Raw genomic sequence first — 144179 nt, forward strand, 5'->3', positions numbered from 1 at the left:
AATATTTATAAATTTATATTAACTTATAATTACTTACTACTTATAAGTTAATTTTTATAAGTTAAATCAAATATTCTCTTATAAAATCCTATTAAAAATTGAAGTATTTTTCATATTTCTTTTCTTAGCTAACGTGAATGAATAATCAAACACTACAATGAATCACAAGCTTAAAGAAAGAATTTTAAAATTACTAACAATGCATTGATACCATGTAAATTGAGCATAAAACGTGAAGATATTTAGATATGTATAAAACGTACAAAGTTTTTCAGAACAGGAAATAAGTCAGTCCTATTGATTGAAAAACTGCCAATGCAAGAGTAGAGTTTTCTACGCAAGAATATAAGTAATTTCCCATCAAGAATAGACTTTCGTATCCAAGAATAAAGGAAATATATAGCATATCATGATCTGACAATCTAATGAGCAAAATGGTTTCTCTTAACTTGTTTGAAATGTAAAATTTTACAAGATTTTAATTTAATTGATTTTTTTATTAATTTTTATGTTTGAAATAAAATAATTTATATAATTTTTATTTTTTTAAATTAAAAAAAATAAATTTTTTTATTTTGAGCGTAATAATTGATAAAGAAAAATAATTAATTAAATGAAATTTTTGTAAAATTTTAATTTCAAATAAGAAAATATATGTATAATATTTTAAAAAATCACAAACTCTTATATATTTGATTTATTTATTGTCTTAAAAAATTATATATTAAATTACAATGAGATTAATGAAGTTTTAAATGACTCTGAATTCTTTTATTCATAAATATTTAATCTTTATGAATAAAAAAAATTTCTATTAATAACATTTTATCATAATAGATTTAGCCTGTAATTTATTAAAAAAAATTTTAGATCATATTAAAATATATATATTTTTTAATTTATCAAATTAAACTATCAAAATATCACTGATATCTTTTATTACCAATATTATAATCACTGTTATTTTTATTAATATTATTTTTCTTTGTTGATGTCATAGACATCATCTATTGGCCTCATTTACCGTCACCACCCCTAAACGTAAATATTTAAAAATACATTTGATATTTTAATTGAAAAACGTAATTTTATAATTAATTAGGGGTCATATACAATTATGACTTATTGCATGCTGATAGTTTTTTCTTGAACTTTGTTTCTGAGTTTGCTTCTCTCTAAATTTTCAAAAGATTACAAACTCATTACTTATTAAATTGAAATTCCATTTTTTTTAACGGTGAACATCAATCAATCACATTTGGAATGGAAAAAGAAAATCCATTTAACCGATCTCAATAAATTTTTGAGATAAAAGCTTAGTTGAGTTGAGTTGAGTTGAGTTGGATTGGTGAACATCAATCAACTATGTTCAATTAATTTGAGTTTTCTTTTTGTATTTGATTGAAAAACCACTTAATTTTTTTGAAAAATTTTGAATTTTTTCATTCATTTTTATGATTTCTTTTCAAATATTTTCTTGATCTATTGAATAATAAAAAAAATTATAACTGTTTTACTTGATATTAAAGATTCTTTTATGTGTTTGAGATATTGAATTTATTGATAAATATTATTGAGAGAAAAGTGAAATTGAGAAATTTATTATAAAAATAATATTATAGATCAAGACAAGAAATGTAGAAAGAATATTATTATAAGAACAGAAGACAAGTCTGAGAGTATATATCTATAGGGTTAGAGAAACCTCCTATTTACAGTATACAAATGACATACCAAAAGTCACAATATTAAATGAAATTAATTGAGAAATTAAATAGAGTCATTGAGAAACTAAATGGACATCCATCATAAAGATGGTTTTATAACACTTCCCCCTTGGATGTCCATTACACAAAGAATATGCTTCATTAAAACCTTACTATGAAAAAACCCAGTGGGAAAAAAAATCATAGTGGAGGAAAAATAGTACAGTATTCTTTGTGCCTAAAAATTTAACTCCCCTTGATGAAGCTCTGCTTTTAAAACCTTAAGTCGACGTATTTTAATCTTGTACACAATTTTTCTCAAATGTTGTAGTCAGTAGAGACTTAGTGAACAAATCTACTAGATTGTCACTTGAACGAATTTGTTGCACATTAATATTACCATTCTTCTGAAGATCATGTGTGAAAAAGAACTTTGGTGAAATATGTTTTGTTCTATCTCCCTTCATGAATCCTCCCTTCAACTGGGCTATGCATGACTTTGGTGAAATATGTTTTGTTCTATCTCCCTTCATGTATCCTCCCTTCAACTAGGCTATGCATGCTGCATTATCTTCATACAATACTGTGGGCATTTTATTGCAAGATAAACCACACTTCTTTCAAATAAAATGAGTCATGGATCTGAGTCAAACACATTCTCGACTTGCTTCATGAATTGCTATTATTTTCTACATTATTTGAAGAAGTAGCAACTATAGATTGTTTAGCCATGATATAGCTGTGCCACCATAAGTGAATAAAGAGTCTGTTTGAGATCTTGCTTGTGTGAATCAAATAAATACCCTGCATTTGCACAACCAATTAGATCTAGCCTAGATTTATTAGAATAAAATAAACTCATATCAATTGTTCCTTTTAAATATCGCAATATGTGCTTGATTCCATTCTAATGTCTCAAAGTAGGAGTGGATCCACATCTTGCAAGCACATTAATAGAAAATGCTATATCTAGTCTTACAGTAGTTGCAAGATACATAAGTGCACCTATTGCACTGAGATATGGTACTTAAAGACCAAGAAGTTCTTCATTATCTTCTTCAGGTCGAAACGGGTCTTTATTCACATCAAGTGATTGAACAACCATTGGAGTGCTGAATGGATGTGCTTTATCCATATAAAACCATTTCAAGATCTTATTTGTATAGGTAAATTGATGAATAAAAATTTCTTGTGGTAAATGTTTAATTTGTAAACCGAGGCAAAATTTTCATCTCAAATTCTTTTTTCAAATAATTCACTACCTTTTGGAGCTCTGCTAGAGTTTTAATGAGATTTATATCATCAACTTATACAACAATGATAACAAACTCAGATTCTGATTTTTTTATAAACAAATTGGGTTATTTATATAGCCTTCTTTCACTAAATATATACTGAGGCAGTTGTACCACATGCGCCCAGATTGCTTTAAATCATATAAAGATCTTTGTAATTTAAATGAATATATTTTCCGAGAATTTGACTTATATGCTTCAGGCAATTGAAATCCTTTGGGGATTTTCATATAGATGTCACTATCAAGTGAACCATATAGATATGCTATAACCACATCCATCAAATGCATTTCAAGGCTTTCATGTACTGCCATATTGATGAGATATCGAAATGTTATTATATCCATAATCGAAGAATATGTTTCTTTATAATCAATATCAGGTCGTTGTGAAAAATCTTGTGCCACAAGGTGTGCTTTATATCTCATAATTTTATTATGCTCATTCCATTTTCACACAAAAACCCATTTGTATCCTACTTGTTTTACATCCTTTGGTGTTTGGACTATAGGTCCAAAACCTTCACATTTCGCAAGTGAATTCAATTCTCATTGAATTGCATCTTTCCATTTTGGCCAATTACATCTTTGTCGACATTCTTCAACAGACTAAGGTTCAATATCCTCATTATCTTTCATAATATCAAGTGCAATGGTATAGGCAAAAACATCATCAATTACTGTTACTATTTGATTTAATTTTTTTTTTCTGCACTAACAAAATCTATTAATTTTTCCTCATTTCCTTGAGGTTTAGGTGTATGAATTTCTTCAGAAATTATTTCAACAGGAATTTCATGATTAATGATGTATTGATCCTTTTTATTTGATTTTTTAATAGTGTTATTTTGATTATTTGCTATTTTATTCCTTTTAGGATTTTTATCTTTAGAACCTAATGGTTTACCCCGCTTCAGGCATACTTTAGATTCATTAGCAATAGCACTAATGGATGGTCCTGCATGGACATCAATTTGAACTGAAGCATTTGCAACTTGTATATGTGATTTTGTTATTCTTTTTAAATCAGTAAATGCATCTGGCATTTGATTTGTTATTCTTTGCAAATGAATAATCTTTTAAACTTCTTATTCACATATAGCTGCATAAGGATCAAGATGATGTAATGATGAAACCTTCCACTTAATTTCTCTTTTGATTTCCTTTTTCTCTCCCCCTAATTCTAGAAAAATTGTTTTATCAAATTGACAATCAGTAAAGCGAGCTGTAAATAAATCTCCTATTAATGGTTCAAGATAATGAATAATGGAGGGTGATTCATACCCAACATATATTCCTAACATTCTCTGAAGGCCTATTTTAGGGCATTGTAGTGGTGCTACTGGCACATACACAGCACATCCAAAAATTCTTAGGTGAGAAATATTTGGTACATGACCAAAAGCTAATTGTAACGGGGAGAGTTTATGATAATTCATTGGCCTAAGACGAACAAGTGTTGCTGTGTAAGGAATAGCATGACCTCAAACAAAAATGGGTAATTTTGTTCTCATAAGTAATGGTTATGCTATTAACTGAAGATATTTAATAAATGACTCTGCCAGGCCATTTTGTGTATGAACATAGGCTACAGGATGTTCAACAGTTATTCCAATGGATAAACAATATTCATCAAATGCATGGGATGAGAACTCTGTAGCATTATCAAGGCGAATAGATTTAATTGGATAATCTAAAAATTGTGCCCTTAATCGGATTATTTGTGCAAGCAATCTCGCAAATGCCAAGTTGTGAGTTGATAATAGACTCACATGTGACCATTTTGAAGATGCATCTATTAGGACCATAAAATATCTAAATTGTCCACTAGGCGTATGTATAGGTCCACATATCCCTATGGATAAATTCTAAAAATGTAGGAGATTCAATCCCAACCTTTGTTGGTGATGGTCTAATAATCAATTTGCGTTGATAACAAGCAACACAAGAAAATTTGTTAGTTACAAGAATCTTCTAGTTCTTTACAGGATGACCATATGAATTTTCAATTATTATTCTCATCATTATAGATCCAGGATGGCCCAATGAATCACGCCAAAGTATAAAAATGTTTGGATCAAAAAACTTTTAATTTATAATAGAATGTACTTCAGTTATACTAATTTTGGTATAGTACAAGCCAGAAGACAAAGTAGGCAGTTTTTCTCATATAAATTTCGTACCTGAGATATTACCAGTAATACAAAGATATTCAACATTCATTTCATTTATGGTCTCAATATGGTATCCATTTCGACGGATATCTTTGAAACTTAATAAATTTCTTCTAGACTTTGAAGAAAATAATGCATTGTTTATAATGAGTTTTTTTCCTTCAGGTAGAAATACAATGGCTCTTCTGGAGCCTTCAATTAAATCTGCACTATCGGATATTGTGTTAACATTTGCTTTTTCAATAAGCAAATGAGAAAAATATTTTTGATGTTTAAATATGGTATGTAGAATTGCGCTGTCAATTAGACACATATCTTCATCAATGATCTTTGATCCAAACAAAAATTTTGGAATATTCATATCCATAGTATCTTCAAAAGAAAGAAGAAAAGAAATACAATATAAGAAATAGATTAAAAATATCATTATGAAAATAAAACATGACACAAAATACCTTAAGTAAAATACAAAAAATAACATGACAATATTAACTGAAATAAAGGAATAAAAACATTCAAGTGATTTTAATGGACATTCCCATCACCAATCAAATGATTAAATTTTCCTTCAGGATGCACAAAGAAATCTGCTACATCGAGATTGTAATATCAACATTAGCATCATCACTTTCTAAAATAAAATTTATTTCTGCATTTTGATCTTTCATTTTCAGTGATGCTTAATAAAGATCAACAAGATGTTTTGACGTACAATAATACGTGACTAGTGCCCTTTCACACCACACTGATAGTATAGTTCTTCTGAATTTTTATATTGTCCTATTTTTTGTTTCGCATCCTTCTTTTTCCACTTCTGGTGGTGAGATGTATTCTTATAATTTGATGAATTATGACTACCACGATTGTAATACATATTTCTTCCTTAACCACGAGCACGACAATGGCCACGATTAGAACCATGACATCTTCCACATTTAGAATAGTAAATAGAAGCCTCATTCACCTCAGGGAATGGGTTAGAATTAGTTGGTTGATTTTCATGATTTTTCATTAATAATTCATTATTTTGTTCAGCCAAAAGAAAGCATGAAATTAATTCAGAATATCTCTAGAAACCTTTTTTCTAGATATTGCTGCTGCAGGAGCATATTCGAGGCATGAAAGGTGGAGAATGCTTTTTCTTATATATCATTATCAGTAATAGTTTCTCCACATAATTTTAATTGAGAAGTTATTTTGAATATAGTAGAATTATACTCACTAATTGATTTAAAATCTGGTAGCCTTAAATGCATCCAATCATACCTTGCTTTTGGAAGAACAACCATTTTTTTGGTGATCATACTTTTCTTTTAGATTATTCCACAAGACAAGTGAATCTTTCATAGTTAGATATTCAATTTTCAATCCTTCATCAAGGTGATGGTGAAGGAAAATCATTGCTCTGACACGGTCTTATTTTGATGCTTGATTTTTATCTTTTATGGTGTCTCCAAGACCCATTGCATCTAGGTGAATTTCAACATCTAAAATCCATAACAGATAATTCTTGCCTGAAATATCAAGTGCTATAAACTCAAGTTTTACAAGGTTTGCCATGTTGAAGTAGACTTTTCGTACCTTAAATCTATTCTAAAACAAATGCTCAAAATGGTAAAATCTCGTGCTGATAACGTATTATAAAAATAATAGTATAGATCAAGACTGGAAATGTAGAGAGAATTTAGAGAGAATATGTCACAACTAGATCTCACGAGCCAGACCGAACTAGGACCTGGACTGGCGTAACGCTCTCAAGGCCCGTAGTAAGCCTCACTGTTCCCAAACTCTTAACCAGGACCACAAACAAGGCTCAACATGCTAACAAAATAAAATAAAATATTATAAATTTATTTGAACTAACCCAACTCGATAACTATTAGAAGAAAAAAAAAAACTAAAACTAGGGAGCCCAGCTTAATCCTGATACTCATCATGCGCAAACCACTTAATCTCCATTAATTAATATAATACATAAATACATTAGTGTCACAACGGAGTTCTAATAATTAAATAAATAGATAAATAAACAAACAAAAAAATAGACACAATAAAAGCTATTAAACTATGAAGTATAACTTGCGAAGGAAAATGCAGGTTATACTTGAAAAATAAACTCGCTCCTCCTGCAACCTAGAAAAATATTTGAACAGGAATGAGTGTTCGATTTTGAGAGTTTAGATATTGATAATAAATGCAATTTCTATAAATATCTAAAACTAGTGTAATCCTACCATGAAATGCATATCCAACACGTAAAACGAATAGTTCACCCAATATTCACGCAAGAAGTTAATTTGGAGCTACTCACACACCCAGTGTATCATATCAATCTATATATATATATATATATATATATATATGGGAGCTGATCCCCTATACAGCTTTCTTAATCCAATATCTGCTAGCAAAGTCAACTCAAGTCTGACTTTCACTTAATAATCCTAGTGCAGGGGCCAACGAGATTAAATCAAAGCCGTGCTTACCCTGACTTATCCATATATAAGGATTGGGTCCCAGCAAGTCAAGCTCCAGCTGCGACTACCCATCCTACCCATATCTATATCCACACTATATTCATGCCAACACACACACAGAGCTTCAAATTATCCTCAAGGCGACAATCACAAATGAATAATAATAATTAAATATGTAGCAACCATAATGCCCCTAATACATTAACCATTTATGTGCATAATTAAATATTTATAAAATACATGAGCATGCTAGATATATAATTAATATTAAAATTATAAAAATAATAAATATTCTACTCACAGACTGGTCAACCCGATTGTAGCTGGTCCGGCTGGAAGGAGAAGAAAGGCTAGCCAGCATCAGTTACTTAGACAGACACATTGACCTCTATCAAATTTACTGACAGAATTAATTAATTCATTTAACCAAAAATGCAAGAATAATTTCCTGAGGTCTTGCCGAAATTTCAACAGAGTCTCCCCTATAACTGACCTAACATGTAAGAAAACGCAATATCAACAATACATAGGGCCTTAGACCCACAACAATAATTATAATGCCCATCTGGGGCCTATAAAAAACCTAATTTAGGTCTAATCTTCCGAACTCTAGCACGAGTCTCTAAGGTCTAATCTTCCAAACTCCAGCTTATGTCTCTAACTCGTCTATAATCTAAATAATTATTTTCAGTACTTCAAAAATTATGAAAATGTTCTTGGAGGATCTTTACATCATTGTTGTATTAATTAAAGACATTTTACTTAATTTTACTAAGCCAGTAATATTTTACAGATTTAACCTACTAACTTAATCAAAGCACAAACTACACAACTTGAGTTAGGGACTACCTTTGCAATTTTTTCTGCCTAAAACGCATCTAGAATATTTGAAAATGCTAGGAACGACTATAAACACTCCCCCTTTCTGGAACAACCCGCTGGACACCTAGACGGGGCCAAAAATTAAGTGCTGAGTGTCGGTGAGCTATCGCCAATCCGATCGCACCTAAACGAAGCCCATAAATTGTTAATAATTATCACATAATTATTTTTAATCTATGGGGATCAAAAGGGTTGAAAATCTCACTAAGCTATTTAGATCGTTTAATGATCACCTTTTTCAAATGATGTTTGATCGAAGCAGGGTCTATCCCATCTCAAAGGTTTCATCGTGCTGAGTTCACCGGTAATCTTAGATCACTGATTTGATAGTTGGATTAGTCAGAATCAGCCCTAAAATTTTCTATTTCTCTTTTCTCGATTCGCTGAATTCCGACGATGATAAGGAGTGGGGTTGATATGATCTGGTAGCCCAGAGGAAGAGGAGTTGAATGCCTGTGGTTTGGGTCTAATAAACCATTGGAATCGCTGGAAAATGGTGAAAGATCGTTCGCCTTCCTTCTTGAGTGCTTCGCTAGAAAATCACATTGTCCACCACCGTTCATCGTCCAAGGAGTGTCATTGGTGTAGCTGAGAGCATTTGGAAGTCCGCCGGCAGTTGTTCGACACTAGGTCCTACCGGAGCACGATGAACGGAGAGGGAGAGGGAGAGATGTGGGAGGAAGAGAGAGAGATTTGGGGGGGGGGGTGTCTGTTTGCAGATTTAAAATTTAAGGGTTTTTTTTTTAACATTTAATTATCCTTTTAGTCCTTGAACTTTTTAGGCATATCCAAATAAGTCCAAAATTCTTTTCGATTGGGTCCCAAAATATAAATATATGTATAAATAAAAATTAAAGAAAATACAATAATTAATATTGATAATAATAATAATAATCAAATTAATAACAATTTAATCAAATCTTAGAACCAAGTAATCATTTCAATTAAAATTGGACTATTAAATAATTTTATAAACTCCGCCTAAGTAGTCTGCGCTTAGTCGATCCTAAGCCAGAATAAAGGAGGAGGGTTGCGGTAGGTGACAACCAGTGTGAAAATTTCGTCACACTTTATGATATGGATTCAATTGATATAAACATTGGGGCGTTCTCTACTTATGACGCGCTACATCGGGGCCCGGGTATAGCGGGAAATATGCAAGGGTGTAGGGAGTTCACCGAAAGCAATGCACTATGCCAGCGCCTGGGTGTGGTGTTAAATGAGCAAGGGTTCCCACATCATGGACAAGTGTGGATAATGAAGTTAGTCCATAGGACAAATAGTAAAACAGATAGTAAAACAGAACACAAGACAGCCATTGAGAACAATAGAAGATATCATAGAAGGAGATCAATTAGGAAGGAACAGGATAGGAGGAGAACCAGGGTTGGTACTTAGAATGTTGGATCACTTACAGGAAAATTAATGGAGCTTGTGGATTCCTTGGAAAGGAGAAGGGTGAATATTGCTTGCATTTAGGAGACAAAATGGGTAGGAGAGAAAAGCAAGAAAGTGGGTAATTCAGGGTACAAACTATGGTTTACCGGAAAGAAGAGAAACAAGAACGGAGTGGGCATAATCATAGACAGGACATTGAAAGATGTTGTAATAGCTGTGAAAAGAGTAGAAGATATAATTATACTAGTAAAGCTAGTACTAGAAGGAGAAACAATAAATGTAGTTATTGCTTATGCCCCACAAATAGGACTAGATAGTGAGAGTAAACAAAAGTTTTAGAAAGATATGGATAATCTAATGCAAAGCATACGGAATGAAGATAATGTTTTTATTGGTGGAGATTTGAATGGACATGTAGGAAGTGATAGGCTAGGTTATGAGAATGTTCATGGAGGTTTTGGTTTTGATAGCCGAAATGAAGAGGGAAAAAGTATCCTGAATTTTGCTATGGCATATGACCTAATACTAGCAAATATCTACTTTATAAAAAGAGCGTCACATTTAGTGACTTTTAAAAGTGGGCAACATAGAAGCCAAATTGACTTCCTCTTAACCAGGAAGACAAATAAAGCTCTATGCAAGGATCGAAAGGTCATTCCAGGAGAGGCTTTAACAAGTCAACATCGATAGTGGTCTTGGATGTCAAATTTAGGAATAATTCAAGTAAGGTCAGAAGAAATAGTATAGCTTGAACAAAGTGGTGTGAGTTCAAAGGAGCAAAGCAAGTGAAGTTCAAAAATAAGCTCCTCGAGTCCGAAGCATGTAAGCTGGATATGGAGGCCAATTGTATATGGATACAGATAGCATCAAAGATTATAGAAGTAGCTAGAAAAATATTTAGAGAGTCTAGAGGACATGAACCATCCTCAAAAGAGAGATGGTGGTGGAATGAGAAAGTACAAAAGGCAGTGAATAGAAAGAGGGAATGGTATAAAAAATTAACTAAGTGTGATAATAATGAGGTATATGAACAATACAAGATAGCAAAGAAAGAGGTAAAAAAGGCAGTTAGTCAAGCAAGAGCACAAGCCTTTGAAAAGTTATATGAGAAACTTGGAACTAAAGAAGGGGAGGAAGATATTTATAGATTAGCAAGGAGGAGAGAAAAGAAATATGAAGATCTCAATCAAGTTATGTGCATTAAGGATAAAGAAGGACAAGTGTTGGTGTAAGATGAAGACATTAAAGAAAGATGGAAAAATTATTTTGATGATCTCTTTAATAATAGTCAAAATGATAATAGCGTGAATATAGACTACAAAGTAATAGAAAAGAATATAAATTATACTAGAAGGATTAGATCTTTAGAAGTAAAGGAAGCACTTAAGAGAATGAAAGTGGGTAAAGCCTGTGTACTCGATGGAATACTAATTGAAGTGTGAAAGTGTTTGGGACATATAGGAGTGGCATGGTTAACTAAATTGTTTAATAAGATTCTAAACTCAAAGAAAATGCTTGGTGAATAGAGGAGGAGTATTTTAGTACCTATTTTTAAAAATAAGGGAGACATACAGAGTTGCTCAAACTATAGGGAAATTAAACTCATGAGCCATACTATGAAGTTGTGGGAAAGAGTTGTGGAACATTGACTACGTCATGATACTTCTATCTCTCCCAATCAATTTAGCTTCATGCCCGATCGTTCAACTATGGAAGCAATCTTTTTCATTAGAAGCTTGATGGAGAAATATAGAGGTGTGAAGAAAGATCTACATATGGCTTTTATCGATTTGGAGAAGACTTATGATACTGTTCTAAGAGATGTCTTATGGAGAGTGTTAGAACAAAAGAGGGTATCTATTAGGTACATACAAGTGTTGAAAGATATGTATGAAGGAGTAACTACCACTGTGCTGTTCCAAGAGATGTCTTATGGAGAGTGTTAGAACAAAGACTGTATCTATTAGGTACATACAAGTGTTGAAAAATATATATGAAGGAGTAACTACTATAGTGTGCACAGTGGGAGGGGACACAAGAGATTTTCCTATCTCAGTTGGATTACACCAAGGTTCAGCTGTAAGCCCTTACCTTTTTACATTAGTTTTAGATGAATTGATGAAACATATACAAGAGAGTATCCCTTAGTACATGATATTTACAGATGATATAGTTCTGATAAATGAGACGCGAGAATGAGTCAATAGAAAGCTGAAGCTTTGGAGAAGTACTCTAGAGTCAAAGGGCTTTAAGTTAAGTAGAATGAAGACAGAATACATGTATTGCAAGTTCAGTGAAGGCCGAACTGGTGGTAGGGAAGGGGTTAATTTAGATGGAGTGGTACTGTCCCAAAGTAATCACTTTAAATATCTCGTCTCAGTCCTTCAAGTAGATGGGGGATGTGAGGAGGATGTTAATCATAGGATTAAAGCCGGATGGTTGAAGTAGAGACGTGCCATAGGAGTTTTATGTGATCGCAAGATTTCCAATAAGTTGAAAGGAAAATTTTACCGTACAGCCATACGACCGGTCATGTTATATGATAGTGAGTGTTGGGAACTGAAAGAGTCCTATGTGTCTAAGATAAGAGTTACAGATATGAGAAGGTTAAGATGGATGAGTGACCATACTAGACTAGATAAAGTTCGTAATAAGAGTATTAGAGAAAAGGTAATAGTGGTACCAATTAAAGATAAGTTAAGAGAAGGGAGATTGAGATGATTTGGTCATGTGAAACATAGACATACGGAGGCTCCAGTTAGACAAGTAGAGCACATTAGGTTAGAGGATAGAAAGAAAAGAAGGGGTAGACCTAAACTGACTTTGAGAAGAGTAGTACAATATGACCTAGAAGCATTGCACATTTCCGAGGATTTAACCCAAAATCGTTTAGAGTGGAGAAAGAGAATCCATATAGTTGACCCCAAATTTTTGAGATAAACGCTTAGTTGAGTTGAATATTAAATAATTTTATAAAATATGTTTAGAAATAACATTAAAAATATATAAATGAAAGTTTTTACAAAAATTATAAATTAGTTAAATAATATTAAAATAATATTTAAATACTATATATATATATATAAAATATAAAATTTATATTTTAAAATGCAGGTTATTGCAATCTTTCCCCCTTAATAAAATTTGTCCCCAAATTTTTAAATAAAAATGGCCAAAGAAAAGAAGGTGGTTGGTCATTGCTCCTCGAACTCAACATATGCTGTCAAACCTGTTCTACTATCTTCTAGCTTTATTGTAGCATCTTTGCCATCATCATCCTCTCATAGCGAAACTCTTACCTCAAACCACTCATTAATATTTTTCTGACATCTTTGGTACTCTTTATTCTTCCACTGCACTCTGATGTAGTAGCTTAGAAATCTAGTGTCTGATCCCTTCAACTACCAATCTTTGTGGCACACAAAAGTGACTCGTATTGCTCATGAATTTTTTTATTGAAGAAGGTACTGGATTTGTGATAGTTGATTCTCTGGCCTATAACATCATTGTACTTTGAAAGGATATTTTGAAGTACAACAGCATCTTTCCAATTTGCTTTCCCAAACAATAAAATATCATCAGCAAATAGAGTATTTGTGATGACAGGAAATATCATAAGCAAATAGAGTATTTGTAATGACAAGAGTATGTCTAGATAGCTTAATACCTTGCAAAGACCTTTCCTTCTTAGCCTTATTGATCAAACTTGAAAAAGCTTGAGAGATAAAAAGGAAGAGATATGGGGATAAATGATTTCCTTGCCTGAGGCCTCTAGAAGGGGAGAAAAAAGGAGTTGGAAACCCATTCACTAAAATAGAAAAGCTAACTATGGACACATATTGCATAATAAGGTTAACCCATGTAGGGTGGAAACCAAACTGAAGGAAGGCTTTCTGAAAAAAGACCATTCAAGTTGGTTATAGGCTTTATGCATTTCTAATTTCAGAGCCATAGAGTGATTTATACTTTGAGAAGTATTCAAGAAGTGAAAAGCCTCATAAGCTATGATAAAATTATGCTAGATAGCCCTAGAAGGAATGAAAGTTGTTTGATCATGAGATATCAAAATATCCATCTATGGTTTTAATCTATTAACAAAAACTTTGGAGATAACTTAATAAATAAAATTGCACAAGCTGATGGGTCTATATTGATTAGTAGAAGAGGGTCTTTCACATTTAGGAATCAAAACAACATTTGTTCGATTACTCTCTTTTAGCATATATTCAGACAAAAAGAAACTTTTAACAGTCTTACAAACATCCCTCCTAATAATATCCTAATTTTGATGATAAAAAATACTCGAGATTCCATCTAGTTCCTGGACTTTGAGACTACTTAATTTTTATATTTTAATAAACTAATAACTTTGAGAAGTCTTCAAGAAGTGAAAAACCTCATGAGCTATGATAAAATTATGCTAGATAGCCCTGGAAGGAATGAAAGTTGTTTGATCATGAGATATCAAAATATCCATCTATCGTTTTAATCTATTAATAAAAACTTTGGAGATAACTTTATAAATAAAATTTCACAATCTGATAGGCCTATATTGATTAATAGAAGAGGGGCTTTTACATTTAGGAATCAAAACAACATTTGTTCTATTAAGCTCTTGTAGCATATATTTAGACAAAAAGAAACTTTTAACAGTCTTACAAACATCCCTCCCAACAATATCCTAATTTTGATGATAAAAAATATTCGAGATTCCATCTGGTTCATGAACTTTGAGACTACTTAATTTTTATATTTTAATAAACTAATAATTTAAATCCCCTACTGTCATGACCCGAACCTACGGGCCGAATCGACACTAGGACCTGGACCGGTATAAAGCCCCTAAGGCCCGTAGTAAGCCTTACTAATCCCAAATCCATAATCAGGGCCCAAAATTGAGGCCAATCATGCAAATAAAATAAGATAAAATATTATATTATATTTTTATTCGGGTCAATCCAATCCGATAACTATTAAAATCTAAAGCCAGAGGAGCCTAGCTCAACCCTGAATCAATCAATTATAACTTATATAAATATCATAAAATTTTCATTTATTGATATCAAAAACTTAAATTAATATAGTCTCCAATAAGGCCCATATTACTGCTAACGCATGCAGAGTTTTAGATTTCAAATTTAGAAAATAATAAAACAAATAAATAATCGATGTTAAACCTGCGAGGAAGAAAGTAGGTTACTCTGAAAAAGAACTCCTCTTGTAGCCTAGAAAAATAGGGTGAATAGGAGTGAGCGTTCGACTCATAGATTAAAATATTGATTTTACATATAATTTCTATAACTATCTAATTCTAACGCATCTTTAGAAATGAAATCCATCATCTTAATACAAACCAAGCAAAACAAGTCAAATCACACCAAAGTTAATCTGGAGTGCTCACACATACATATATGGGGAGCTGATCCCCCTACCCAGCTCTCTTAGTTCCAACCTCTGCCAGCGAGATCAACTCAAAGCTGGACTTTCTTTTAATATCCAAATGCGAGGGCCAGTGAGATCAACTCAAAGCCGTGCCTACTCCGACTTATCTATACTAAGGATTGCGTTTATCCATCCTCGTGAGTCAAGCTCCAGCCGCGTTTATCCATCCTATCCATATCCACATACACATTAACTCACAAACACAGCTCCAGATTGCCATAAAATAACAACAACAGCAACGTCAACAAGTACAAATACAATAAAAGGTGTGCCTAATATTTAACTGCATATAAATATGTATAAGTGATGCATGAGCATGCCTTGAATAAATAATAATATTGAAATTATAAATAAAATTAATATCTACTCACAGTACACCAGGAGCTATTGTGGCTACTGGGTGGAGGAAAATAGCTAACCTCGATAGGAGCCCTAGAAACTAGAAGTTCCATCTGAACTAACATGGCTGTGGGAAATGTGTGTCATGCCTTAATTCCAGACAAGATACTTCATGGGTTCATTCCCCTTAATATAATCATATTAACTACCCACAACTTTCCAAACTTCAGCCTTAAATTTACCCATCAGCAATAATTTCATCCACTAAAACTTATCCATAGCTAGCACTTCCTTTACCTTATAGTTTAGAATGGTTGCAAGCCCTGGCAACTAACTTGACTTAACTTTTATCACTACTCTAATCGTCCTTTTATACTTAATATCAGGTACTTACTTACCGTTATTTCCTTTTAAGAAGAATGTGTACAGACTTATACCTATCAAAATTTTAAATATAGGGTCACCTCATCACAATTTCTCTTGTTTATATAGTCTTCTAGATCCAAAAGCACGAGCTGAACTTGAAGAAAAGATAAGGAGAAATCTCCTTCTACAGTACACTGTTATCTGGAGGATAATGTCCAACTCATGTCTCTTGGTCTCTTCCTATGAGATATCAATTGCCACAGTCCTCCTGTTGTACCAACAATTATCTTGACATATTATATTATGATTTACCATCCTTATTTATACTTTATTTTTATCTTTTTATGCCTACCCTCGCTCTTTTGCATTCCTATATCTTATTATATTCTAAAAGATACCTCTCACTAACGGCCCCTTCCAGAATTGCTTCCAATCATACTTACTGTCGTAACTCTTATCCTTGTACTTCTCAGTGACTTATGACTACCACTCATACATACCTCTTCCTGTTCTATCTCCTACTATCATTCTGTCACTTATTTTCATTCATGTTTCCTTATAAAGTGACATTACTGGTCATACTAAAAATGCTTACCTACCCTTTGATCACAGACCCCATAACTGCTATCTCACCATCTCTACTCATGACCTAAGCCTATGTGCCATTTTTCCACCTTCCTTTTTGCTCATCATGCCTATTTGAACCATTAGGTTTACTTTTATTTGACTTACTACATATTAATTCACTCCTTCGCCTGATAAGATAGTTCAAAACATCACTGCACATCCTATAACTTTTACTTACTTTGGTTGCATTCATCAACTAAATTTCCTCATACTATTAGAAGTTTAAATGGGTCTTATCCTATTGCTACCTACTCCATCTTGGGAACATGAATAAATAGAGTTTGATCCATAGTCTGCAACTCTAAACTCCATATTTTGGCTCCTAATACTGCTTGAACTATGACCTGCTCTAAGTCCTACACTTCTGAGTTCTCTATCTTGACAACTATCCTTACTTATGTACTCTCGTTCTAAGCTTTCCAATATTGCTTTTTAGTTCATCCTATTTACCTTACTCAGAATAGCACTTTATGTACTTTATATCTCACTTTGATCTTCCTAATCTTGTCCTATTCTTGGCTATTTGATTTGCTCTTTAATTCATCCCTTTTATGTTGCCGAAATTAGAGCATTGATTGCCTTATTCTCTAGCTTCTTTCTTCTTTTGGACCTGATAGCTACACTAGATAACTATACCTTTCAGTGTTTTTGCTAGGTCATCTTCACCTTTATACTACTCAGAATTGGTCTTTCAACCACTTTGATTAGCACTTTCATTGGCATCAGTTTACTTCTCTGTTACATCTAAACCAATTATTTAATCCTTCCCTTATGCACTTCCTCTATATATATTTACATATTTCATGATTTATCTATTCTAACCTTTATCCTTATCCTTTCTTTTACTCAGAGCATACTCTTGTCATGTGCAATAAGAAGTTAAGGACAAACTTAGGGAATAGTAACCATGCATTCACTATGTGATCTCCATTTCTGTCCTTTAGTCCACATGCTATTCCCTGTTACCTCAAGGAGGAGATCTATGTAGATGCTACTTCCCAATATCCACTCAATTAGTCAAAACTTAAGATACTGGGTACCATCACCTGTCATTCTATTCACAAAACTTTCATCCACCATGACCCAATCACTTATGGTTCTTACAGTGAAACTTATACCCTCTCTAGGATACCCGAACTAATAACTCTTTACCATACTTTACAGTCCCATTTGGGATACTATTCTGTAGGTCACCATCAACAGTAGTAACCTTCTGTCTCTCCTGAAAGGATAAGATCATACCTTACATAATAATTGACTGCCGCCGAGGTACTACATCTGCCACTTTGCCACAACCATGTCAGGCTGTCTGCTATCTTATCATACTACAAACCCCTTAAAGCACATTTCATAGACTATAAACATCATTCGTAGCATCTGATCTCCTTTTAGGGAAGCAAAATTGTACTCTGCACCTTGTTTATTGTACAAAGAATATGCTATTTTTACTTAAACTTTAGGCATAAAGTTCTATTATAATACCAACACTCTCCAAAACCCCTTTCTTAGAGACTAAATGATTTCACTCTATAAGTGCTACCCTTCACTTATGACTATACAAGCTAGGGTAATCGAGTCATTGACTTTAGTTACTGCCCACTATAACTTTTGATGTTCTAGCTCAAGGGTTTTAAACTGTTAACTAGTAGTTTTAACTATTTTGCAGAAATAGAACTCTATTTTGGCATAACTGTACCAAAATAGAGACTGTTTGCAAACATCCTCATCATGAGCACCACGGGGAAGCATGCAGCTCTATATAATAATTCCATATCGGTACTGTAATCTACATCTTACAGCACAAATATCGAGAACATTGTATAGTTACTACAGTACATCCCAACAAACTACTTTTTCCACTCCTTTATCTCTCATGAATCCACTGATACCATGAACTTACTTTGGCTGGCTATTCACTGATGACTTGTAACACCCCTATATTAAGCAGTCTATACATTCTACTGTTCCGGTAATCAGTATCTGTCCGGATAATCAGGATGTCTAGACATATGTTTATATCATCTAGAAAAGCCTTGAACAAAAATTAATAGAAATTATATGAAGGATAAATACAAATAAGAAAAATAAAGCATAAAAGGTTAAATGAGCCGGGGGTCACAGCGACGAGTGATCGTACCGGGAAGTGACTGCGAGATCAATTGCAACCCTAATTTTGTATGGGACATTGTGACGCCGCAGTCCTAGAAATTATTACAAAGCTAGGGGAAATGTGAAAACCATAGAAAAGAGTTGAGAACTAGGTCAAATAATTATATCAGAGTTCTGAAAGCAATACAGTGTTATTAAAAAATTGGATCAGACCAGTAAGAGGCAATTTGGTCAATTCACCCTTAGAGGTGACTCATGACCTAAATGTCCAATAAAATGTGAGAAATTAAAATTATGAAAGATATATTTAAATTGAAAAGGTTATGGGAAAAGAAAAGAAAATAAAATAAATTAAAATAAAGTTTTATGACATCACTAAGATGATGTAAGCATCACTAAGAGAAAGAGAAAAGTGGAAAGGCTACTGGTCAAACTCCTGATAGTGGATCAAGAAAGAGGAAGTACTTTTGGGGATCTAGTTCACATAAGTTAGGTAGAGACAGATCTTCTGGACAGAGACTACCTAATCTGGTCAGTAGACCCAGCAGACACCCAAAGGTATACTATCGGTTCATCTATGCGAGACATGTGGCAGAACACATGATGGAGTATGCTATAGAGCCACACGAGCATGTTTTAACTATGGAGGGACCAGTCATTTTACTAAGGACTGTACAAGTGCATGCCATTTTGGACTATCTGCTACATCCAAGGGATCAGCTCAAGTTTCTACCCCGAGGAGTTCACCATTAGTTAGTAGAGGCAGAGGCAGAGGTACGGGTAGTACACCTAAAAGTCAGAGTACTGTGAATTAGCTAAAACAAGGTGGTACTTCAGCCAGAGTGTACACAATGAAACAGAGAGAAGAGGCTAAGACTTTTGACATTGTTGCCGGTACTTTTTCAATTTTTAATCAAGATGTATATGTCTCATTTGAGCCGGGGTCTACACATTTATATGTTAGTGCCAGCATTGCTTGTCTTACTACTGTTCCATGCATGAAAATGAATTTTGAAGTGCTAGTAACTAGTCCATCAGGACAAGAGGTTAGGGTTAATAAAATGTACAAGGATTATCCTTTGGTGATCCAAAGACATACTCTTCTATCTGATTTGATAAAAATGCCATTCAGAGATTATGATATTATCTTGGGCATAGATTGGTTAGCCAGGCATTACACCATGATTGATTGTATACATGAAGACAGTCACTTTTGGTCTCTCTCAGTATGATGATGTGGTAATACATGGGGAGAGGCAGTTGTTGCCATCAAACCTTATTTCTACTACACTTACTAGAAAAATGATCAGAAAGGGGTGTGAAGCTTATAGACACCCAAGTAGAGAGTACCACAATGAGGGATATTCCTACAGTATGTGACTTTCAGGATGTGTTTCCTAAAGAATTACTAGGGTTACATCTGGAAAGGGAAGTACAGTTTGAAATAGAGGTTATGTTTGGTGTGGACTCAATCTCCATTACTCCATACAGAATGGCACCTACTGAACTAAAGGAGTTGAAGGTGTAGTTGCAAAAGTTGCTTAATAAGGGCTTCAATCACCCTAGTGTGTCACATTAGGGAGCGCCAGTGTTGTTTGTTAAAAAAAAAGATGGCACTCTCCATTTGTGTATCGACTACCGGCAGTTGAATAAGGTGACAATAAAGAATAGATATCTGTTGCCCCACATAGATGATTTCTTTGATCAATTGAAGGGTGCAGCTATGTTCTCTAAAATTGATTTGAGATCGGGCTATTATCAGTTGAAGGTACAAGAGCAGAGCAATCCAAAAACTACTTTTAGAACTCGATATGGCCATTATGAGTTTCTGGTTATGCCGTTCGGGTTAACCAATGCTCCACTGCTTTTATGGACCTGATGAACACTATCTTCAGGTCATATTTAGATCAGTTTGTGGTGGTATTCATTGATGACATTTTGGTGTATTCGAGAAATGCAGATGAGCATGATAGGCACTTAAGGATTGTGCTACAGACCCTAAGGGAAAAACAGTTATATACCAAATTGTCGAAATATGAATTTTGGCTAAAGGAAGTCTCTTTCTTAGGGCATATTGTGTCAGCTGAAGGGATTAAGGTAGATCCCAGGAAGGTAGAAGCTATCCTTAATTGGAAACCGCCCAGGAATGTTGCAGAAGTTCGCAGTTTTCTGGGTTTAGCTGGATACTACCGCCGTTTTGTTAAGGGTTTTCTATGTTGGCATCTCCACTGACCAAGTTGCTTTGAAAAGATGTAAAATTTCAGTGGACTGATAAATGTCAACAGAATTTTAATGAATTGAAGAGATGTTTGACTGAAGCTCAAGTCCTGACTTTACCTACTCCGGGTACCGAATATATTGTTTATAGCGATGCTTCTCACAATAGGCTAGGCTGTGTACTGATGCAAGACCAAAATGTCATTGTTTATGCATCATGTCAGCTAAAACCACACGAGAGAAACTATCCTACACATGACTTGGAGCTTGCTGCCATAATATTTACTCTAAAGATCTGAAGACACTATCTGTGTAGGGAAAAGTGTTACATCTACACAGATCACAAGAGCCTGAAGTATTTGGGCACCCACAAAGAGCTGAATTTGAGGCAGAGAAGGTGGTTAGAGTTGATTAAAGATTATGATTGCCTAATAGACTATCAGCTCGGGAAAGCAGATGTGGTAGCTGATGCCTTGAGCCGTAGAACTATGGCAAATTTGAAGATTTCTCCTTTGTTTATGGTGCATGAATTAATGGTGAAGGACAGATGGTAGCTGCATGGTATGTATAACCAGTGCTGATTGATCAGATCAAAATGACAACCCAGAATGATGAAAAATATTAGAAATTGATGGATGAAGCTCGGGATGGCAAGAAGCCTGGATTTTCAGTAAATAATGATGGCCTACTGCTATACCAGGGTAGAATGTGCATTTCTAATAATGTAGAATTCTGACAATTCATTATGAAGAAAGCACATGAGTCTCCTTTTGCTATGCACCCTGGTGGGACCAAGATGTATAAAACCTTAAAAGAGCATTATTGGCGGAATGGGATGAAGAAAGAGATAGCAGAGTTTGTATTTAAATGCCTAATTTATTAGTAAGTAAAGGTAAAACACCAAGTGCCAGCAAGGTTGTTACATCTATTGCCAGTACCTGAGTGGAAATGGGAAAGAATAATAATGGACTTTGTGATGGGACTTCCGAGAACACCGAAGAATCATGTTGCAGTGTGGGTCATAGTAGATAGATTAACCAAGTTTGCTCACTTTCTGCCCGTGAGGATGGACTACAGTCTAGACAAATTGGCTAAACTATACATTGATGAGATTGTGAGACTCCAAGGGGTGCCAGTATCTATTGTGTCAGACCGAGATTCTAGTTTCACTTCTAGATTCTGGGGTAGTTTGTAAAAAGCCCTAGGAACTAGATTGAACTTCAGTACGGCATTCCATCCATAGACAGACGGCCAGTTTGAGAGGGTGATTCGGATATTGGAGGATATGCTACAGGCTTGTGTAATTGAGTTTGAAGGTAGCCGGAATACACACTTGCCTTTGATTGAGTTTGCCTACAACAATAGCTACCAATCAAGCATCGGGATACATCTATATGAAGCCTTGTATGATAGGAAGTGCAGAACTCCTCTGTGTTGGGATGAAGTAGGTGAGAGGAAGCTGATAGGCTCAGAGATTGTTCAGCAGACAGAGGAGAAGATTAAGCTTATCAGAGATTGACTCAAGGCTGCATCAGACCGGCAGAAGACCTATATTGATTTGAAGAGGAGAGATATTGAGTATTCTGTGAGTTACAAGATATTCCTCAAGGTTTTCCCTTGGAAGAAGATTATGAGATTTGGCAGAAAGGGGAAACTAAGCCCTCGCTTTATTGGGCCATATGAGGTTTTGGAGAGAGTGTGTCCTTTGGCATACAGACTGGCACTGCTTCTAGAGTTGAAAAAGATACATAACGTCTTCCATGTATCTATGTTAAGGAGGTATCGATCAGAACCGTCTCATGTGTTACTAGAAGAAGAGATTGAAGTAAATCCAGACCTCACATATGAGGAAGAGCCCATAAAGATTTTGGTATATGAGGCGAAGCAGTTGAGGAATAAGCAGATACCATTGGTTATAGTGCTGTGGAACCATCATTCAGGCCAAGAAGCTACTTGGGAGCGTGAAGAGGATATGAGGAGGTAGCATCCACAACTGTTCAGAGATTAAGACCAGATAAAATTTTGGGATGAAATTTATTTAAGGGAGGGAGAATTGTAACACCCCTATATTAAGCAGTCTAATCATTCTACTGTTTCAGTGATTAGTGTCTGTTTGAACAGTCAGGATGTCTAGACATATGTTTGTATCATCAAGAAAAGCCCTGAATAAAAAATTAATAGAAATTATATGAAGGAAAAATACAAATAAGAAAAACAAAGCATAAAAAGTTAAATGAGCCGGGGGTCACAGCGATGGGTGATCGTACCGGGAAGTGACTGCGAGATCAATTGCAACCCTAATTTGTATGGGACATTGTGACACCGAAGTTCTAGGAATTATTGCGAAGCTAGGAAAAATGTGAAAACCACAGAAAAGAGTTGAAAACTAAGTCAAATAATTAGATCAGGGTTCTGGAAGCAATACAGTGTTATTGAAAAATTGGATTAGACCGATAAGGGGTAATTTGGTCAATTCACTTTTAGAGGTGACTTATGACCTAAATGTCCAATAAAATGTAGAAAATTAAAATTATGAAAGATAGATTTAAATTGAAGAGGTTATGGGAAAAGAAAAGAAAAGAAAAGAAATTAAAATAAAGTTTTATGACATCGCTAAGATGATGTAAGCATGACTTAATAAATTATAATTTTTAATTATAAAAATTAAGGGATAAATACATAAAGATAAGACAAAAAAAAATTTAAAAGTGGTCTTATTCCCTTTAGTTGCCGTCCATAGCTCTCTTTCTCATCTCTTTCTTCTTCTCTCAAAATCCACCATGAAAGCTTATGTTAAGCTTTTCTAAACCCTAATTTCAACCCTAAATTCCCTACTTTCCTTGAGAAAAACTTGTAATTGAGCCTTGATAAGAAGATTAGAGAAGGAAAAATTCAAGAAGGAAGTGGGAAAGTGAAGAAGGAAAATCCAACAAAGAGGTTAGCAATAGTTCTTTCAAATTTCTCTTTATATTCATGCTTAGGCACCTCAACTAAGTTAGAATTTGTGTAAAATAAAACAAAAAAATGATGTGTTTCATTTCAATTAATTATGTACCCAAGTTTAATTGAGTATGGAAATGTGTCTTGGACACTTTAATTTCATGAAATGTAGCAAATTGCAAAATTAAGGTTTATGGGAATTGAAAATTTAGAGGAAAAATTATGGATTTGGGGAATTGCTGCCAATTGACCTAATTGAGGTTTAAATTGGTCAAGTGGTATGATTTAAAGTGTGATTGAATGCATAGATTGGATTGAAAGGGTGAATGTGGTGCTGCCCCAATTTGGACAGCCTGACCATAGTCCACTCAAATGGCCATAATTGCAATTCTGTTGCTCCAATTGGTGTGAGGCCAATTGGAGATGAAAATTAAGACCCAAAGTTACAATTTTCATGCAGAAATCTTGCCCTAAAACTGACTTTAATTTAGTGAAAAATTGGGTTGAATCCAGATTAGGTACACTATCCCTATATAGAATTGACCATATAAATAGTACTTGTTCAAATAGTCATAACTTGGTGTAGAAAGGTCCAAATGACCTAATTTTTGTGGCATTGGAAAGCTATGACATAGTAGAACAACTTTCATGAAGAAACCAAGCCCAAATTCTAACAAGAACTAAGTTAAATTGCCAGCCAAAGTTGGTTCCTAAAATCTACCAGAACCCTAATTGCCCAGAATTTTTGAGTTTGGATCCAATCCAGCCAGCCACCTTAGAAATAGCATAACTTGAGCTACAAAACTCCAAATGGAGTTATTCAAAAAGAAAATTAGAGCTAAGACATTAAGGAATAACTTTGATGAAGGAAAGTTGGCCAAAATCCCACTGTAGAAAGACTAATGGAATAGTAAATCTAGTGACCTTAAACTGAAAATTTACAATTTCTCCTAGAAAACCTTGAATTTAGTTTGGCAATCAATACCAACAAAAAGATGACCCAAAATGTGGTATGTGGGTATAATTAGAATTAACATACTTATTTAGTATGAGAAAGTCAATATTTTGACCAAATGGTCAAATAAATAGTAACCATAACATACCACATACAAAGAATTTAACTTTTAGGGGAAATCGTGAGAGAAATTTAGTATGCATATATTTAAGTGTTGGAATGAGTTGAAGGAATTTTGAAATGCCTTAAATTGTATATTTCAGTAGAGAAAGAAATTGGGAAAGATAAGGATATTGTGAGTCAAGGCAGAGAGGCGACTCACTAAAGGTTTGTGCACAATAACTTTTCACATTTAATTCACTATTAGAAAACTTATTTGAACACATTTTGGAATAATTTATGTTAAATAATGCCTTGAGAATTGTTGTGTTGTCTATTTTGTAAATTGAATTTGAAATGAAAATTAATTACTGTTTTGCATGAAATGTTGAATAATATGATTTTAAAATTGTTTTTTATTCACACTTGGCATGGCAATACCACTATGTGCCTCCTTCGTTTATGGGGTTGAGATTGACTATTTTCCTCCCTTTCTGGCTTGCCAGTTTGAGGTTAAGATCGGATGAATACTCATATAGCTAGCTAGCCACCTCCCTCATTGATTTTGATTAGTGGGGTTGAGATTGTTTTGTCGTGGTGTACAACACAACATTGATCGGAAATTTTATGTCATGACTTAAGTTGTACATGGATTGGCAGCACTGTTATTTATAAATTATTTTAACAAAATGGTATTATAAAAGTTGACTTCAATCTCATAAATTATGAGTGTGAAATGGTTTAAATATGTGCTTATTGATGTATGTTTCGATATTCAACATCTTTAAATTTTTATTGTGCACCACTGAGTAAAAGTTACTCAGCGATGGCTTTTATTTGCTGTCGTAGATAAAGGAAAGGATAAAGCAGCAGAGTGAGCTACTCTGGTGACGGGAGGACATTTTGAGGATTTTTGTACGGGTATATTGTTTATACCCTTATAATTACTTTTGATGTAAATATTTTTGTTTATATGTATCTTTTGTATTAGTTGAGCAATTGTATAGTAAAATTTGTAATAATATTATTTCTAGTTTTCTTTCATTTGAACTGAGACTTTTGCATGTAAATTAAATTAAATGAAATAAATTTGATGCTTATTCCAAATGTGTTGAATTAAGAATTGATGAGTATTGAAAACGTATTAAGTTGTATTGATGGAAATGAATTCATGTTGTGATGAGATTGTGTTGAAACGAGAAATGTTGGGGTTGGGTTTGAGAAAAATACATTGGAAGTGCTTTCTTTTCAGGTTTTGAAGAACTATTTTTTCAAATTACAGTCGGCACTCTGCCGAAAATTTTATAAAATTTGCGAAAAATCATAATTACCAAAATATTTGTTTATGACATAAACACCAACTAAAGACTTTTAAATAATGCTTTAACAGTACTTTATAATTTTAAAATGAATTGAATTTGTTTAAAATCACTTGTAGTGTATTTAATGAGTTATCGGTAGGTGAAGTTCGGTAATTCATTAGGTATATTACGGGATCATGTTGTACCTTACGGAGGGGTAATGTATGACATGAATGCCAGCAATAATATCCTCACTCCCATTTAGGGCAGCTATACTGCCAAAAATTACCTTTAGGTCCTCGTGCCTTGAGCTAGATAGGCACACCATTTAGCCCCACTATGATAGGAACACAACATTTCTGTGGAGTACGTATTCCCATAACAGACCTTAATATGTCTGCTAGCTCTAGTTCACATCATCATGTACTCCATGAAATATGAGACACTAAACTGAAGTACTCTTACAATACCCAAGAAATAATGCAGATTCTAGAAATAAGAAATTACAGAAGAAGACAAAACAGGATCCTATACTTCGCATGTAACATCCTAACAAGACTCCTTTTACACTCCCAAGTATACTCTTTCCCATGAATCTGGAGCCTAAGCTTTAATACCATAATTGTCACGACCCGAATCCACGGGCCAGATTGACACTAGGACCTGGGCCGGTATAAAGCCCTCAAGGCCCATAGTAAGCCTTACTAATCCATAATCCATAATCAGAGCCTAAAACTTAGGCCTATCATACAAATAAAATAAGATAAAATATTATATTATATTTTTATTCGGGTCAACCCAACCCGATAACTATTAAAATCTAAAGCTAGGGGAGCCCAGCTCAACCCTAAATCAATCAATTATGACTTATATAAATATCATAAAAATTTTCATTTATTGATATAAAAAACTTAAATTAATATAGTCTCCAACAAGGCCCATGCTATTGCTAACACATGTGGAGTTCTAGATTTCAAATTTAGAAAATAATAAAACAGATAAATAACTGATGTTAAACCTGCGAAGAAGAAAGTAGGTTACTCTGAAAAAGAACTTCTCTTGTAACCTAGAAAAATATGTTACCTTGATCACCTAAATAATTATATTATAAATTTATTAGTACTAATTCAAAATAAGACTCTAAAGAGACAACAAATAGCCTAATTTATGTCGAAAATCTGACAGAGTTTCTCCTATACCTAGGACTTTACCCAACCTGCAAAATGGTTCAAATAACACTTCTAAATTCAAGTCATATCTCATCATCATTATATGGCCCATCCAAACCAGGCAATAATCGCAACATCAGATAATTTAATTATAAGACTTTAAAACTAATATTTTTCAAAAACTATCCAAACTAACTTTAAAAAATCTATAAATTTGCCCCGCGGTTCTTAATAATATTATAAAGTTATTACAAAATGAATCATAATTTTCTGATCATCCACGAAAATTTTATAAATTTTATTCTAAACCCAGTATGAGGCAAAAATTAAACAACTTAGAGTTCGGGTTTACTTATGCTAAATCTGACACCTGAAACGCGTCCAGAACGTCTGAAAACGCTAGGATTGACTATAATATTGATCATGTTCCAAGACAGGCTACTGAACAGTCGAATCTGGCTGAAAATATGGTCCTGGTGTCGGTGAGCTATCTTCGATCTGATCGCACCTAAATTATACCCAAAAAATTGTTAATAATTATCATGAAATTATTTTTAATTTTTGAAAATAAAAAAAAATTCAAAATTCTCACCAAGTGATCTGGACTGTCCAATGATTGCCTTTTTCTAACGGTGTCCGATCGGAGTGGGGTCGGTCACGTTGCCCTGAGTCAATCGGTGGTATCGGATTTCCAATCCAACGGTCGGATCGCCAGAAAAGTGGCCGAAAACCGGTGAAACCCATTTAATTTTCTTCCAACTTTCCCTCGTCGGTTCTCCTTCCTCCGGCCACCAAACGGGGCACCACTGGTCTCATCTGAAAGCTCGTCATCTTAGTAGTACGTGGCACTTAGAATCACCGAAAACGGCTATCAGAGTCGACCGAGGCGACGCTGTAAAGTTGGACCCCTGTTGCGCTCTCTCTCTCTCCTCGCTTTCCTCTCTCTCTCTCTCTCTCTCTCTGCCGCCTCCTCCTGAGTACTGCTGCCATCTGGTGGTTGTTCTAATGTGGAGGAGGGCTGTTGATACCTTGCCAGCACTGATACTGGCCGGTTAGACGAAAATGTGGGAGGGAGAAAGTGAGGGGGATAGTAGAGTCGGGGAGAGAGAAAGAGCGTTGGGGGGGGGGGTGTCCTGTACTCCTGTGCTGCGTTTTGGCCTTTTATTTTTTTACTTCTAATTACACTATTAGTCCCTCAACTTCTTAGAGACTTACAATTTGGTTTAAAATTATTTTATTATGTTAAAGTTTAATAAAACTTTAGTAATGATAAAAATAGATATAATCTAGGGAAATTTAATTATTTTATTCTCATTTAATAAATTAACTTCAATTTATTATTTTATTATTTATTTTTTTAATAAAGACAAAATTATAAATAACAATTTAAAATAAATATAATAATAATATATGTAGAAAATGATATTCATAAGGTAAAATGTTATTATTATAAAAATACTAATTTAGGACCTTAAATAAAATAATAATAAATTATAATCACAATTTTTTTAAAAATATTATATATATATATATATATATATATATATATATAATCGGGTTGTTACACCTACCTTAAAAAATATTTCATTTAGTTTTCGATTTAGTTTGTGAACTCCTCCTCTTATCTCTATTATTTGAATGCAAAATTTTTTTAACTTAATTATTCATTTTATATAATTTAAATATTATAATTATTTATTCTTTTATTAAATATAGCAATTATTTAATTTTTGTAATTTAAATAATAATTAATTTTATTAAAATATAAGTAATAAATAATAATTTGTCAAACTATATAATAGCCAAATTACAGTTCAGTCCCTGGCTTTCCGCGACCAAGAAGACTAGAAGCTGGAGAGGAATTTAACAGCTCGTCATCTGCTGGTACCAGTAGAATCCACACCTTCCTTTCGCCCTCTCCGTCTCCAAAGGAGCGCACAAAGAAAGAAAGAAAGGAAAAAAAACCCTAGCAGATCGATCAATTCATCATCCGTTCGTTCAATTAGTCATGCCTTCCCGTCGGAGAACACTCTTGAAGGTTATCATCCTCGGTGACAGCGGGTCAGTCATCTATATCTACCTAATTATTCTATCTGTATAAGTTCTAGGGTTTTTTTTTTTGGTAGATTAGGCGAATCTTGCGAGATCGTTGGAGTTTTCTTGAGTTGAGTTTTGATCTGATTTGGGAATTCTTCATTTTCACTTGTTTAAGTTGTCGATGCTCCAATTTTTTGACTGATTTTTTTTTTCTTTAAACACGAATCTGAAGATTGACATTTTGTTTTGAAGGCTTGGAGTACATGTTTTGGTTAGGTGTTTTTAGGGTAAAATTGAGTTTCTGATTCTTTTTTCTGTTAATGCAAATTATACCCATGAAGTGATTTGAACTGTTAAGGCTGCCTTAGTTGTTACTAATGATTGTTTTTGCATTGTTTTTGGTGAAGTTTAAGTTAATTAATTGCATTTGATTGTGATTTACAGGGTGGGAAAGACCTCTTTGATGAATCAGTATCCTTAAGTTATTAGTTATCTGATTAGTGATGTATGTGTTTCATTTGGTTATCTGATTAGTGATATATATGTTTCATTAAGGGAAAAAAATTCATTGCCATGATAAAGCAACTGGTGCTTTTTGTCTTTGCATATGTTTTTCTTGACTTGCTGCTTTTTAGATATGTAAATAAGAAGTTTAGCAATCAATACAAGGCGACAATTGGAGCTGATTTCTTGACCAAGGAAGTGCAGTTTGAAGATAGGCTCTTCACTTTACAGGTTGGTAACAAAGTTACCTCGAATGCATCTTGGATTGTGTTCCAGCTATGTAGGGTAGACTTAATTAACATTTAACTGATATAATTCTCAAGTTTTAAACCATCAGTTCCAATAATAATTTTTATTTATTTTTTATAATATTTTATTTTTATGATATATATAGTTTGCAATATTAGGATCAGTAAAAAGTCTTTAAAATTTATTATTATTTTTAATATACTATTAAATATTTTATCAATTAAATTTCGAAACATAATAATATTTTGAATACTATGGACTTTTAACTGAAATTAAGCTATAAATTGTAGAGTTAAACAGGTCTTATATTTGCCTTCCAAGTCTGACCCAACCCAACAGAGATTAAATCAAAGAGTCCAGTTGTATCCTAACAATGCAGAGAGATTGAATGATGCTTCTTCTTCTCACTCTGGAGTTGAATGCTTTTTTTCCTGCTTCTTCAGGCTTTGCTGCTGCTTCTTATTCTTCTATGTTTTTCCTTCCATCCTTCTTTCCTTCCTTTCTTATTCTTTTTCTTCTTCTTCATGTTTACTATATACTACCTTTGTGCTTTGAACCCCTATTTCGGCGAACCAGGTTGCATACCAATGCGTTCTGGTATGTGTGTCCCATATTGTGGTATGATTGGGGGCAAATTAGGTAACTATGGCTGGTAGCTGTGCATGGCCTATCCTCTGGAATCATGTTTAACCTAAAATTCACTTATGCACTAAAGCACCTTATGTATTGACTGCATATGTTTTGTTCCTTTTGGTTTGGATTAGAGTTTATATTTAAGTACTTTAATGCTTTTTAGCTGTAGAACTAATATTTTCATTCTTTATTATAATTATCATTATTATTATTATTATTATTATTATTATTATTATTATTATTATTATTATTATTATTATTATTATTATTTTAAAATCTTTTGTTGTTTATTTTTCTTATGCAATCACTAAGGTGGGCTGTCAAACTATGGGATCATGGTACATATGTTTGGAATAGATTCCCTTTTGAGAGAGTTGGAAAAGTGCTTTCTTGTTGAAAGGTTATATGCCTTTCTCAATGCATTTCTTAATTTTCTTTAGACAAAGACTGAGACTCATTAGTGGTTAGAAGGGGATGTTGGGAAGGGCTAAAGCATGAGTCTTTTGCAGCAAGTCAGCATTGATAAATATAATTGAATAGTTTTTATGTTTTCATAGAGATTTCAAAAAAATTGGTGATACTTCATGATATGGGCCTCTATGGTCATGGCTCCTATATTGATTAATAGGATATAGCAGGAAAGCAATTGGTGGTGACTGCACTTGTTGCAGACTGTTGGCGGGGCAAGGGTTTTTTTTTTTTTTTTTTTAATAATTTTAAGGGTTGGTAAAAGCATAACAATCTGCAACTTCAATCATCAAACACCAACAACAATCTTCAAAATCATGGTATAATTCATTAAGCTCTACACAAAATCCGGGGCATGTTTGGATCAGATTGTTTAAAAAATTTGAGGTTTTCACAGTGATTCTAGGAAAGATGTCCTTTTTGTGTTACTGGGCTTTGGAGATGCATCATTCATTTGATTGTTTGCTTAGCCCTTGTTTTGTAAATATCCATCAGCAATATAAATTTGAACTTGCTAATATTGTCTCTTGGAACTTTGTGTTTCATTATCAAACCTCCACCCAAAAAAAAAAAAAGTAAATAAATAAGAGAGAGAGAGAGAGAGAGAGAGAGAGAGAGAGAGAGAGAGAGAGACTTAATTATACTATTGGAGCATTGGTTGGTGCTTATAATGAAAGAAATAATTGATGATGTCTTGTTTATCAAGAGGTAGGTGTTTGGTGTTTGGTTACTCTCCTTATTGGTAGTCACAGATCCCCTTCATTTTGTGGGACATCTTTTTCTAAGTTACACATTGCATTGTATTTGTATGCTAAGGCCATATGTTTCGGTTCTGCTTGCTCCAATTGCTCAACTATAAAATATTTTTGCAAGTTGGTTCCATATCTCTTTGCTGGTGCTGTGAATTTTTGTGGCTTGTTATATGTGCCATTGGATTATGAGTTGTTTGCTATGTTTTGTTAGATCTGGGATACTGCTGGCCAGGAAAGATTCCAAAGCCTTGGCGTTGCTTTCTATCGTGGTGCTGATTGCTGTGTTCTTGTATATGATGTTAACTCAATGAAATCATTTGACAACCTTAATAACTGGAGAGAAGAATTCCTAATTCAGGTATTCTTTTATCTACTACAAATTTTTAGGGGAGGATATTGAACAGAAAACATGATTTTGTCGGTTGCTTTATTGACAGTTTTATCCATCTGCAAATTTATCTGCCTGCAGGCAAGTCCTTCAGATCCAGAGAATTTCCCATTTGTTGTTCTTGGAAACAAGATTGATGTGGATGGTGGAAATAGTAGAGTGGTATGTATCTTCTTGAATTTACTTTGCTGTACTCTTCCATTGTGTTTGTGCGTGTACTTTGTATGTCCAAGTCAATACTTTTGTTTCTTGTGAACTGCAGGTTTCAGAAAAAAAGGCACGAGCTTGGTGCGCCTCAAAAGGGAATATCCCATACTTTGAGACCTCTGCTAAAGATGGTATTAACGTGGAAGAAGCTTTTCAATGCATAGCAAGTAACGCCCTGAAGAGTGGGGAAGAGGAGGAGATGTAAGTTACAAAATCAACCATCTTCATCTGCACACACTTGTAAAGCCTTTGTTTTTATTTTGATTACTATGTTTAGGAATGCATAATTGCACATGTGGTTTAACAAGTTTGCTATTTTGAATAAAATTTGGAATTGAATGTTAAACTAGAGTACCTATGAAGTAATGTTATGTTGTCCCCAAATATTTGTTGTAAAATTGTAATTAATAGTTCTGAAATATATCTATTAAACTATTGGTGTTATTTCAGGTTTCAATTAGCTAGTGATAAAAGTTTGAAAATTGACTATTGTAGTTGAACTTGCTAAGGGCTACAAATCGTTATTCATTTTCTATTTGACTATTCTAAATGACACTGATATCATTTCTGGCGGTTGTGCTGCTGGTGGCAATTTTATGGCGCGAAGTTACCTGCCAGACACCATTGATGTTGGAACTACCGGTCAGCCTAGGTCAACTGGATGTGAATGCTAAATTATGGCTCGATTCTTCAGCATCAATAAACACCATCTTTACAAGTCTTGCAAATGATTTGGCCTCTTTTTAGCCATTCTTGTTGATATGCGCGAGATTATAATGTACATTAGCACTGGTGGAAAACAAATTGGTCCATTGGTGCCGGCTCTGGTGCCTTGTAAAACTGCTTTTATTGTTCAGTTTGTGTTTGATTTCTTCTAAGTTACTATTCTATTATTGTTCGCCAGTCTTCTTACTATTATAACGTCTCTCTGTTCTTTCATTTGCCAAGCACATTTGAGTTCCCTCGAGCAAAATTTTCCATGCTAACTCTTTTCAACTGTTATAGATTTTATTTTATGTTTTTAGTTAAATGATAATATGGCATTTAAATGCTTTCAGCTCCATCAAACAATAAGATGCAGGAGAGGAAGGAACAGGGCTCATATAGACCAAAAATCTAAATATAACAGCCACGGTCCAATCCATTCTAATCCACTATGAACAAGCACATCATCACAACGGATCTTTGTTGCAGTTTTTGCACTTGAGATGCCACTTCAATCTGTGAATATAAATTTTAAAAAGACGGGACGCATCTTCCTATAATTTACAATATATGCTCTTTAAAAAACCCCAATATATACTAACTAACTATGCCTTTTCTTACAACTGGCGACCTATAACCTTGCATACCATTACAGACTACACTAACACTATCTTAGCATGTATAAAACACATTGACTAAACCTTACAAATTACAATCATAAACAAACTTCCAAGCCGTAATTTCAGTTTTCATCCCCGTGCTTGCTGCTAAAAATGGGACTAACGGCCTTTGCAATTAATTGTAAGCCAGCCCGTCTCCATACTTCGTAGCAAGCAGTCAGTCCCAACACTACAGTGCATTGCAAAGGAAGATGCTGGTCATTTCCTCCTGGGATATAATTTCAAGGATGTGATTCCAGATAAACAAACAAATATAAACCACTTCAGATCGTGCCTTGAGAACCTTACAGGTAGGCATTAACTTGATACAAGAAGAAAAATACATCAAGAAGCCAATAATACGAGAAACAAAGCACCCATGAACATACACATACACACACTATTACAAAATACAGATGCGTAAAACATTTGTTATATAAAAACGAACATCAAAATTTTTAGTATTATCAAAAATATCTTTACAACTGAATTTTGTATTTAAGGTTAATGATTCATTAATCATGAGAAGTCACAAAATATCACACATAATGCACATGAGATGAAAGTCGCATGAATGGAAAAATATGTAAATTTATTCCATGCAACAGTTAAATGCAGTGCATTTGATCATAAAGAGGCAGATTGCACACACAAACCATCATTCTCGTACCATTTTAACATTAAAGTGATTACTAGTGCTACAGCTTCTTAAAGGCATTGGTGTATTCTTCACAAATATTGAAATATATTTTAGAACTATAATTACTTTCATCCTTAGATCTCTTTAATCAGAACATGTTTTCAGGTGTACTAATGCTCTGGATAAAGTATAAATGAAAAATAATAGTATCCAAGGTCCTAATACCCCAATGGGAAGCCCAAACAGGGCTAGATATTTAAAAATCAGTCCTACAGTTTCCTCATATTTCCATGCTTCTTCTTCTAACCGTTTTCACTCCAAATCCAACTCAGTTTTATCAGTCACTAGCCTGGGGTTGTTAAGGTTGTAATCAGCTGGTCAAATTTAAAGTTCTCAGTGCCTCAAAACTCTGCCAAGTTTCAGAATATAATAACAAAGAACACTCACTTGTTAAAATGCTTGCAACTGATTGGAGTTCAAAAATGAATAGAATCTATTCACATGCCTCCTGAGGAAAGACTACTTTGTTCCAACTGAAGAAAGTTAGTCCTGCCCTGAAGGCCGAATTGAACTTCCTGCTGCAGTTGTTGATACAAATGGGTTAGAAGGGGTAGGAGACAATGTCCCCATGGGTCTTGCAATTGGCGGCCTTTGGGAAGTCATGCTCATAAGGGGCCTCGGAATTGAGTTTGCACAGTTCGTTGCAATTCTGTTGGTGGGTAATGTTGGTGGCATTCCTCTAGATGAAGATGCCGGTAACCCAAGTCGGGCTGCAATTATTTGTGCTCGCTCATGGTACAGCCTTTGCCTTAATCTGTCAAGTTGCTCCCTAACCCTCATTGTCACGAGGTCCATTTCTTTAAAGAAAGCCAACTTCATTTCCAGCTTATGCACCTGCAGCAAATGGAACCAACAGGGAGGTAAAATTTCTAGAACCAACAATAAATATGACAACATTGAGGGCACAGTAGAATATGAAAATACCTGCTTTTTTATCAACAATGCAGCAAGTTGACGGATTTGGTCTTCTTCCTGGTTTGCAAGAAGTTTTGCCTTCACTGCTGCTGCTGAAAGAGCAGAAACTGCAGCACACTTAAATTTATAGAAGCGGTTGTCCTCTTTAATCTCTTCACGATTAGGCTTCCATTTTTTACTGTCCTTGTGGTCCTCAGCTGCAACAACCAAAATAAGGAGAAAATAGTCAATTTCATATTGATTCTCTTTATACATTCAACAAAATTTTCAAATTACCAAATTTCATAATAAAGCAAAAAATGGATTTACTCTCTTGCCTGAGAATCCTCCAAGTTCCGCTATCACAAATCTAAACCTTTACACATAAACACACAGAGGGGAGAGAGAGAGAGAGAGAGAGAGAGAGAGAGAGACCTGCAGTTGCTCCTTTTCCAACAACTGAATTTGAGGCAACTGGCTGCTGAGACTCTTTTGCTTCTGAAGGCAGTTCAGATGACATGCATATATCCTTTGGTGCCTCTGTAGGCTGAGAGTTATTTGCTACTGAATTTGATTTCACTAGTTGCTCATTCTTCTCAGCAGGCAGAGAATCTGAGATCATGCCAACATCCTCTGATGTCTCTGCAGCTAGAGAGGGCTCTTGTACCAACACTGGTGCAGCTGATTGACAAGGCTCATTTTCAGAAGGTTTCAAATTGGACACCATATCTTCATCCTTAGAGACCTCTGTTTGCTGAGAGTTCAGAGCCACTGAAGACCCTTCTGTCTCCTTTATAGAACTTGGTGGACATGGAGACTTGGATTGCATCTCATTTAATTCCTTTAACGCACTTACCTGAGGTTCCTTTTGTAATGAGTCACTAGACTCCTTCAATTTACCAATTTCAACTTCCTCATGAAAATTTACAGTAACTGCATCATTTGCAGCATTTAATTTCTCTGTGGGTTCATCATTTGAGGAATCTGGAGGTTGCTTTTCCTCTGAAGTACAATCTTCAGTTTTCTCATCACTGTGGTCAATTGATAAGTCTCTTCCATCCAAGTCTTTCTGGGCTTGGCGTTCATGGTTGTACTTTTGAGCATCTTGATTAGCCGTTTCTATGGCACTGCTGCAAATCTCTTATCACATGAGAAACAAACCCATGTTTGTTCATAAAGAATTTAGCATGGAAAAAGGTTTACATACCAATCAAGACCCGCTGGTCCCTTCTGGTCATCTGGTGGATCTTCCAAAAGAAAGCAGTGCCTTGTAGCCAGCTGCATACCTGGAGAATCACTATTTAAAGACTTCAAAGAGCTGCGAGCTGAAGCCACAGCCACATCACTTCCTACCAGTCTGGCTAAAAACACAGCCTATAAAGGAAACCAAATAACATATAAGTTGAAAGGGATTAGCTTAATTTTGAAGGTGAAAGAGCAAATGAGATCTTTTACTGTTTACAAAACGATATGCGTTTTGAAGACAGGCAAACAACTTTTTTTCACTATTCATATACACCATAGGAATTAAAAGGGGAGAAAAGTAAAAAAATAACAAACTTTTGCTTTGCATTACTAATTTGAAACATGTCAGAAAATCTTATTTTGTTTAGAGCACGTCTATTGCTGACTTTCTTTCACATTCAGCTGGAAGCATTTATCTGTTGATCATAAATATTTGTATTAGTACACGGGGGAATCGCCATGATATGAGGCTCCCTACTTTGCAAGGATCGGGGGAGGATCATCCATGCAGCCTTCCCCCCGCTTTTTTCAGTTGTTTCCACTACTCAAACCATTGACCTCCCGATCACAATGGAGACAGTGAGTTCATTTCCTGATGCACCCATTCACCCAATGAAACGACCTAATTTTCTTCATATTAACATTTGACTTACCAAAGCCATGACAGGATTTCCAACTTCAGCAAATGAAAGTCGATTTTCAGGAGTACAGGGATAACCAACAGCTTCAAATGCTTCTGTAAGAGCTTTGAGTGCCAAATTTTCACAGGCATGCTGAGCAGCCTTCACTTCAATAGTATCTTCTGATTTTGAAGATTTCTCATCAACTATTGCTTCACTGGTGTTGTTAGGCTTTGCAGTTTCCTGACAACCTTTTACTTCAACCACTTCTTCTGATCTTGAAGCTTCCAGCTTCAGAGGATGATCCTCCTTAGCACCAGTTTTATCCTTCATTGTTTCAGTCCCATCCTTAGGAACAGATGTATCATCAGTGGTTGCACGTTGATCTTTAGTTTCTTTGGAAATCCCATCTACATCATCGTCACAGTCAAAAAAGACATCTTCAATAGGCATTTGAACAAAGTGCAATATACATTGAGCTTTAATTTTTGTGGCAACATGCTCTGCAATCTCATTCCAGTTTTCTTTATAAAGTTCCAATGCTTCAAGAAGAAGTAGGGTCTCCTGATCTGTCCACTTTCCACCACTTAGACCAGGAGCCTCAGCAGGCTCCATGAGAATAAAATCTGAAGAAGACATGTTTGATCCAAATATCCCATTACTAAAGCAATCAGCACATAGATCATAATCTGCCTGTCGAACAAGATAATCAGAAGGAATGATTATGAAGATCATGGTGAAAATAAAATAGGTAAAATCAATCCAATTGATCATCAAATCCTACTGACAAGAAAATCATTAATGCAAATTTCCATTGTTGATCACCTTACTGCCAGTGCCAGAAACTGGGGGATTCCGGGCACTGCATCATGTGCAATCGAACAAATGGGAGGCTACAAGAGATTCTCATCTTGCATGCTTTATGGATTCTGTTATGTCTTAAATTTGACTAATAGCTAATAAACAAACACATGTATATATTTCCGATCTCTTGGGCTTATTAAATAAAGTTTCATATATTGAATTGAACTACATTCCTCTCCGATATACTACGGAAACCCCAACCTCTTAAGATGGCAACATGAGTACTCGTACTAAACGATCCACCTTTAGACCAAACAATACGACCCGCTAAAGATGCAAATGTACACCGACCAGCATTTTGACCATTTGACAAACACTAGGTCGTCAAGTCAGACCAAGAGGTTGACAAAGGACCTAACGACCCACGACAATATAATCTAGATCTAATCTTGACTAGTTTCAACCTAATTAATGCGTCAGAGAAGCCCACATCTAACTAATGAGTATCCTAAAGCTCTACTGCTAGAACCTTGCTCAGCAAGTCTCCTCAAGCCCTAAGACCATATGGTCGGCTGCCCACAAAAAATGCACTGAAGTCTTAGACATCCTAGACACCAGCTACCCATCCTAAAGAGGGAATCCCCATACCAACCATCTGGGAGACAGTTTCAAGCAGCTCAAACAATGCGCGCACGAGCCAGAGGGACAAGGCAGCGCAACAGAGTCTACAATATTTGCAGGGCGACCAGTTGCACTGACACCAACACAAGGCCACACCCCATTGGCTTATAAGATGTACAAATTCTCTGTAAGTCCCAGATATAATTCATTCCTTAACTCCAATAATCCCCAGTTCATTTACTCTTTAGCATTTACTCTGTCCAAAACCTTTATATTCCCTAATAACTTAAACATCGGACTGCCAAGGAAGGGAGTCCCACTTGACTCTCTAAACCTTATTTGTCTTGCAGATATTCCAAAGCCCGACTATAAGAGGTCGTATTCGTATCAAGGTCGTCTTGGTCGCATACAGCTACAAGCTGCCTATACTATCAAGCTCAAAAGTTCTTGAAGACGTGGCACTCATCCTAGCAGCCCCGGAATCTCAGGACTATCACTTTCTATTCTAAAAAGTATTGTTCTCAGAAGCTTCAGCAGACCATGGAAAACAATTTTAAAAATCCAACTCAAGCTAGCAAGATTCAGACAATAATTTAATTTATGCCACTAAAATACTCCAAATGTAAACAAATAATGGTTTTGGTTACTATTTTTTAATATAGGCATCCTGCTCAGTAAGATTATCAATAATGATGTGAAAAGCCCAAATAGAATCCTAGAAGGGGGAAGCCTCCTCACAATGTGAAGAAAGGTCCTGAATATAAGAACATTACTATGGAAATACAGCTTCTCACAACTATGAAAAAAAATATCATGTGCATAGCAAAATGCAATTGCATCCTTTCGATGTTACAAAATATCTCATAGCCTAAAACAATGTTTGCCATGCATTTCTATCCCCATTTTGATCATAAAATTTACTGGCCAACAGGGAAATTCTGGATTTCAAAATTAGTTTTTGATCATGACTAGACACTACTTGGAGTCCAGTGGTGCAAACAGGAACCTTCTACCTAGATGATAGTTCAGCACATCAAGGTTTCTCTTCCTTCTGTAGGAAGAAAACATGTAAATTCTTGGAAACAACCAACCTTCTTTTGACAATGGTAGCGCTTGCGCGAGCAATCAGCTGAACAAGAATTGCAGTGGTACTCAACAGCTGGCTCCTCAGGCCTCACTAACTCTTCTGCAAGTGAAGACTCTGGAAACAACCCAGGTGCCAGAGCTGGAGTCGAGAGATTAGGCTTCTGAATAACAGGTGGACATGGTTGAATGATTTCAAAGCAAAATAACTTCTCAAGCAATGAATCCTCCTTTGCTTCTCTATCATCATCAGCATTTGCAGCAGATTCTACTTGCGGGAATGGGTGGAAATTAATCAAGCCCCAATAGTCCAAGAACTCAAGCACCTCTTGCTTTGCATCTAGGTCTGCAACTTCAAGCTCAGACAGATCTTTCAATTCAATCTGCACATTTGGATTTGCATGAAATTTTTTCACAATCCAATTACGTATCTCCATGTAGGTATCAGGTGTCCTGGTTTGAGAGTTCATATTAAAGAATGAAGGTAGTGCACGCTCCTCAAGGAGGTGAATTTTCGTCCATGAAAACCAACCTGTAAACAAAACAAAGAAATATAACCTAATTAAGTAGCTTTTCTAACAATTACAGAAAATACAATTGCTTATATGCTCACTTTGACAGCCAAAGCTCCAGACCCTTGCAATTTAACAAATCTTCCAAGTTGTAAAGCCAATTAAATGCAAGGAAATTAAAGTTTCAAAGCCAATTCAGCAAAATAAGGAGTTGAAAATGTCTTATTCTACAGAAGATTTTACATTCGAAACAGAAAGATTCCACTTGAATAAGCAAAAATGAAGCAAATGAGCTCAAGATTAGGCACCAAAATAAAATTCACTCTAGCACTTTTCCCTCCTTTACCAACTGAGAAAATGACAAACAGAGATTAGGGGGAAAAAAAGAAAATCCAATACAGCTGGAGAAAACAAAGGTCTCAAGCTGACTCATGCGCTGGCAACTAAACCAAGATAAAATTCTGAACCCTCAATTCACTACTCTCCCTAATTGAGCATACCAAAGTAACCAAACCAACATGAAATGAGCCGAGTTATATTTTTCTTTATTTCTTCATTTTTTTTAACCTTCTCTCTTGTTTTTCCTCAGCAACCAAATGGAAAATTTCCAGCAACCAAACAAAAATGGAGGGAGGGAAGAAGAAGAAGATAACGAATATGATAAAACAATTATGTCATTAAAGTCTCGAATTTAACACTTTCATCATTTTCGCCATTAAACAGGGAGAAACCACACCAACACAAAATTCCAGAAACCAAACAGAAAAAAACAAACTTTCAACGAAAATACACAAAATTTTGAACTCCCACAACAGGCCACCGCAACACTCACCGCAATGAATAGGCACCACATGGGCGTTAGAATCTTTGGATCTAATTCCCTCAAAATCCGCTTCTATTGCTGCCTGCAACTCCTCCAACTTATTCACCTCCTCCTCCAGTGTTGCCACCGTCACAGCCCCCGACGTCGACATAGCCACCTTCTCCTCGAGCTTACATCCAGTAGCGGCATAAGCCGCAGAAGACAAATTGTTGGGGCTCTGGTGGGCTCTGGTCAACGGGCCTCCATTGTGGATCGAAGGGTGAGAGATCAGGGCTTTCTCGCGTGTGAGGCGTTTCGACGGTGTCGATGAAGAGTTGGATGTTGAGAGCACGTTGGCTTTCCTCTTTAGTCCTCCGGCTCGCCGCCGTGACGACGGGGGCTCGGCCGACGCCGGTGACTCCGCTCCCGCAGCGGCTGTGGTCCCCGTTAGTTTCTCCTCCATTGAGCGAATTCTTCAAGGGCTTGGCTCAAGAACTAAAGAAGAAACACCAAGGTTTTTAACCCGGCCCGATCAAATGAGCAGGTAAAACTATGAAATAAATATTAATTATATATTATAAACTAATAATATTTTAAAACATTATCATACTTATTAATTTGATATATTTTATAAATATTTATTAAAATAAAATTAGATATGTTTTAAAATGATTTTTTAATAATTAATTTAAATTTTTATTTAAAATTTTAAACTTAAATAATAATATTTTATGATAAATATATTTAAAATAAAATTTCAAAACAATTAAATTATTTATATCAATGAAAGCAAGATTTGATATAGATAATTTTTATAACTCAATAAATAAAGAAAATTCAATCAATTTGAGCATCCAAATTGACTGATTGATTCATTTATGAGATTCCCGCTTCGAGCGACTGGATGAGGTCGATAGCCATGAGAAATACACCATCTTCCGCTGGTTGTTAATAGCAGATATCGATTTATTGCCTCCACGGTGAGGGAAAAGGTCTCGTTGCAGAGTTGTGTCAAAGTTGTTATCTGGCAAAAGTACATGTGGGTGTAAATAGTAAACTCATTCTAGCGTTATGAGTTCACTTTGCATTGGTTACCATGAGGACCTTGAGTGCTCAACCTATTGTGGATAGTGATGAGTAGCAAAGAGAAAACATCTTTTCATACTAGGTGTGTCGTGAAGGAGAAATTGTGTAGCATGATTATAGATGCGGGTAGTTGTTGTGATGTGGTTAGTTCCTTACTTGTGGAGAAATTAGAATTGCCTACCCTTAAGCATCCTAAACCTTATGGGTTACAATGGCTAAATGATTATAACAAAGTGAAGGTAACTAAGCAAGTAGGCTATCATGATGAGGTCTTATGTGATGTAGTGCCCATGATAGCTACATATATCTTGCTAGGTAGGCCATGGCAGTATGATAGGTATGTGATTCATGATGGGAGGAAGAATCACTACAATTTGAAGAAAGATGGCCGCACACATACCTTGGTGCCCTTGTCACCATCACAAGCACATGAGGACCAAATGAGATTATTGAGGGCTATTGAGGAGAGAAAAGAGAGTTGGAGAGAAAAATTAAGAGAGGACGAGCACAAGAGTGAAGAAAGTAAAGAAAAGAGTGATGGGAAAGAGAAAAAGAAAGAAGTGAAAGAAAAGAAAGTGAGTGTAATGGAAAAGGGAGAGGGCTCGGGACAAAAGGAGAGAAGAGAGAAAAGATGAGCTTGTATGTTGGGGGAAGGGAGTTGAGAGGAGCTTTGAGGGGTGGGATGCCATTGTGCATTCTCATGTATAGGGAGAATTATTTAAATGTTTCTGACCCTGACCCCAATCTTTCTTCTTCTGTTGTGTCTCTTTTGCAGGAATACCAGGATGTATTTCCGGATGAGATACCTTCGGATTTACCACATATTAAGGGTATTGAACACCAAATAGATTTCATTCCTGGTGCTCAAATTCCTAATAGACCAGCCTATAGGAGTAGTCCAGCTAAGACTAAGGAGCTTCAAAGACAGGTAGGTGAGCTTTTGGCTAAGGGACATGTCCGTGAGAGCATGAGTCCTTGTGCGGTTTCTATTTTGCTTGTGCCAAAGAAGGATGGAACATATAGGATGTGCGTGGATTGTAGAGCTATGAATAAAATCACTGTAAAGTATCGCCACCCTATTCCTAGATTGGATGATTTGTTGGATGAATTGCATGGTTCTTGCTTTTTTAGTAAGATTGATTTGAATAGCGGTTACCATCAAATTAGAGTGAGAGTTGGTGATGAATGGAAAACTGCCTTTAAAACAAAACATGGCTTATATGAGTGTCTAGTGATGCATTTTGGTCTCTCTAATGCCCCTAGTACTTTCATGAGGATGAATCATGTTTTGAGAGCTTTTATTGGACAGTTTATTGTTGTCTACTTTGATGATATTCTTGTCTATAGCAAAAACATTGATGATCATTTGCATCATTTGAAACCTGTGTTTGATGTGTTAAGAAAAGAAAAATTATATGCAAATGTAAAAAGGTGTTCTTTTTGCTTAGAAAAAAATTGTGTTTTGGGATTTGTTGTGAGTAGCAAAGGTGTTGAAGTAGATGATGAAAAGGTTAAGGCAATTAGAGATTGGCCAACACCTAAAAATGCATCTGAAGTTAGGAGCTTTCATGGATTAGCAAGTTTTTATAGGAGATTTGCACCTAACTTTAGTACATTGGCTACTTCATTAAATGAACTTGTCAAAAAGAATGTGACATTTGTTTGGGGTAAAGAACATGAACTTGCATTTGTCATGCTTAAAGAGAAATTGTGTTCTGCACCTTTATTAATTTTGCCTAATTTTGACAAGACATTTGAGATTGAATGTAATGCATCAGGAGTAGGGATTGGAGCTGTTCTCATGCAAGAGAAATGTCCAATTGCTTACTTTAGTGAAAAGTTGCATGGTGCCACATTGAATTATTCTACATATGACAAAGAATTGTATGCATTAGTTAGGGCATTAGAGACATGGCAACATTATCTATGGCCTAAGGAATTTTTTCATACATTCTGATCATGAGTCTTTGAAGTATATCAAAAGCCAACATAAGTTAAGTAGGAGACATGCTAAATGGGTAGAATTTATGGAGTCTTTTCCTTATGTTGTAAAATATAAGCAGGGCAAAGAGAATGTGGTAGCTAATGCACTCTCCCGCAGGTATAATCTTCTTACTACTCTTGATTCTAAATTATTGGGATTTGAGTATGTTAAAGAATTATATAAGCATGATGATGACTTTGCTGCCATATTCCATGCATGTGAGAAATCTACGTTCCAAAAGTACTTTAGGCATAATGGATATTTGTTTAAAGAAAATAGATTGTGTGTGCCTAAAAGTTCTTTGAGGGAATTGCTTGTAAATGAGAGTCATAGTGGAGGCCTTATGGGGCTTTTTGGTGCTGCCAAAACACTAGATGTCCTTAGGGAGCATTTCTTTTGGCCCCACATGAGAAAAGATGTTGAGACTTGCAAAAGAGCAAAGTCTAAGGTGATGCCTCATGGGCTATACACACCTTTACCCATGCCTAAGCATCCTTGGGTTGATTTGTCCACGGACTTTGTCTTAGGATTGCCTAGGTCACAAAGGAGTCATGATTCAAATTTTGTTGTTGTGGATAAGTTTTCAAAAATGGCTCATTTTATCCCATTTCACAAAAATGATGATGCTACATAAGTTGCTAATCTATTCTTTAGGGAGGTTTTTAAGTTATATGGTATACCTAGAACCATTGTGAGTGATAGGGATGTCAAGTTCTTGAGTCATTTTTGGAAGGTTCTTTGGGGAAAATTGGGAACTAAGCTACTTTTCTCTATTACTTGCCATCTCCAAACTGATGGCCAAACAGAAGTAGTGAATAGGACCTTAGTCACACTTTTGAGAGCCTTAGTGAAACAAAATTTAATGTATTGGGAGGAATGCATACCATACATAGAATTTGCATATAATAGGATTGTGCATTCATCTAGTGGATACTCTCCTTTTGAGCTTATTTATGGTTTTAATCCACTTACTCCTTTGGATTTGTTACCATTGCCTATTGATCATGTTGCTTCATTGGATGGTGAAAAAAAGGCTGAAATGGTTAAAAAGATGCATGAACAAACTAGATTGCATCTAGAAAAGAAAAATGAGCAATACGCACCTCATGCTAATAAGGGGCGAAAGCCTATGATTTTGAACCTGGTGACTTGGTATGGATCCATTTGAGAAAGGAAAGGTTTCCTAACCAAAGGAAATCTAAGTTGCATCCTAGAAATGATGGCCCTTTTCAAGTGCTTGAAAGAATTAACAATAATGCTTATAAGATAGAATTGCCCAGTGATTATGGTGTTAGTGATACTTTTAATGTAACTGATCTTACTCCTTTCCTTGGTGCAGAAACAAATTCGAGGATGAATTCTTTTCAAGTGGGAGAGGATGATGAGGATCATCATAGAGCACCACCACCCTTCAAAGGGGCAATCACTTGGGCGAGAGCTAAGCAGCTTCAAAGCATGCTCATTAACCATAAAAGGATTTTCGGCTTAGGAGCAGAGCTACATAAGGAAGGCCTAGCTTGCTTGCTCCAATAATCTAAGTGGATCACCATGTGCCAAGCTGGAGCTTCCATTGCCACGTCACCAGCCATGCCAGATTCCATTCCCACGTTACTAACCACTTTGGACATGCCTCATGCCACCTTGGAGTCCACTTGGCAGCCACCTAGGTGTTTGTAGGGTTCACGCCACGTGGAGGGAGCTCATTGGTTCATTTGAATTAAAGATAGCTACTTTTTGACCAAGTGGGCCCTAATATTCTAGCACAAAGAGGGACTAATTGCTGTCACCTTTTGCCCTTTTGTAATTAATGCTGCTGCCATCTTTTGTCTTTATAATTAATACACTTAATATTCTTGTTAGGATAGCCAACATGGCATAATTATTTGTAACTTTTGTCTTAATAATTTTAGCTTGTGTTTCTGTAACCCTAGGTTTATAAGGAAGAGAATACCATCTTGTTCCTTCAGTTTTTACTTCTGTTATACATGAGAGCCTCCCTTAGAGAGAGTTTGAGTTTTCTTTCTTGCTAGTTTCTAGAAGAACTATAACTTAGACAACTTTATCACTTGCCTATTTTACTTGATGATCAATGTAATCTCCCACAAGTTGGGTTATTGTGTTGACACTTAATCTGTTCCTCATTGAAATATATATTCTGGTGCTTTTTCCATAGAGATTGCATCTTATTTTGTTCAAAGAAAACTTGTTTTGGTGTTGATGATTATTGGATTCCATTAGAGGTCTGCATCCTTAGGCAATGTTCATTTGGGTGCCTATCATATTGGTATTAGAGCATTAGGGCATCAAATCAAGTAAGTATCCTTCATTCTTTATATTCCTTAAGTTGATTTTTCTGTTTGGTTTGAGCTTAAGGCATTTTGCCAAAGAAGACATTTCTAGGGTTTTTGTTTTTCTTCATCTTCCATGCTTTTCATTTTTGTTTCTAATATTTGCAGCTAAAATCTTCATCTAGGGTTTTAGAGAAATTTCTTTAAATCTGTCTTTGATTCCAGTTAGGTATAAAAATCTCATTTTTTTTAAAAAATGAAAATACTTAAAAATTCATAAAAATTAAATTTATAAATGATTTTAATATTATTAAATTAAAAATTATTAATTTTAAAATAAAATATTTAATAAGACTGTAATTCATTTAATTAAATGCATGAAACCATCCTTTTATTAGATATAAATAAATTTTACCAGTTCATTTTGAAAAATTATTGATTTTTTATTGTCAAATATTAATGGGACAAATCTTGCATATTATTTATTTATTTGACAACAATTCTTAAAGTAACTAATTTTTCTTATTTATATTATTCATTGGATGGTATAAGATGATTTAATATTTATATTAGTGTTTAAAGATTAAAAAAGTGATTCTTTAAAAGTTATCCTATTAAGTTAAAAAGACATTTTGACTATCATAAATAAAATAATGTCACTATTTTTATATTCAACGGCTAATCTCATAATTATTTTTACCGAACATTTCTATTTTAACTCATTATGTAAATAGTTAATTAATAACAACTAATATCTAGCGGTTAGTAAACAGCTGACAGCTACTAAAACAGCTAATATTATAAAACAAGTTTATAACAATTAATCCTTCATTGATTTATATTATTTAAAAAAAAAAACACACATTGAGAATAAATACATAAAACATGATTGAGCACAATAATGAAGCATTAAGCTTCATATATAATTACAGACATTAAACAAAAGGTCTGTCTCTCGGGAAGAATTTTACTCATTGTAAATTGAAACATTTGGCCTGGGTTCGAAATCATTAGCAAATGACTTCTTCTGGTCCTTAAGATCATCATCTTTATCATATACTGATAAGTTAGGGCTTGGCTCAAAGTCTTTAACAAATGCAAATGACTTCTTTTTTCTAAGAAGAGCATCATCATTGTAAACCCATAAATTAGATATTGGCTCAAAATCTACCACAAAATTCTTCTGTTTCTTGTGCTCATCAAAATTTTCAGTTGTGGGTTTCATTGCACCTTTCCAATATTCACCCACATCTTTTCTTGCATTGATGCCATTGGCAACCTGCTCAAGAACAAGAAACACAGTTTAAAGAAAATGTTTAAAACTCACAAATCATCATTTCAAAGAAACTAATATAAAAGGATAATGGACTGAAATTAAATGCTTACCAAAAGAAGCAAGAAAATGGTGGTGATAGCGAACGAGGATTTACTTTTTTTTTTTTTTTTAAAGTTCTGATTTGCATGGAGGTCACCTAGCATCTATGGGTATATATAGGCAAAAATAGAAGGAAAATGATATGAAGAACGAGACAAGGGACCCATAAGGCCACAACCTCATGTTTCATGCGTGAGTTCATATGGAAAATAAGGTGTGGATCCCTAGCTAATTATGCATTCAGGAAAATATGAAAAGAGATACATCTAGAATTGATGGAAACAAGATATATTATTAATTTTTTTTTTAATGTTTTAAGTTATCTCTAGAATTTAAATTCTCAAATTCAAAATTCAATTGAAACCTAAAAAATAATAATAAAAAAAAATCAACTTAACAACTTTGAGAGATAACCCAAAAATTATTGAGAGCGTTGCTTTTAACCTTTATCATTAATCAAAAGGTATATGTGTATAACTTATGTTTTTATATATATAATTTATTAATTTTACAATGTTTTGAATATCACTAAGGCTCTATGAAAATATTTTAGAAAATATTTGGTTGTATTGTTAAATTAATTATATATATATATATATATATATATATATATATATATATATATATATATATATTTGATCTATGGATAAATATTTTTATTTTTTAATAAAATCATCAAAATCTAAAAAATAAAAAATACTTCCTCTTAAAAAAAAGTTATTTTCCTTAAAAATAATTTAATTTTTTCTTTGATTATAAAAATATTTTTTATTGATTAATTTTTTTTAGTGTCCCAAATGCTAAAAAATATAAAAAATATTATTTAAAAAAATATTTTTTCATAAAATAAAGGGAGTCTGAATTAAAACTTATTAATTTATGTTAAAATTTAAGTTAACATAAATTAATATGCAAATTAATTAAATTAAATATATTAATTTGATCTTTTTATAATTTATTTCTTTTCTTTTTCTTACGTTATTTATTTTTATTTTTGTTAAAAAATAATTTTACAATGAAAATTAAGAAATTAGTTACTAATTTGAGATTTTTATTTTTAACGATCAATTTTAATATCTGCTTCTGTCAAGGTTATCCATTTTTTTTATAAGCTTTTTGAAGTAAATTAATTATTTTGTTTTAATTATTATGTTTCGTGGTATATATTTTGTTTTCCAGTCTTCGGATTACTATAGGTCTAAGGAATGATCAAGTAGCTTCATTAATTGATGTCCAAAATCTTTTAATAATTAAGAAAAAAAAAAAGACCTTCATAAAATATTTTATTGTAATTATATCTAAAAATTAAAATTAAACTTAATTTAAACTTTGCATTGAGTTGGCAACCTGCACTAGAAAAACAAAGGAATAAATAATTGAACTTAAACTACACTTAGGGCGTTACATGGCTTGATTTGAGCGAGTTGGTTGTATTTTAGTAGTTTTTAAATAAAAAATAATAGAATAAATTTTAAAATTATGTATATATATTTAATTTTCACATTAATCAAATTAAATTTAATTTGAGTGATTTTTATTTTATAATATCTTTTAGATTTTTATAATTTAATTATTATTAAACCCTTTTCATATATATTATTATTTATTAATTGAAAAAATATTATTTAAAATATTTTATTCAGTAAAAATAAATAAAAATAAAGTTATTCATATATTTCTTTCATATATATATATATATATATATATATATATATATATATATTCAATTTAAATTAAATTTTTATTATGTTAACTAGAAATTCACATAAAAATTTTGATTTATAATTATTTTCAAATTATAATAATATTTAAATCTATAAAATTATTAATTTTAATATATATTTAATTGGGTTAATTGGTCTCACAACTTATTTGGACACTTCTAAACTACACAACACTTGGTTCCACGCTCGAGCAACTAGGCTTGATACGATTGTGATGACTAGGGGTATGCAAACGGTCGGTTCTGTTTTAAATTGAATCGAACTGATAAAATTAAAAATCAAAAATCAAAAATTTTAAAAATCGAATCAAATCAATTATTAAGAAAAATTTGAATCGAATAAAATTGATAAATATTGGTTCGATTCAATTTTAAACTGATCAAATTAAATTTTGTAAAATTTTATATTTTCAACATTAAATCTCTAAAACAAAAATATTAAAAAACTGAATTTAATTTTTTATAAAATTAATTAAATTAAACTGATTAAATTTTAAAATTGAATCCATTAAATCAAATTAATTCGATTCAATTTGATTTTTTAATTTAAACCACAATATGCACTCTCCTAGTGATGACTAAAGCCCATGTGGACTACTGGCCTAACAACTAGGAGAGGGCTGAACCTAATCACTTAGCCCAAAAATCAACCCCCAAGTGTTAACAGAGTGTCTAAGTAGTTCACTAATGCCTTCATATAAAGATGAAATAAAAATTGAAAAAAAAAATCAATAGTATCTAACTTCACCCAAAAATTAATTTTAAAAAAAATTAATTAAATCTTATATTTAGTATAAAATTTTTATTATAAATTAATATGAGACAATATTCCTTTTGTATTCAGATATAAATATTTATAGTATAAAATTTCAGACAAATACATTTATGAATAACTCAAAATTAAAATAAAATAAACTCTAATATCATATAAAGAAAATAAACTTAACTTAACTTTACTCAAAAGCTAACTTAAAGGAAAAATGTTTAGCAAAATCTTCAATTTAGCACAAGATTTTTATCCTAAACCAATATGAGACAACAAAAATCTTATATCATATTTATTTTTAATAGATTTAAATTTTTATGCTTTGTATAACAATAAATACCTTATTTTATATATTTAATTTAATTATTTAAATATATATTGACATTTTAAAAATAATTTTTTTATGTTTTCAGTTAATTACTCTATATCTTATTTTTATTATCTATTTTATCTATATCAAAATTATATTAATTAAATTTATAAAAAAAGAAAATGATATTAGCAATGATTGTTTGAAATGTAAAAAGATAACAAAATAATGATTAACTTTTATTTTTCTTTTTTGAAAGAATGGTTAAATTTTAAATTAAATTTTCTATTAATATAGGTAAGAAAAAAATTAAATAAGATCCTCATTTTTACATAATTACATCTACGTATAAAAATAATTAAAGAATATATTTTTAATCAATTAAGCTATAAATTAATTAAGCCATTTCCCATTAATGCGAGTGAAAATTAATTTATTAATTATAAAAAAAAAGACGACAACTGATAATTAGTAAGAATTTCCTATTAGAACAAGGTGAAATTAATTTTTTAATTCATAAAAGGAAATCAATCGGAAAAGTTATGTAATTTCCTACTCAGTGTGAATGGAGATTTTTTCATTCATTATTGTGCAAAAAGTAATAAGCGTGAGATTTTTTATTGATTTAATTTGTAATTAATTTATTACAATTTTGACAGGTCAACATCTCTTCATAGCATAAAAAATTTGCCTGATTTATATAAATAGATTTAATTTAATTTAATTTTTTTATTTAGTTAATTTTATGGTTGCTTAAATTAAATTATCTTTATTAACAATTAAGTAATTTTGAAAGAAATGAAAATCATACAAATTTGCCTGATTCATATAGATAAATTTTGGAGTTGTTTGGTATTTATTAGAATTGTTATTGGAAAAATATTTTTTTAAATATATTAAATTTTTTTTTATGAAAATTAAATATATTATTTAGAAAATAATGAAAATTTATAGAAGATGAAGTTTAATTGCTCAATTTAAAATTTTTTAATTAAAACACGAGAGCCCAAACGAATTTTGAGATGACGGCTAAAGAGGCTGATTTGGGTTTTTAGCTTTTAATTTTCAATTTTCAATTAAACAAATTTTATTAATTGAAAATATATGATTTTTATTATAAAATTATTTGAAATTAATTTTTCTAATAGAATTGAATTTAATTGTATTAGGAGCAATGTTTGAAATGGAGTAATTTGTTCAGTTCATCGTGTCATTTATCTTAGCATTTATCAGCTTTCCATGACCAACCCTTTTCCATTCTCTTATATTTAATTGGATGCATATACTTATAATATAAGCTCAAGCGCATATAAAAATAAATTTAATAATTATTAATATATAAATTTAAATATAAATATTTAATTTAATAATTATTAAATTTATTCTCACATAAATGGAGTTACAAGTACAATAACTAAACCCAATTAAATTTTCCAAGAAAGAAGCTAAGGCTTTTATGCAAACTTCCCCTCCTTTTGCTGGGATGACTAATAAACATCCAAAGCAGCTGACCAATAATCAAAGACAACCATATATAAAAACAGATACTAAAGGGCTGTTTGACATTGGTGTTGGAATTACTGTTTAAAAAAATATTTTTTTGATATATTAGTCAAAGAGTATTAAAAAATAATTTAAAATTAAATTTGATAAAAAAATATTTTTTTTGATATACTAGTTAAAGAGTATTAAAAAATAATTTAAAATTAAATTTGATAAATTTTAGTTATAAGAATATTAAAATAATAAAATACTATTTTTTTTAATATCACTTAAAATGATGCTTTTATTCAGAAAAATAATTTTGAATCTCCAAATGTAATGTTAAATAGACATTAAGAATCTGTTTGGTATTACTATTAAAACTGCTGTTAAAAAAATTTCTTTTTAAGATATACTAGTCAGAGAGCATTAAAAAATAATTTAAAATTAAATTTGACAAATTTTAATCATAAAAATATTAAAAATAACAAAATAATTTTTTTTAATTATATTTAAAATAGTGTTTTTATTAAAAAAAAAAAAATTTGAAGCTTCAAATGCAATGGTAAACAAGATATAAGAGTCTCATGTATAAAAACATTATTACAAGCACACCTTAATGAAAAAAAACTTACCCAGGTGAAATTCATTATGAACTCAAGGCAAAATTTCATCCACTTCATTTATTTATCTGCATATTCTGTAAACATAAGCTTTTCTGATGAATAATTAACATCCATAAACCTTCGCTTTATGATCGACAAAGGATTTCTCTCCTTTAATCTCATCATCATCATCATCATTTTGATGGGGAATGTTCATTTTTCTTATTCTCGCCATGGCTGTGATATATAACAGCAATAGCTCTGGTATCAAAATCCTTAACAAAATGGTTCATTTTATTAGCACCTAATAAAGAAGAGGCAGCATCAGCTGAATCTTCAACAAACAGGCTTTTGATCGCTTCTGGTATAGGCTGATCTTTCATTATGTTCTTCCAATAATCCTCAGGTAGTTTTCTTGCGTTGTTGAGGTTGACGAACTAATACCAAAAATGGGATAAAATTACATTAGTTTCATAAATCCAAAAAAAAAAAAAAAATCGAATGAGTTTGTGATTTTTAGATATGGAAGACTTACAGAGAAAAGAAAGAAGAGAAGAAAGGACTTACGGAGAAAACAAAGAAGAGAATAAGAAAGAAAGCAAGTGTACGCTTCATGTCTTTGCAAGTTGCAACTTTCTCCAACCTCTTGACTCTACGCCACTTAATTTATAGGCCAAATACATAGACGGGCAGGGCGGATCCACCATACAAAGAAAGTTTTGTTACAGTGATTGATATGGTGGATCTCACCTGGCCCCATAAAATACATCGATTGTATAAAATAATTGCTTAATTAAGAATGAGACGATTTTATTAACATATTACATTGATTTTTCATATTTATAAAACTTAATGTTTCAGTTATAATAATAAAAGTAATAAAATTGATTATTCTTGAAATTTATTAGTTTAAAATAACTCTTCTTTTTGTTCATAATTAGCGGAATTCTTATACTATCCATGGTAGTGTGTATATTTATATATATATATTTAACCTTTTGATAATAATAAATTTTTATTATTAAATTAATTTTTAATCAAAACTTTCTCCTAATTAATTTAATTTTAAAAAAATTTCTCATCTATTTTAGTAGAATTTTCAAATTAATTTGTAACATAATTAATTAAAAATACCTTATTTAATTATTTTATACATAAATTATTGATAATTTTTATAATTATTTCATTTAAAATATAATAAAATTAATTTATTGAAAAAAATAATTTAAACTTTGTTGTCGTACCAATCAAATAACTTGGGTCGCATCAAAATACTTCCTAAGTCGATAATATTACAAATCTAGATTATTTAAAAATTTGATTTATTGGTCCAATTGGTAATTATGAATTTAATAATAATGATGTTTATAATCATTACTTAAATATTTTCTTCATTAAAAAAATTTTTCTTTTGGATTTTTTGTTGAAAAATTAGAATAGTGCTTTTTAAGAGATTTTTAAAATATTGTATTTTGTAAGTTTTTCAAAATATTATTTCTTAAAAGTATTTTTCAGAAAAGTTTTTTTTGGATTTTTTGTGGGCAAAAATGTTTTCTTCAAAAATTAAAAAGTTGGATAAAAAATTGTAATAAAATCTTTGAATTAATATTTTTTTTCTTAAAAAGTTTTTTTTTTATGGTGGCTTCATTTAAAATTATATGTGCATCCTAAAATTTTAACTATTTTAATTGGTACGATTGATTAATAGAAAAAATAATAAAGAGGTAAAATAATTAAACATTAACTAATTAATTAACTATTAAATAGTATCATTCTATTAATAATTATCACATTAAATATTACTTTTTGTAATAATTTTAAGTTATTTTTATAAATTTTACAGTATATATATAATTCTTAAATTTTTATAATGAAATGAAACATTTAAAAATTTAGAAAATATTATGTAAGGAATTTATATAAATTTTATAATTAAACAAACAATACTTAAATATATATTTAATATTTCAATCATTTAATCGTGAAAATTAAGGTAATAATTATAAAAATAAAAATAATTACAATTTACAAGAAAAATAAAAAGTGAGTTAAATAAAAATAAAATTAAAATAATTACTATAATTATAAAGCCTAATATTCTCTCAAAGTGATACATAACAAAATCAATAAAAAATTTATACATATAGCAACACTTCATTTTTTTTTTCTTTGAATTGCTTGTCTATTTTATACATAGATAGATAGATTCAATCTATTGGAATTTAAATATGGACTTGAAGCTAGTAGTGATACTAATGGAGGAGAAGAAAAATATTGGCAAGAGATTTATGGGGAAGGTGGCGATTGTCACAGGTTCCACTCGGGGCATCGGCTTTGCAATCACCCAGCGCCTTGGCTGCGAAGGCGCCTTCATTGTCATCTCTTCTTGCAAGCAGAAAAATGTAGACGAGGCTGTTGAGAAACTTAAAGCTTAGGGTATCCAAGTTTTAGGTGTTGTTTGTCATGTCTCAAATGCAGAACATAGAAAGAATCTCATTCAGAAGACAATTCAGAAATATGGAAAAATATATGTGATTGTATCCAATGCCGCTGCCAATCCGTCTGCTGAATCCATTTTATTGACCCAAGAATCTGTCCTTGACGAGCTTTGGGAAATTAATGTCAAAGCCTCTATCCTTCTTTTGAAGGATGCAGCTCCTCACATGCAGAAGGGTTCTTCAGTCATTCTAGTTTCCTCAATTGGTGGTTACAATCCTCATGCTTCCATGCCTAAATATGGGGTGACAAAGACAACTCTTCTCGACCTCACTAAGGCCTTAGCAACTCAAATGGCACCTGATACTCGTGTAAACTGTATAGCTCCTGTGTTTGTACCAACACACTTTGCTGATTTCATCACAAAAAATGAGGCCATGATGAAGTCCATTGAGGAAAATACGTTGCTTAACAGGCTTGGTACCACAGAAGACATGGCTTCTGCAACTGCCTTTTTGGCATCTGATGATGCTTCTTATACAACAGGAGAAACTTTGGTTGTCGCCGGAGGGGTACCCTCTAGACTATAGTTCCTTCTCATTACCCTAAATCTCTTCGATTATTATTATTTTTTTTTAATTTTTTATTTTCAGTTCTCTTGGAGGAATCGTGTTGTCAACCTTCATTGGACCAGCTTGAAGTCTATATTAATAAATTTATCACAAAAAAGAAGACTTGAAATCTTTAAAACTCAACTCAACTCAACTAAGCCTTTATCCCAAAAATTTAGGGTCGGCTATATGGATTCTCTTTCTCCACTCTAAACGATTTTGGATTTAATCCCTTGAAATGTGTAATGCTTCTAGGTTATATTGTACTATTCTCCTCCAAGTCAGTTCAAGTTTACACCTTCTTTTCTTTCTATCCTCTACCCTAATGTGCTGTGCTTGTCTAACTGGAGCCTCTATATGTTTACGCTTCACATGACCAAACCACCTTAATCTCCTGCCACTCTTACATTTTCTCTAATACTCTCATTACGGACTTTATCTAGTTTAGTATGCCCACTCATCCACCTTAACATTCTCATCTCCCCCACTCTTATCTTAGACACATATAACTCCTTTAGTGCCCAACACTCATTACCATATAACATGGTCGGTCGTATGGCTGCATAGTAAAATTGTCCTTTAAACTTATTGGGAATCTTGCAATCACATAAAACTTCCGTGGCATGTCTCCATTTCAACTATCCGGCTTTAATCCTATGACTAACATCCTCCTCACATCCCCCATCTACTTGAAGGACTGAGCTGAGATATTTAAAGTGATAATTTTGGGATAGTATCAATCCATCCAAATTAACTCCTTCCCTATCACCAGTTCGGCCTTCACTGAACTTACAATGCATGTATTATGTTTTCATTCTACTTAACTTAAAGCCCTTTGACTCTAGAGTACTTCTCCAAAGCTTTAGCTTTCTATTAACTCCTTCTTGCATCTCATCTATCAGAACTGTATTATCTGCAAACATCATGCACCAAGGGATACTCTCTTATATATGTTTCATTAATTCATTTAAAACTAATGTAAAAAGGTAAGGGCTTACAGCTGAACCTTGGTGTAATCTAACTGAGATAAGAAAATCTCTTGTGTCTCCTCCCACTGTGTGCACAATAGTAGTTGCTCCTTCATACATGTCTTTCAACACTTATATGTACCTAATAGATACCCCCTTTTATTCTAACACTCTCCATAAGACATCTCTTGGAACACTATCATAAGCCTTCTTCAAATCGATAAAAACCATGTGTAAATCTTTCCTCGCATCTCTATATTTCTCCATCAAGCTTCTAATGAGAAAGATCGCTTGCATGGTTGAACGACCAGGCATGAAGTCAAATTGATTGGGAGAGATAGAAGAATCATAACGTAGTCGATGTTCCACAACTCTCTCCCACAACTTCATAGTATGTCTCATGAGTTTAATTCCCCTATAGTTTGAGCAACTCTGTATGTCTCCCTTATTTTTAAAAATAGGTACTAAAATACTCCTCCATTCATCAGACATTTTCTTTGAATTTAGAATCTTATTAAACAATTTAGTTAACCATGTCACTCCCATATCTCCCAAACACTTCCACACTTCAATTGGTATTCCATCGGATCCATAGCCTTTATCCACTTTCATTCTTTTAAGTGCTTCCTTTACTTCTAAAGATCTAATCCTTCTAGTATAATTCACATTCTTTTCTATTGCTCTGTAGTCTATATTCACGCTATTACCATTTTGACTATTATGAAAGATATCATCAAAATAATTTCTCCATCTTTCTTTAATTTCTTCATCTTTCACCAACACTTTTCTTTCTTTATCCTTAATGCACCTAACTTGATTGAGATCTTGACATTTCTTTTCTTTCCTCCTTACTAATCTATAAATATCTTTCTCTCCTTCTTTAGTTTCAAGTTTCTCATTTAACTTTTCAAAGGCTTGCGCTCTTGCTTGACTAATTGCATTTTTTGCTTCTTCTTTGCTATCTTGTACTGTTTATATGCCTCATTATTATCACACTTAGGTAATTTCTAATACCATTATCTCTTTCTCTTTACTGCCTTTTGTACTTCTTCATTCTACCACCATCTCTCTTTTGAGGGTGGTTCATGTCCTCTAGACTCTCCAAGTACTTTTCTAGCTACTTCTCTAATCTTTGATGCCATCTGTATCCACATATCATTGGTCTCCATATCCAGCTTCCATGCTTCAGACTCGAAAAGCTCATTTTGAACTTCACTTGCTTTACTACTTTGAACTCCTATCATTTTGTTTGAGCTACACTATTTCTTCTAACGTTACTTGAATTATTCCTAAACTTGACATCCAAGACCACCAACCGATGTTGACTTGTTAAAACCTCTCTCAGAATGACCTTACAATCCTTGCATAGAGCTCTATTTGTCTTTCTGGTTAAGAGGAAGTCAATTTAACTTCTATATTGCCCACTTTTAAAAGTCATTAAATGTGACTCTCTTTTTATAAAATAGGTATTTACCAGTATTAGGTCGTATGCCATAGCAAAATCCAGAATGCTTTTTCCCTCCTCATTTCGGTTGCCAAATCTAAAACCTCCATGAACATTCTCATAGCCTTGCCTATCACTTCCTATATGTCCATTCAAATCTCCACCGATGAAAACATTCTCTTCATTCAATATGCTTTGCATTAGATCATCCATATCTTCCCAAAACCTTTGTTTACTCTTACTATCTAGTCCTATTTGTGGGGCATAAACACTAACTACATTTATTATTTCTCTTTCTAATACTAACTTTACTAGTATAATTCTATCTTCTACTCTTTTCACAGCTATTACAACATCTTTCAACCTCCTGTCTATGATTATGCCCACACTGTTCTTATTTCTCTCATTTTTGATAAATCACAGTTTGTACCTTAAATTATCCATTTCCTTACTTTTCTCTCTTACCCATTTAGTCTCCTGAATGTAAGCAATATTCACCCTTTTCCTTTCCAAGGTATCCACAAGCTCCACTAATTTTCCTGTAAGTGATCTAATATTCCAAGTACCAAACCTGATTCTCCTCCTATCATGTTCCTTCATAATTGATCTCCTTCTATGATGTCTTCTATTATTCTCTATGACTATCTTGTGTTCTATTCTTCTATCTGTTCTACTATCTGTCCCATGGACTAACTTCTTTACCCACACCCGTCCATGATGTGGAAACCCTTGCTCATTTAACACCACACCCGGGTGCCAGCATGGCGCGTTGCTTTCAGTGAATGCCCTACACCCTTGTATATTTCTCACTATACTCGGGCTCTGATATAGTGCGTCGTAAGTAGAGGACGCCTCAATGTTTATATCATTTGAATCTATATCATAAGATGTGATGGAATTTTTATGCTGGTTGTCACCTACCGCAACCCTCCTCCTTTATCCGGACTTGGGACCTGCTAAGCGCAAACTACTTAGGCAGAGTTAAGACTTGAAATCTTTATTACTCAAATTTTTCAATTTCAAATTTAGGTTGGTTTTTACTATTGAATTTGTTTGGCATAAATTAGGGTTTGTTTGATTGTTGAATTTTTAGAGTTTGTTTGGAGAAAATATGAATTTCTTTAACCGTTAAAATTTAGATTGATTGAAATTTGATTATTTGATTGTTGAAATTTTTGTTTGAATATGAAACTATGAAAGGAAGATATAATACAACTTCTAAATTTTATGAAGACATCGAAGGAAAAACAATGGATATAGCAAAGTAGGAGAAGAACCAATCCATCGAATTTTGATTTGGTTTGATTCAATTGGCCTTTCTAGCTAGGTTTGATTTCATTTCATTTAAAATACATTTCAGTTCTTTAATTTTTATATTCAATTTTTATTTAAAAAATTATCATCTAACCTTATAAAATATGATAAATCTTTTAAACTAATATTAAGGCTCTATTTTATTTTATTAAAAATATTTTCCTTCACATTTTTTTAAGTCTAGAACACTTAAAAAAATGAGATCAATGGAAAATATTATTTTGATAAAAAAAATTAAGTCATTTTAAAAGAGTAAATTATTCTTTATTTTTTAGATTTTAATAATCTTATCAATAATATAAATACATACCATTAATTTAACATTACAATTAAATAACAAAAAATATTTTCATAAAAAATATATTTTTAAATAATATTTTTCATTAAAACATTTTTTAAATATAAATTATTTTTTTAAACAAACTAAGTCTTAAAATTCCTTTTACATAACTCTTAAATTATTTCAATATCTCAACTTTTTTTTTTTAAGTTGAAATCTCCGCTATTGTTATAATTCTTTAAGAGATTATATTTGATATATGAACAACAATCAGAAATTAATACACAGTTTTCAGTAAAAAAGAAATAAAAACAGTACACATAAATGGGAAAAATAAGAAAAACAAGTTGATCTCACGTAAGCTGATCCTTACGTGACTCTTGTTCAAAGCCATTGCGGGTTGATAGATATATTAGTTTTTGAAGATGGGTCTACTGTATATATTAAATAGCCATGCCGGATCTATGATGACTGACCTGAGGGATCACCAGAGAATAGTAAAAGCTTAGTGGGATTGGGACAACACTGCAAAAGGGGAGGTTGGTTCACGCTTTACCTATTTAAGGGAAGCATTGATTTTTTAAGAAAGAAAATTAATTTCAATATTGAAGCCTCTCCAAATCTTCTATACTAAAAAAAAGTCCAAATATCAATGGATTGGTGTGATTCGATTCATCAATTTATTTGGGTATTTGAAAGTTGTGTCAAATTAATCTTTATTTTTATAGAATTTATTAGCTAGCCTTTTTTTTTCCCTTTTAAAATGTGCTAGTTAAGTAAAATATTAATTATATTACTTATTTAAAGGAAATATTGATTTTTTAAGAAAGAAAATTAATTTCAATATTGAAACGTTGCCAAATCTTCTATAGTAAAAAAAGAAGTTAATTAATATTTGAATTTTAAAAAATATTTTTTTAATGGAGAGTGAAAATTTAAATTTAAATTTGACACGTTTAAATATCAATGAAATGTCTTTAACCGCTAAATTGACCAAATCAGGCTGATTGTGATTGACACATTTTTATGTTGATTATGTTGACCAATTTAGATAATGAATATTTATTATATAAAATTTAAATTCAATTTAAATATTATTTTAAAATTTAAATTTATTTTAAATTTAATTATATACTATTTGAATTCATTTTAATAAAATTTCTTTGAATTAAATATAAAAAATATCAAAGCTATCACAAAACTTGAAGGTCAGTGAACTTTTTTGCACATTTGCATTTTATATTATATATAATGCTAATATAAAATAATTATTTTCTACACTCGATACATTTAACTAATTAATAATTATTATTTTAGTTAGGATGATGATAATCAATATTCAAATATGTTTAGGAGTAAATAAATTTACTCTCTCAAATTAATTATACGTTAGCTCATCCCATATAACCCTTGTAATTTTAAAAACAGAAAATTAATTAATCAAGGAGCCAATTGAGACATTAATCATGTACTTACACACCATGTGGCCAGGACTGCAACTTCATTAAAGTTAATATTAAATCAGAAATCACTTCTGAAAAATATAAGTTTTGACTTATCACAATCCGAATATAATTTGTTGCTAAAACCAAACAAGGCCAAAATGATGCATTTTATGTATTACGCTGTGTTTGGAAGACAGTTTTATAAAATAATGAAAAATTTTAAAAGATTTTAAAATTATATATTTATATTTAAGAGAATTCATAATTTTTTAAAATAAAATTTTTAAAGATATTTAAAAATCTCTAAAAATTTATATTTTTTTTACCTATTAATTAATAAATAAATAAATTTTTTATTTACTTCCTCTCAATTGCAAAAAATTTATAAAGATTTAAAAATCATGAAAAATCCTACACTCTTACTGTATATTAGTTCCTTCCAAATATAGTATTTACACATTTAATTTTATAAAATACTGAAAAAAAAAAAGTTGTCAATTAGTCAAGTTGATAGTTAATTGTCCTTATTTCAGAAGTAGAGGAAAAAGGAAAAGAAAGCCCCAGGCAGAGATGGGTATCCATTTTCCTTCCTGGAGAATCATCCTTTGTGTTCTACTTGTTTTAGTGGTAATTGATTTCTGTCTCATCTCTATGAAACTATGAGAGTTCAGTTCTTGCATTGCTTTCGTAAATTTCCTTCCTGAATAATTGTCCTGCTTCACGTATGTATATATGCTGCTTTCTGTAATTTTTTTTTCTCTTTTTGTATCAATTTCCTTGTTTGCAGTTAATTTTTCCAATGTTTTATTCTACAGTTTGCCAAAGGCAGTAGTTCCAGGAAGACATGTGACTCGCCTTTAAAAGAAGCAGCAGGTGATTTGACAGCAAATTCAAAGGATAGCCATCTACTGATCAAGAATGTCATTGATCATCAAATGCAACACATGGACCCTTCAGACCATGTTTTCTTCACTGTAGATGATCTAAAAGCTGGAAGAAAAATTCCAATCTACTTCCCTTATAAAAACCATTCTGCTTCTCCCCGTTTGCTATCTAGAGAAGAAGCCAATTCCATTCCTTTCTCTTTAACACAACTCCCTTACCTTCTTGAACTTTTCTCTATCTCCAAAGACTCTCCTCAAGCCAAAGCCATGGAATATACTCTAAGACATTGTGATGTCAAAACCACAGAAAGAGAGACCAAGATGTGTGCTGCCTCCTTAGAATCGGTGCTTGATTTTGTATGTGCAACCTTTGGATTGGACACTCAATTCAAAGCTTTAACTACTAATTATCTCACAAACCCGGTTACACAATTGCAAAATTATACCATTTTGGAAGACCCAAAAGAGATCCTGCCAGAAAAAATCGTAGGATGTCATGCAATGCCTTACCCGTATGTGGTCTACTATTGCCATAGAGCAGAAGGGAGGGACAGGCTGTTTGAGATGTTACTGGGTGGTGAGGATGGAGAAAGAGTCCAAGCTCCAGGGATTTGCCATATGGACACCTCTAAATGGGACAGGGACCATGTGTCGTTTCGTGTCCTCAAAATGGAGCCTGGAACTTCCCCAGTTTGCCATTTCTTCCCAGCAAATAACTTAGTTTGGGTGCCTTTGTCTGCTTGATAAAATCTTGGATGTAATTGTGCATTTTTGAAGTGTAATGTAGTATTTTTGTCCTACTTAATATCATATGTGAAATAAAACAAGTGTGGCGGTCATCATGCCCTGCAAACTCTATTTAGGGAACACCCCCTTCTTTTGAGCTAGATAGAGGGTCCATTTAATCTGTAATTTGGGATGGTTGATTTGTAATTATAAATAAACAAAAGCTTTCCAACGATCAAGATATGGGATCTCCATCAGGAGATCTCAATTAGCCTTTTCTATAGTAAAATGATGGTCCTGATGAGAGTTCCCAACTTGTTACTCAGTTATGTTACTCAGTTATCTTTTCATCTTGATGGTACTTATCTCTCTACTTTGGCTCACCCTAATAGATGATTTTTGGCAGTTCCTAATATCAGTTTCTTTTAGATTTTACGATGTGTGGTGTGACCATGGAAATGGAACTAGGGAGATATTTGAACACCACCAGCAAGTGTTCACAAGCCATGAAAAAGAAACCAGGATTTTGCCAGTGGGACATTCCATGGACGGTCATAATAATATGCAGGCTTCAAGCCTTGGCTTCTTCACATTGAATGATCTATATGCAGGAAAATTTATCCATATTCACTTTCCCGACATGAATCCTTCTCTTTTGCCTCGCTTGTTGCCTAGAGAAGAGGCCGATATTCTTCCTTTCTCAACCAAAAAACTCCCATACATTGTCCAACTTTCTCAACCTCCCAAGACTCTTCTCCAGCTAAAACCATTGAAGATACGCTTGCACTGTGAGCTGAAACCCATATCAAAGGAGAGGCTAAATTCTATGCTACCTCATTAGAATCCATGCTTGATTTTGCACGCACCACTTTTGGATTGGACACCCGTTTAGAAGCCATAAACACAGCTTACCTGAAGAAAAATCCATTACTACCCTTGAACAGAAGTACACGCTTCTAGAAGATCCTGAAGAGGTGTTAGCTCCAAAGATGGTAGCCTGCCATTTATTGCCTTACCTATATTCTGTTTATTATTGCCAAAGCCAAGAGAGTGAAAACAAGGATCGTAAGTTTCCCTAGAGGGTGAAAATGGAGACAAAGTGGAAGCTGTTGCTGTTTTTCACATGGATACTTCTGCTTGGGACCCAAACCACATTATCATTTCGCCTGCTTGGCATAGAGCCTGGAACTTCACCGCCTTGCCATTTCTTCTCTCCAAAGTCCAAATAATCTCTCTTTGTTCCAACACGTTTATGGAAGGACTTGAACCATATGTTATAATGATGTAATTTTGCTGTCCATTGTTTCAATATGTTCCTGCGAAATTGCTTTTCTCTAAGAAAATTTCCTATAAATGGTATTTCTTCTTAATTAATGTATTAGCACACGTGATTAAGTTCCCATTTGAGATAAAAGAATTTCTCTTAATTAATTGGTGGCAAGTGGAAAAAGTACTCCATGCAGTGCAGAGAACTGCTAAATGACTCTTATGAACATTAGAAGCACACAAATACACATATTCCTAAGACAACAACATGGGTTTAACTCTTGCAAAAAAGCTCTACCAAATCAAATTGATTGTTCAAACGACTTACTTGACAGAACTTAATATGATACTGCTCATTTGTTACCATCTGTAGTGGAATAGAAATACCAATCAGCTATTATTAAGCTTTAACAACTTCAGTTATTTAAAGACCCACGTAAAAATAAGGTCCCTTAAGTTCCAACCATCTCCTCTTTTTGCTTCACATTTAAAAACAAATCAACAAATTAACCAATTGATGTGTTTTACAGAATATGCATTTGGTAGTGTGTAGAGAATGACTAGTTTCAATGTAAACATGATCAGGGATAGCATATTTCTTCGTCCACCCTACTCAGTTAAGGGCTAGATTTCACCCATCTGCTTTTCATCTCATTGTAGTAATATTGGAAACTAACTAGCTATATGTGCACAACACATACGACACAAGCAATCTCGCAAAAATTTCACCTGATTTAAGTTTCCCTGGATGTAAAGATTTAGATGGGGAAACAGATAAATTAAGAGAAGAAAAGGACAGCACACACAGAGAAAGAGGCTTCATTATACGTAGTTCAGCTGAATAAGCATGCCTGCATGTGAAAGAGTACAATGAGAATTTGCATAAATAGAAATCTATGCCTACTACTTCTCTGGACCAGTTATCAAATCCAACAATTTATGATTGTATTCAGCTCATTTACCTACAGGATTAAATTAGACAGCCAAAGAGAGCAACTCTTATAGATTCAATTATTGTTACACTATCTTCACTCGCCAAAACCACAAAGTTCTGACCACTATTATATATATAGTACCCAAAGAAAAGGGAAAGGAAATGAAAATCACTTACAGATTATAATGGTATTCAGTTCACCATTTGGTGAAATTTTAGCAATTTATTTTGAATATGAGAACCAATTTTGTTAAAACACTAATTCAACTTCTATTCTTTGCTGGATCACTAACTTATCTATTTATTTTTCCATAGAGATGAATCACAAGTTTGCTTATAAAATTTTCAAAAAATATTGCTACCACAATCAAAAGAAGAACTCACCATAATTTCGGCGCACTGTTGTGAACCTGTAAATGTCCTTTATCAGGGAACCGTAGCTCATGGACTTCAAGGGTCCCATATGCCTGAAACACAAAGTAGAACACAATTTAGGCCAAGAAATGCAAAGCTTTACAATGACATAAGAGTGAAGTTGTAGAACATCCGAGTAAGATAGATGGGAAGCTCCTCCAATGCTAAAATATTAACAATGAAGACATTCAAGTAAAAGGTTTTTTCCTTGATCAATATTCAGAGGAAAAAAGGTCATCTGTTTTCAGATTCTGAATCTTGCACCCTTCCTCTCTCTCTCTCTCTCTCTCTCTCTCTGTGTGTCTACACACAATCACACACGTGCATACCCAAAGTAAAAGAGCCAAAATATGAAAAATAATTAAAGAATCAACAAATTTCAAGTTTGAATGCAATTCTATAACAAGAACAACTAATTATTAAGTTTAAAAACCAGTCAATTCACAATTAAACAACAATTTGTTGATGACAAAGTTAATAACACATTTAAACAAACTTTTCAAGAAGCATCACTTTAAGAACTTAGTTAATATTTTCACATGCCCCTCCAACTTACAATAATGACACAAGCAGCAAAATGAAAGACATGTAACATTTTCATCATTATTGAGTTCCCCTATCAAAAAGAGAATAAGAGATACAAAACAAAATCCAAATCAAGAGTTGACTTCGTACTAACAGTTAAGTTCAATGTCGAAGAAGGGTTTTGATACACCAGCTTTACCAGCCAAATTGAATTAATAAGAAAATTAAAGCAACTAGCTTGATCAGCTTATTGAGTCCAAACACTTACACTATCTCAGTATATTGAATTCTCCATGGTGAGAAACCTAGATGGGAAACATAGATGGCATCTTATAGGTCCATTAACTAATAGCAAATAGGGTTCTGCAAATAGGGTTCTGACCCTTTGTAACCTGATTGCATAAGAGCATCAATAACATCAATTGTAAAATCATTTGAAAAGAAATCAATCTCTGAACCATTCAGCCAATCCAAGAAGTTAGACAAACCTAAAGCATTTAGTGCCTCGTCCATTTGAGCTTCTGTAAAGACTTGCTCTTCCTGTTCTACACCATTTTCAGAAAACTTCAAGTGCTTCATAAAGAGTACGTTAGCTGCCTGGGTTATTGCTTCTTTTCCATCAGAACTAGAAGCAAATTCCAAAGTCATCTGTTTCTGGTCCAGTGGCAAATCTTTTTCAACTGCTTCCTGTAAAGCCACATGGTAAGGGCAGGTATTGAAACTGCCTAAAAGGGCAGCCTACTCAAAATCACATGTCAGCCAATCAGCCTCACCATGTACACATAAATTCTGTATATGAATGGCAGGAAACTGAAGAATAGAAGAAAACATATCATACAGATAGAAGACACTACCTCAAATAGCATAGCATTTTTCAGATTCTCTATGATGGTTTTCTTGTATGTCTTGAGTACTCCTAGAAGAAAAAAGAAGTTGGAAACAAAATTTTTTAAATGAAAGAGATTAATGCAATTTCCGTGGGCTGACAAGCAACAGTAATATCATGTGGAACAACAAAAGAATGTACTTAATTGCTCAGTTTCACTGAGTATCCAGCGTCTGCACCTTCGGAATCATAGAGGCACATATGTTTCACACCAATAGCTGCCAGCCATTGCAAAAGTTGAAGAACTTCAGAAATTTCGTAAGCATCTTCACTATCTGCCACAATGGCAAGGTACCGTACCTTGCCAACATCGAGGGCTTAGTAATGTTTCAATAGTCCTCTAGAGATTAGATAGTTCTCACTCACTTGGACTATGCCAACTCAAAGGTACCATAATCTCACCAGAAGATGTAGAAAATGCCACAGAAGTCCAAGACAAAGATAAATAATCTGCACACCCTTAAAAACGAAAATTAATATATCCAATTTAGCTTGATAAAAGCATAAAATGTAATCAATTTCATTATAAATTTTTAAAATAATAAAAATAATAATAACAGAAAAACAGGGAAAGAAGGGAAGGAGAGTCCAGTCTGCAGAATGGACATTCAACACAACACCTAATAAATTTTCTGAATAGCCTGTTACGATCCCACGTCACTAAGGAACAACCTTGATAAGGGGTTAATAAGTCTCCAGCCATCCTCGCTTTGCAAGCTGATTTTCAAGAGTGAGTTTTACTTAAGTAGCCCATTCCTCATATTGTCCAATTTCCGTGACTCATGGTGCTCAATAGTTCATATCAATTGACACTTACTAAATTGTAGGGTTATTCCTTAGCCTGCGTGTTGCCCCATAGAATATAAGTCAGGCACTACTTTAAATGATATTGAATAAATGTGTTCTAGAAATTTAACTCTTAATTCTCATACTATAGTCTCAGTAGCCTTGTACTCAAATGTGTCATGATTGCTCCTCTCATATGGAATGAAATAAACTATTACTCCAATTTTAATCAAAGGTATTCCTTTTATTACTCCTCCATTGTTTTCACCACAAATCAATAGTATATCCTTTTATTAGGATTGTAGTATCTACTCAAGGAATTACATAATAGCAAAATATATTTCTTAAAATCCAACAGCATGTGATCAGTAACGAAGTCAGGAATTCAACTAAAGGGGGTCCAATTAAAATATGTAATTTGTAAAAATAATATGCATAAATAAATATAAATTGACAAGAAAATTACTTAGAAAATATTAATAAACTGTTACAATTAAATTACAATAATTCTCGTCTATTTTTTATTAACTGAAATCTACTCATAATAACTTCATTGTCAATACTTACAAATACATTTCTTTCGATGTAAGTCACCAAACAATTATTTAGTAGCTCGTTTCTCATTCTATTACGAAGTGAATTTTTAATGATATTCATTGCAGAAAAAACTCTTTCCACTGTGGCTGTAGCAACTAGCACGATTAATGATAATTTGACTAACAAATACACCAAAGGAAAAACAATATGCTTACTTGTAGCAACCATCTTCTCAGTAAGACCTCCAATTCCACTCACTTTAGAAAATTTCTTATTCATATGCATATCAAAGACAAAGTTCTCACGTTGAGATTCAAGTTCAATTAGAGCAATTGGAGAAAATTCACATAGATAAAATTTTGCAAGTTGAATCAATTTGCTCATATCGAATGTAGAAAATGAGTCCTTAGGATCAAGACATGCCATACATAAAAGCAAATTTGTGTTCACTTCATCAAATCAATTATTAAGTTCTTGAAACTGCATATCAATCATAGAATAAAACAACTCAATACGATAGTGATGAAAATTTGTCATTTCTTCACTTCTACGCCTTGACCTCCCTCTAGCTACATAGACATCCTCCGTATCTAATACAACTATATCATATTTACCCCAAAATTCTAATACCTCAAGTAACAAATATTCTCAACCATTTTTTCTTATCACTTGCAAACGCAATTTTGAGACTTTGAACAGATTCATAGCACTTACAATATCTTGATCCCTCCTCTGTAAAACTTATGATAACTCATATGCGATTCCCAAAATCTTTTTCATAATATGTAGCACAAAGATAAATTTAAATCGATTCATAATATCTAGCAAATCAATTGCTTCAACCCTTTGTGGATCATCACTATCATTTTCTCCAATATACTCAAGAACATCAATGACAGAAGGAAATAAATGCAGTAAATTAATAAGCATACCATAATGAGAACTCCAACAAGTATCTCCTGGTCTCTTCAATGCCATTTCTTGATTTAGACCTTGTTCGATTTTTATTTCACCTTTTGCAATCCCTTCAAACACTTTCTCTATTTGCTTTTCTCGAAGCATATCCTTGCGTTTACAAGACCTCTAATAACATTGATCAAACAAGTAATAGTAGTGAAAAAAGAACTTATACTTGAATGTTTTTTAGCAACAACAACAAGTGCGAGTTGGAGTTCATAAGCAAAACAATGGATATAATAAGCACTAGAATTCACCTTCAAAATCAAACTTTTACAGCCATTAAATCCATCTCGCATATTATTAACTCCATTATAGCCTTTACCTCTCAAACTAGATATACGCAAGCCATAAGTAGAGAACAAAAAGTCAATATTTTTTTTAAGAGATGTCGCACTTGTATTATGGACATGACCAATAAATCTTTCAATGACACATCCAAATTCATTGACATATCGTATGACAACTCCCATTTGCTCTTTAACTGATACATCTCAAAATTCATCAACTAAAATAGAGAACAAATTATCTCCCAAATTTGTAATGATAGCCTTTGTTGTCTCAGTTGCAGCTGCATTAATGATATCTTTTTTAATATCAGGAGATGTAAGTCTGAGATTGTTAGGAGCATTTTTCAACACAATATTATTAATTTCTTCATTACATGAAGCCGAAAATTTTAATAATTCAAGAAAATTTCCTTAATTTAATGAATTTTCAAACTCATTATTCCCTCGAAAAGCCAATCCTTGCATCAAGAGATAACAAAGACATATAATTGATGCATTTAACCTACAACGATACTCAATTTTTTACTGTTCTGATTGTTTTAAAAAAGAAACTTCAATGTGTTGAGCTTGATTCATCAAATCTTCACAAGTTAACTGACATTTATTATAATCACTATTATAGTCTCCTACATATTCTCTCAATCTTTCTTTCTTTCGCCAATTAGTAAAACCTACAGATACAAAAGCATCATAACCTCTTTCACTATGCCCAGTTGTAAAAAAATAACAATATAAACAATATGCAGTATCATTTTCAATACTATATTCCAACCAACTACTGAATTCATCAAACCAAGGTGCAATAAATCTCCATTTTTGAGTTCTATCTACCTTTTGAGGAAATTTACAATAGCATGGCTGACATAGACCTTTAAGTAAGTAAGCTCCATGTACTTGATTCCTAATATCAAGTGGATAGCTTATTATGTTAGGTCTCAGTCTTGGATCAGAAGGAATATTTTCTATATCGACCTCAACTTCCTCATTAATCACCTGCTTAGGTGGTGTTGGTTGAACAGTTTGATTGATTGATGATGATGATTCTGCAGTATATGATTTTCTTTTAAAAAATTGCTCAATATCTATAAAAATAAAAAACAGTCAATATTTATATAAAATTGAGATAACAATATCAATGCAACTATGAAATAAATTTTATCAAATAAAATACATAAAATATTTGTGTAGAAAAGAGATACAATATCAATGAATATAAAGAGTAATTTTTATTCTTAAACTAAAGGACGATGATATTTTACAATTTTTACATTTTTTATTATAAGGATTTCAAAATTGGACATACATTATAAATAATCAATGAAATACCTAGTTAAGTCGTATAATTTCTTTGATATATTCATTTTAAATGTACACTTTTTTTGTTAATTAAATTTTAATTATAGTTCAAAACTTCAAATTCATATTCCATCTAATATTTTCTATAAAACAATTTCAGATAATATTAATACATCTATTTATTTATATATATCTATTTTTAAGTATCAACTCACGACAAAATAATGAATGAAATGATAGATTTTCTATTGCATTATTATCATTTTTTTGTAATTGCAAATTGCTTGGAAAAAAGGAAATTGCCCCAATTGAATTTCATTAAATGGATTTAATTGCCCCACTAGAATTGTCAACTAATAATTAGCCAATAGAAAGAAAAATTAATAATAATAATAATAATAATAATAATAATAATAATAATAATAATAATAATAATAATAATAATATCAAATCCATTTTCATATTTGCTATCGATTATTATATGGCCTCTTTCTTTGATTGATTATATACAAAAAAAAATTATATAAAGTACGAAAAAAAGATTTTATTAAAAAAAAGACAAAAATTAAACAAATAAAAATAAAAATTATAGAGTTAAAGGGGATTTAGGAGTTAGGACTTATATATAGAGCTAACCAAATGATCCAAAAAATTATAGAGTAGAAAGAAGGAAGGGGTGAGGTGAGGTGAAAGAGAGATATTACGAAGATAATGAGTTTCCTTTGTCGACAGAGCTATGAGTATATGAGTGATGCAGCTGTTTTAAAAAAATTTTAGGATTAGAGAGTTAAATTACTAATATACCCTCAAACTTTTTTAAATTTCAGGGGGGCCCAATGCCCCCCTTGGCCTAGCGTTGCCTTCATCCTTGCATATAGAGCTAACCAAATGATCCAATAAATTGTAAAGTATAAAGAAGGAAGGGGGAAGGTGAGGTGAAAGAGAGAAATTGCAAAGAAAATGGGTTTCCTTTGTCGGCAGAGCTGTGAGCATATGAGTGATGTAGCAATTTTGAAAAATTTTTTAGGATTAGGAAGCTAAATTACTAATATACCTTCAAACATTTTTAAAATTCTAGGGTCCTAATGCCCCCCTTCGCTCAGCATCGCCTCCATCTCTGCATGTGATTAATTCGAATGATTTAACAACAAAATATGATTAATAAAATATCTCATGCACTTACTAGACTAATCAAATGACTTACTTTCTGCACTCCACGTTTCAAACCCATTACCCTACCAAAACATAAAATCACAAAACCAGAACAGGGAAACTCATCAACTTAAGCCATTCAACAAATAAAAGGAACATGCAAGCACAAACATCTATTTCTCTATATACAAAATAAAGGCAACTAAGATTAGCTCAATCAAGTTGACCAAGTAAATTGTAACTGATAAATCAAGAATAACGTACTATTCACAAAAATAATATATATATAAAAGGCATTTTTGTGATGAGCATGGAGAAAGCAGTGAAACCCAAAAAAAAGAAAGCGAGCAGAGAAAGACCAACATTTTTCATGTGATTAAAAATAAAAGGGGAAAGGGAGATTCAAGTGAAAGTGGAAAAAGTTTGGAACTTTTTTCTTTTTAGGAGGGGGAGAATTGTTGGGCTTGGGTCCCTCCTTTGTGGAGAGAGTCCATTTTGTTAAAGTCCACAATCATTTTGGCCCATTAGAGCTACATATACTTATACATATATATATATATATATATATATATATATATATATCCCTCCTTTGTGGAGAGTGTCCATTTTGTTAAAGTCCACAATCATTTTGGCCCATTAGAGCTACATATACTTATACACACACACACACACACACACACACACACATATATATATATATATATATATATATATATATATATATATATATATATATATCCTTCAGAGTATATATATATATATATATATATATATATATATATATATATATATATATCCCTCCTTTGTGGAGAGTGTCCATTTTGTTAAAGTCCACAATCATTTTGGCCTATTAGAGCTACATATACTTATACATATACATATACATATATATATATCTATATATATACATATAGATATATCTATATGTATATATATATATATGTTTGCTTTCTATTATACATTTTTACAACGGCCATATTCTTACTTTTGATTGTCCAAAGACATTAGAAACATGAAAAGAAACAAAGAAGTATTTTGCAGAATTTTCTGCAGAAATTTTCATGGTGGACAGCTCACATTTCTGAGTTTTTTGAGCCTGTTTACCGTTGGATCAAGCTTAAATTTGGTCTATAGCGTCTTCACATCTAGTTCTTCATTGTGAATGATGAAGATCTTATTTGGAGGTTTGGTTCTGCTGCTTTTGGATACTTGAACAGCTGCTGTTTTTAATGATTCTTTGCACAGACTAGTTTCATCATTTATAGCAATCGGAAGTTTATTTGTGGTCCGATTGAGCTGAATTTTGGTGGGCACAGTGGAGACATATTGTTCTTTAATTTGGGAGGTGGAGATAAATTTTGACAACTAGAAGGTATTCAATTTGGATGGGCAGCAGTTGTGTTTTGGTGAATTCTCTCCAAAACTTTGTTATCTCTTATTAATTCATTTAAATTGTCTTGAGATTTTTTGCTGATAATTGTTTATGATTTGTAATTGCTGTAAAACTTTATTTTGTGCTAGTGGAGCGATTTCAATCTGACCAAGAGAGATCCCGTGGTTTTTATCCTTCACTGTAAAAGAGTTTTCCACGTAAAAATTGCCTTATTCTTGTGTGACTGATTTGTACATCTATTGAGCAGCTTATTATTGTGATTATTTGTTGCATATATACTCAATTGTTGTTCTTCATAGGTTTACAAGAATAGGAAGAATTTGTTGATTTAAATTGTTGTCCATTTACTTCCTATGTGACTGAGAAAAGTATTAAAAAATATTAAAAGTTAATATAAAATAATTTTAACATATTTTAATTATAATAAAACATTTTTAGGATTATTTTTTAATAATATTTGTAATAACCTTTTTTTTATCTAAAATTCATGAAATCATGGTATTCAGTAGGGTGACAATTCTGCTCATCATCTACTAAAAGCAAAGATAGAATTTTAACCTTCTAATATTAAAAAAAAAAATATCCATCATAATTTTATAAAAATCATTTTTTAAATGTGTGCAAAAATATACCGATTGAGATCACACTATTTATATAAAGAAATATAATATTCAATTCATTAAATATTTCTTCCGTCACATTTCAAGTGATATTTTGGAATTTTTTTTATCTTATTTATCATTTTAAAATTTAAAAAATTATTAATTATTTTTATTTAACTCTATCCTTTATAATTTTTCTCAATATATTTATCTCTTACTTATATCATCTAGTCATCTCTAATCCCTACATATAAATCTTAAAAATCATTTGAAATAGAATAATGGAAATATAATTTGCACCCATTTAGCACAATTTTTCATATAATTAATTATTAAGAAATCAATTAAATTACTTAAATTATAATAAAATGCTCTTAATTTTATTAGATTACTTTTTATCTTACCTAATTAAGAGAGAGAGGAGGAAGTGTTAAAAATAATTTTAAAAAGTTGTACAAATAGTTATCATGTTAATAGATATAAGAGTAAAATTAAAAAAAAATAATTAATATTTTTAATTTTCTCAAAATGACAAATAATTATGAATAAATTAACTTTTAAAAATCGATAGATAAAAGTGGATAGAAGAAGCAATTCTCATATAAATGACATATATTTAATAAATAAACTCAAATTGTAAACAATTAATACCATAATTAAATCAAACAATATTTTTTAAGATGTAAAAAATCCAAATCAAACCATTCAAATTGGATTTAAATAATAGGTTTAGTCAGTTTATACCATTAAATAAATTGTTAAAATAAAATATCTAAATATTAAAGACATTTAAATAATATAATATTAAAATAAAATAATATGAAAAAAGGGATGTTTATTAGCTCAAGGAGTAATAAGGACGAGTCCGCCTCTCAGGAGAAATAAGGATGCCGTGTTTTTAGGCTTGAGTAAAGGAGTGATAAGGTGAATTCTGTAAATATTGTATATTTGAATGAGTCTTTGTGGTTGAGATTCTTTGGGTAATTCGTTCCCTTCCAAGTGATAGTCTTCATTATTTTTCTCCTCTTTTTCAACAACCTCTGTTATTATTCTTTTTATTTAAGCTGAATGTATACTGTTAATTGGATTATTGAGGTTTCACATTAATAAAATTACATCTTCTTCACTTTGTTATCTTGGTATCAGAGCCTCAACGATCTGCTCACCATGGCTTCTTCTCTGAATGTAGCCAATTTTGTTACCTTAAAGCTCAAACAATCAAACTATCCTCTGTGGAGAGAACAACTTTTGAGTTTAGCTGAAAGTCAGGAATTGTCGGATCATTTGGTTAATGGCTTTCCTGAAGATCAGAAATTCGTTACCCCTCCCAATCCAATTCCAGAAAACTATCAACCACAGCAATCAGACATCTTCAAGGCGTGGCAAAAGTCTGATAGATTACTTCGTGGGTGGATCTATGGCACCCTTAGTGAGGAATCACTCGGACTTGTCATCGGACTAGAAACAGTTCATACTGTTTGGAGTGCATTAAAAGATGCATATGCACAAGATTCTCAAGAGAGGGAATTTACCCTCGACAAACAATTGACCTATTTTCGCAAAGATGAAAATCGGTCCATCACTGAACATCTGCGTTTGTTTAAAGAACTCTGCGACAGTTTAGCCGCTATCGGGAAAAAAGTACCCGATGAAGAAAAAGTCTTTTGTCTCCTTACCAGTCTGGGACCCCAGTACGAAACGTTTACTACGACGATGCTTAAACCACCGCGACCCAATTTTAATGAACTGGTCTCTCAACTTAAGAATTTAGACCAGCGACGAGTGTGGTTTTCCACACAGAACGAATCTGGTCTTGATCAAATTTCGCATGTGGCTTTTTATGGAAATCAACAGAATTCATCCAGTAATTCCTCGAATCGGCGTCCTAGATTTAATTCCCAAGGGCGTGGTTTTCAAGCCCAGCAAACGCAAAACCCTTTTCCAAACAAAGAGTCGTATTCTTCCCAACGGCGACCTCCCCCGGCTGGTCGTAGAAGAATGACACCAGCTGAACGAGAGCTGTATAAGAACGAAGTGTGTCAATACTGCAACAGAGATGGTCACATCGCGAAGATTTGCTGGTGGATTCCACAAGAAAAACAAAGCAGCCCTGCTCAAGCTCTTTCGGCACTCACATTGGATACTGATGTTGTAGATACTGACTGGGTTGCAGACTCTGGTGCATCGAATCATATGACAGGTAACAAAAATCTATTCCATAAACTTACTGACTATTATGGACCTGATTCCATAACCATCGGCGATGGAACGTTTCTATCCATCGATGGTGTTGGAATGACGTCTATAGAACAGAAGCAAAAATTATCACTTTCAAATGTCTTTTCTGTTCCTGATCTAAAAAAGAATTTACTTTCTGTAGGCCAATTAACAGATGATTATCCTGTGAATTGTGAATTTTCTAATGTTTCTATTTACATTAAGGATCGGCGCATGATGTGTAATCGCTACAAGGGCCACGGAAAAATAACCTTTATATCTTGTCGAGAATCCAAAGCATATTTTTCCAATCGATTTAGGTGCCGAGCAGCAGACCTATGGCATCAACGATTAGGATACCCTCAACCTTCTGCGATTTCTATTTTGTTTAATAAGAACCTTATTGATGTTAAAGGTTCCTTGCATTCTAAATTTTTATGTGATAGCTGCCAATTAGGCAAATTGAGCAAATTTCCATTTAGTTTGTCTTCCAATAAAAGTACCACTGTATTTGAAAAAGTTCATTGTGATTTATGGGGACCAGACACTGTATTATCTTTTGCCAAATTTAAATATTATGCTTGCTTGGTAGATGACTATTCTAAATACTCTTGGCTTATACCACTAAAGAAAAAATCGGATTTCTTTGTTGCTTATAAAGCTTTTGAACAGTTTGTGCTAAGACAATTTGGGAAGACCATCAAGGTTTTCCATTCCGATGGAGGAGGTGAGTTTTTGAATAATGCTTTATCTTCACATTTTCTTTCACAAGGTATTAAACATCAAGTGTCGTGTCCTCATACACCCGAGCAAACAGGTGCTGTCGAACGACGACACCGTTTTATTCGTGAATTAGGATTGACGATGATGTATCATAGTCATGTGCCATTGTCTATGTGGGTCGATGCTTTTCAAACTGCTGTTTTTTTAATAAATAGGTTGCCTACTTCTGTGCTAGGGAATGAAACACCATATTTTAAATTGCATGGAACTCATTTTGATTATAGCTCCCTACGTGTCTTTGGTTCTAAGTGTTTTCCATATATATGGGACACAAGAGGTCATAAGTTTGATCCTAAGTCTTGTTTATGTGTTTTTATAGGGTATAGTGAAAAACACAAAGGTTACAAATGTTTCAATCCCAAAACTAAGAAAATAATAATATCTCGACATGTGAGCTTTGATGAAAATGTTTTTCCGTATAAATCTGCATCTCCTAATAAAATGTTTGTTGACAAGCTTATGGATTCTTGGTTACCATCTCACGAGATTACCGATTTTCCACTAAGTTCAAGAAAGTGCAGTCCGGATGTATTACCGGTTCCTATACCAAAGAACACATGACAATCGGACTATAGGAGATCTTGAAACAGAATGATCCTACAAGTGAGTCTCCACTAGCGACTCATCATTCACACTCGATCTTTGTTCAAGATGACGGATGCATCTAGAACGAGTGAGCAGAGCATTGTCTCCACCTCCATTGTTTTTGTCAAATAGAGTTGAAGACACAGTTCAAAATTCCTTAGCAATGAGGGCGTTGTTGGTAAACAAGTTGTTGCAATTGAATCGGACTCGGTGTTTTTGTCATCTCCAACTAATACTCATGTACAGTACTTCTATGATTGATGATATCATGTAATCGTCTACCAACATTTAATACGGATCAAGAAGAGTAGAATCCTGAATTCTGTTCATCATCTTTGGATGAAATATCAGCAGAAAAATTTCAAGACGAAGCATTGCAGCCTCGACATTCGATGGTCACCAGGTCACAGTCCGGAATAGTTAAGCCAAACCCAAAGTATGCTTTACATGTGTCTATATCTCCTGATATACCTCCTGAGCCTAAAACTGTTAAGAGTGCTCTTGCACATCCAGGTTGGAAACAGGCTATGATAGAGGAGTATCAAGCTTTACAGTCAAACCACACTTGGGAACTTGTTCCTAGACCAGCGCATGTAAATATAATAGGGTGTAAGTGGGTTTTTAAAGCTAAAATAAATTCTGATGGGCATTTGGATAGATTGAAAGCTAGACTAGTTGCCAAGGGGTTTCATCAACTAGATGGTGTTGATTACACCGAAACCTACTCCCCTGTTATTAAACCAGGAACCATACGCTTAGTTCTTTCTGTGGCTTTAGTGAAAAATTGGCCAATTCGCCAATTAGACGTGAAAAATGCATTTTTGCATGGATTTATAACAGAAGATTTATATATGGATCAGCCACCTGGAATGAAAGATCCTAATTATCCTAATCATGTTTGCAAATTACAGCGAGCATTGTATGGTTTAAAACAGGCTCCGAGAGCCTGGTTTAATAGGTTGAGTATGTTTTTAATTGATTATGGTTTTTTTTGCAGTTTAGCTGATCCATCCTTGTTTGTCATGCATACATCGACAGGTGTATTGGTTTTATTAATTTACGTGGATGATATGTTGTTAACAGGATCGTCTATGGCTCTAGTTCAGAATTTTTTGCAGGTCTTAAGCAAGGAGTTTTCCATGAAAGACCTTGGGCCATTGCATCATTTTCTAGGCATTCAAATTCAATCGACTGACTCTGGGTTACAATTGAATCAAACCCGTTATGCCTATTCAATTTTGGAAAGAGCTCAGATGGTGGATTGTCAACCGATGCCCACTCCACTTGTTCGGACACGATCTTTATTCACTGACACCGATGGTGATCCAACCTTCTTTCGAGGGCTTGTGGGTTCGTTACAGTATTTGACACTAACCCGACGGATTTGTCCTATAGTGTCAACTATATTTCTCAATTCATGCACAGTCCAACTTTGTCTCACTTAAAATATGTTCGTCGTATATTACGATATCTCAAAGGAACAATACATTTTGGCTTATTTTTTAAAAAAGATACCTCACTTGTTCTTAGTGCATTTTCTGATGCAGACTGGGCCGGATGTCCAACCACACGACGGTCTACTACAGGCTACTGTACTTTTCTTGGTTGCAATATCATTTCCTGGTGTGCCAAGAAACAACACACTGTTGCGCGTTCTAGCACTGAGGCCGAGTATCGTTCCATGGCTCACATCGGTAGAGCTTACTTGGCTTGGATATCTCTTACAGGACTTGCAAATCTATCCCAAGCAGCCGCCTATTTTATATGGTGATAATCTTAGTGCACTACATTTAACAGTCAATCCAGTATTACATTCACGCAGTAAGCATGTTGCTCTTGACTATCACTATGTTAGAGAGCGTGTTGCTCAAGGGGTTTTGATCACAAGATACATTCCCTCAGCATATCAAATCGCTGATATATTTACGAAGTCCATGACAAAGGCTCGCCTAGCACAATTTCGACGCAAACTATGTCTCCACCCTGGACATAGTTTGAGGGGGGATATTAGCTCAAGGAGTAATAAGGACGAGTCCGCCTCTCAGGAGAAATAAGGATGCCGTGTTTTTAGGCTTGAGTAAAGGAGTGATAAGGTGAATTCTGTAAATATTGTATATTTGAATGAGTCTTTGTGGTTGAGATTCTTTGGGTAATTCGTTCCCTTCCAAGTGATAGTCTTCATTATTTTTCTCCTCTTTTTCAGCAACCTCTGTTATTATTCTTTTTATTTAAGCTGAATGTATACTGTCAATTGGATTATTGAGGTTTCACATTAATAAAATTACATCTTCTTCACTTTGTTATCTATGTTGTCTCAAGTGCACCAAATAGTTTCTATTATTTTTTCATAATAATTGTCATTGTGTTTAGGTCCATGTAGCTATGGCGAATGAAAGAAAAATCCCACCTCTATACTTTGGTTTTAATTATTACTCTGAGCGGATAATAGTGAAAATCATTGTAAATATTTCAGTTTTATTGTATAATTTTTTGGATTATATATCTAATAAGTTAAGGGCTTACTTTGTTTTTTTTTTTAGTTTTCATTTTTTTTCCAAAAACTTTAAAAAATGTGTTTATATATTGAACACCAAAAATATTTTTCAATTTTAAAAATCAACAAACATTTTCATATTTTAATCGTTTTTATGGTAAAAAAGTAAAAAGAGTTAAATAGGGATACAACGGGTATTCAATCAGATTAAATTCTAATAGAATATATTTTAATAATATATAATCAGGTTTGGAATATGTTTGGATTTTATATGTTGAGTATTTATTAATTGAAATTAATTATATAAATAATTAATTAAATATAAAAATATATTTTTTTATAATAATATTTATATATTTATATATATATATATATATATATATATATATATTATAATAATAATATTTATAATTTATAAGTTACTTTTTTTATAAAAGAATATAAAGGATAATTGTATATTTGTAAAAGAAGTGCAATGAAGAGAAAAGTATTTTTATTTAATTTATAGCGAATTTCTTTTAATGAAACTATTGTAAAGCGAAAAAGGGCATTGAATCAATTGCAAAAGGCGCTTTGTGTTTTCCATTTAGAAAGCTAGGGGTGGCCACAGTCCGGTTTTGAATCTAAACCGATTTTGAATCGAAATTGATTTTGAATCAGAATCGAATCGGAATTGGTTCGGTCAAAATCGGTCAAAATCGAAACCGATTTCGAATCAGACCGAAATCATCCTTCTACGGTTTAGTTCAGATTCATATTTTTTAAGAACCGCGAACCGACGGTTCCGAACCGAATTGAATCGACGATTTCAAACCGGATTGAACTGACGATTTAAATATAAAAAAATTCAATAAATATGTTACGTCACTTCTAATTCATTTATATATATCATTAATTCTCTACATAATTATTCTCTGCATTTTCTTCAATTCTTAATATTTTTTCAATTTTTCTCAAATTCTCTAAATAATTATTTTCTATACTCATTTTAATTCTAATACTCTCTCAATTTTTCTACTTTATTATTTTATATACTTACTGAAATTTTTAATACTATCTCAATTGCTTTGTTATTACTTTAAATCCTCAATAAAATTTCCAATACCCTCTATTTTAATTTTTTTTTCTCTTTTATAATTTTTAATTATTATATAATTTTTTAAAAAATGTAAGTAATAAAACTAGAAATTTTTATTCCTCTAAATCCTAAAGGGATATATAGGCAAAATTAAGTTCATACAGTTTTTGCTAATTTCTTTAAAAAAAATTAATTTCATCTCTAGTTTTTCAATCAGGGTCAAGTCTTTATTTATTAAATTTTTCTTAAGATAAATTATTTTCTTTTTTTTTAATTTTATTTTGATTGAAAGATTGCTAAGAAAAATTAAAATATATTTACAAATATAACTTAAATTTTGAATCAATAAAATTTTTCTCTAATTTTTTTTGTCTAAGCTACTCTTAAACCATCCCTAAACCACTTCCAAACCGTCCTTCAAACTGTTTTGAACCGTTCTTTTTCGAATCGCCCTTCAAAACGTTTTAAACCGGGGCTCAAATCGGAATCGGCGGTTTAGTAACCGCCTTCCAAACCGTCCCCTAACAGTTTGGTTCAAGTTCATGATTTCATTGAACCTAAACCAGCGATTCAGGAACCGTAATCGGTGATTCCTAAACCGTGGCCACCCCTATGGAAAGCACATATTTAATTTTTAAGATGGAAAACCCAAAACGTGCTACACTTGTTTTCCAAGCATCATTTATAACTTTAAGATTTTTATTTTCAATTTTCTGTTTGGAAAAGTATCACATTTCAACACAATAAAATTAGCACGTTCTCTGCAACACACCCATAAAATTAAAATGCCATTGTTAAGCCATTATTGTTGGCCTATTAACTATTAGTGTCCGAGAATTAGCAATTTGACACCAAAAATGATAATTTTTTGTTTATTGGAATCATTTTTAGATTTTTAAATTTAAATTCCGATCCAAATCAATTATATTAAAATAAAAAATCAACCCTTAGTTAAAATCCTGATAATGTAGAGGTTTTTTTTTTAAAAAAAAAAAAAAAGAAAAGGTAGAGGTCTCGGGTTTCATAAATTTAACACCAAAAATAGAGTCGGACTTGATACTTTCAAAGTGTTACCATACACGCGGGCAGTGCGCAGAGTGAGCTCAGGTTGGTCGAAAATGGCTGAAATTGAACAGCTAATTGGACCATTGAGAATCTCACCATGAGCTTTGTGTCTTTAAGGTGAAGATCAAAGAAGAGCATGGTTTATACAAATATATGAACACAAGCCATGGTCATGTCATCTACACTTATCTTTCTCAAATTTGAAAAATTAAAAAAGAAAGTTGCCAAATTTTAATTCAAGATCATCTAACAATGCCATTAAGCTTTTGAGTATTTTACAATCAGCAACCCAACTAGAGAATGGATCCAAATTCTCTACCTGCAAGGATTTACTCCCTAGTTCCTAAATTAGATACATTAAAATACACTTCTCAACACCTCCATCAAAATTAAAATGCTTAAGTAGAGCTTACATTGCAAGGAAAAGAAACATAACTATATGCTGTGTATTTATCAATCCAAAGGTCAAGCATAACTTCTACAGCACTCCCCTAACATCAACATCGGCACCACCCTTCAAGTGGAAGCACCCAAATAATTTGACCCCAACTATGTCTACTGAACATCATCATGGTTCGTCCACAAAATAATGCAGCCACCTGTTTTTTTCATTGCATCTAGATCATTCTTTCTTTGTATGAAATACAAGAGCTCTCTACAACAAAAACCATGACAGACATAAAACCTTCATATAAAATTACTACATTGATAGAGATTAAAAAATTAAAAAAAAAAAAGATAGCAACACAGATCGGGCAAATAGAGATATCTGCCATGTAAATCTTTGAGCTGCAATATTTATAATTGAACAAGTAAATTACACTTGCATTTGGCTTGAGAATGATTTACACAGCCCAGTAAAATATTCAAAGTAAAAAAATTCAACATACACCCTATATCATTTTCACTGGAAATGCAATACAGCATGAAAAACAAACAAAGTAAGCTTACTAGTTTATTACTCATAAACAAATGAAAACATACACACAAAGGGTGTCTTATATAGTTACTTTGTTCTTAATTTACTTCGTTATTTTCACCAATAGATTAGACCTTATCAATAGATTCAATGATACTTAAGCAAATTTTACTTTGTAAAAAAACAAAAATTATTGTAGAAACTCTCCACACAAAGGAATAAAAGATGTGAAAATTCAAGAGGAAAAGAAAAGGCTTTCTGATGATAACAATATAAAATCCTAATGGATTATGGCAGGAAGACCACAAAAACATATTTGATTTGGCTGCATAAGAAATTTGAACAGATTTAATTTATGAAATTCAAAACCTAAGATTGTATTGTCTTGTTTCATATGCCCATGACTATTGGGTTGCATGCATAGTGCGATTGATCATCTAAGTAGGAGAAATTTTAATATTATGTTTGGTTTAATTATTAGGTGGAGGGCGACAAGGAAACCAAAAGAGAGTAGTAGAAAGCAGAGGGAAGAGGAATTGTTTAAATTAATTTCAATTGTTTAAATAAATTTCATTTTTTTTTATGTAGTGGAAAATGAGATATATTATTTTTAATTACAATCCTACATCTCATGCTAAAATGTTGGACATAAATTCCCCTCTAAAAAATTTATCTTCAAATCACCTATCTTGATATCAAATTTCTGGTGTATTCAAGAATAAGAACAATTCTCCATTCAGGAATTCTTTTTCTTTATAAGCTTCAAACCAAACAAGTAAAAATAAGAATATCAAACTTTTCCCCTTTCCTTATTTCCCATTCTTTCCAAACAAAGTAACAAACATTTTGCAATAGTTCTCATAGCCCCTGCCCCATTATAGGTTTATAAGTGTAGCCTAGATCACTGAAGACTTAGCATATATTGAACACCCCATCACTAAGACTAATTGTTATGTTCTATACTGAAAGGTCAAAGGTATGGTACTACCAATATTTCAGATTTAGCAACATGTATGGCACATGGGTTTCAATAGATGCATATTGAAGTTCTGAGGAACTGAATACAATATATTATTGGATAATGGAATGAATGATCTCCTTGATGCTACAGACAGTAGTTAACTAGTCTTTTTTTCTCTGCCAGAAATATTGCATGCCCAGGCAAGCTTGAAACAAATAAAAAAAACATGGCAAATATAGTTAATTAAAATCAGACCTACTTATTGAGCTGCATCTTCAGAAAAGCGAGCATCAAAAGGAGCAGAGGAATGGGCATGCGCTGCAACACCACCAGCTGCACCTGAACCATGCTGCAGTTCAATAACAAGCCATCGTACAGCTTTACTCATCTGCTCCAACCGAACAGCACTAATGGGTGGAAGACCTGTTGTCCCAGCCTGTCCTGACTTCCCTGTCACAGATCCAGTGGCCTCATCCACCAGACACTCTGATCCTATCCTCTGCTTCACAGACTCAACAAACTCCTCTGCCTGATCACAGGCCACCCTAAACAACTCCCACCTCTGCTTAAAATTTTCCAATGCAGCATCAGTGGCTGCTGTTTTCTGTGCACCAGCAACCTCCTTGGCCTCAAGCACATTAGCTGCTGCAGCCACAAACTCCTGATATGCATTGTTTAAAGAGTCTACAAGGTTGTCCATCACAGCCCCGCTTATGCTTCTCCTCAGCACAGCTAACTTTCAAGATTTGGTAACAACTGCATGAACTGAGACATAATGAGACGTGACACAAAGTATAAAATGATTAATAAACATCTTGTTCCCCGATTGAACAAATTAACAAAAATTTCCCATTACAATTTTCAATTCTAATTCAGAACAATAACAATCGGCAGCACCAAATTCTAATAGTTTCATCAAGAACAGCAATTTCAAACCAAAATATAGATTAAGCACATTAAATTTACGGAATAATTTAGTATAATTCATTATTCAAGTTCTAAATAAGCAGCAAAAACAAAAAGGATTCACAAGGTACTTTCTGATTTAGAAAATTTCGGGAGTTAATTTGGTACTATAACCCTTTGTTTGGACTAAGGAAAATGGAGAGAAGAGATGATTTCTTTAAATTCTTGTTTGGATATCCAATAGAAGAGAGAATTGAAGAGAAAGGAAGAGAAAGAATGAGAAATTTAAACCCATAATATTTCTCTCCAAATTGCTGGAAAATGGAAAGGAATGATTGTTAAAATATTTAAATATCCTTCTACAACGTAAACATAAGAAAGAAAATGAGGGTATAATTTCTCAACTATTACAATAATCTATCCAAATAATATAGAATAAATTAAATTTTCTTTCCTTTTTTTTCTCTTCATTTTTCCTCTTTAATTTCTCTCCATGTCCCCTGCCAAGTTAAGGATTCAAACAAACGGTAAGACTTTACAAACAAGCTAAAAATTCACCAGAATAATTCATACAAACGATTCTAAAATTCAAAACAATATAAAAACGTCTCAAGCAGCAAAGTTTATTATAAAAGAGATATTTACAGCTCCACAAAAGAAAAATGAAAGGAAAAGAAGAACAGAGCGGAGCAGCAGCGAGGGGTACCTTTGCAGCAGCTGAATCAATTGAGTTGACGGATCTCTGCATCTCTCTCAATTTGCGTTTGTGTTTGCGCTCTTGTGGATAAATTTTGGGCCTTCTTTCTATTTCAGCTCCGAAGCCCAGAAATTAGGGTTGCATTGACTATTTATAGTGGGCCCCAATCGGATCTTTCATCATCATTTTCGGTAACTAAAACTAATATAAAGAAAATAAATGGCTCTAAAAAATAATATAAATAAATAAATCATTTACTTATAATTATTGGGAAAATTTTAAACTTTTATTTATGATAAATTCATAAATTTTATTAATTTAATAAAATTTCATCGAAATTATAGGTTATTTTATTAAATTAAAAATTATAAAGAATTGCTAAATCATCATTTAATTGAATAAAATAGAAATCTATAACCTCAAAGAATGAAGAATATATATATATATTTATTCTTCATTCTTTGAGGTTATAGATTTATATATATATATATATATATATATATATATATATATATATATATATATATATATATATATATATATATAAATAAAATAAGTGAAATTATTTATATTTAATAATAAAAAAATATATAATACCATTCATTATTATTAATTTAAAATAATTTTTGTTATATTAATTATATAAAAATATCAAATTTATATATATTCTTAAGTTAAATTAATTTTTTTTATAAAATAATTTCTTTAGAAAAAATAAAATATTACTTTACATAAAATTTATGAGATACAATATATAAAGTTTGATTTTTCTTAAGCAAAATTAATAATTATAGTTAACCAATGCATGCTTATCGATAAGTAATTCAATTACGCATTAATTTAACATTAATCATATTTATGGTCATGCAGTACGAGGCAATTTAGGGTTTCTTCTTTGCATGGCCATTGCTTAACTTTGGACATTGTAGAATTCTAAGAGATTTATACACAATTTGTTAACAATTTAAACATTTTGGTTTAGGACTTTGGACGTCATACAACTCTCAACAGATACTAGTACAAAAGAAAAAATGGAGAGAATGAAAATGGTGAAAGGGATAAGACCATATCCCTGATTCCTGGAATCAGTTTGTTGTTTGAACCTTATTCCCTAATAATCATCTGTTTTGAAATCAAAGTAATCTGATTAATACCTTTTAAAATGGACTAATCAAATGATGCCATGTCAGTAGATAGAGTAGAAAAGAAGAGGGTTTAGAGTTTTAGATATAAGGATGCACACACCAAATCTTGGCCAAAGAATCACCTGAGAAAACAGTAGAGCAAAAGAGAAGGAAGAAAGGAGGAATTTGAGAAGTCATCCTTTCAAATTTTGAAAGAACTCTTATGCAACCCAAATTCCTACAAATTCTGTTTCTACATACCTATATTAAGTGTTCTCTTCTAGTATAATCTGTTTTGTGTCCCCTTTCAAACACCTCTTTCAATTTCGTTCTTTAGCCCTCTTCCTGTAAAACCCTAATCTTTCTCCTGCCATGAAGAAGCAAGAAGACAAGAGACCCAATGACCAAGAAATCTCACTAAAGAGGAAGAACTGCAATAGCACCAACAATAACAATAGCAACAGCCAGAGTAGAAGGAGGCATGACGTTGATCTTAATCTTTCTTTAAGACCCAGAAGAACCTCTCCTGGCCCGCTATTGCCTTCTTCTCCATCGCCTCATCCGTTACCCCCACATCAAGAAATCCCACAACTGCTTCCAATCGAAAACCCTGCAGCGGCCCTATCCGCTAATCCAACACTTCTTTGCTCTCATACCATTTTCGCAGCAACTGCTACTCCTCACATGGCGCACCCTCGTGAGCCTTCCTTTCACGCAGCCGCTGCTGCTGCTGCTGCGGCTGCTGCCGCTGCTGCTGCTGCTATTGCCCCTTCTTTGCAGCGCCATGAGGCTTCCACTGCTGGCCCCTCTCGCCCTCCTCGTGCTCGGCGTAACCCTACTCAGGCTCCACGCGATGGCAAGAGCGAAAATGTTCCTCCACCTTTCCCTTGGGCTACGAATCATCGCGCCACCGTGCATAGCCTGGATTTCTTGCTGTCGAGAAAGATTGATATTATTACTGGTGCTGTCCAATGCAAGAGATGTGAGAAGCAGTACGAGATGGGGTTTAATCTGAGAGAGAAGTTTGTTGAAGTAGGGACATTTATTGCTGAAAACAAGAGCTCCATGCATGATAGGGCTCCTAGTGTTTGGATGACACCTGTCTTGCCTACGTGCAAATACTGCGAGCAAGAAAACAGTGTAAAGCCGCTCATTTCTGAGAAGAAGAAATCGATTAATTGGCTGTTTTTGCTTCTGGGTCAGATGCTGGGTTGCTGTACTCTTGAGCAGCTGAAGTATTTCTGCAAGCACACCAAGAATCATCGAACTGGGGCTAAGGATCGCGTTCTTTATCTTACCTATCTTGGATTGTGCAAACAGCTTGATCCTAATGGTCCTTTTGATCGCTGAAACAAGAGAGGATCGCAGGTGTGTTGTTGATTTTTAATGAGATATCGTATGGTATGTTGATGTAAAATTGCAGTTGCAGGCTTAGAGAGTGGTATTCAAGGGGTAGTTCAGTGGATTCATAAGGATTTCTTTTGATCTTTATAGCTTTTAATGCTTGATCTAGTTATGCCATCTTGAAATTCTATCGTTTCAGGTATCATATGACTTTTTTATATGAATCTAACTGTTTGATACTTAATTTCCATGTTAGTCGTTCTATTGCTTGTCTTTGTCTGTTCCTTTGAATTTCTTGGTAATATAGTAATAGCAATGATGATCAAGTACAGAACAACATTCTTCCATTGATGTTTGAGCAGTTTTTAATTAATTAATAGTTAGCATGATTCTTTTAATTTTATCGCTTGAGATCATGAAAATGGGATTTCCTTGTGAATCTTGGCTTTTATTGTTCCCTTTTTACTAGCAAGATTTTGTATTCCTTTTTCAGAAATTTAATGGAAAGTTTTTATACCATTTTTAGGAAAGAATCTTACAAGAACCCCAGGTTTTTGATGTTTTTCCAAAGTTACCTGGAATGTAATTAGTGAAAATTTGGTTTCTTTATGATTATTAGTTTACTATACATGGAATGTTTATTTGTACACCTTTTCAATGTAAAAATTCTGAGCCCCTTGAGATTAATGGAAAGTTTTAGTGCCACCCTTAAGAACTCCAGGTGTTTGAGGTTTTAGCTCAGTTAACCTCAGTCACTTTTGGCAGTGAGATTTGAATCAGGTGGAAAATAGCCATCTAGCCAAGTTAGCAATGTCAATAGACGGGTCTATGTTTTAGCTAAATTAACCTCAGTTACTTTTGTAGCAAGGTTTGAATCACATAGGAGATAGGCAGCTCGCTATGTTAGGAATGTCATAAGAGATTGAGGCGGCTGTAAAATTAGTTAGCCTAGATTTTCTCGTTATTCACTAGTTAATAGGTTTTTAAATTTTGATAATTATATATTAATTATCATTTATTTATTTTATAAAAAAAACTTATATATAAAAAATATTTTTTTATAAAAATTAATTTTTATAAAAATATTTTTCATAAAAATAGTTTTTATTATTTAATTACAATATTAAGCTGCGATTGATTAAATAATTTATTAGAATAATTTTCACTTCTTTGCGTCAACCATACATTCCCTTTATTATTTTGAAAGCCTTTGTCATTTGTTAATATTGTGAAAAATGCTATAATGAGAGAGATTTTTTTTTATTTCTATATCACTCTCGCCCCTTTCTCCCTCTCCCCTCTTTTCCTCCCTGTATCTCTCTCTCACTTCTCTCTTCCCCTCTCTTCCATGTATTTCTCTCCTTTTCCCTCTCTGTCTCCTCAATAATTTTGTCTCTCGTCCTAATTTTGTCAAAATTATCTAGGTCTAATAGCTATGCGAGGCAATTTCATGGCTTCAAATCAACAATCTAATAAAAAAATGTCTTTTTCATCTAGTCTTGGAGGACATTGCAATGGGTTGATGAAGGGAATATGAGGTTGGGCACTCTGTAGGTAATGTGATTTTCTCATAATGAATTAACGATAAAAGACTAAAAATAGTTGAAACTAATTACATATAACTAATATTTTTAGTTGCGTATCGTTGCGCGAATTATTTATTATTTTATTTTAATAATATAATTTAATAAAATTTTTTATATTTTATATTTTCAATAACATATTATAAAATTTTATTAATGATAAAATTTTAATTAATTATAAATATATTAATATATTTTTTAAAAAATAATTTATTATTTTTTAATTTAATAAAAAATTTAATTAAAAATGATTTATTTTTAGAAATATATAATATGATGAGGAAAATCTCATAATGTTTAAATTTTGTAAACTTAAAAATTTTAAAATTTTTAAAAAATATATTAAAAATAAATAAGTATTATTTTTTTTACATAAGTTAAGATTTTGGTAATTGAAATTTAAAAATATTAAAATAATAAAATATATATTAAATATGCAATTTCTTAAATACTTTTATTAATATTTTTTTAATCTAAATTTTAAAATTTAAAAGGATAAACTGATCTGAGCAATTTATAGTTTCAGCCGCCGCAGGTAGGAAGTTAGTGAATTGCGCAAAAAAACAACTTAGTACTAAACCGCAGTCTCTGCAGTATCATCTGCTCAAGTTTTTCATAATAATTTGTGGTTGGTTTGCCTCCCAATCCTATAAAAAAAACCAAACACAACATTCCCCTCGCGATCTTCAACAATCTGTGCACAATGTCACATTCTATAATTACCACCAACTTAATCAAGACCATGGATGTCGCTAACCTGATTGCCGTAGTAATGTTTTGGGGCATCAGCAAGTGATAGAATTTGTAGAAGTCCTTTTCTTGGCATAGAAACTATCCAAGAATTCAAAGAGCTTGTATATGGAGTCTGCAAAGCTTCTCTGAGTAGTTACGCTTCTGGGTGCACAGCTTGGAAACACAACTACAGTAAATAAATAGTGACACAAGGGGCATCAGCGATCAACTTCTTCCTCGCAATGGCATCTTCTATTTTCTTCAACCCTTCTTCCAACTTCAAGGGAGTTTTCCATCTCTGTTTTCATCTGAACCCAAAAGAGCATTACCTTAAACAATCAAATTAAACTCTTCAAATCAAAGAAAAGAATTGGACAAGTGTTCTCGATTGGAGGTGTTTAGGATTACGTTTGCTGGGTTATTTGTTCTTTGTTGCTGTAAGATTGATTTTTTTCGGATGCTACTCGATTGGAGGTGGGTAAGTTTTCGTTTGTTGGGTTATTTGTTTCCTGTCTTATTGCTATAGTGTTTCCAATAGAAGCTGAATACTTGTTTACATACCCAAAACACAAGATTTATGGTGGGAGTGAGGGTGTGTGGTTTTGATATGGCTTGGGTCTACTTAAAAATTGAAATTGAATTGAAATTTTAATATGGTTTTAATTCAATTCTTTATTGTTTCAGTTTTAATTTGGTACGATTCTCAGTTCTTGATTTCAGTTAGGTTTGGTATAGTTTTGGTTTGATTCTCGATTTTAAAATAATTTTATATAATCATTTCTTTAGAAATTCATACTTGAATCAATATTTAAGTTTTGAATTGAATTATTAATACAAATATATTATATAATATATTTTTTAAGTATTTCTAAATTATATAATATTTAACTACAAGAAGAGTATATAATTTAAGAATAAATATATTATATAATATAATAATATAAATATATCATATAATATATATTTTAATTATTTATTAATTATATAATATTTAACTATAAAATATAAATATAATTAAAAATTAATATATATATATAATAATAATACATTTATAATTAAAAATTATAAAGTAATTTAATGTATTTATAACTAAAATTATTAAAAAATAGAAAAATAAAATATAATATTAAATTATATTTAATTCAAAATTATATATACATATATAAATGTATATAAATATATTGAAAATATAAAATATATCTAAACAATATAAAATATATATATATATATATATATATATATATATATATATATATATATATATATATATATATATAAATTCGATTCTTAGTTTAGTTCTAGTTTAATTTCGATACAATTTTGGTTCGATTTTTTTATAAATAATTAAAATGAAATCAAAGTATCAAAAGAACTTTGATTCTGTACAATTTCTATTGGTTTAGTACGATTTTTTAATTCAGTTCGATTCCCTCAAAAATCATTCTACTTATTAAATATATTAGTATGTATATTTATGTCTAAAATTCACAATTATGATAATGACAATTGACTTAAGAAAATGACCAATGACAAATGTTTAAAATTAATTATTGAAATAGGTAACATTCATTTGTGAGTTAATTTTTAAGTTTTAATTTTAATATATTAATATATCATTAATTAAGGATTTATTTGTGATTTTACAAGTAATTAATAATAATTTTAATCATTTTTTTATTTTTGAATAAATGAAATTTTATTTTAAATTTATTATTAATTACATATATTTTATTTAATTTTATTACTTCGGATAGATCAAACTTTTTTTGCTTAAACTTTTTAATAAAAATTTTATAACAAAAATAATAAAAGTATAACAATATAATAAAAATATTTATTAAATATATCAAATAATTTAAAATTAATTAATTATATAATCATTTCCATTTTTTAAAATATCAAATTATTTATATCATCTTAATACACTAATTAAAGAAATATAATATATTTAAATATAATTTTTATTTAGTAATATTAATATTATTTTACAAATAATATTAATAATTAAAAAAATATACAAATTGTGTAAAAGGAAAAAAAATAAAATTTTATGTATGTGCTTTATAAAATAAAATTATTAATGTATAAAAGATATATTATAATTTATTTGACAATAATAGTTACTTATTATATTAAATGGATAATGAAATAGTCTTCTATAAACCATAAAATCTAAGGGAAGAATGCCCTAATCAATGTATAAAAAAATAATTATTTAATAATTTTTAAATTATATATAATTAAAAAATTAATAATTTTAATTAAATATTTAATTAATGAAATTAAATTAATTATATTTTATAAATAAATTGCTACATGATAAGCTTTCTTTTTAATATATATATATATATATATATATATATATATATATATATATATATATAAACTAATATAATTATTATTAAAATAATAAAAATAACTGACGAATAATAAAAAAATAAGGATTAAAGGGAGATTTATATATTTAATTAATAATATATTTATATATTACTATATATATTAATATATTAATTAATAATATAAAAAATAATATTTTTATATATTAATATTAATTAATAATATGAAAAAAATATTATTTTTATATTTTAAATTTTAAATTAAAAACATAAAATACAAAGATCATATTTTATATTTAAATAATTAAAATTAATTATAGCAATAATTTTTAATTTTAATTAATTATATGAAAATATAAAGAAATTTTTTTATATTTTTAATTTAATTAATAATATTAAATAATAAAAATAATAATTTTATTAATATTTTAATATTAAAAAATAGCACATATTAACTAATAGAACTAATTTAAACATAAATTAAAATTTATAAATTAAATTAAACTAAACCTTAAAAATAAACTAAATTAAACCGGGAACAAATTGACCCTTGTTCCAGTGAAAAAACATAATGGTCTCGTAGTAATTCATCAAATAAATTAAAAAAAACAATGCTTGACGGATAGAGAGAGAGGAAATGAGGCTGGAGAAAAGGAGGATCAAAGAGAGGCGCCAGAACCGGACTCCTTGCTCGCCGGATCGCCTAGAGTTTCACGTTCGCAGCTCAATGCGGTCCTCGCCGTGGCTTTATTCCTCTCCAAGTGTTCTGTATCCGCCGATAACAGATCACAATCTATTGTTTCTTAGTTTTTACGTGCGATTCCGTCGTCGTTTAGTCAATCGTTTTGGCCCCAGTCGTTCTGCTTTGACTCGATCGCATCGTTCTACGTCAAATTATTGGATACGTGTCAAAAGCGGCGGAGTTGTCGCCGGATTTTGCCTAGGAGATTGCTGATTACGTTGGTGAGGTCGTTATGGCGGGGATCAATAACAATGTCAGTGAGAATTTAGCTATTTCCAGGGCTTTTTTGCTGGCTCTAACGCAGAATTCCCCGCCAATTGTATAGTCCGATGCGGAGAAACTGGTGACATGCCTTCTCGATCAGTTAAGTGTGCCTGTGCAGGTTCCGGCTTCTCCTAGTGAACCAATTAATGTAAAACCTGAAACGTCGTCGTCTCAGAGTTCGCCGTTCAACAACGTGAACAATCACAATTATAATACCAGCAATGAAATTTCAAGTCCCGTGAATGATTTGAGCCACTTTTCAGGGCCTTCCAGCGCCAGTGTGGTGTCGTCAATGTCAGTGGTGTTAACGGTAGCAATGTAATGTGGAAGAGTGGTTTTGATTCTATGGGAATGAGTTTTGATTCAGTGGAGGCGGCGGTTCAATGAGCTTGGTTCAATGAGCTTTTGAAGAACCTGATTCAATTGCAAAAAAGCAGCTACAATATTTATCCGCATTTCTAAAGGTAAATGTCAATATTCTGTTGTCATCCGTATTGAGTAGATAGCCTTATGAACAAAATGGTTTCTCTTTTTTTTAATATGACTATTTTCTGTACAAGGTATATATTTATATACATAGAAAAATGATACAGGTAAATCTATAGGTTCCTTAATATCCCTGATTTGATATGATGATCCTTGATTTGCTCCATGAATTTCTCTGACTTCTTGATTGGATCCAGCTATTGATGTTATCAGCCCCCCTTCAAGCTGGAGATTGGATGTGCTTGTAGCTCAATTAATCCCAGCTTGGACACGAGAACAGAAAAGGAAGGACTGCCGAGGCTTTTGGTGAAAATATCAGCCAGTTGATGTTGGGCTGGAACATGCTGAGGTTGAATGAGGCCTTTTGTGATTTGCTCCCTGACGATATGACAATCAATGTCGAGATGTTTGGTTCTTTCATGGAAGACTGGATTGGATGCGATGTGAAGTGCTGCTTTGTTATCACAATATAGTTTGACAGGAAGCAAAGTGCGTATTTGGAAAGTTTGAAGTAGATATGATAGCCATTTTAGTTCGCAAACCGTAGAAGCCATGCTTCTATATTCGGCCTCAGCGGAAGAGCGGCTCACAGTGGGTTGCTTTTTAGACTTCCATGAGACTAGTGATTGACCAAGGAAAATGCAAAAACCCGTGATGGAACGCCTGGTTTTAGTACAAGAGGCCCAATCAGCGTCGCAAAACGCTTTCAAAGTACTAAGATCATTACCTGCTGGAAAAAAGAGCCCTTTACTTGGGCAGCCTTTGAGATATCGAAGAACATGAATTGTTGCGTTCCAGTGGACCTGTCGAGGTTGTTGCATGTATTGACTAAGCTGTTGCACAGAGAAAGAGATGTCTGGTCGAGTGAGATTAAGATAAAGTAGCTTCTCGACGAGCCGTCTATATGTGTCTGGGGCAGGGAGTAGCTCACTCGTTTTGGAGGAAAGTTTCATGCATCGCGCTAGTGGTGTTTGAGCAATTCTTACATCATTGAGGCCGAGATCAATCAAATGTCAAAAATATATTTCCTTTGGCAAAGGTACATTCCGGCAGTAGAGCGAGCCATTTCAAGTCCTAGGAAGAATTTTGCAATACCTAGGTCCTTTATTGTAAAAGCTTTATCAAGGGATGCCTTGGTGTGGAGAATATCATCCTCACAAGGTCCTGCAATTAATATGTCATCTACATAAACTATCAAGGCAAGAAAATGAGCTCCAATACCTCGTGTGAACAGGCAATGGTCGTGAGATCATTGAGTGAAACCAAATTGGATTAATTTGGATGTAAATTCCTTATTTCACTGACGGCCAGCTTGCTTTAGCCCGTATAAGGACTTCTTAAGCTTGCACACTTGTCCTGGTGTAGCCTTTGTATAGCCGGGTGGGGGTAACATGTAGAACTCCTCTTCAATGGTTCCATGGAGATAGGCATTGTTAATGTCTATTTGATGAATGGGCCAACCAAAAGCAGTAGCTATAGCAAGGAAAAGTCGAACAGTGACCAACTTGGCTACAGGGCTGAAGCTGTCAGTATAGTCAATGCCTTCTAGCTTGTTAAAGCCTTTTGCGACAAGACGTGCTTTATATCGGTCCACACTACCATCTTGATTATATTTCATTCTGAAAACCCATTTAGATGCGATTGGTTTTTTATGTGTGGGATGAGGAACCATGTCCCATGTTTGATTGAGCTCTAATGCATCAAGTTCTTGTTGCACGGCCTGAGTCCAGTTTGGATCTGTTTTTGCTTGCTCATATGTAATAGGTTCGTGAGCTAGTGATACTGCTGCAACAAACTCAAGGTGATTGTGATCGAAACAAACATTAGAATAGTGAAATGGGTGTTGATTATGGTTACCTGAGTCATCCGCCAGACTAGGTGAGTTACTGTTGTCAAATGGGAAGGATGGATTAACATCAACTGTTGCCACATAGTCATTCAACCAAGCAGGACGTATATGTGTGCGTGAGCTTCTTCGCATGATTGGAGCTGGTTCTGAAGCAGTGGTATTTTCTGGTTGGGGAACATCGAGCTCATGGTCAGTGGAGGTGTTAGGTATCTCATCTTCTGATATTGGGTAAGGAGAGGGTGTTGATGCTGGTGTTTGGTGGATTGATTTGTTGGGGAATATATGCTTATGAAACTTGACGTCTCTGGACATATATATGGTTTGAGTTTCTAGGTCCATGAGTTTATAGGCTTTATAGCCCATAGCATGCCCCAGGAAAATGCTTTTGATCGCTCGCGGCTCAAACTTAGTTTTGGATGGCTTTGTGTTGGTGCCATAACATAGGCACCCGAAGGTTCTCAGTATTTGATAATCTGGTGGTTGAGAATGGAGAACTTCATATGGACTTTTTCAATTAAGGACTGCAGTGGGCAATCTGTTGATGATGTAGGTGGCATGGAGGATGGTATGTCCCCAAAACTTCTGTGGTAGATTGGATTGGAATAGAAGGGCCCTCGCAACTTGAAGTAGATGTTTATGCTTTCTCTCAACGACTCCGTTCTATTGAGGGGTGTATGTGCAGGTCCTTTGGTGTAAGATACCATTTTGAACAAACAATTGTTCACATTCGTGGTTGATAAATTCAGTCCCGTTATCTGTTCGTATGATTTTCACAATGCCTTCAAAGTGGTTCTTGATGAATTGTAAGAATGTTGCAATGGTGGAGGGAACTTGAAATTTATCAGCTAGTAAGTATGTCCAGGTTGACCTGCTATAGTCATCCATGATGGTGAGGAAGTAGGATGCTCCTTGCAAGGACTTGATCTTATATGGACCCCATAGATCGAGATGTAATAGTTGGAAAATGGCTGAGCTGTTGATGTTACTTTTTGGAAAAGGCAACCTTTGTTGCTTAGCCAATGGACATATATCACAAGCAAAATGATTTCCATTGAATTTTATTTTGGCAATATGAGAAAATGTAGACTCAGATGCATGCCTGAGCCTTTGATGCCGCAAATAGGAGTCATTGAGATGACTTGAAATTGCATTCACAGAATCTCTACAATTATTTGAAAGTTGACATAGTTCCTCAAATGTAGTGAGCACAGAGGGATGTCAAGCTTGGTTGAATGAGCTTGTGACAAGCTTATATAGTCCTTTGTCCATCCTTCCAATTGCCAGTAACTTCCTAGTTCAGGGGTCTTGCATATAGCAATGATTATTAGTGAAGAGAACAGGAATTTGCGAATCTTTGAATAATTGGTGAATGGACAAGAGGTTACGTTTGAATTCAGGTATATAAATCACATTTTGTAATTTCAAATGTGGATGTAACTCCACGGTTCCTATATGGGTAATTTTTTTGGTAGAGCCATCAGGTAGTTGAACAATATTGTGTGATTTTTGGGGCGTAAGAGTGGTAAAAAGATTTTGATCACAACACATATGAGTCGTTGCACCACTATCAATAATCCATTTACCATCTTTACATAAAGCAAAAGTGTGAGAACTCTTACCAGCAAAGTTAGGGAAGTCGACACAACCAGCTTCATGATCGATTTTACCTTTCAATGCTTTCATGATTTCTTGCTGGATCAAGTTAGTGAGATTTGGGTTGTTCCAATCTCTAGAATATTTGCCTTGTTCAATGGGTTCATCTGCTGTACTTCCCTGAGAAGTTGTATTTGCTTGATTAGCAGATGGTGTGGTTCTTCGTCCTTTATACCATTCCGGGTATCCAATGATTTTAAAGCAGCTTTCCGAGAAATGGCCGGTTGTCTTACAATGCTCACAGTATTTATCCTCTTTCTTAATTCCATCCTTCCTTTTGTTTTGATTTTTGTTGCCTTCATGGATTCTTTTGGAGCTTAATCCTTTTGCCAGCATGGCTACGGATGATTCGGTGCTGTCAAGGGAAAAAGTGTTGATCTCTCTCTGTTTTTCAACTCGCAAAGCCATAGAGTAGGCTTTGTTAACAGGTGGAAATGGGTCCATAAGCAGAATTTGGTTGCGGACATGGTCATAAGATGGGTTCAATCCCATAAGGAACTGAATCAATTTTGTATTATTTTCCATCTCTGCAATTTCCTTCGAGGCTCCACATTCACAAACTGGAAATTGCTTGAGACAAGCTAGTTCATCCCAAAGCTTTTTGAGCTTAGTGAAGTAATTTATGAGAGACATATTAACTTGGCTAAGAGAGCATATCTCTCTGTTGATTTGATATATCAAGGGACCGTTGCTTTCGCCAAATCTCTGGGCAAGCTCATCCTATAAATCATTGGCAGACGATGCATATAGAAAAGCTTCTAATATTTCTTTTGACATAGAACTTAGTATCCAAGAGATGACCATGCTGTCGACCTTGAGCCATTTCTCAGAATCTGGAGAGGTATCTGCTGGCTTTTTGCATGTGCCATTGATGAACCCAAGTTTATCTTTGGCCCTTAATGCGATCAACATGGATCGACTCCAAGTGAGGTAATTATCGCCAGTGAGAGGGACGTTGACCAGTGACATGCCTGGGTGATCAGAATTTGATAAGGTGAACTGGTCATGTTCTGTTTCTTTCTTGGATGTGTTAGCCATGGTGGAGTAATAACAAGTAAAGAAATGTTAGGTGTATTTGAACGATGAGCTGATGTTGTCAAGGTGGGATCTTTACTGCTTTGATACCATGAACAAAATGGTTTCTCTTTTTTTTATATGATTATTTGCTGTACAAGGTATATATTTTTATACATAGAAAAATGATACAGGTAAATCTATAGATTCCTTAATATCCTTGATTTGATATCATGATCCTTGATTTGCTCCATGAATTTCTCTGACTTCTTGATTGGATCCAGCTATTGATGTTATCATACTACATCCTATTGGAAAAAAGTTAAATTCAGAAGTCTGTGGATATCCTTTACTGCCATTCTTAGGAAAGTTTAATTCTTTGATTTCTTGTAGATATTGTCTGTGTTCTTAATTTAAAAGTTTAGTGCATTTGATAGGAGTAACTAAAAGTTGAACTCACTGAGGAAAGAGTTTAGAAGGGCAAAGTGATTATGGTTGTCAGATGTCTGTGCCTGTGGATTTGTAATTTTTGGGTTATATTTGTGTATGTGTACATATGCACGCCTCTTATTGCAATAGGGAGAACCGAATAAATAAAATCCTTGAATTTAATGGTTGATAAGGAAACTTGGTTATTTGGCTGAAGAGGAAGCGGGATTGGACTGAACAGGGGCAAGGGCAACTCTTAAAATCTAGAGTCAATGGAAAACTGTCTGTTTATCAAGCTGCAGGCAGGATGAAACTTAAATGTCTTGCATCTATTGATGAAGATGGGAAAACTACCAAGAGGTTGGTGCTTGAGACTCTTGCAGTAATGATAGGTGCTGCAGCCGCAGAAGCATGTTTGCTATCTTTGTGGCGAAAGTTGGTAGGTTGTGCAGAGCTTTTCAGTTCCCTCCTTACTGGGACCGCACATATTGCTGTCACTAAAGGAGGTTAGCCATTGCATGCTGCTTATTTGTCTCAAATCTCTTGGGCTGCGCAGGTATCAGTTATGGGTAAGTTTTAACTCTCCATCTTGGACACCAAGTCCAGTGACCCAATGTCGACATTATTGTTGTAAATCCTGCTTGGGGTGGAAGCCAGGGAGTCATGTTTGAGACCATCATTTGTATGAGTAATATTAGGGTTGAGTACTGTAGGTTTTATAAATGTGGCAGGTAACTGTTGAAAAATTACCCCATGCAGTTCAAACACAAATTAGAAAAATGATAACAAAAAAGGGAAAAAAACACTACAAAAGGAATTTTATGTGTTTGATGATGTGCTTATCTCCATTGAGAGCCACCTTCAAATTTCATTGTTTCACTATATATGAGAAAGTTGAAAGGGAAACTTTATTACAAAAAATATTACCAGCAATTAGAATAGCCACTGGGTATCTGAGTTGTAACTCCATGAATCCAACCCCCAACCAACCCCAACCCCCCTATTCCTTTCTTCCTCTATTTGCCTAAAGCGTGTAATTTGAAGTGGCTTCTTAGGAATATGTACCACAAAAATCAATCTGTAATGCCATACCCATCCTGTATATCTGTCTACATATTATATGTACTATTCAGAATTACCGGTTAAATAAATCCTTTTAATAATATTTTATCAATTTTTAGGTGGAATAGGCACAATTCCTTATTCTATATGTTTATCATGTGTAAATATGAAGTATGCTATATTTTTCTGCTAAAATATAATGTTTATATAATGTGTTTTTTTAAATAACTTTTTTAAAATTTATCAGGTTATACTTGCCCCTTCCAGAATATTATGATGGGGTGGGTGGGGGAGGACGTTTATGGTTATGCCATAACCTGACCTGTTGCTCTCCCTATTCCTATATCTTGATAGTGTTAGAATTTTGAATTTATGTTGAATAGGAGCTGCCTTAACTTTTCTCATAATTTATGTAACTTCTCATTTATCTATTATTAGGTTCCAAACTTCCAATGATTAGCAATTTCAAGTGTTTGTTTGTAATTTAATATGCAGGGTCATATTCTTTTAATAAAGCAACCTTTTCTGCATTAATTTGTGCACAGTTAGTATTCCCATTTCTGTTAATTAATTTGTAGGTTACAAATCATTGCTACTTTCAGGTTGACAAGGAGAAGCAGGGAGTTCCGGCTGTGCATCTTAATGTCATACATCTACTAGCCAATTTGACTGTTGCTGTTAATAACTCTGAAGTGGTAGACATGATACTGCCACTTTTTATTGAAAGCAGAGAAGAGGGTGATGCTTCAACTCCTGATTTATTGCGACTCTGAGTATGGAATCTTTGTCTTCTGAGATTTTTCACATTTTGTATCATTTGCCCCCTTCCTTTTTTACATCTTTATTAATTACAATTAGTGATTCTTTTTCCATCAAGTGTATCAATTATTAGATGATCTTATTCTATATTCTCTAACAGTAATCTATCTCAATGGTTTCTAAACCAAAATTTTTGAATTTAAAATTTTTTAGTTTCTGATTTAAGCTATATTCCAATAATTTATGCTTTCCTTCAAAGGGTTGGAGATGATTGTCAACAAGATGTCCTTTCTCTTCAAGTGATACTGTGATACCACTACTTAGAGACATATTTGAAGCAGTTGGACTTAATATTTATTTATTTCCTTGGAGTTCTTCCAACTGGCCCAGAGAGAGGTATTATTGAAGTGAGCTTTTATCTTCAGCCATTCATTTAATCCATATACTACGAGGAATTGAAGCAAGATTTTGGTACACTGCCTAGAGTGAATGTGTGTATGACTTGGAGAGATTTTCTTTGTTGAGCCATAGCAAAATGTAGCATGGTCATGTAAAATATAAATGCGATTGTATAATGATAGCCTTATGATTCAAGTTTTACAGATCTAAATGTCAGTTGATGCATAAAATGCCCAATTATAAATTATAGTAGACTACCAACTTGAAAATAATAAGTAACTGGAGTGCCCTGGGGGACAAAAAAGTATTTGCCTGTGATTCTACATCAAACGGGTTAAGACATTTGTGGTTTATTTTGGAAAGGTCAGGTTGCAGTGATTTCCTTTTTGAAAATGTTCCATTTAGGTAGAATGTGGTGAACTGGAATTTGCCAATGGTGCTGAAGTTTATGGTAACTCTGGTATAGCATTTGTGCACATTGTGTCACTATGTTCCCTTGACCTCCATTATGCTAGATTACCAGATTACATTTCTTCTTGTATTTTACAATGATACAATCTACCTCCAGGCTTTGCAATTGAGTTCATTACTCATTGGAATTTAAGAGGAATTTAGGTGAAGAATTATAGAGTTGCTCATGATTCTTTATTTGAGAATTTTTTGGTTTTATTGTTCTTGGAATTTATGAAATTTGTTACCTAATTTACAACCAAGTTCATGTAAGCCTATTTCTCTGTCCAATGTTTCAAGTAAATCAATGAAAGAATATTTAAATTATTGGACTTTCTTCCCACTTTAGATGTTTTCATGTGGAAAGTTTGTCCAGTTGATCTATATGATTTGATTGGTGCTTGATGCCAAATTTGGCCTACTTCATAATCTTACCAGCTTGATAAAGCATGGTTTATAACTGGTCCCAGTTATGATCTACCTTCTTTTCTTTCAAAATTACCCTGATTATTCATATCTCATGTGGATTGGTGTAAAGGTTGGACAAGCTTGTTCAGGCCCAAAACAGGCCTCATCCTTTCAGGAGGTAAAATGCCATGCAGCCTGGTTCTGGGTGAGGCTATGCCAAATGCAAGTCATATATGTTAGCAAGATATAAATATAACATTAAAACATGTTGAGGAAATAAAAGGATGCAAATATAACTCATAATGTGAAATCATGATTGACTATCTTTTGATGTGTGGCAAGATCAAGCTAGCATTGTAAATTATCTCCTCTGTGCAAATGGATCATCTGTATTATCGTATTCGCATGTTCATTTCTTAGTAGCTATTTTTAACATTACAGGTTGTGCCTGCCTAATTCCCGGAGCAGAAATCAAATGGGTGAAACAACAGATGGTGGTTTGTATGGGATTTTTCAACAAGATTTTGGCCCTGTAGGCTCTCCTAGTTTCGAAGCTGCATGTGAAAACTTCATCATTAACAGAGCTGGTTATGCAGTTGCTAGTCTTTTGCTTCAACAAAAGATAGACACAATCGGATTCTTATTTTTGACAAGTATGAGACCTTTTTCCCTTCCAATGTCTCCTCGATTTGACAATATTCTGAGTTGTAATGGCTGGGGAATTAAGTTAATGGATTAACATCTTTAATTATACATGCATAATGATTGTGGTTGAAAAAGAAAGGCAACATACCAAACACAATTCTGTATAGTCAAATTGCTCACTTTCGTGTTTTAGCTTTAGCTACTTCAACTAATTCTCCTTTGTGGGATTTTGAGGAAGAAAGAACTAACATGCATGTCTATGCAGCGTGGCAAGGCTAGTTCATATCGATTTTGCTTTCACGTTCGAAATGTCACCTGGGGGAAATATGTGCTTTGAGAGGGCCCACTTCAAGCTGAGCCGTGAGATGACTCAATTACTAGATCCATCTGGTGTTATGAAGAGTGAAGCCTGGATCCAATTTGTGAGGTAGCATGCATAAATTTTCTTGAATTTCCCATCTGAATGTGTTTATGGATTTTTCAAAAACCAAGTGTTTGACTTTTTATCTCTCATCCACAGTTTGTGTGTCAAGGGGTACCATGCAGCCCGCCTTACATGGATGGGATAATCAACACTGTATTGTTGATGTTAGACAGCGGATTACCTAGCTTCAGTAGGGGTGACCCAACTGAAATCTTCGCTAGAGATTTCATCCCGAGATGAGTGAGCGTAAAGCAGCCAATTTCATGATCCGTGTGTGCACAGATGCATACAAGAAGTGAATAACTGCTGGCTATGGCTTGATACACTATCTTCAACTAGGCACTGAGAAGTAAATGGAAATCATACAACTCAACATAAATGTGCATGATTGCCTCTTGTTTTATAATTCTATTTTTCAACCTAATAGCTATAATTCTTTTCAAGGGATTTCCACTATAGAAAGCTGGGATAAAATATTGTAGAAACGGAACTTCTTTGTGACCTAGTGATGGGATTCCTGTTGAGGTTTGTATAAGTACAGTTTTTTTTTTTTTGGGTCCCTTTTTTTTTTATCAATGAAATTCACAGTTCCTTGGAAGAACAAGAAAAAATTTGGGACGAATAGCGACATTTGTCTTTACTTCCCTCTGATCCATTCAAATGTCCACAGTCTGGCTAGTTTATATATTTTCTTTTCAAATTGAAGGAGTACTCTTATATAGTATTTACTAATCACTAGTGAATGATGAACATTTCTTTTTTTCACAGGTTAATCTGCTCTTCAAATCTGCTTATAAGGTGGTTTTGGTTTGGATTGAAAAATAAAGGACGCGTGGTCTGTAGGGGAAATTTTGTGGTTATTAATCAGATTTGGCTGGTGGCTGTGATTGGAGTGGAGGATGTACAAGTTTTAACAACTCCAAGTCCTGTTTGTGCATCATACTTATAATTGGGTTCCCCGAGGTACGTATAATCTTACATTATAACTGATCAACTATGTAGAGCTGTCAGATTCCCTCGGACACATTTTTAATTATGCATGGACCATTTCTCCTGGATTCAAGACAAGAGTCACATGCTTGCTCGCTCCCCATCAATTTCATTTTCATTTTTCTTTGTTTCTCTCTCTGTATTTTTTTTTCATAAAAACACCACCGAGACGCTATGCCAAATGGTTTGTTATCGAACAATTCATTAACTAAGCCTATATTCAATTGCATTCATGATTATCTTTTTATTTTTTTAATATATCATATCAATTAGACTGTTTATTGGACCAACATGATGAGATTAATGACAAAATCAAAGTTCCAACAATGGCGTGGCAAATCGGTACTTTAGTTTAATAATAAAAAGAATCTTATTTAAAAGCAAACGCCAAAATTGAAATTTTTTTGTTATAAAATTCCCCCTCCCTAAAAAAAAACATTGCATGGAATAATTTTTATACTTCGAATTTGAATTTTACTTTATATTTTCTTTTTATCTTTTAATTTTAATTCATTATTAAAAAAAATTAAATTATAATTTTATTTTTAAAAAAATTCCTCTAACACGTAAAAATATATTTTCATATTAAAAATTATTTATAAACACAGTTTTAGTACTTTTTGATGAAAATGAATCCTCCTCCTTTTTAAGAATTATATAATTGCAATGATATTAATATTTTTGTGATTGTTTCAGAAATATTGGTTAAAACGGCTAATGATTAGTGTGAGAGAAAAAGAAATAAAAATATAATTTTGTTATTTTTTTAATATAAAAACTTGCTATAATAAATTAGAAGAAAGTTTGTGAAATAAAATTAAAATTCAGATTTTTTTAAAAAATAAATTAAAATTAATAAGTGAAAATAAAACACAAAGTAAAATTCAAGAATAGGTTATAAAAAGATAAGATGCTCGATTTAGCTTCTATACTTATTGAAAAATTTTAATTTAGTTGATTTTTAATTTTTTATGTAATTTAGCCTAAAAATTTTTAATTTAAGATCAATTTAACCTAAAACTTAAAATTTATAAGTTAAATTTCTTAATTTTTTAATTTAAATCAAAAATTAAGAAGTTTAATTTTTTATTTAGGAATTAAATTTTTTAATTTTTTGATTTAAACTTAAAAATTAAGAAGTTAAATTTCTTTATTTTTTATTTTTGAGTTAAATTGAGTTTAAATTAAAAATTTTAAATTAAATTAAATAAAAAAATTTAAAATAAATTAAATTAAACTTTCACAACAAATACAGAAGTAAAATTAAGCTTTAATCCGTTATAAAAATTACCCATGGCATTGGGTGATGAAGCCGTCACTCTCACTGTATTAAACAATGAATAAGAAAATCAAGAGATTAGGACTAATTTTGCAAGTAATTTAGCTCATCCAATCCAATCCAATAAGAGGAAAAAAATAATGGACCACTTATTCTAACAACGTAAGCCAACAACGCATATGACAAATCAGATCCTTTAGCCACACAAATAAAATTATGGGTAGGGAAGAAAATGATATATATATAAGAAACAATCAAAATTATAAGAAAAAGCTTTTTCCACAACCTCTAAAATACTTGTTGTCTTTATGCTAAAAAGTCCACTCCGTATGGCGTAGAAATATATCCACCCAATTATTTAGCAAATCTTTATCCTTTTCCATTTCCTTTCCTCTTCCTCACTATACCACCTACCATACTTACATTTTCCCTCTCCCCAATTATTGGACCTCTCTTTACTTTTACTTTAAAATTATGCCTCAAAAAGAATTTTATTATTGCCTTATCAATAATTTAAATTTAATTCTCTCAAAATTTGTAATATATTTTTAATTTTATTAAATTAAAGCAAAAATTTTTGTAAACGCTTTTTCCAAGTATTATTGAAGTAGAAAAAGAAGTAAAAGGAAGAGATTGTTCAGAATATTATCTATGTTTTCTTGATTGATATTTTGATATACTTTTCTTTTCCTGCATACAAACTTTCCATTTCCACCTCAACCCAACTACAAATTTCAAAGGGAAAAAGAAAAATCTAAATTACAAAGCAGGTCGATTTACTAAAAGTACCCTTAATCTAAGCTGAAGTAATAGCAACAGAAGAAGTGGGCAGCTGAATTTGAGCTTTACTTTGAGTTTCAGCACCATTGGCATTGGCTTTGGCTTTGGCATTAGCATCCTTCAATTTGGCCTCCTTCAAAGCAGATCTCCACTTAATAAAATGACCAAAAAGGATCTCCATATCCTCCAATGTCCTCCCCTGCGTCTCGGGTAAACATGTGAAAAAGAACGTCCATGCCACCGCTGCTATTGCCGCGAATAAGAAAAACGCCCCACCTATTGTTATGCCTTTGTACAACGATATAAAAGTCGTTGATATCACCCCACTCGTTACCCTGTTTACTGCCACTCCCATACTCGCTCCCTGCGCGCGTAGCCTCAACGGGAATATCTCTGAGCTGTATACCCAGGTTATGGGTCCCATCCCTATTGAGAAGGTCGCTACGTACAATAATACCATAGCTATGCACAGTGCAACCGCCCATGTTAGCCTCTCGTGCGAATGATCTATGATGGTCAACGAAAATCCAAGGGTTGCTAATGAAAATACCATCCCTGCTACGCTACTTAGAAGCAACGGCCGCCGTCCGATTCTGTCCAGCAAAAAAGTTGCCACTAAGATGAAGATTGTTTTCACGAATCCAACGGCTACGGTAGCTAGCAATTTGTCGGTGTCCGATTTGATCCCAGCCTTTTCAAAGATCCTTGGGCTGTATAAAACGACGGCGTCTATTCCTGACGCTTGCTGGAAGAAATGGATGCCGATTGCGCAAACTAAGATATGACGAACCGACGGTGTAGGATGAAGTAGTAATTCTCGCCATACACCTTCACCGTGGGATTTTTTTGTCATTTGAACGACGTCGTCATTGCATTCCTGAGGAATACCTGCTGCTTCTTTTATATCCGCTAGTCTTGCTTGAGATTCTTCTTTGGAATCAGAGGTCTTGTCCAGAACTCGCTTGGCGTCACCGAGTCGACCCTGGAGGACCAACCAACGAGGTGACTCAGGCATGGCTAGAACCATCATAGCAAGGAAAACTGACGGGATTGCGCCAATTCCAAGCATGAATCTCCACGACAAGTTAGCTGGGAGCTTGGAGAATGCAAAATTGGAGACGTAGCCAAGCAAAATCCCAGCGTTGATGAACACCTGTAATTGCAAAAACACAGTCATGCAAACTGTTTTTCAGAACTAATATGAACTTTGGCTATGTTGTGTCGTTTTTAAACCAAAACTGGAAGTTCTGAAATTCGAAATTTAACAAAAGCCAAATCAAAAGAAAAAAAAAATAATTACTATTTTCCAAAAATATGTGTATACGTACCTCTGGGAATGAGGTGAGGAACCCACGAGAGGATGCTGGAGAGACCTCGGCTGTGTAGACTGGAGCAATCATCAGTGCATAGCCTACCCCGACACCGGCCACGAACCGGCCAACCATGAGGAAGGCATAGTTGGTGGCGAATCCCATCAGGAGAGCTCCGACGAAGAAAATACCTCCAGCCATCACTATGGTATACCGACGGCCTATCCAGTCGGAGGTCCGGCCAGCTGCGGCTGAGCCCACGAGTGAGTATATGTTAAGTGTACCCGCCAGGATTTCTACTTGAGTATCTGAGATTTGCAGGTTTTTCTTGATGTAAATAGCTGCACCACTCATTACTCCAATATCTACAAACCAAGAAACATATTAATTATAATTAAAAAAATTCACAAAATATAGTTTCTGGAGAAACCATGTCTCAAATTTTATTTTAAGTTGGAAGCATGTGAGAAACCAATCCATTTCTTGCTTCTATATAGTGAAAGAAACGTGTAAACAACGAAAAGAGAGTGCTCACTGTGCTATAACAATTAATGGTTTTAAAAAACAACTCACCATAGCCGAGTAAGATTGAAGTCATGGAAGCCAAGATTGCACAAGCAAAAGCAAACTTGTTTCTCTTGGGCTTCTTTTGAGGGTCAAAATCTGCAAGTGTTTTCTCTGCAGAAGGTTGGCTGCTGGGATTAACATCCTTCTCTGCGTTTAGACCAGCCATCTCTCTTCACCTCAAGAGCAAGAGAGAAAGAAAGAGGAATAGAAGTCTAAAGGGTGTTTAGGATTGTGTAAAGTTGTTTTGAATAAACTCAAGCAGCCATGAAGAGTAGGATGCAAGCTCTATGGGAAACTGGATTTGCTTATATAGACAAACAAGGCTTGGGTTGTCATCATTTTGTAACAATTAATTAGCTTAAAAAGAAAAAAAATAAATAAAATCATGTGAGCGACCTGTTTTACCCGCGGATTCGTTTATTTTGGATGGATATGCAGGGAAATGCTAGTCCGTCCATCTGCTATAGGACCGATATATAAAAATAATTAAAATTTATATATATTTATTTATATTCATAATAAACCAAATATATAAATAAGATTTTTAGGATATATATTTTTTAATTTTTAAAAATTTTTATTTAAATTTAATTTATGATGGATTAAGACAATGAAATCAATGATGTGGGCAGTTTTTATATATCTTTTCAATTACTCTTTATTTCTCTTAAAATTTAAGAAAATAATTTCTTTTTAATTTTTTTTCTCAAGAAATATTATAGAATATAATGTTTTTAAATCAAATCAATGAATATGCATTGATTTGATTCAAATGAATTTAACCTTTTTTAAAATGATTTTTAAAAAAATATTAATTATAATATTGATAATCAATAACGAATTCAGAATATAAGATGTATGATAAGATTATATTTATTAAATACATATATTATATATATTAAATTCTTAATTAATTAGGTATAGATAAGAATTTTATAAAGCAGATGATGACTATGTGAATTACTATTAATTAATGAGGGAGTCAAATGGATAATCCATACGTAAGCTTAAACAAATTATGGTCCAACTAATTAAGTTAGACTAGTCAAAAGAAAGAACTTAACTAAGATTTATTGTTATTAGGACTTAATGATTACTCTCAAAAAAGAAGAGTTTAACAAGAAATTCATAAACTATTATTATTATTATTATTATTATTATTATTATTGATAAAAAAAATATGGCATAATTGGATAATTAGAAGTTAAAATTGGATGTAGATATTTGATTTAAAGAAAGAACTGATATAAATAACCATATCAAATTAATTATCAATAAAATAGTTACCATATTAAAGTCCTATTGCTTGTCAAATTAAATGATAAAAGTCATTCCCATTTAAAATTAAAAATAAAAAATAAAAAAAAATCAAAAGGACCATAAAAAAGATATCTTACATTAGTAATTAGTAAAAAAAAATTACCATTTAAAATTATTTTTACTATTTTAGGTTTAATTTAAATGGCTATTCAGAAAAGAAATTCTTTAATATTGAAACTTTATAAAGTAGGTTCTGACTATTTAAAAAGAAATTGGGATGGACCATATAACAAGATTCCATTCATTGGTTTCTCTAATAATTAATTTTTTTATAATTTTTTTATATTTATTATTATAAAATAAATATGAATATATGTATTTTCATTATTAATATGTTTAAATTAATTAAATTATATTTATAAATTAATTATTAAAAATTGAAAATATAGAAATTATATTTATTTGTTAAAAATATTCACTTGTCATTACTATTGGTAAAATTTTTTATAAAGTTGAATTTATATATCAAATTTATTGATAGGATTAATTAATTTTTAGAATTTTTTTTTTTTTTTAACCAGCTGGTTTTGGTTTTCTATTTTCTTCATAAGCCCAATTAAATTTGCACAGAGGAATGATAGTTTTCTTTTGCAGTGTTACCTCAATTGGCCTTCATGCATGAGTAGTGGGCATTCTGATCATAATCCCATTTGGTTATATGCACTTTTTACTGAATTTGGGAATTAAGCCATTTCTATATTCTGGTGGAACACTCAAGCTTTTTTTTTTTTTTTTTTTTTTTTTAAATCTCAAGAAAAACTCAAGTATCCTAATTCATAGGGAGGTAATAACTTATATAACCTGAAACATTATAAATTTAATATATATAAATATATAAATTTTATCTATTTAATATGTGGGTCTCATCGTATATAATGTATATGAGTTCATAATAAATTGGATAAAAAAAATTAGCTCTAAACAAATGTTAAAAGCTTGGAATAAAGAATAATTCCATATATGAAAACAAATTAGCTCAAGAATAGAAATTAAATTGTTTGGTCATCTTCAATGTTTAATTACTAAGTCTATCCATTGCTATGATGCAATTTGGTCCTTTCATTTGCATGATTTTAGTATTTTTTTAAGGGTTTTTCTTAGGCAGATTTGTGTAGGTCTTGCTTAGTTTAGGTTGGGTGTTTGGAATTGACTTATTAGCCAAATGATAGAACCATTTGCTTGCTTTTCCTCTTATTTCTTATTAATTAATAAACAATTTTGCTTATTTAAAATATATATAAAAAAAAATAGTGGAGCTTTTTACCTAGCCTAAGACTTTATGACATGCCTAAAAAGTTTTAAATTTGGGTTTTTTTTTTAAGCCCATAAATAAAATTCATGAATGATATTTTAGTAAATATTTAAATATATTAATTTTAGAGGCACTAAAAAAATATTTGAAACCGAACAATCCTTGAAAATATTAAAATTATTGAATAAATTAATAAAATTAAAACAAATGATTAAGAGTTATAAAGAGTGAAAAATATTTAAATTATTTTTGTTAATAGGTACCTGAAGATTAATTGTTTTAATTAAATTCATTGCTAAAATTAAAAATAATGTAAAAAATTTAGAATCAATTTAATAAAATTAAAAAAATAAATAAAACTAAAAAAATATATAAAAGGTTTACATTTTTTTAACATTTTTTAATTACTTAAGCTAATTTAAATCAAAATTATATGCAATATTGTTATGAATATCATATAGCATGAAATTGGATTATTTAGTTATTTTCAATTGGTGAAGAGAATATTTTAAATCAATGAAAGTAAATAAATAAATAAATAAAAAGAGCATACAAGTACAATTTCACACGTGTGTGCATGCGTATTGGGTTTGAAGTGATAGGCCTTGTTTGTCGGCAGGGAAATTTGAATTATGAACACTGCCGAAAAGCGTGCTTCCCGTTGCCGTTGAGCTTCTCATCTGCTCATCTCTTTAGACTCCAAGCGACTAAGGACAATCCCTACTTTTCTTTCCCTTCGCTTAATCAACTCAATCCATTCCAATAAATGTAGAAGGAAAGTTACTATCTCCACATTTTTTCTGAATTTAATTATTTTATTTTAAAAAATATATTAATTAATTTTTTTATTTTTAATTCGTAAATCATTTAATCATTTTAATTAATTCTTTTTATGAAATTATTTTAAAATATTTTTTTCTAACTCAATTATTTAATCATTATTTAATTTTTATAATTTTAAATTCACTAATTATTTTTTTCTTTTTTCACTTTGTTTTCTTCGGACAATAATAATAATAATAAATTATCATTTCATTTTAATCATTTTAATTATTTTTTACTGAAATTATTTTAAAATAATATTTTCCAACTCAATTATTTAATAATTATTTTTTAATTTAAATAATATAATTTTTTTCTTTTTTAACTCTGTTTTCTTCTGACAATAATAAAAATAAATTATCATATTTTACTTTAATTTATTATATCTTTTATTTTTTTTTTTTACTTTTATTCATATATTTTGTAAATATAATTTTTTAAATTCATAAATTAATGATTCAGTAAGTGAATATTTAATTTGTAATATAAAAAAATTAACAAATTTAATGTTTCAATCAGTATCACATGAAGCAAAGCAGTTACAAAGCAATAAAGCTGAGAGTTAGAATTCAGCTAGAAGTTACTGAGCTGGAATTTACTTTATTTTAAAAATATAGTTTGTTAGAAATATTTAGCATATGTAGCTTGTGTCATATAGCAGTTACAGTTAGTTTTCTTCCCGCTTATTTTTTCTAGCTGGTGTATAAAAACATATCTTTGGGCCTTCTATCAATGAGAATGAATTACAATTTCATTTCCAGAAACTTGTTATGGTATCAGAGCATTTTTTTTTTCTGGTAACCTCTATTCTTCTTTGCATCTGAGATTCTTTTCTCCTTCCTTCTTGATCAATTTTTATTCTTCCTCCAGTTGTTTCTGTATTTACTTGCTTCTCTTTGATCTGTACTCATGGCAATTGAAGCTGCTAATTCTCGATTTGGAAATTCAGCTCCTAATCATCTCACAAATCCTTCGAATCTATATTTCTTGCATCCTAATGAAAATCCTGCATTAGTTCTTGTTTCTCTTGTTTTATCTGGATCCAACTATCATTCTTGGGCAAGGGCAATGAGAATGGCATTGCAGTCTAAGAATAAAATGAAATTTGTTGACGGAACTCTCAAGATGCTAGCTGCCACAGATCCAATGTTTTCTGTTTGGGAAAGGTGTAATACCATGGTAGTTTCTTGGATCACACATTCAGTATCTCAGTCCATATACAAAGTGTCCTGTGGATTGATGTTGCAGCAGATGTATGGAAAGATCTTAAGGATCGGTTTTCTCAAGGAGATGTGTATCGGATTTCTGACTTACAATAACAGATATATAGTTTTAAGCAAGGTGAACATTCTGTCACAGATTACTTTACTCATTTGAAAACTTTATGGGATGAACTAGAGAATTTTCGTCCTATTCCTCAATGTACTTGTGCAACTCCATGTATCTGTGAAGCTCTTGTCACTGTGCGAAAATATAGGGAAAATGACTATGTTATCAGATTCTTAAAGCGCTTAAATGATCAATTCGGCAATGTTAGGTCACAAATTATGCTGTTAGAACCCTTACCTTCCATCAATAAGGTTTTCTCGTTAGTGGTTCAACAAGAAAGACATATGAATATAGGAATACTTACTGAACCAAAAGTGTTTGTTAATAAGTCTAGTCCAGCTGGTTTTCAAAGGAATGTATATGGCAGGGGCACTGATACAGATAATAGAAAGTTTGGGACTCAGAATAACTATAAGACTTGTACATATTATGGAAAACCAAGACACACAGAAGAGACATGTTATAGGAAGCATGGATTTCCTCCTGGTTTTAAATTCAAGAATTCTGGTGCCAAGATTAATAATGTTTGTACTGGTGATGTTGAGCAGATAATTGATTTTGATATACCACAAGGTGATCATGAGCATTCAAGTTGTAGTTTTACACCAGATCAGTATCAAAGGTTGCTAGCTTTAATTAAACAGTCTCCTCCCACTCCAGATTCTCATTTAGTGAACCAAGTAAGCCTCAGTCAAGTCATCCCTGAATCCTCTCTTCCTTCCACTATTTCTTATCCCTCTACTACAGGTAATGTGTTTACCCTTTCTTATACTACAAAACATGATATGTGGCTTTTAGACACTGGAGCTACAGATCATATTACTTTTTCTCTTTCTTGTTTCACTACCTATAAAAGAATTAGAACAATCTCAGTCAATCTTCCAAATGGTAATAAAGTCATAGCTTATTTTTCTGGTACAATTCATTTTTCATCTTCTTTTATACTTACAGATGTGCTTTTCATTCCTCAATTTCAATTCAATCTTATCTCTGTTACTAAACTTGCTTCCTTACTTCATTGTTGTCTAATCTTTCACTATGACCAATGTCTCATACAGGACCTGAGTACCTTGAAGAAGATTGGTACAGCTAGAGCTAAAGATGGTTTATATGCATTGGTAGATCCTGCCCCACCTTCATTTCCTTTGTCACCTCCACCAGCACATTTAGTTTCTATTTCTGCAGTATATTCAGCTTGCAACCCTGCATTCAATCTCTGGCATTTTAGATTGGGTCATCCTTCTACTACTAGACTTAATGCAATAAAGACCAAATATCCTAATGTTACTTCATTGTCTAATGTAGTTTGTGACATTTGTCATTATGCTAAGCAGAAGAAGTTGCCTTTTCCTATTAGTACTACTCAAACAAATAAAATTTTTGAGCTTGTACATGTGGATTTTTGGGGTCCATTTTCTGTAATTGCTGTTCATGGTCACAGATACTTCCTCACTGTTGTAGATGATTTCTCAAGGCATACATGGCTTTTCTTGATGAAACACAAATCTGAAGCATCTTTTTTACTTCAATCTTTTGTTCTTCTTGTAGACACTCAATTTTCAACAAAAGTAAAGGTCATTCGAAGTGATAATGGTTTAGAATTTTCTATGCCTCATTTTTACTTTTCCAAAGGAATTGAGCACCAAACAACCGGTGTTGAGACACCACAGCACAAGGCTGTAGTGGAAAGAAAGCACCAACACATATTAAATGTTGCTAGAGCACTTTTATTTCAAGCCAATTTGCCCAAAATTTTCTGGTCATATGTTGTTATGCACTCAATCTATCTTATCAATAGATTGCCTACTCCATTACTAAACAATAAATCACCATATGAAATTCTCTATACTACTCTACCTGATATACATGATCTAAAAGTGTTTGGTGCTCTATGCTTTGCATCTACCTTGACAGCCCATAGATCTAAGTTTGATTCTCGAGCAAAGAAATGTCTTTTTCTTGGCTATAAAAGTGGCACTAAAGGATATATTTTGTTTGATCTTTCTACAAGGGAAATTTTCATTTCTAGACATTGTATTTTTTATGAATCCATTTTTCCTTATAAATCACAGTCCTCTTCTCATTTTTCTACCTCTCCTATTTCACTTCCATTAGACACCACACTTTCTGATTATGATTTTCTTTTTTCTCCTTCTTCTTTATTGAATTCTTCATCATCTACATTACCTTCACAACATGTATCTCCTTCTTCTACTGCACAAACAGAACCTAGACATTCTAACAGAACCCGAAAACCACCTTCATATTTACTGGACTACCATTGCAATTTAGCATCTGCAGCTCCAGCAAATACAGGTCCAGGTATTCTCTATCCTCTTTCCCAAGTGCTTTCCCATGATTTCTTGTCTTCTCCTTATAAACACTTTGTTCTATCTACTTCCACAATAGTAGAACCTAGGTCATATTCACAGGCCATTAAACACGACTGTTGGAAGCAAGCTATGCAATCTGAGATAGCTGCTTTGGAGCAAAACAAGACCTGGGAGCTTACTGATTTACCAAGTGGTAAGGTACCTATTGGGTGTAAGTGGATTTACAAAGTGAAACTCAAGGCAGATGGGTCTATTGAAAGATATAAAGCCAGACTTGTAGCTAAAGGCTATACACAAACTGGAGGTATAGACTACTTTGATACCTTTTCTCCTGTAGCCAAAATGACTACTGTGTGCTTGTTATTAGCTCTTGCTGCTGCCAACAATTGGTTTCTTCAGCAACTAGATGTAAACAACGCATTCTTGCATAGAGATCTTCATGAGGAGGTTTATATGGCCTTGCCTCAAGGATTTAAGGCTTCTAAGCCCAATCAGGTTTGTAGATTGCTTAAGTCTCTTTATGGCTTGAAGCAGGCTAGTAGGCAATGGTTTTTGAAACTTTCTACTGCCTTACTCTCTCTTGGATATTCCCAATCTAAGTCTGATTATTCTTTGTTCATCAAATCCACATCACAATCATTCACTGCTATCTTAGTGTATGTTGATGATGTTATTCTAGCAGGGAATAATATGATAGAAATCACTCAAGTCAAGCATTTTCTTGATGATTCCTTTAAAATTAAAGACTTGGGGAGATTTTCTTGGGCTTAGAAATTGCAAGAAATTCTGAAGGTATTCTTATTAATCAAAGAAAATATGCCCTTGAGATCTTATCTGACATTGGCTACTTGGCTTCCAAACCAGCCAAAACTCCCATGGACTGTTCTCTTAAGCTTCAAAAGGACACAGGAGATGTTCTTCCTAATCCTTCCTATCGAAAACTAATTGGGAGACTCTTATACTTAACTACTACCAGACCAAATCTTACATTTGCTGTTCAACAACTCAGTCAATTTTTAGCCCAGCCTACTACTTTGCATCTTCAAGCTGTAAATAGAGTTATTTGGTATATAAAGGCTTCTCCTGGTCTTGGTTTGTTCTTTCCAGCAAATTCCTCACTTCAATTAAAAAGCTTCAGTGATTCTCATTGGGCAGGTGCATAGATACAAGGCGATCTGTTACTGGTTTCTGTATTTTCTTGGGCAACTCTCTAATTTCATGGAAGTCTAAAAAGCAAAGCACGGTGTCTCGATCTTCTTCTGAGGCTGAATATAGAGCTTTAGCTTCTGTGACTTGTGAACTCCAATGGATTACATATCTGCTTCATGATCTCCATGTTCCTTTCACACAACCAGCATTGATTTATTGTGACAATCAATCTGCCTTATCTATTACCGCTAATCCTACATTTCATGAACGTACCAAACATATTGAACTTGATTGCCATATTGTTCGTGAAAAATCTCAGCAAGGCCTAGTTAAGTTGTTGCCTATTTCTAGTTCTGCCAGATAGCTGATATTTTCACAAAACCCCTAGCTTATACGCCATTTCACACTCTTCAACTCAAGCTGGGAATGTTGGATATTTATTCTCCAGCTTGCGAGGGGGTATCACATGAAGTAAAGCAGTTACAAAGCAATAAAGCTGAGAGCTAGAATTCAGCTAGAAGTTACTGAGCTGGAATTTACTTTATTCTAAAAATATAGTTTGTTAGAAATATTTAGCACATGTAGCTTGTGTCATATAGCAGTTACAGTTAGTTTTCTTCTCGCTTATTTTTTCTAGCTGGTGTATAAAAACATATCTTTGGACCTTCTATCAATGAGAATGAATTACAATTCCATTTCCAGAAACTTGTTAATCAGATTTCGAGATTGTCAAAATCTCAATTTTAAATATTTTATTATTAAATAAAAATCTTTTTAATACACACATAAATAACAATGTCAGTGTGTGCATGTTTCTAGTGATAGAAAGACCAGAATTTAAAAAAAAAATATAAAAAGAAGGCTATTTTTAATAAATAAACATTATGCATTATCAAGTGTAGTGGTAAAATTTATTATATTTTTAATAAAATAATTTAAATTTAATTCTTAAAAAATATATTATTTTAAGGAATAATCATAAATCCCTAAAAAGATTTGTCAACCGTAAAATAGAAATAGAAGATGTCATGATGTAGAAAAAAATAATAATAATAATGGAAGGAGAGGAACACACTCTTAGACTCCAGAATTTTCATTTACACTCCATAATTTGACAGACAACAAGTGACACTAGCTAATCAATGAGCTACTCAAAACTTAAAACATGGAGACATTGTATACATTATTCAACATATTTTTCTCTCTCACTGAGGTGATGTTCACCATGTGAACATAATCCACATAATATCATTTTAAGTCAAGAAAGTCAGCGAGTTATGTAATCGAAAGGGATAGACTCATATATATATATATATATATATATATATATATATATATATTTCCATTTTTTCCAAGCTGGTTCTCAAAGTCTCAGTTTCTACTTTCTTGCAGTCAAGAAAGACGACCCGATGCCCCCCTTGTCTTAAGCTTTGGCAAACTTAAGCCCTTTTTTTTTTTAATTCAATAATTAGAGAAATAAGAGACTTAATTATTATTATTATTATTTTAAATTTATCAAAATATTTTTTTTTATATTTATTTTACAATGTATAAAAAATTAATATTTCAAATTTTGTGATTGCATATCCCTCTCTGTAATATATTTCCCAATAATCAAACCTAATTTTTTATGTTTGGAAATTTAATATATAAATTTTATCATTATACTCAATATTTATTAATAAACTTAATTAATTTAAAAGTTAATATTTAATAAAACTACGTGCAGAATCATTTTCTTTCTATTACTACATATTTATTTACTAATTTAATTGATTGTATATGAAAATAAAAATCTTTCAAATCCTATTTTAGTCAACTCTTCTTATCTTTCTCTCTGAAAAGGTAACAATAAATATAAATATAAATGATTTTGGACTGAATTGAGTGTACAAATTGACTACACATACTGTAGAATTCCAAAACATATCATCGGCAAAATAGAATTATGGGGCTGTTACTTTATTTCTGTAGAACAGAGAATTGGTATCTTTGACTTGGAAAGGTCAACAATTTGACAAGGGAAGATGGGCATGTGGTAACCAATGACAGGGTGGCCTTTTTTTTGTTGGTGAATTGGACAGGGTGGCCCTCTTATTCAAGTTAGAATTTTCAAACATTTCCTTTACCACATACTTTTTTTTTTTTTTACATAGGCAAGACGATAAATAATTTGGTGATTAAAATAAATTATATCTTAAAATTATGATAATTTTTAAAAAAATTTTATTTTTATATAAGTCACTCACATTTAATTTATAATCAATATGAAATCTTGAATAATCAATCTATGCGGCACACTCTTGTCATGTATTTCAAACAATTTACATAAATGCCAAATTTTATATAAAAAAGTATAATTTATTTAATTTGTTTAAATAATTAAATTTTCAAATTGTAATTATGATTGAAAACTATGACTAAAATACACAGTAATTAGTGATAAATTTTTTGGAGACTGGACCAAAAGCCCATTCTCTAGGATTCTGGCTTGTATAATATTTTATTTATAATTTATTTTTAAAATTTAAATATGATTAATAAAATGAAAAAAAAAAAAAAACTGATTGGCAGATAAGCTCACCTACATCTCACACTGAAGATATATGAAAAACACTCAGGTAGTTGAGCAGGCAAAATCAATATTATATTCAAGGTTTATTATAATACTAATAAAAACAGAAAAAAGCTTTAAAAAAAACCGGAAAGCAACTTTGGAGATGAAGACAACCAAATTAAAATACGGTTTAATTAAAAAAGTAAAAATTTTCAGGCAGTTTCTTTTATAAATTTATATATTTATTTTTTAGTTTTGGTCGTTTTGGCAGATTCATTGGATACCTACATTGCGTTTACGTCTTGGACGGTAGGTTACAATTTTCAATTTTTGGTAGATACACATGAGGATTTTTAACTTTCAAATTTTAATTAATTGTGAGAAAAAATTTGATGGACAAGTGGAACTTTTTTTATTCCTTTGAGAACAGACAAGTGGAACTTAAATTCTTATTCAAAGAGAAATATAATAATCAATTAAATAATTTATTCTTTTCAAGAAATCGACAGAGTGAGATTTGAATTTATTTAATGATAACTTTTAAAATAATATTTTATTATTTTTTATATTTATAATATTTAATAATATAATATTTATATTAATATTTAAAAATTAAAAAAATAATTTATAAAAAATTATACTAACTAATTTTTAGAGATTAAAAAAATATTTTAATTATAATCAAAAAAATTATATCATTACTTTTATATTTAATAATCAATTTAATAATTATTTTTATTAAATATTTTTACTTTAATATTTATACAAATAATTAATCATTAATTATTAATATCTAAATAACTAATAATTATTAATAATTATTAAAATAATTAATATTATCAAATAAATATTAAATAGATAATATATCTTCAGAATTCAGTGATTTTATATTTTTTGAAAAGGTAAAAGCATTTGTTTTTATATTTTAAAATTCTTAAAGAGGATAAAAATTATTAAAATTTAAATGTTAATTTTTTTATAATATAAAACAGATAATTATTAAATTATTAGCTCAATTATAAATAATTAATATTTATACTCTCGTCCATTCCGTAACATGGGTTTAATAATTAATGCTACTGACTCACCCAGTTGAAGGGGCAGGGCATTTCCAATTTCCAAGTACTTAGCAACGGTATTTGAAAATCCAAATCGACATTGACCCAGAAGATCCGTGGTCGTGGAGCAGGCTTATTAGGTTAGATGTTAATGAGCAAAATGGTCATGTGCCATTTAACAAATTGAAATTAAGCAGCCAATCCAAGATAAATCACTTAGATAAACAAGTGCTCAACTGGGTTGAGCTGTACCTCAATAATTCTGGGTCACAACTTTCATCCATTTGCTTAGTTGCTATCCAGTATGTGGGCAAGTGGGTCGATTTGTATATAACGATCCTAACGCATAAAAATTCTTTCTTAAACCCTTGCTTTTGTTTCTTTATTTTATTGGTAAGGATTTAATTTTAATTATATCAAAAGACTTTATACTCATGAAAATTGATTGATTTTTATGTTGATTGTAAATCTATTATATTTTTCGTTTGTTTCATGTAAAATAATAAATATATATGTATATATATGCACACTTTTGTTTTGTTTAATTGTCCATCATAAGGTTTTAAAACCAAATGGCTCAGTTAGTAGATTGTCTTTATCTTTAATAATTTTGGATTATAATTAAGTGATTATCAATGTTAATGACAAAATAATGGGGGTGAAATATTGGACATCCTATAATTTGAAAATCCAAAACATTGACAGGGAAACATTTAATATAAACGAAACGATGTCACATCTGCATTTATTATTTACTATACCCATTTGGAAATTGCCACTAATTTCCAAAAATTGGAACTAATTCATTACATGTTATAATTAAAAACAAAAATAAGAAAAATTGATGCCTGTATTTTTTAAGACATAATTGACATGAAATATTTAAAAAGAGAACGTTTTAAATGTTGTGGTCCACAAAATTTTACACACAGGCCAAATTAAAAGAGGAAGATTTATTTAAATTTTATATTTAAAAAAAATAATTTATTTTAAATTAATATAAAATAATATATCTTATTACATTTAAATATGAATATTTAAAATATTTAAAATGTGAAATTTATGGATGTAAATATTTATAAATAATTTAACAATAAAATAAAATAAATTATAATATAATATAAATAAAATATATCATATTTCATTTTACCCTAAAAATTAATTTAAATTGAGAAAATTTTTCTAAATTTTATATTTAATATAAATATTTTTCCAAATAGATGTAAGTGTGACATCCGGGGGTTCCATTGCATTATAATATATGATGCAAATTGTTATTGTCAAATAATTAGTAATCATTAAAAAGAAAAAGTGCATTCCAATGTTTGTTTCATGATTTATATAGTAGAAAGCGTGTGCTGTTTTGCTTCTAGAACTAAACTTTGAGAGGCCAATTTGGCTGATAATAATGTAATAACCAGTTTTGCCTACCTTAGGTAGGTATTAACTAATTAATTAACTTGATTAATTAATCATGATAAATTCTAAATGCTAATTTATATATATATATATATAAACTAATAAGAAAAGGACTTTGTGTTAGTGAAGATGTTTAGCAGGCAGCTATATCCCAAATCCAATTTAGAAAGCGAAATTAAAAAAAAAAAAAAAAAGTGAGGCGGCTTGAGTTAATAAAGACAATATAATTAACGATTTCAATTTGCTTGAACATAAAAAAAATACTTTCCATGTTCAATTTCATATTATACTTTTTTTTGTTTAATTGTTCATTAAGGTTTTTAAATCCAAATGACTCAGACTGTAGATTGTCTTATCTTTCATAATTTTATATTATAATTAAGTGATTATCAATGTTAATGACAAAAAAGGGTGAAATTATGAAAATAATTATTATCTAAATTATTGTATTTTCTTTTATACCATTAGAGGTTGAGTAAAACTCAGATTTGATGTTTTAATTTTTTTATATAAATTTAATTTATTATGAATTTAAAATATAAAATATATAATAAAATTTATTTATTAAATATAAAAATTTTATATATTTTTATGTTAAATCTATAATAAATTGGTCTCCACCAAAATTTCTCGAGATTTCGTATGTGAACTACCAAAACATTGAGAGGAAAACCTTTAGCGTAAGCAAAACGATGTCACGTCTGCAATTATTATTTGCGATACCCATTTGCAAATTGCTACTAATTTCCAAAAATTGAAAGCAAAATATTAGACATAAAGGCCAACCAAAGACGGGCACTTCCTCTGTTGCCCACCGGTAACAGTGACCTTTTAATATATATATATATATATATATATATATATATATATATTTTGAAAGATATATTAATGACAAATAGTTATCAAATTAAAGTAGAAAACTTGTAGTCTAAAAGATGTCCCCATTTGCATTTAAAGAGTTTGAAGGAAGAACTAGCAGAGTAAGCCTGGTCTACTCACGTGCCATTGAATTTTTTTATTTTTCAAATTGGCCATTGAATGCTTGATATAAAAACTGATTAATGATGTAACGGAGTAGTGTCCTAACGTCTGCAAATTCTATTGCTACCATAAACCATGAAAATAACTAACAGCTTTAGTCATTGCCATTGCCTGCTTACCCATGGTTTGGGAACCTTGATTAGGACTGTTCACGTCTTTGTATGTCACTTTCTCTTTTTATAATGCGGTTTTATTTTTAGAATTTCATGTATTTTCAATTAAAATATTATTTTTTTTAAATACACATAATTCTTAAATTGATTTTAAATTTAATATCAACTTGAATTAATCTATATTCAATTCCCTCATGATTGGAAAACTTTGTCTATTGCAGAACCTGAAGCTTAAAAGGCTGGAACGACAACATGGTCTGCCGAGTGCAAACCCATAAAACTCAACTTGCCACTGTCTAAAGATAACTCAGGCCATGTGGCATTAATACTATTACTTCATCCAGTTGGGCACACAAATGGATTCCCTTTCATTCATGTGCCATGATAAGGGATTTTGAAAGAGATGTATCATCTCTCATGCCTGTAGAGGAACATCGAAAATGGCCTTGGTTTACCCAACATTGGCCGTGGCTTGTATACCACAACAAATTAGTGCGACCACTCCACTCAACTCAATTCATATACCATCCAAGTCCATTAGGAAGAGGACGTTTTCAATGTAATGTGAGAACTTGTGGGTTCACAAATTTTCACAGAATAATCATGAATTGAACGAATCCTTGACGCGCAGGTCTTCTAATTTTTCGTTTTTTTTTTTTTAAATGGGTAGAAACCAAAGTTGAGTGTGACAAGGGGACCAGAGAGATCACCAAGATTTATTGGCAATTGCATGTGACGTAGAATTTGACTCTGCCTGTGCTAGCTGCCATGGCCTTTTCTTGTACAATAATCTACATTTTTAAGTGCTGGAATCTCCCAATTTAAAAAGTGATTGCTATACATCAAAAGGCACATGGTTGGCTGGAACTGGAAGGAATGAGTTGGAGAACGCCAACTTTTCTAATTGGTTCTTCCAATCTCCTTCCTTTTAGAAAAAAGTTTTCATCGCGATGAATGATATCGCAAATCAAAATTTACATATTACATTTAAAATTAAATAATTATATATTAAAAAAAAAGTTACAAGATAAAAAATATTTTCATTAATTATTTAAATAAAATTTTATTTAATTATAGAGATAATAAATGAATCCAATTGAGTCAATTCAAGGTTAGATTATAAGTTAAAATTATTTCAGGTTGTGAATATTTTGAATTTTATATGCTCAAGTCAAATCATTTCGAGCTGAAAATTACTTAGTTATATATTATACCAAGTTAAATTTAGAGTAATTTATGAATCATTTTATATTAAAAATAAAATGCTAATTCAAAATAATAGTAATTTAATTTTTAAATAAAATTTGGATTAATTAGATTAATTATAATGGGTTAACTTTGAATTTGGTAATATGAATTGTGAGGTTAATTCTCAATTTTATAGAGTTTAAATATTTTAAATTTTCTGTTAACTAAAGCAGATTATAAGTCACTCTAAATTAATCATATGATGATTCAAGTCTAATTAACTTATCAAGTCAAAATTTCAATTTTATTTAATTATAATTAATTAATATAATTTTTTAATTTTTAAGCATTAGCGTAAATTTTATTTATTTATTTTTATTTTTATTATTTTGTTTTTACTTAAAACTCATCCGACTAATTAATGTGCGGGTGCTTTCAAGAGAAATAGATTGATTTCGCCATTTTTTTAAAGAATAATTTGGTACTTTACCAGTTGATGGAATTTGCTGTTTCTTGGAATAATCTACAAGTTTTTATTATTTTTAATTTAGACTTTATTTAATTTAAAAAAATAACTTATATATATATATTAAATTATTTTTTATATTCTAAACAGTAATTTAAAATTAAGTTACAGTAATTTAAAATTAAGTTATAAACTTTAAAAATAAATTTATCTATTTATTTATAATATTTTTTAAGCTTACGGGCTTAAAAAAATAAATTGGATGATCAGTTTTTCATTTTTTATAATTTAAGTTTAGTGATTATAAGTTAATTTGATCAAATATTTTATTATATTATTTTTATTTAATTTTAAAATTTTATCATATTTAATTTAATATTATTTTTAGTTATTTTGATAATAAACATTTTTATAAGTTATTTTTTAATAAATATATCACTTATAAGCATTTTAACCAAACATGTAATTGTTTAAAATTTTAAATGCTCATAACATAAAATCAACTTATAAATACCAGGTACCGACAAAGTAATTTTTATAAATTAAGATTATCAAAATCTAAAAAATAATTTTTTAAAAAAAAAAAATTATTTTCCTTAAAAATGGCTATTTCTGCTTTTAAACACATGCAAAAAAATTAGAAACAAAAACAAACTCTTTTATTTTATTGACTCTATTTTTGAATGTCTCAAATATTAAAAAATATAAAAAAATATTTTCCACAGAACAAATAAATACTTAATATTAGAAAACCTATTGCATTTATATAGTCTTATTCCCCCCCCTCCCCTTCATAAATAAAATTATGGTGACAATTGCAAGATGATGTTTTCTTGCTGTTGATCCATCATCTATCTAATGGGCATAGTTTGTACATAGCTTTTAAAGTGAAAATAACAACACTAATGCAAATTCCAATAACATTTTGGACAATGCAAAGAAAATATGTGGGCCAATCTATCAAGTGGAAAGAAGCAATCCTCCTTAAACAACCATTGCTTTGCCTGATCAACTCAGTTTTGCCCCACTTTTGATTTTGATTTGCATATACTTTCCCACCTTCAATTCAATTGTTTATTTACATTCATATGTTATCAATTGGGTAAATTATAAATTACTCTTTGATGACAGCTGGTTTTGTTCAGTTCTTCTCTCATATTTCCTTTCTTTTATTAATAACATTTTGCTTATAAATATATATATATATATATATATATATATAGTCTTTGAGATATGCTAAAATCCATGAGTCAGTCTTTTACCTTTTTTAAAAAGCAATAATTTAATTTTTGAAGTTTGGCTCTGTTAATATATGAGTTTCTGCCATTCAAATTGTATGTTAACTCCATTAAATTTATTAATTTTTTTTTAATTTAATAAAATTAAAAAAATTTAAAAATTAAATTATTTTAAATAAAAAGAATTAATATAATTAATAATCAATTTAGACCACGATAATTAATTTTTCAATGTAATCAAATCTTAATGACTAATTGTTACTTATTAAATAAATAAATACTGACTTACGATTAATTTATGAATCATCATTATCAATTTATCATCTTTACATATATTTAGTATTGATTTAGTTCGGAAAATATAATCCATTTTTTAACTTTTGAGTTATTAATTGTTGAGATTAAATTTTAAAATTTTTAGATTAATTTTTTAAAAATCAATAGTTAACGATTTAAAACTATGATTTTACAAAAAAGTTTCAATCACCAAATTTCTAGCACTTTAATTATTGACAGCTAACTTTCAGCAATTAATCATGGTTATTAAATTAAGCAAACTCATCCAATTGTCATTGTCATGACCCAACTCATTGCATTAGGATTTAATTCACTAAAGTTCGGGAATTTATCTCTCGAGTCTCATTATCATCGGACCACCCAAAAATAAGCTGTGGGATGAAGACCAACCTCATTCTTTATGAATACCTTTTATTTCTCTTTCCTTTTCTATGTGGAATGGTTCATTTACATTTCTCTGTATTTAAAAATTAAAGTATGTCAATATATACATCAGATCATTTACCCGTTCTAAAACTATTATCGAAATATCACGATCATTAATTTTTTATTTAATTTATTAATTGAGATTGATATTAGTGGATTGAAATTTCAACTATTAAATTTAAAATGTTTGATAAATAACTTGTAAAAGTAGTAATTTTGCATTCAATCACTAGCAATTCAAAAATATAATTAAACATTAATTTTTTTATTGAATCTATAATATATTTTCAGCCATTGAAATAAGTCAGACTAAACAAATCTTATTTATTTTTGAAAATGCTAGGTATTTATAAATAAATATATTTAATTTGAATCAATATTTATTAATTTAATATTTATGCTTTACAAAACACATTTACTTTATAATTATGTAATTTTTATGTTTGTTCAATATATTTTAAAAAAAACTTTTATATACTTGTTCATCAATTTGCATAATAATATAACTTTACTCATTAAATTAATATTTTTATAATTAATTGTAATTGGTGACTCCCTGGACTCAATTGCTGAATTAAACAGCCGAAGAAACCATCTAATTGCTGTTCTTGAACCTATCAAAGCTCACAAAATATGCAAACATTGCATGAATTTGAATAGAGCATAGGAAAAGAGAACCTTCAGGGACATCCAAAAATTGATTACATTGATAATATAGGTGTGGAAGATTCAAATTATGGGAAATTTTTGTTTAAATTAAATTTATACTGAATTTCTTTTTAATGTGGAGGAGATTATAATGCTATATTAAAAAAAATTATGGGGTAAGAGCTGATATTAATATTTCTAGCATTTTTTTTAAATATGTTATACTAAAATTGAGGACATCACCTTAAATTGGTCATTTTTTTTCAATTAATTTTAATTAGAATTCAATCCTTAAGATTTTATAATTTTAAAAATGACTCTTATCATTATTTAAAATTTGTTGATTAAAATTTTCTTTTTAATTGTAAAAAAAAAAAGTTAATATGTGAAATCATGATAGAAAATAGTTATTTTGTGATATTCATTATAGAAAATCAATAAAATAGATTAATCGAAGTGGTGTGATTCAGTTTTTTTTCGTATAAATATCAACAGTTAATTGTTTGGTTATCATTCGGAATAGCGATTCCAATTAATCTTTCACCTCTTAAGATATTTTTATCTATAATATTATGGGAAGATGGAGCTAAACTATCACACTTTATTCCTTGTAACGCATGACATATTCCCGTAGCATACCTAATGAATTACCGAACTATACCTACTGATAATCTATTAAATATACTGCAAGGGATTTTAAACAGAACATAACATTTTATTTTACTTTTATATTGCGAAAAATTGCGTTGTGATGGTTGAAACTTTAGCAAACCCAAAACTCATTTACATGTCAAGTAAACATTTATTGGAAATAATAATAAACTACATATTACAAAAGTTACATTTCCATAAGTCTCAAAATAAAATTTCAAATATTTACAATATCAAAATGCTTTAGTAATGTAATGTTTTTTAATATAAACTGCTCAATGTTCGAACATCCATACATATAGCTGCAAAATACATAAAAAAAAAATTACAGGGGTATCCTACTACATATATCCACAGTCAATACAAAATGTTGCTTCCAAGCCCCTCACTCAGCAGCCTTCTCCTCTCCCTTACCTGCGACAGTATAAAAAGCTATCGCTGAGTATATCACTCAGTGATACACAACTAATAATTTTAAAACTTAAAATAAAGTACAACTTGTCAAAACATAATAAATCATATTTTTCATAAGCATGAAAATATCACACAAAAGTTCTAAGTCCATAAGAATCATTTATAGAAATCACCTTTCAATGAAGAGGTCATAATTCACAATCACAATTCCCAAATCATAAGTGTTGCCAACATTAACACAGATTTTAGACCATGACATAAAATTTCACGATCAATGTCGTGTTGTATACCACAACAAAGCAATCTCAACCTCACTAACCGTTATTAATGAGGGAAGTAATGAGTACTCATATAGTCTCACCCCATTAATCGTTATTAATGGGGGGACATAATCATAATCAATATCAAACCCCAAGTAGCCGTTACTATTGGAGAATTCCGAAAGGGACTGTCATGCTAACTGTGGTTTCAAAACAATTTTCAAAAGTTTCTCAATCAATAATTATATTTGCAAACCAATAAACACATTCAAATCATCATAAGATCCATATAGAGGTGGCAACACCCAAATTTTTTAAGTGCAAGAGAAAAACCATATCTCATTTAAAATAAACTCATTCAAATCAATTTACAAGGTTAAAACAAAGAAAAATATTAGTTGTGCACAAACCTTTAATGATTTCCTTTCCCTTTACTCACTTCTCCTTATCCGTCTCAACCTCTTTTTCTACTGAAAATACACAAATAAAATATCTCAATACTCATCTCAATTGTTGCCAAGTGCTCATTACATGAATGTCTAATGCATTCCAAGTTAGCTTTGTAAATTTTAAAGAGTTTTGGATTTTGAACAACTTGGTACCCTAATCTTTGAACCTAATTTTTTTTTATCTGGTTTCAATCATAATTTGATGAGGTGTTCTTCATGAAAATTGTCCTTCTAGGTCTCATCTTTATTTCCTTTTTGAATCACTCATTTGGAGTTGTGTAGCTCAAGTTATGACCAAAACAGTGATTACTATTCACGTGGGTTGATTCTGGCAGCTTTGGTGACTTAAATTTGGCCAATAATTTGATTGGATTAAGTTCATAATTTGTCCTTACATTCTTCATATGAAATGTTCTACTATGTTTTAGGTTTCCATCAGTTTAAGAATCATCTAAATCAGAGTTTTCTAGAGAAAGTTATGGCCATGCAAAAATCACTATTTATGTGACTATTCCAGTTTTGGCAGATTCATCGACTCAACTTTGCTCAACAATTTGGTTGGGTTAAGTTCATAATTTGGCTTCAACCTCTTCATATGAAATGTTCTACTATGTTTTTAGTTTCCATTGGTTTAAGAATCACCTAAATTGGAGTTTTATAGAGAGAGTTATACCATACAAAATTTACTGTTCATATAATCAATTTGCAGATTTTCAGATTTTGGCAGATTTGGTGACTCAATTTTGCTTCGCAATTTAATTGAGTTAAGTTCATAATTTGGCCTTAAGTTCTACATATAAAATGTTCTACTATGTTTTAAGTTTCCATCGATTTAAGAATCACCTAAATTGAAGTTTTCTAGAGAGAGTTACGACTATGCAAAGTTTACTGTTTATATGGTCAATTTGCAGATTTTCAGATTTTGGCAGATTTGGTGACTCAACTTTGCTTAGCAATTTGATTGGGTTAAGTTCATAATTTGGCCTTAAGTTCTTCATATAAATTATTCTATTATGTTTTAGGTTTCCATCGGTTTAAGAATCACTTAAATTGGAGTTTTCTAGAGAGAGTTATGACTATGCAAAATTTACTGTTTACGTGGTTCAAATTCTGCAGATTCATAATTTCACTTCCAGTTTCAAGGTTCATTTAGGGTAGTTTATGGTCATTTTCTGGGCAAGGTATCTTTATGAAAATTCTAACCCTATGTCTTAAGTTTCATTTTCAATTGGTTTCATACCAATTGGAGTTGTGTAGCTCAACTTATGAGTTGCCAAGCATACTGAACTTAGTGTGCAGAAATTCTACCTAAGGTTCAATTTTCATTTCTTCAATTACTTCCACTAACCAACCTCAATTTACATTTAATTCACCCCAAATGATCATAATTTAACATTAAACACATCAATGGCACTTCCTAGCATAAAACCCTTAATTTTCCAAAACCCTAGTTTGCAATTTCTCCATCCCTATAACTCCATCAATTCCTTTCATCCAATTAATGTCAATTCTCATTCTAGGAACTTCAATGACCATAATTTGTCATTATGAATACTAATTACACTTCATACAATAAAAACCCCAATTTCTCCATGAACCCTAATCTTTCATAATTCAATTTATGTAAATCTCATGCAATCTCACTACTCCAATCATGCATATTACTTCAACTGAGCTTGATTTCATTATCAATTTCATTCAAATACATCAAATCCTAAGTTTTCCCCAAGTTGGCTAAAAACCCTAGTTTAGGTTCCATGCATGATTCTCATGCGTCCTTATGAAATTTTCCCATAATCAACCTTAATTCAAAGCTTGTACAACTAATCTAGCATGAAAAGAAACTTACCTCAATTGTGACCTTCCCAATATTCAATTTCTTCCAATTCTCTTGTTCTTCTTGCTTTTAATCTCTCAATCAAAGATTAATTTGATATTTTCTACCAATTAGATGGAAAACCCATGGAGAAAAAGTAAGGAATTGAGTTTTGAGAATGGGTGTCAATGGAGAAAGAAGGAAGAAGAAGAAAGAAAGAAATAAAGAAAGAGGGAGAGGGAAGGTGGGGCGGCCAAAATGGGAGAGGGAAGAAGACTTATTTCCTTTTTATATTTATCCTAATTATTTATTTATTTAAATCATTTTAATTAAGTTGTCCAAAACCCATTGGTCCTAAAATTTTAATTAGGTTAAAATGGAATTAAAATTCTAGGTTTTCATTTCTTTTATTTTCTTTTCACTTTATACTTGAATTCTTTTCCTAAAAAAAATTATTCCATAATTCAATTCATTAATTTCATTTAATTTAATTTACATTTTGGTCAAAAGTCAACTGTTGAGGTGAATTGACCAAAATGTCCTTCATCGGGTTTTAATCCCCCGATAAGTCCTTAGGTTTTTTGTTCACTTGAATTTTTATTGTGTCTATCTCAATTAATTTTTTCTTTTATTTTTGCTACTCAAGGTGTCTTTGAATATTACTAATCACAGAAAAAAAAATGATACTATTCATAGCTCGAAGGTTAGGGGTGTTACATAAACTAGCACGGAGAATAATCCTCGCTGCCCACAAAACAACTATATTTTAACTCCTGTTATTGAAAGGACACTGGGATAGAAATGAAATATAGTTTGTTGAATCTTTTGCTACGGCAAATAGATATATATTAGCTCATATTTTTGTCTTATTGTTTAGTTGTGATACATAAGTTGTCAATGAGAATATATGCATTCAAATGTACTTGTTTACACCAAAGCATATCAATAATGTTCATTCAATATTGGTTTAAAATGATTCAATTTTCAAAGACAAATAATTCACACTAGATCAAATCTTAAAAACTTAGAGATCTACTGAAAATTAACTAAACTACTACCACCCACCCAACACTCCACATTCTCACAATGCTTCCATCCAACATTACAATTGCAATTCTCATTTCAACAATAAGAAATTAAGGCAAATGTGATTTGTCATTCTGCCCAAAAACTTGATTACAATTGCAAATTGAAGGAATTTGGTACACCTATAACGGTCAATCCAATTTCTTGTACACTTTCATTGATAAATATGGACGAATTTTGACTTATCAACTCAAAATACAATTTTTTGGAAATTATTATTATCTTGGAAGATCTTGGCCAGTACTTTATTAATTAGGAATCTTTTACTTTTTTTTTTCCTATTTCCATTAGTATTTATTCTAGATCTGTATTTCTTTATTTCCTAATTAGTTTCTTTGTAATTTTCCTTTTTAGTTTTTTTATCTTTGCCTATAAATAGGCTCACATATGTAATGCTTCAACACAATTAAGAGATTTCAGACAGTTCAGAGAATGAAGAGAAAAGCTTGGCATAAGTGCTAAATAATTTCAATTCTTATCAATCTAGTTTGATTGTGGCGAATTACTTGACTTATCACAAGGTTTCTTGTGTGGCGTCTACCTTTGAAGATTGGGTTCTTTGTGGCGTTCTGAACTTATCAAAAAATTTCTCTCTTCTATTTATCATTTTATCTTTCTTGTTTTGTTCTTAGTTTCAGTTCATATACATCAAAACCACAAAAAGATCTTCTTTTATCGTTTCTTTTTTTTTTTATTATGTTACAAGTAAACTAGAAAATACCAAAAGAGTTAAAATCTGACAAAATTGAATTCTTGTGTTTTGAGTATTTTTCCTTGAATTTTATTTATTTCCTATTTGTTTAATGTTAGTTTTCTTATATCTTTCTCTTAATTCTAATTCCCTTTTTATTTAATTCAATTGAGTTATTTTCTCCCTCACCAAGGCACATCAGTTTGGTATCAGAGCTTAAGTGGTAGCACTTTGTGTTCTTGAGAGTGCAAACACGTGAGGGAGTGTGTGAATTGAGTGTTCTATATATACAAAAAAAAAAAATTTGCAACAGGTTATGAAGATATTGTGTCACATCTTCGCAACATCATTCATGCTTCGAAGAGTATGACTAGGCTTTTCAAATTGAAACAAGGTGACAAGTGTGCAGAAGAATATTTGATGGAGTTCATTGAATACTATGATTGTTAAAAGCCTCAACAGCAAACAATTGTGAGATTTCTTACAAGTTTTAGGGATGACGTTGCAAGAATAGTTGAATTGCAACAGTTTGATTCTTTAGATGAATTAATTCAACTTGCATACGAGGGGGAATGGTAATGTATGCATAATACCAAATCAGTCTCTACATTCTCAAATTCAAACCTAAAAGAGGAGACAAGCTTGTAACTTATTCAAGAAGAAGTTGAGAATAAGCATGAACTACTCTCGACAGAGAAGGAGAAAGATGATGTTATGGAAGAAATTGTTGTGTAACACCCCCTACATGCATAGTCCATTACATTCTACTATTCCGGTGAGCAGTGTCGGTCCGGACAGTTGAGGGGCTTAGAACCATATTTAAGTCAACTAAAAAAAAAAGCCACAAATAAAAATTAATAGCAATTTCATGAAGGTTAAATGCAAATGAAGAAAACTAGGCATAATGGGTTAAACGAACCAAGGCCACAGCGATGGGTGACCAAAACGGGAAGTGACTGCGAGGTCAGTCACTGTCCTATTTTTGAGTGGGACATTGTGACACCCCAGGCCTAAGAATTATTACGAAGCTAAGGGTATTATGAAAACCACAGAAAAGAATCAAGAACCAGCTCAAATAATCGAACCAGGGTTTCAGAAGTAATCAAATGTTACTGGGAAAACGAATCAGACCGGTAAGGGACAATTTGGTCAATTCGCTCTTAGAGGTGACTTTTGGCCTAAATGCCGAATAAAATATAAGAAATTAAAATATTGAAAATTAAATTCAAAGAGAAGAGGTGAGGGAAATAAAAAGAAAAAGAAAAGGAAAAATTCAAAAATGAAAAGCTTTATGACATCATGCATGAGACAAGCATGATGTAATAAATTTAAATTTTAAAATATTGGAAATTTTGGGATAATTTTTAACAATTATAAGACAAATAAAAAAAAAGAAAAAAAGTGTCATCTTCTCCCAATTGCCGTCCCAACTCTCTCTCTCTCTTCTCTCACCCATTTTCCTCCATTAAAGCTTATATTAAGCTTTTGTAAACCCTAAAATTAACCATAAATCCCCTAAATTCCTTAGTTAAAAATTGTAATTGAGTCTTGATAAGAAGATTGGAGAAGAAAAATCCAAGGAAGAAGTGAAGAATTGAAGAGGGGAAAAGCTACACCTAAGGTTAGTGTTGATTCTTCTATTCCTCTCTTTATAACCATACTTAGGCACTTTAATTAAGTAGGAAATTGTTGAAAAATGGAACAAAAATGATAAGTTAAGGGACATAGTGAAATTCAGCCAGCCATGGGAGAAGTGTGAATGAAGTGAATTAAATGGAATTAAGTGTGTAATTAGGCTTAACTAAGCAGGTGAAGGTGATTTGGAAGCTTTAATTTGAATGATTTGTGCAAATGGATGAATTAGGGTTCTTGGCCATTGAAAATTGGGGGAAAAATTGGGAATTTGGGGAAATGATGCAATTTGACCTAATTGAGACTTAAAATGGTCAATTGGTGTGAAATGGAGAGTGTTTGAATGGTTAGAATTGGAATGGAATGGTGAATGTGTAAGGGTCAATGCTGGCAGCTTGACCCTTGCCCATTCAAATAAGTATAACTGAAAATTGGTTGCTCCAATTAGTGTGACGCTAATTGAAGATAAAAATTAAGACCCAAAGCTACAATTTTTATGTAGAAATCTTGCCCTAAAACTGACCTTATGTTAGGAAAAAACTAGGTCAAATCCGGATTAGGCACACTGCCATTGTGTAAAACTAATCATATGAACAGTATATGTTCAAATAGTCATAACTTGGTGTAGAAAGGTCCAAATGACCTGCTTTTAATACCATTGGAAAGCTATGACATAGTAATACAACTTTCATGAAGAACAGAAACCCAAATTCTTCTCATAACCAAGTCAAATTGTCAACCAAATTTGGTTGCTCAAAACTGCCAGAACCAAAATGGTACCCAGAATTCTGGGTTTGAACCAATCCAGCCAGCCACATTAGAAATAGTATAACTTGAGCTACAAAACTCCAAATGGAGTGATTCAAAAAGAAAATTAAAGCTAAGACATTCAGGAACAACTTCGATGAAGGAAATTTGGCCATTCCTACTGTAGAAAGACCAATGGAACAGTACAAGCAAGTGACGCAAAACTGAATTTTTGAAGTTTCACTTAGGGAGATTAGAAATTCAATTGGTAATCAATGCCAACATAATTGTGACCCAAAATGTGGTATGTGGGTGCAATTATAATTAACAAACCTATTTAGTATGAAAAAGTCAACATTTTAACCAATTAGTTAAATGAATAGTAACCATCAACATACCACATATAAAGAGCTCAAAACTTAGGGGAAAATTATAAGAGAAATTTAGTATGCATATAATTAGTGTTGAATTAATTGTGGGAAATGGTTTAGATGAGTATTGAAATGTTTTTAATTTTGTGTTTCAGTAAAAGAATAGACTAGAAAGGATAAGGAAAAAGTGAGTCAAGGCCTAGAGGCGACTCATACGAGGTTTGTGTACAATAAATTTTGATTTATTATTTTCTACTTGAAAACTTATTTAGATGTGCATTGTGAACTATTTGTATTAATTATGGTTTCGAGAAATGCTGTGTTGCCTAATTATGAATTGAAATTCGAAATGAAAATTTGCTTAGTGTTTGGATGAAATGTTTGAATAACTTGATTTTGAATTGGTTTTAGATTTACACTTAGCATGACAGTATCATTGTATTCCTCCTCCATTTATGGGGTTGAGATAGACTATTTTCCTCCCTCTCTGGCTTGCTAGTTGAGGTTGAGATCGGATGAGTACTCATATAGCTAACTAGCCACCTCCCTCATTGATTTCGATTAGTGAGGTTGAGATTGCTTTGTTGTTGTGTACAACAAGAACATTGATCGAAAATTTTGTATCATGACCTAAGTTGTGTATGGATTGGCAATACTGTGATTTATAAATTATTTTGACAAAATGATATTATAAAAGTTGACTTCAATATCATGAATTATGACTGTGAAATGGTTTAAATATGTGCTTATTGATGTTTGTTTTGATATTCAACATTTTTAAATTTTTATTGTGCACTACTGAGTAAAAGTTACTCAGCGATGACTTTTATTTATTATCGCAGATAGGGGAAAGGATAAAGCAGCAAAGTGAGCTGCTAAGGTGACTGGGGAGCTAAGTTGAGGATTTTGTACGGGTATATTATTTATACCCTTATAATTTAGTTTGATGTAAATATTTTTGGTTCATATGTATATATTACACTAGTTGAACAGTTGTACGGTAAAAATTGTAATGATATTATTTTTGGTTTTCCTTATTGTAAATTAAGACTTTAGTATGTAAATTAAATTAAATGAAATATAATTGATGTTTATTTCAAATGTGTTGAATTGAGAATTGATGGATGGAAAATGTATTGAGTTTGTGTTGACGGAAATGAATTTGTGTTGAAATTATGTTGAGTTGAGAAACGTTGGAATTGGAAATGAGAAAAATATATTGAAATTGCTTTCTTTTAAAGTCTTTGAAGAACTGTTTTCTTAAAATACAACCGGCACTCTGCCGAAATTTTTATTAAATTTGCGAAAAATAAAATTAACCAAATTTCTCACTTATAATTTAAACTCCAATTAAAGGCTTTTAAATAATTCTTTAACATTATTTTATCATTTAAAATGAATTGAAATGGTTTAAAATCTCTTATAGTGTATTTAATAAATTATCGGTAGACGAAGTTCGGTAATTCATTGAGTATACTACGACGAAGTTCGGTAATTTATTGAGTATACTACGGGATCATGTTATGCCTTACGGAGGGGTAAGGTGTGACTTATTTAGGTGGTATCATAGCTATGTTTTGAATGAGTTTTGAACTATGTATTTGAATTATTTTCTTTGATTAGTATAACTGCTCAAGTGTCCTTAATTGATACATATGATGCATTTACATCATGAATATGAACTAATAGAGATAAACCTCCTTGCATTTGTTGTTAGGGAGTAAATAATCTCTACAAAGTGAAATGGAAGAAGGGGATCATTCTGTTGAACTGTCTGTTGAGGCTGAGGCACCGAGGGAAGCCTCAGCTCTCTAGAATGTGAGTGGGTCAGCCACTCCAGCTCCTCCAATGCCGTAGTTTCCTGCTCAGTTCGCTCAGCAGATGGCTGCACTGTTCAGCAAATGGCTGGAGGTATGCCCACCTAAGCCCCAATTCAAACCCCAGTAGCACAACTACAACCTCCAGCCAGGCAGTATGACAAACTAATGAAATTTGGGATGACAGAATTTAAGGGTACTGTGGATCCACTAGAGGCAGAGCAATGAATTGAAAGAATGGAATGGGTATTCAAGAAGTTACATTGCACAAAAGAACTGAAATTTGAGTATTCAGTTTCTTTACTGTAAGGGGATGCTTATGAATAGTGGAAAACCATCCCCCACAGCTTAGTTGAGCCTCCAGTCCTCACATGGTCTGATTTTCTGAGGGAATTCCGATAGAAATGGGTCCTCGACACGTATGTTAATATGAAGTTACAAGAGTTTCTAAGTCTGCAGTAAGAGGATAAAACAGTAGCAGAGTATGAGAGAGACTTCTCCAGGCTTAGTCACTATGCTGGAAGCCTGCTTACCACTACCAGAGATCGGCGTAAACGTTTTGAGGCCAGGTTAAGGCCTAATTTTAGAATGCAAGTAGTGGGGTTCTGACACTAGAATTTCTCAGAGCTAATCTCACAAGCCATGGAATTAGAGAGGATTAAAAAGGAAGGAACAGTTAAAAAGGGTACCGAAGAGAAAGAGAAAAGTGGAAAGCTTACTGGTCAAACTCCTAATAGTGGATCAAGAAAGAGGAAATACTTTGGGGGATCCACTTCATGCAAGTCGGGTAGAAGCAGATCTTCTAGACAGAGACTACCTCGACCTGGTCAGCAGACCCAGCAGACACCCAGAGGTGCATTATCGTCCGTCTATGTGAGACATGTGACAGAACACACAATGGAGTATGCTATAGAGCCATAGAAGCATGTTTTAACTATGGAGGGACTGGTCATTTTGCTAAGGAATGTATAAGTGCACGCCATTCTAGACCATCTACTACATCCGAGGGATCAGCCCAAGTTTCTACTCCAGGGAGTTCACCATCAGTCAGTAGAGGTAGAGGCAGAGGTAGGGGTAGTACACCTGAAAGTCAAAGTACTGTGAATAAGCCAGACCAAGGTGGTACTTCAGCTAGAGTGTACACAATGAAACAGAGAGAAGAGGCTGAGACTTCTGACATTGTTTCTAGTACTTTCTCAATCTTTAATTAAGATGTATATGTCTTGTTTAACCCAGGTTCTACATCATATGTTAGTGCCAGCATTGCTTGCCTTACTGCTGTTTCGTGCATGAAAATGGATTTTGAGGTGCTAGTAACTAGTCCGTTAGGACAAGAGGTTAGGGTTAACCGAATGTATGGGGATTGTCCTTTAGTGATCCAAAGACATACTTTTCTATTCGATTTGATAGAAATACCCTTCAGAGATTATGATATTATATTAGGCATGGATTGGTTAGCCAGGCATTACGCCATGATTGACTGTAGACTAAAGACGGTTACTTTTGGTCTCCCACAGTATGGTGATGTGGTAATACATGGGGAGAGGCACTTACTGCCATCAAACCTTATTTCTACTACACTTGCTAGAAAAATGATCAGAAAGGAGTGTGAAGCTTACCTAGCTCATGTGATAGACACCCAAGTAGAGAGTCTCACAGTGAGAGATATTCCTACAGTATGTGACTTTCCGAATGTATTTCCTGAAGAATTGCCAGGGTTACCTTCGAAAAGAGAAGCGCAATTTCAAATAGAGGTTATGTCTGCTGTGGACCCAATCTCTATTACACCTTACAGAATGGCACCTGCAAAAACTAAAGGAGTTAAAGGTGCAGTTCCAAGAGTTACTTGACAAGGGCTTCATTCGCCCTAGTGTATCACCGTGGGGAGCGCTAGTGTTATTTGTTAAAAAGAAAGATGGGGTGTATTGATTACAGACAGTTAAATAAGGTGACTATCAAGAATAGATACCCATTGTCCCGTATAGATTACCTGTTTGATCAGTTGAAGGGTGCCACTATTTTCTCAAAAATTGACCTGAGATCGGGGTATTATCAGTTGAAAGTGTAAGAGCAGAGTATTGCAAAAACTGCTTTTAGAACTCGATATGGCCGCTATGAGTTTCTGGTTATGCCATTCGAGTTAACTAATGCGCTCCGACTGCTTTCATGGACCTGATGAACACAATCTTCAGGCCATACCTCAATTAATTTGTGGTAGTGTTTACTGAAGATATATTGGTATATTCGAGGAATACAGAGGAGCATGATAGGCACCTAAGAATTGTATTACAAACCCTAAAGGAGAAACAACTATATGCCAAATTATCGAAATACGAGTTTTGGCTAAAGGAGATTTCTTTCTTGGGGCATATTGTGTCAGTTGAGGTTATTAAGGTAGATCCCAGCAAGGTTAAAGCTATCCTTAATTGAAAGCTGCTCAGGAATATCACAGAAATTCGTAGTTTTCTGGGTTTAGCTGGATATTACCACCGGTTTGTGAAGGGATTTTCTATGTTGGCTTTACCACTGACTAAGCTACTTCGGAAGGATGTAAAATTTCAGTGGATTGATAAATGCTAGCAGAGCTTTGATGAGTTGAAGAGATGTTTGACGAAAGCTTAAGTCTTGACTTTACCTACTCCGGATAAAGAATACACTATGTATAGCGATGCCTCTCACAATGGGTTAGGTTGTATACTGATGCAAGACTAGAATGTCATAACATATGCATCACGTCAGTTAAAACTACACGAGAGAAACTATCCTACACATGACTTGGAGCTGGCTGCCATAGTATTTGCTCTGAAGATCTTGAAACATTATCTGTATGGAGAAAAGTGTTACATCTACAAAGATCACAAGAGCTTGAAGTATTTGGCCACCCAGAAAGAGTTGAATTTGAGGCAAAAAAGGTGGTTAGAGTTGATTAAAGATTATGACTGCCTAATAGACTACCAGCCTGGGAAAGCAAATGTGGTAGCAGATGCCCTAAGCCGTAAAACTATGGCAAACATAAGGATTTCTCCTTTGTTGATGGTACATGAGTTGAAAGCACTGTATGCTAGTTTGGAGATTGATGATGAGGGACAGATGGTAACTGCATGGCATGTACAGCCAGTGTTGATTGATTAAATAAAAATGGCTGCACAGAATGATGAAAAGTATGTGAAATTGGTGGAGGAAGCTCGAGAAGGCAAGAAACCAGACTTTTCTATGAATAATGATGGCCTACTACTACACCAGGGTGGAATGTGTGTTCCTAATGATGTGAAATTGAGACAAATTATTATGAAGGAAGCACATGAATCTCCTTTTGCTATGCACCCTAGTGGGACGAAGATGTATAGAACCTTGAAAGAGCACTACTGATGGATGGGTATGAAGAGGGACATAGCTGATTTTGTATCTAAATGCCTATCTTGTTAGTAAGTAAAGGCAGAACACCAAGTGTCAGCTGGTCTACTACATCCATTGCCAGTGCCTGAGTGGAAATGGGAAAGAATTACAATGAATTTCATAATGGGACTTCCGAGAACACAGAAGAACCATGATGCAGTGTGGTTCATTGCGGACAGATTAACCAAATCTACTCACTTTTTGCCTGTGAGAATGGACTATAGCCTGGACAGATTGGCTAAACTGTACCTAGGTGAGATTGTAAGACTCTATGGAGTGCCAGTGTCAATTGTGTCAGACAGAGATCTAAGGTTCACTTCCAGATTCTAGGGTAGTTTGCAAAGAGCCCTAGGAACTAGATTAAACTTCAGTATGACATTCCATCCATAGACAGATGGCCAGTCTGAGAGGGTGATTTAGATATTGGAGGATATGCTACGGGCTTATGTGATTAAATTTGAGGGTAGTTGGGATACACACTTGCCTCTGACTGAGTTTTCTTACAACAACAGCTATCAATCAAGCATAGGGATGCCTCCATATGAAGCTCTGTATGGTAGGAAGTGCAAAACTCCTCTATGTTGGGATGAAGTGGGTGAAAGGAAGCTAATTGGCTTAGAGATTATTCAACAGACAGAGTAGAAGATTAAACTTATCAGAGATCGACTCAAGGTTGCATCAGATCGTCAGAAGTCCTATGTTGATTTAAAGAGGAGAAACATTGAATACACAGTGGGTGACAAGGTAGTTCTCAAAGTTTCCCCTTGGAAGAGGATTATGAGATTTGGCAGAAAGGGGAAACTGAGTCCTCGCTTTATTGGACCATATGAGGTTCTAGAGAGAGTGGGTCCTCTGGCATACTGTTTGGCACTACCTCCAGAGCTAGAAAAGATACACAATGTCTTTTATGTATCTATGTTAAGGAGGTATCAATTAGACTCCTCTCATGTGCTACCTATTGAAGAGATTGAAGTGAATCCATACCTCATTTATGAGGAAGAGCCTATTGAGATTCTAGCTTATGAGGTGAAGCAGTTGAGGAACAAGCAGATACCATTAGTGAAAGTACTATGGAACCATCATTCAGGCCAAGAAGCTACTTGAAAACGTGAAGAGGATATGAGGAAGTAGCACCCACAGCTATTCAGAGACTAACCCCAAGTAAAATTTCGAGACAAAATTTATTTTAAGGGGGGGGGGGGGAGAATTGTAACACCGCCTACCCGCATAGTCCTTTACATTCTACTATTCTGATGATCGGTGTCAGTCCGGACAGTCAAGGGGCTTAGAATCATATTTAAGTCACCTAAAAGAAAGGCACAAACAAAAATTAATAGCAATTTCATGAAGGTTAAATGCAAATGAAGAAAACTAGGCATAATGGGTTAAATGAACCAAGGCCACAGCGATGGGTGACCAAAACGAGAAGTGACTGCGAGGTCAGTCACTGTCCTATTTTTGAGTGGGACATTGTGACACCCGAGGTCTAAGAATTATTGCGAAGCTAAGGGTATTATGAAAACCATAGAAAAGAACCAAGAACCAGCTCAAATAATCAAACCAGGGTTTCGGAAGTAATCAAATGTTACTAGGAAAACGGATCAGACCGGTAAGGGGCAATTTGGTCAATTCACCCTTAGAGGTGACTTTTGGCCTAAATGCCCAATAAAATATAGGAAATTAAAATATTGAAAATTAAATTCAAAGAGAAGAGGTGAGGGAAAGAAAAAGAAAAAGAAAAGGAAAAATTCAAAAATGAAAAGCTTTATGACATCATGCATGAGACAAGCATGATGCAATAAATTTAAATTTTAAAATATTGAAAATTTTGGGATAATTTTTAATAATTATAAGATAGATAAAAAAAAAGAAAAAAAAGTGTCATCTTCTCCCAATTGCCATCCCAACTCTCTCTCTCTCTCTCTCTCTCTTCTCTCACCCATTTTCCTCCATTAAAGCTTATATTAAGCTTTTGTAAACCCTAAAACTAGCCATAAATCCCCTAAATTCCTTAGTTAAAAATTGTAATTAAGTCTTGATAAGAAGATTGGAGAAGAAAAATCCAAGGAAGAAATGAAGAATTCAAGAGGGAAAAAGCTACACCTAAGGTTAGTGTTGATTCTTCTACTCCTCTCTTTATAACCATACTTAGGCACTGTAATTAAGTAGGAAATTATTGAAAAATGGAACAAAAATGATAAGTTAAGGGACATAATGAAATTCAGCCAGCCATGGGGGAAGTGTGATTGAAGTGAATTAAATGGAATTAAGCGTGTAATTAGGCTTAACTAAGTAGGTGAAGGTGATTTGTAAGCTTTAATTTGAATGATTTGTGCAAATGGGTGAATTAGGGTTCTTGGCCATTGAAAATTGGGTGAAAAATTGGGAATTTTGGGAAATGATGCAATTTGACCTAATTGAGACTTAAAATGGTCAATTGAAATGAAGAGTGTTTGAATGGTTAGAATTGGAATGAAATGGTGAATGTGTAAGGGTCAAGCTGCCTTGACCCTTGCCCATTCAAATGAGGATAACTGGAAATTGGTTGCTTCAATTGGTGTGAGGCCAATTGGAGATGAAAATTAAGACCTAAAGCTACAATTTTTATGTAGAAACCTTGCCCTAAAACTGACCTTAAGTTAGTGAAAAACTAGGTCAAATTCGGATTAGGCACACTGCCACTGTACAAAACTGACCATATGAACAGTATATGTTCATATGGTCATAACTTAGTGTAGAAAGGTCCAAATGAGCTGATTTTTACACCAATGGAAAGATATGACATAGTAATACAACTTTTATAAAGAATATAAACTCAAATTCTGCCCATAACTAAGTCAAATTGTCAACCAAATTTGGTTGCTCAAAACTGCCAGAACCAAAATGGTACCCAGAATTCTGGGTTTCAACCAATCTGGCAAGCCACCTTAGAAATAGTATAACTTGAGCTACAAAACTCCAAATAGAGTGATTCAAAAAGGGAATTAAAGGTAAGACATTAAGGAACAACTTTGATGAAGGAAAGTTTGCCAAATTCCCACTGTAGAAAGACTAATGGAACAGTACAAGCAAGAGACCCAAAACTGAATTTTTGAAGTTTCACTTAGGGAGATTAGAAATTCAATTGGCAATCAATGCCAACATAATTATGACCCAAAATGTGGTATGTGAGTGCAATTAGAGTTAAAAAAACCTATTTAGTATGAAAAAGTCAACATTTTGACCAATTAGTCAAATGAATAGTAACCATCAACATATCACATACAAAGAGCTCAAAACTTAGGGGAAAATTATAAGAGAAATTTAGTATGCATATAATTAGTGTTAAATTAATTGTGGGAAATGGTTTAGATGAGTATTGAGACATTTTTAATTTTGTTTTTTAGTAGAAGAAGAGACCAGAAAGGATAAGGAAAAAGTGAGTCGAGGCCTAGAGCGACTCATACGAGGTTTGTGCACAATAAATTTTGATTTATTGTTTTCTACTTGAAAACTTATTTAGATGTGCATTGTGAACTATTTGCATTAATTATGGTTTCGAGAAATGTTGTGTTGCCTAATTGTGAATTGAAATTTGAAATGAAAATTTGCTTAGTATTTGGATGAAATGTTTGAATAACTTGATTTTGAATTGGTTTTAGATTCACACTTAGCATGATAGTATCATTGTATTCCTCCTCCATTTATGGGGTTGAAATAGACTATTTTCCTCCCTC

At 32.3% G+C, this 144179-nt stretch overlaps 8 protein-coding genes and 2 pseudogenes across 14 annotated transcripts; 5 read left to right on the forward strand and 5 right to left on the reverse strand.

Moving 5' to 3' along the window:
• Positions 1 to 29306: 29306 nt before the first annotated feature.
• On the forward strand, positions 29307 to 33636 carry LOC110646394 (ras-related protein Rab7). Its single transcript, XM_021799813.2, has 7 exons — positions 29307 to 29556; positions 29977 to 30003; positions 30168 to 30267; positions 32350 to 32496; positions 32608 to 32688; positions 32789 to 32934; positions 33341 to 33636. The coding sequence occupies exons 1-7, from the start codon at positions 29504 to 29506 to the stop codon at positions 33405 to 33407; spliced, it is 621 nt and encodes a 206-aa protein (XP_021655505.1). The 5' UTR covers positions 29307 to 29503; the 3' UTR covers positions 33408 to 33636.
• Positions 33637 to 33850: 214 nt separating this feature from the next.
• Positions 33851 to 41927, reverse strand: LOC110646395 (SWI/SNF complex subunit SWI3D-like). 3 transcript variants are annotated; one of them, XR_009146114.1, is made up of 8 exons: positions 41409 to 41927; positions 40073 to 40596; positions 37590 to 38249; positions 36899 to 37065; positions 36127 to 36818; positions 35722 to 35909; positions 35185 to 35631; positions 33851 to 34326 (listed from the first exon to the last, which is right to left on the reverse strand). XR_009146114.1 is itself a non-coding variant. In XM_058140960.1 (7 exons), exons 1-7 carry the CDS (start codon positions 41839 to 41841, stop codon positions 35281 to 35283), a joined length of 3018 nt encoding a protein of 1005 aa, XP_057996943.1. In that variant the 5' UTR covers positions 41842 to 41927; the 3' UTR covers positions 35181 to 35280. The 3 variants fall into 3 exon arrangements, 1 of the variants encoding a protein (XP_057996943.1); XR_009146113.1 differs by having other exon boundaries at positions 36127 to 36821; positions 41409 to 41926; XM_058140960.1 differs by lacking the exon at positions 33851 to 34326 and having other exon boundaries at positions 35181 to 35631; positions 36127 to 36821.
• A 5645-nt stretch (positions 41928 to 47572) lies between these two features.
• On the reverse strand, positions 47573 to 48215 carry LOC110646391 (organ-specific protein S2). The gene is made up of 2 exons (XM_058140557.1): positions 48123 to 48215; positions 47573 to 48015 (listed from the first exon to the last, which is right to left on the reverse strand). The coding sequence occupies exons 1-2, from the start codon at positions 48213 to 48215 to the stop codon at positions 47704 to 47706; spliced, it is 405 nt and encodes a 134-aa protein (XP_057996540.1). The 3' UTR covers positions 47573 to 47703.
• A 7037-nt stretch (positions 48216 to 55252) lies between these two features.
• On the forward strand, positions 55253 to 56023 carry LOC110646345 (tropinone reductase-like 3; annotated as a pseudogene).
• Positions 56024 to 62062: 6039 nt separating this feature from the next.
• Positions 62063 to 63408, forward strand: LOC110646341 (BURP domain protein USPL1-like). The gene is made up of 2 exons (XM_058140876.1): positions 62063 to 62122; positions 62311 to 63408. Exons 1-2 carry the CDS (start codon positions 62066 to 62068, stop codon positions 63121 to 63123), a joined length of 870 nt encoding a protein of 289 aa, XP_057996859.1. The 5' UTR covers positions 62063 to 62065; the 3' UTR covers positions 63124 to 63408.
• Positions 63409 to 65193: 1785 nt separating this feature from the next.
• LOC131175876 (uncharacterized) lies at positions 65194 to 69883 on the reverse strand (annotated as a pseudogene).
• Positions 69884 to 82594: 12711 nt separating this feature from the next.
• On the reverse strand, positions 82595 to 85986 carry LOC110646339 (mediator of RNA polymerase II transcription subunit 32). 5 transcript variants are annotated; one of them, XM_021799754.2, is made up of 3 exons: positions 85858 to 85986; positions 84505 to 85001; positions 82595 to 82964 (listed from the first exon to the last, which is right to left on the reverse strand). In XM_021799754.2, exon 2 carries the CDS (start codon positions 84943 to 84945, stop codon positions 84505 to 84507), a length of 441 nt encoding a protein of 146 aa, XP_021655446.1. In that variant the 5' UTR covers positions 84946 to 85001; positions 85858 to 85986; the 3' UTR covers positions 82595 to 82964. The 5 variants fall into 5 exon arrangements, with proteins under 5 accessions (XP_021655446.1, XP_021655445.1, XP_021655441.1 ...); XM_021799753.2 differs by having other exon boundaries at positions 84501 to 85001; XM_021799749.2 differs by having other exon boundaries at positions 82595 to 83020; positions 84501 to 85001.
• A 1296-nt stretch (positions 85987 to 87282) lies between these two features.
• On the forward strand, positions 87283 to 88480 carry LOC110646337 (uncharacterized). The gene has a single exon (XM_021799744.2). It carries the CDS (start codon positions 87345 to 87347, stop codon positions 88320 to 88322), a length of 978 nt encoding a protein of 325 aa, XP_021655436.2. The 5' UTR covers positions 87283 to 87344; the 3' UTR covers positions 88323 to 88480.
• Positions 88481 to 99485: 11005 nt separating this feature from the next.
• Positions 99486 to 104774, forward strand: LOC110646344 (phosphatidylinositol 4-kinase alpha 2). Its single transcript, XM_058140874.1, is given in 8 exon segments — positions 99486 to 99973; positions 101069 to 101239; positions 102924 to 103096; positions 103099 to 103135; positions 103393 to 103554; positions 103648 to 103676; positions 103679 to 103756; positions 103759 to 104774. Coding segments are annotated over 7 exon segments (657 nt in total). The 5' UTR covers positions 99486 to 99973; positions 101069 to 101207; the 3' UTR covers positions 103905 to 104774.
• Positions 104775 to 106453: 1679 nt separating this feature from the next.
• On the reverse strand, positions 106454 to 108895 carry LOC110646342 (polyol transporter 5). Its single transcript, XM_058140484.1, has 3 exons — positions 108484 to 108895; positions 107929 to 108275; positions 106454 to 107753 (listed from the first exon to the last, which is right to left on the reverse strand). Exons 1-3 carry the CDS (start codon positions 108641 to 108643, stop codon positions 106617 to 106619), a joined length of 1644 nt encoding a protein of 547 aa, XP_057996467.1. The 5' UTR covers positions 108644 to 108895; the 3' UTR covers positions 106454 to 106616.
• Positions 108896 to 144179: the final 35284 nt, after the last annotated feature.

This window comes from Hevea brasiliensis, chromosome 18 (assembly GCF_030052815.1).
Source record: "Hevea brasiliensis isolate MT/VB/25A 57/8 chromosome 18, ASM3005281v1, whole genome shotgun sequence".
In the NCBI taxonomy this organism is placed as follows: Eukaryota; Viridiplantae; Streptophyta; class Magnoliopsida; order Malpighiales; family Euphorbiaceae; genus Hevea; species Hevea brasiliensis.

Bases quoted from the DNA above. Each gene is read 5' to 3' on its own strand.
- LOC110646394 (XM_021799813.2), top strand. From the start codon at position 29,504: ATGCCTTCCCGTCGGAGAACACTCTTGAAGGTTATCATCCTCGGTGAC. The intron at 30,268-32,349 runs GTTGGTAACAAA...ATGTTTTGTTAG, and splicing joins ATAGGCTCTTCACTTTACAG to ATCTGGGATACTGCTGGCCA. The intron at 32,935-33,340 runs GTAAGTTACAAA...TATGGCGCGAAG, and splicing joins AGTGGGGAAGAGGAGGAGAT to TTACCTGCCAGACACCATTG.
- LOC110646395 (XM_058140960.1), bottom strand. From the start codon at position 41,841: ATGGAGGAGAAACTAACGGGGACCACAGCCGCTGCGGGAGCGGAGTCA. The intron at 38,250-40,072 runs GTTGGTTGTTTC...CTTGTTCGACAG, and splicing joins GCTACCATTGTCAAAAGAAG to GCAGATTATGATCTATGTGC. The intron at 35,632-35,721 runs GTATTTTCATAT...CATTTGCTGCAG, and splicing joins CATTGTTGATAAAAAAGCAG to GTGCATAAGCTGGAAATGAA.
- LOC110646391 (XM_058140557.1), bottom strand. From the start codon at position 48,215: ATGCTAGGTGACCTCCATGCAAATCAGAACTTTAAAAAAAAAAAAAAA. The intron at 48,016-48,122 runs GTAAGCATTTAA...GTTCTTGAGCAG, and splicing joins CCATTTTCTTGCTTCTTTTG to GTTGCCAATGGCATCAATGC.
- LOC110646341 (XM_058140876.1), top strand. From the start codon at position 62,066: ATGGGTATCCATTTTCCTTCCTGGAGAATCATCCTTTGTGTTCTACTT. The intron at 62,123-62,310 runs GTAATTGATTTC...TTTATTCTACAG, and splicing joins GTGTTCTACTTGTTTTAGTG to TTTGCCAAAGGCAGTAGTTC.
- LOC110646339 (XM_021799754.2), bottom strand. From the start codon at position 84,945: ATGGACAACCTTGTAGACTCTTTAAACAATGCATATCAGGAGTTTGTG.
- LOC110646337 (XM_021799744.2), top strand. From the start codon at position 87,345: ATGAAGAAGCAAGAAGACAAGAGACCCAATGACCAAGAAATCTCACTA.
- LOC110646342 (XM_058140484.1), bottom strand. From the start codon at position 108,643: ATGGCTGGTCTAAACGCAGAGAAGGATGTTAATCCCAGCAGCCAACCT. The intron at 108,276-108,483 runs GTGAGTTGTTTT...CTTGGTTTGTAG, and splicing joins TTCAATCTTACTCGGCTATG to ATATTGGAGTAATGAGTGGT. The intron at 107,754-107,928 runs GTACGTATACAC...TTGCAATTACAG, and splicing joins TCCTCACCTCATTCCCAGAG to GTGTTCATCAACGCTGGGAT.